General features: G+C 42.0%; 2 long non-coding RNA genes across 2 annotated transcripts; one reads left to right on the top strand and one right to left on the bottom strand.

The window, feature by feature from the left end:
- Positions 1-42141: 42141 nt before the first annotated feature.
- On the bottom strand, positions 42142-94553 carry LOC123365262. Its single transcript, XR_006577506.1, has 4 exons — positions 94252-94553; positions 84011-84103; positions 56311-56398; positions 42142-42192 (listed from the first exon to the last, which is right to left on the bottom strand). It is a non-coding gene; the product is annotated as an uncharacterized LOC123365262 (long non-coding RNA).
- A 4524-nt stretch (positions 94554-99077) lies between these two features.
- On the top strand, positions 99078-132684 carry LOC123362783. The gene is made up of 3 exons (XR_006576571.1): positions 99078-99232; positions 108473-108642; positions 132403-132684. It is a non-coding gene; the product is annotated as an uncharacterized LOC123362783 (long non-coding RNA).
- Positions 132685-144179: the final 11495 nt, after the last annotated feature.

Raw genomic sequence — 144179 nt, 5'->3', positions numbered from 1 at the left:
GGTTGAGAGGTGAACTCTAGTTCTTCTGGATCCCTGACCCCATAAATGCCTGGTTCTAAAGAACAGTACATGCACATTCCCCCTTGTGGGGAAAAGTTGCGGAACAAGAGGTAGCTGCAAGCAAGTCCAAGCAGGAGACAGAAAACAAAATGGTAGGTAACTTTGGTTGCAACAAAATGCAGAATTCTTCAGCAAAATGCTGAATTTTGTGGCATCTTTGAAAAATGCCAAGTTCCACAGCTTCACATTCATAGAATCCATAGGGCCCCAAGTAAGATGATTTGGATAGCTCACATCTCTCAGAGCCATTATTTTAGGTTCTTTGCAGACACAGACAGGCATCAGGTCACACTCAGTTCACATATTTTAGGTTAGAAACTGAGCTTTAAAAATGAAAGGTGAGATTCTGGATCAGAATTCTGTGGCCAGGATGAATTCTGTGGCAAACTCCATCATTATAGAATACATAGGACCCTGATTATACTCCTTAAACAGTAAGAGAGGCTTTCATTTCACCCCCAGAACTCTTCCCCCCTGAAATCAACCACTATATAAATACTAATGTTAATATATGTAAATATAAATTATAGGTGATTCCGTTTATTTAAGACAAATCTTCCCTACTTTTGAGGTGTTCATATTAGTTTTTAAGGTGACACCATATAAGGAACAGCTACTTATGGCACATTTACAGATCAAGTTTTACCTTTTCTTCCTGTTTTTGAGCCAGCCAACAAATTCCCTGCATCCAAATATATAATTCTATTCATACTTTCAGTGAGGCAAAACATTAAGAATCAATGCAGTTATCCTGTAGTTATCCTGTGGGCAAAAAGGAATTTTAAATATCAGATAAGAAAGTATTACTTTTCTGCATATTTTCAAAGCATGAGACAAATACCGTATTTATCGGCGTATAACACGCACAGGCGTATAACACGCACCTTCATTTTAAGGGGGAAATTTCAGGAAAAAAACTTAAATTTCAAATAAAGGACTTTGAAGCAAAATAAGGGTAGCTCAGAACTTGTTTTATTAATATTATTACCACTTATAAGGTAAATAATGTAAAAGGACAGTAAAAAAGGCCGCTCGGGGGCTCGGGCCGGGCCGGGCCGGGCCGGGCCGGGCCGCGCCGCTCGGGATGGGGGCGGGGGCTAGGGCGGTGCTCCGCGGGTTAGGGCCGCTCGGGGGGGGGGGACGGGGACGGGGTCTCGGGCCGCTCGGGAGGGGGGCGGGGGCTAAGGCGGCTCTGGCCGGGCCGCTCGGGAGGGGGGCGGGGGCTAGGGCCAGGGCCGCTCGGGGGAGGGAGGGAGGACGGGGTCTCGGGCCGCTCTGGAGGGGCGCGGGGGCTAAGGCAGCTCGGGCCGGGCCGCTCGGGAGGGGGCTAGGGCCGGGCCGCGCCGCTCGGGAGGTGGGGGCTCGCGCAGGCCGGGGCTCGGGGCTCAGGCCCCGCCGCTGGGGGGGGGGAGAGGGCGGGGGCTCGGGCCGCTGGGGGGGGGGCTAGGGCCGCGCTGCTCGGGAGTGGGGCAGGGGCTAGGGCACCGCTCCGCGCCGCTGGGGGGGGGCGGCGCTTTTCTTTTCTGCCTGGGGCAGAAATCCTAGAGCCGGCCCTGTTAAGGTTATATCGGCATATAACACGCACACATCATTTGCCCCCTATTTTCAGGGGAAAAAAGTGCGTGTTATACGCCGATAAATACGGTATTAGGATACAAATAACAGCCAAAATTAAAAAATAGATCTGTATGGGAGGCTAAAAAGTCGGTGAGGAGTTAGAGCCTTGATACCTGCCCCTCCACCAGCAGAGCTGAGCTTACACATGGGGAGAAGTAAAAAGGTGAGCTGCACCCAGTAAATTACTTCTACATTAGCGACCGTACACACCTACATGGGTTTTGTTGTGCCGTAACCCGCCTAGAAAAGCCAAGGCACAACACGAGATCAAACTAGATAGGGACATAAAAGCAAACAAGAAAATATTCCACAAATACATTAGAGGCAAGGGGAAGACCAAGGACAGAGTAGGCCCATTACTCACTCAATGAGGGGGGAGAGACAATAACAGAAAATGTGGAACTGGCAGAGGTGCATAATGACTTCTTTGTTTCGGTTTTCACCAAGAAGGTTGGTGGTGATGGGACATCTACAATAGTGAATGCCAGTGAAAATGAGGTAGGATCAGAGTCTAAAATAGGGAAAGAACAAGTAAAAAATTACTTAGACAAGTTAGATGTCTTCAAATCACCAGGGCCTGATGAAATGCATCCTAGAATACTCAAGGAACTGACTGAGGAAATATCTGAGCCATTAGCAATTATCTTTGAAAAGTCATGGAAGACAGGAGACATTCCAGAAGACTGGAAAGGGGCATCTATATAGTGCCCATCTATAAAAATGGAAATAAGGACAACCCGGGGAATTACAGACCAGTCAGCTTAACTTCTGTACCTGGAAAGATAATGGAGCAAATAATTAAGCAATCAATTTGCAAACACCCAGAAGATAATAAGGTGATAAATAACAGTCAGCATGGATTTGTCAAGAACAAATCATGTCAAACCAACCTGATAGCTTTCTTTGACAGGGTAACAAGCCTTGCTGATGGGGGGAAGTGGTAGATGTAGTATATCTTTACTTTAGTAATGCTTAAGGCTTTTGATACTGTTTTGCATGACCTTCTCCTAAACAAACTAGGGAAATACAACCTACTATAAGGTGAGTGCAAAACTGGTTGGAAAATCATTCCCAGAGAGTAGTTATCAGTGGTTGGTTCACAGTCATGCTGGAAGGGCATAACGAGTGGGGTCCTGCAGGGATCTGTTCTGGGTACGGTTCTGTTCAATATCTTCATCAATGATTGGCATAAGAGAGTAAACTTATAAAGTTTACAGATGATACCAACCTGGGAGGGGTTGCAAGTGCTTTGGAAGATAGGATTAAAATTCAAAATGATCTGGTCAAACTGGAGAAATGGTTTGAAGTAAATAGGATGAAATTCAATAAGGACATATGCAAAGTACTCCAGTTAGGAAGGAACAATCAGTTGCACACATACAAAATGGGAAATGACTGCCTACGAAGGAGTACTGTGGAAAGAGATCTGGGTGTCATAGTGGATCACAAGCTAAATATGAGTCAACAATGTAACACTGTTGCAAAAAAAGGAAACATCATTGTGGGATGTATTAGCAGGAGTATTGTAAGCAAGACACAAGAAGTAATTCTTCTGCTCTACTCCGTGCTGATTAGGCCTCAACTGGAGTATTGTGTCCAGTTCTGAGCACCACATTTCAGGAAAGATGTAGACAAATTGGAGAAAGTCCAGAGAAGAGCAACAGAAATTATTAAAGAAAACATGACTTTTGAGGGAAGATTGAAAAAAAATGGGTTTGTTTAGTCTGGAGAAGGGAAGACTGAGAGGGCACATGATAACAGTTTTCAAGTACGTAAAAGGTTGTTACAAGGAGGAGGGAGAAAAACTGTTCTTCTTAACCTCTGAGGATGGGACAAGAAGCAATGGGCTTAAATTGCAGCAAGAGCTGTTTAGACTGGACATTAGGAAAAACTTCCTAGCTGTCAGAGTGGTTAAGCACTGGAATAAATTGCCTAGGGAGGTGGTGGAATCTCCATCATTGGGGATTTTTAAGAGTAGGTTGGACAAACACATGTCAGGGATGGTCTAGATAATACTTAGTCCTAACTTGAGTGCAGGGGACTGGACTAGATGACCTCTCAAGGTCCCTTCCAGTTCTATGATTCTATTATTCCATATCCACATCTGAACCCAGGAAGCATGAGTCTGAAGGACAGCGCCTGGCAAGAATCTGGCAGGGACCCAAGAAAATGCCTGAGCCATGGTGAGCTGGCCCAATTTTCCCACTCCTGTTCGCCCCTTGTCAGGGGGAAGAGGAGAGAAAGGTAAAGGCTTGTTAGTCTCCATTTAGGCAATTGTTTCAAAAGTAGAGACTTCTCAATGTCTCTCAGTAAGGTCAATTTTGAAAACCAGATTGATGTTTAACTATGGATTTAGGAACCTAAATCTTGAATAAAGCATTAATGAGACAATGTTAAATTCAACTTCAGATTGTTCAGGTTCATGAAAAAATTGGAAAATAACGTTTCAGTTCTATGTTAAAGATCAGACTGGATACAGTGAACTTCAGAGGCTACTCTAGAGTAACCAGTAATATTAGGAAGGACTTTTATCATGTTTTAGTTTCAAACTGGGAACATGGATCCTTTGTTCCTTCAAGGGAAGAGAGAAGCTGGGAGCTCACCTTTGCCTAACCCCTCCGGAGGCTACATCACCCAGGATTGGTGAAGCTAACCCAATATACAAGTACAAGTACATACACAATATTCAGAAAATTACGTATAGAGAAATAATGCCTCTTAATTCCCCTTAAATAAACAGAATTACCTGCTATATAAAATGTAACCTAAATTAAATTAAGCCACCCTGCCTTTCAACCTTTGGGAAGTAGCACTCTCTGATACCAAAGACCCATAACTGTCAAACTGTAATTGTCCATAATCAGAATATGGTCCCTAAGGAGTGTGTAGTTTATTTATTTTCTTCCAGACCACAATACCATCTTAGGCATAGTCAAATGGCCTTAGATAGGCAGACACTTGATTTGAGTGATCATTTTCTCCATAGCTTTAAATAAGTATTTTTCTTATCTCTATAATAAAGGGTTGGCATGGAAAGACAGGGACCAGCATCTGTGAGTGACAGAGAAGGTTGTCAACACTTCTTGACATGTCATAGAAACATATGTAGGCACCCTTTACTAGAAGGACCTCTGAACTTAATTGGGGGTTTTCCAGCTGGGAAGATCTTGTGTGCTGAAATCCAGCCTTGGAGACTACAATTGCCATGATGCCTTGGGGAAGAGAGAGAGATTTCCACTTCTAGAGAATGCAGGGTGGGCTCTATTTTGGAGAGAAGCTGAGACTGCTTTATGTTCAAACCAGGAGCTGCCACTAAACTGCTACTAGAAAGCCAGAAGCTGCTGCTGGGGGGCTTTGATCAAGCAGGGAGCCTCAGAGGTTGTTGATGGGCTTCACTGGAGCCAGGGCAGAGACTGTTTCTGTGCCCAGAGCTGACTGATGTGGACCTGCACTGAAGGCAGTATGAGTAGCCACCATACTTATGTGGGAAAGTGCTTGCAAGAGAAGGGGGACAGCAAAGAGACTTTAAGGGGTTGTCTAAGTTTGAGAAGAGGTGGAGTGATCTTGTCATCTAACCAGAGGCCAGGGTTGCTGGCATCAACTCCAATCTTCAGAAGGGCTGTGCAGCTTTGAATGATTCCAACTTAGTATTGTTCTGCCCCATATTGCCTTGACTGGACTAATTTACTCACCAACGGAGTGCTGTCTACACCTTCAAGATCTTCAAGCATGTGCACGCAAGCAAGTGTTTAGAACTCTGAAATGCAGAGGAGTGTGCACTCAGGGTAAATGGTGACAGTCTAAATGCAAGTTAGATACGTTTCATTTATTACGGTAAACTGTATTTGTTAACTGATTTATAGAACTGCCCTCTGCTCATTTAAATTAGTAGTGACATTTAACCTCAGTCTGTTATACCATGTTTTCTTAAATTATTAAGTAAAGGTGCGTTAACTGTACTCTAAATGTATATTGAGTGTATATTGTTTATAAATAGTATGTTTTAGTTAGACCCATTGCACAGATTAGCTCAGGTTTATTTCTGGAGGCACCCAAGGCACGCCATTGAGTGTGTACAAGGCCCAGCCAGGTGAAGGCATTGCCAATTTTAATTTCCCTTACAAATAAAAGAACTGCAGTTGAGGGGTCGATAGAGGATTCCCACCTGTCCAACGTCACCACTGGGATACTCAGGATCTCCTTTATTGTCAACAACATCAGGCACCAGGGCACACAAGTGAGGGTTCCCTGTGCCCAAGTAACCCAGAGAGGAAGGGGGTTTGATCCCTGCTGCCAATGTCTCTGTGTGAGTCACGCTGTAGCAAGCACATCAATCTCCAGGTGGCCTAACCACTAGATGGGGACAGTGCGCTACTCTGATCAAGCAGAGACTTACATACTCCCCCTATGCAGGGAAGTGTGTCCCCGAGCTTTGAAGGCTTCCCAGTTAAATTGCCTGAAGTTATTTACATTGAAAGCAAGAAAGGGGGTTACACATAAACACAGAGATGGAAAAAAATAAAACTATTAGGACATTCTGTCAATTCAGACTTGTCCCCATTATACCCTTACGGGGGTTCTCTTCAGCCTAGTTTTAACTGAGCCAAGCTCTGAAGTTTCTACTCATGAGTAGTTCAGAGATCATTCCACAGGCTGATAGATCTCTGTCAGGAATTCTTTTCGGCTATTCAGACTAAATTTCCTGTTTCTTAATTTAACTCAATCATTCCTAGTTACACTCCCTTTTGTTATGTGAAATAATTGTTCTCCTTCATTACTTTTCTTATACCCTTCAAATACATATAGATTGCCATCACATTCCTTGAAATTGTCACTTAGCCATGCTACAGAGGTCACCATTCAAATGCTGTGATACTGTAAATAACAATTATTTGCAAGCAGTTCATATCAGCATTTTGATGGTGACCACTGTATGTATTTTAATTTTTCTTTACTGCTCTCTCCTTCCAGCCATATAACTGTTTTGGTTGCTCATGTCTGGAGTCCCTCCAATGGATTTATCTTTCTAGTAACACCATTCCCAGAATGTAACACAAAATCCTAATAGTCATATTATTCCTGTTATTAATGTGTAGAATGATCAGTGTAGCAGAGAAATGCGATATTATGTAATTTCTAGTTTGCTGAGCGAATGTTCAGAGTTAGAGTTCTGGCATCCTTTGTGAAGGTCAGAAAGTTCAATCTGGAAGATTTTTCTGTGCTTACCGGAAGCAATAACATTTTGCAATCAATTGCGCCTTGATGCAGGTGTGCAAGCTTGACACTTTTTCCTCTGATGCAATCAACCTCTCATCTAAGGACCCCAAATTCTGTCTGGCATTTACCCAGAGACACGGGAGGATTCTTTACTCCATCCCCTTGCACAAGCGATATAAGGGCCAGGAATGTTTACAACAGCTAGGCTTGCTCTTGCATATACACTTGGAGTTATGTGGGACTACTTTGTCCGTGGTCTGCCAAGGGCAAAGAGAGCTCAAAAAGAGATGTAATAGGTGGTACCATGATCCCCTCCCACGCCACCCTGCAAAGCAGGTACAGAACACAAGTGCAAAAAGGATAATAGCAGGCATGCTTCCCCTTCCTATATGCAAGCTCTTTGAGGCAGATTGCCTTCTGATGTTCTCTTATGGTAATCAGCTCTATATTGCCACTACCTTGATTTGTGTCTAAAAGGCCCATTCTGTTCCTCAGAAAACATTCTGCTCTCTCCATTGGGGAGAAGGGGAAAAGTCAGCTCTGCCAGCTTCATTTACATGAATAGTAACATTGCTTACCCATAATTCCACCTACTTAGTTTTATTTTCTTTGGTTAGTATTTTGTATGTTTTGATTGTCTACATGATAATTTGTTATTATTATTATGGTACTCGTGAAAGAGCATAAGAATTGCACAGAATTAGTTCCCTACTTGAAAATTCAATGTCATGCGTGGACTGAGTCCGCAGCACCATAGCAGCAGCAGTCGAGCTGTGTGCAGTGGAGCCTGACTAAGCCAACAGCGGTGACAGGGTAGATCTGTTTATGGTCAGAACAACAGAGGCAGTGGGGTGGAGCTGATCTTACAGTGAAGCCTGACCAGCCAACAGCTGCATGGAGCTGACTTTATACTGCCCCAGCCCACCAGACCAGAAGAAGCAGAACTTAATATTATGAAACTGAACCTCCTGGAGCAGGACCTGGCAAACTGGTTCTCTCTGGACTAGAGTGGAGAGGCAGAGGAAAGCCACCCCTTTACACACTTGATTACACCCAAGCCTAATTGGACCCACAAGTGTACTTTAGGTTAGTGGGGTTGTGATGGGAATAAGAGTTTTAGACCTCAATTAGCTGGACAATTACTATTTGCCACCATGGAGTTGACCAAGTTCCTGATGCATTGATTTGGGCTGCTCAGTTTCTTGTATTTAAATATATGTTTTTAATGTCCTTTGATTGTGTTTCCCTTTTTCCCAAATAAAAAGATACATAAGGTTCCATGTTCCCAAAGACTGTGGGTCAGATTTTCAAAGGCATTTAGGCACTTAATGGAATTTTCGTAAGCATCTAGGTGTCCAAGACCACTGAATTTAAACAGCCTGAAAAGGTGACCAGGAGGTTTCTTTTATTTTCCCAGAGTCAGAGATAGTAGTGTGGCTTTGAGTGGGGCTTGAGCCATAATTTTATTACAGTAAGAAGAGGCCGAGTCCCCTTGACAGACTAAACTTGCTCCTTGTTGTTGTCATTGGCAGCTGGCAGAAGGGTTACACCTTTTATACTGATGGAGACTTTTAGGAAATTGATCTTTTTATGATGGTAAAAAGCCTTGGAGCAGATCAGCATTATACTACTTTCCTTGAGAACTCTGTACACATTTTTGTAATTTGGTTACATTGAAATGCAGAGGAAGGCTCAGATCAATTTCCTTTTAAAAACTCCCCTTTGGAAGATGTGACTCTGAAGTCTTTGAGACAGTCTGTGTGAATGGCTGAACAGTCATGAATTGATTTAGGGGCTGTCTTATCTGAGGGTGGTGGTAACAGCAGGAATAGCAAGCTGTTATGGCAGTTCAGTTGTGCAACTTCATTTGACTTGTGAGCTGTGAAATCACCTAAACAATATGCTGCTAACTAATGGCATGCACAAATTCATTGCCTGTAGAGCCACATCTCATTTTCGTAAAGAATTATATTCAAATTTCAATACTCTTAGCTTTGCTAACATGCCCATTCCTATTGTGTCCCTTTTGTTTATCTTTTTCTAGTGTCATACACTGGAATTACAGTCTAGTTTTCTTCTAAAATTAAAAACAACTTGGCTCTAGCAAACACAGAATGTTAATAAGAATAGGTATGTGCTATGTGCCAGTTTCTCAATGTTGCCTAAAAACATGCACATAGAGGAAATACTACAGGCTGTCTCTAAAGCAGATTTAATATATTTAACTAGTTTCACTGTCTAGCTCTTTTGCAAGTGCAGAAAAAAAAAAGTAACCTTTTCTACAGAGTTCTACTGTCTAATAGTCCAAGTCCCCTTTTCCTCCACAATCAAGCTCAGGCATACATTCATAAAAGACAAGTAAATCCATAGACTTCACTTTCAGAATATAACGCCTACATTTTTTGTCCATAATTCTATAATCATTGCAAATTCCAGCATCTGAAATAAACCTATTGGCCAACTCTGTTTCATGAGATAATAAATAGAACATGCAGTCTGTTGTGAAAATATAATTTAGCATTCAAATAACAAGCATTTAACAAATGCATAGCTAATCCCAAAATTTGGAATTTCCCATCTTATTTTTCTTGGATTCATATTCATGTTCCTTAATGTATCAAATACAGTCTAGCAGACAGCAGCTTATCTGTAATCCCTAGCTTCAGGATTTGACACTCATAAAGAGTGTTCTAAAAAGTGTTCTGTTCAAATTTGATAACCATTAAACGCAAGCTTTTTCACATTTCAGTCCAGTCATGTCTGATTGCATTTCAGTACATACCCAATATGGGGTCAATGGAGTGGTGATAGCAAACAACTATACTACCAGTGCATGTATAAATTCACTGCCAAGGTATTTTATTGTTCTGTTCCTTTTAATTACATAAATGATTTTGGCCAGTAGTAGAAATCAATATGGTTTTAGAGTGGCAGAAACATGGTGGTAAACTTGTTAAAGACACTAACAGTAAGAAAAACCTTATAATGCTCATTAGTATTCATTAGAATACCCGTAAGTTTTATATATGAGAAAAAACCCCACTGGAGATAGACAATGCCCTTGGTTGACTCAAATTAAAAATACAGGTCTTGTTGCTATCTCTCCCCAAGAAAGAAACTGCAGCAGGATACATGTGAGGGGGCACGGAAACAGGATAGTTTAGTCCATCCTTAGCCAGGCCTCCATTTTTGCACCCGCCAAATACTGAACCAATAATTGCAATCAACATTTACAATTGCAGTTGGCCACCTGGACGTCTCCATGTCTCATTTGCAGGCCCAGTCAAGTGCTCAGGTAACTGAGGAGCGATAACTAAGCCAGGCAATAATCAGGGAATCTGTGTGGGAAAGAGGACGGGGAGTGTGTGAAAAATGGTGCAATTTGTAGGCCCAAAGCTGGTGATTAACTTCTGAAAATGTGACCCCAAATGCCCACCAAATCCATCCCATCTCAACTATATCTGGCAGCCTCAGATACATGTAGAGAGAGACAAGACACTTGTCACCTCACTCCAGCTAGCACTGGGGGTGAAGTAAAGATGAAAACATCACTATGGTTTCTAGACCCTGCACCTCAATGCTCATTATTGCCTGCATGAAGCAACAGTCCTTTCCCCATCCTGACTTCCTCACAGATAATCCATTTCTCTGGGCAAGAAGCAACAGGAGCTGAGGAAAGTGTTGTGCATTGCCAGGTTCCAGAGCCGGCTCCAGGCACCAGCTTAGCAAGCAGGTGCTTGAGGCGGCCACTCCGGAGAGGGGCGGCATGTCCAGCTATTCGGCGGCAATTCGGCGGAGGGTCCCTCGCTCCCACTCGGAGTGAAGGACCTCCCACTGAATTGCCGCAGATAGCGATCGTGGCTTTTTTGGGGGAGCTGCTTGGGGAGGCAAAACCCCTGGAGCCGGCCCTGCCAGGTTCTCCCAGTGTCTGTGCTGGGGAAAATACTAGAGCAGGATTGGCAACCTTTGGCACACGACCTGTCAGGGAAATCCGCTGGTGGTCCAGGATGGTTTGTTTACCTGCAGCGTCCGCAGGTTTGGCCGATCGCAGCTCCCACTGGCCACGGTTCGCTGCTCCAGGCCAATGGGGGCTGCGGGAACGGGTGGCCAGCACATCCCTTGGCCTGCGCTGCTTCCCGTCTCTCAGGAATGCCACACGTTCTTCTCTTCTTGACTAACTTAAAAGCTTAATTTACATCTACAAATTTTACCACCAGACTGTTCACTCTCTTCTCAAGACCACGAATAAATATATCAATATATCTTTTTCTCCTTGTGCATACAGTAGTTTATGAAGTTTCATTGTGGCACTTGCTAGTTTTTAATGCTCTGAAGTGCCACCTGTTGAATATGCCTAAGCATATGGAATTATTACTGTTTGCCCAATTAGGCATACAATTGCCATTTTAAAGTGTGCATTTTTATGAAAATGTATTCCATGGTGTCACAAGTTAACCTTAATGTTCTATAAATGAAGGGGTGAAGGCTGTAGTTTGTGTATTTTAATTAATCTTCCAAATATTCAACCTGCTAATATCTGCAACAGCTATCAGATTGAATTTCAGCTATAAGAACTTAATTAACTTCACATTGAATCTCTCCTACTCTAGATGAAAAAGGTTTTTGGCAAGGCTGTTTATGATATCAGCAGGAAAACAGGAAATGACTTGGAAAACATGATTAGAACAGCAGCTTAAGGGTACTTTAGTCAGCTTTCATTGCTTAAGACTAAGTGGCTGCAGCAGGATGAGAGAATGCATGATGAGAAAGCTAGGAAGCAAAGAAAATGGCTTAATTTGGTTTGAAATAGATTCAGTTTGGCACCTTGTGCCACCATCCCTGTTTATAATGTGTAAAAGAGAGACATCCTATAGCTCTCTATCAGATTCATTTTAATGTTCAAATCTTATTCAGTTTTACATTTGGCTTTCTCAAGCTGTGAGATACTATTTCTTTAGGCAGGCCACTGAACAAATGATTTTTTTTATTAATAATAATCATGTAACATTTGAAGTCTCCTACTCTGCAGCTACTTATAGAACAGTCAGCCTAACTTTGATACCTTGAAAGATATTGGAACGAATTATTAAACAATCAGTCTATAAGCACCTAGTGGATAATAGGTTACAAGGAATAACCAGCATGGATTGGTTTAGAACAAATCATGTCAAACTAACCAAATTTCCTTCTTTGACATGATTATTAGACTCGTGGATGGGGGGAAGGCAGTAGATGTGATATATCTTCATTTTAGTAAGGCTTCTGACACAGTCCCACATGACATTCTCATAAGCAAATTAGGGAAAAGTGGTCTAGATGGAATTATTATAAGGTGGGTGCACAAGTGGTTGAATGACCACACTCAAAGGTTAGTTATCGATAGATTGTTGTCAGTCTGGAGCATGGCTCTAGTAAGGTCCCACAGGGGTCAGTCCTGGGTCTGGTAACATTCAATATTTTCATTAATGACTTAGAGAATATGTTTATAAAATGTGTGAATGAGATCAAACTGGGAGGGCTTGCTCTTTGGAGGACAGGATTAGAGTTAAAAAATATCTTGAAAAATTAGAAATTGGTCAAAAATCAACAAGATGAAATTTAATAAATATAAGTCAAAGTATTACATTTAGACAGGAAAAATCAAATGTGCAACTACAACATGTGGAATAACTGGTTAGGTAGGTGTAGGTGGTAGTATTGCTGAATAGCATGCGGGGATTATAGTGGATCACAAATTAAATATGAGTCAGCACTGTGATGCAGTTGCAAAAAAGGCTAATATCATTCTGTGGGGTGTTAACAGCAGAGCTTAAATTCTCATTGAGTATTTCCAGGAGTCCCAGTACTTGGGACTTCAGCCCCATGGGGATCCCGCAGGTTTGAAAATATTTACTGGAGCCCCGCTCTAGACAGCTTCAGCTGAATTTCAGCTCTGGATAACAGAAGTGTCTTATGTGAGACAGGGGAAGTAACTGTCCCTCTCCACTTGGCACTGGTAAGGCCTCAGCTGAAGTAATGTGTCCAATTCTAGGCACCAAACTTCAAGAAAGATGTGGGTAAATTGGAGAGAATCCAGGGAGAGCAACAAAATGATAGAAAGTTTAGAAAAACCTGACCTGTCAAGAAAGGTTTAAAAAACTGTACATGTTTAGTCTTGAGAAAAGAAGACTAAGTTGGGACCTGATAATAGACTTCCAGTATGTTAAGGGCTGTTATAAAGAACACTTTGATCAACACCTAGAAAATCTCCACCAAGCATTCTCAAGACTACAGTACCCACACAAGGAAATAAGGAAACAGATCAACAGAGCCAGACATGTACCCAGAAGCCTCTTACTGCAAGACAAACCCAAGAAAGAAACCAACAGGACTCCACTGGCCATCACATACAGTCCCCAGCTAAAACCCCTCCAACGCATCATCAGGGATCTACAACCCATCCTGGACAATGATACCACACTTTCACAGACCTTGGGTGGCAGGCCAGTCCTTGCCCACAGACAACCTGCCAACCTGAAGCATATTCTCACCAGTAACTGCACACCGCACCATAGTAACTCTAACTCAGGAACCAATCCATGCAACAAACCTCGATGCCAATTCTGCCCACATATCTACACCAGCGACACCATCACAGGACCAAACCAGATCAGCCACACCATCACCGGTTCATTCACCTGAACATCCACCAATGTAATATATGCCATCATATGCCAGCAATGCCCCTCTGCTATGTACATCGGCCAAACTGGACAGTCTCTAAGGAAAAGGATAAATGGACACAAATCAGATATTAGGAATGGCAATATACAAAAACCTGTAGGAGAACACTTCAACCTCCCTGGCCACACAATAACAGATCTTAAGGTGGCCATCCTGCAGCAAAAAAACTTTAGGACCAGACTTCAAAGAGAAACTGCTGAGCTTCAGTTCATCTGCAAATTTGACACCATCAGCTCAGGATTAAACAAAGACTGTGAATGGCTTGCCAACTACAGAACCAGTTTCTCCTCCCTTGGTTTTCACACCTCAACTGCTAGAACAGGGTCTCATCCTCCCTGACTGATTTAACCTCGTTATCTCTAGCTTGCTTCTTGCTTGCTTATATATACCTGCCCCTGGAAATTTCCACTACTTGCATCCGAAGAAGTGGGTATTCACCCACGAAAGCTCATGCTGCAAAACGTCTGTTAGTCTATAAGGTGCCACAGGATTCTTTGCTGCTTTTACAGAACCAGACTAACACGGCTACCCCTCTGATACTTTGATCAATTGTCCTTCATGTCCATGGACGGTAGGACAAGTAGTCAGGGGCTTAATCTGAGCAAGGAAGATTTAGGTAAGATTTAGGAAAAACTTTCTAACCATAAAAATAATTAAATACTGAAATAAGCTTCCAAGGCAGGTTGTAGAATCACCATCATTGGAATTTTTTAAAGAACAGGCTGGACAAAACCTGTCAGGGATGATCTAGGTCAGGGATTCCCAAACTTGGTTCGCGGCTTGTTCAGGGTAAGCCCCTGGCGGGCTGTGAGACGCTTTGTTTATATGGAACATCCACAGGTATGACTGCTTCCAGCTCCCAGTCACCATGGTTCACTGTTCCTGGCCAATGGGAGCTGCAGGAAGTGGCAGCCTGGCCCGCACTGCTTCCCGCAGCTCCCATTGGCCAAGAACAGTGAACCACGGCCACTGGGAACTGTGAGAGGCTGTACCTGCAGACGCTCAGGTAAACAAAGCATCTCGCAGCCCACCAGGGGCTTACCCTGAGCAAGGCATGAACCAAGTTTGGGAACCACTGATCTAGGTATACTTGGTCCTTCCTCAACCCAGAGGACTGGACGTGGTGAGTTCTCATGGACTTTTTCAAGCCTAAATTTCTATGATTCGATAATATTTATAGTTTTAATAGTTCAGATTTTATGGATACAGATAATATTAATTACCACCATACACAGCTTACTGAGGATGGAAAAATATATGAACTGATGAACTAAGAAAAGTGGAGGAAGATAGGAGAACATAGACAAATCCAAATAATATGGTGCTGCTTCATCTCTGACAACTCTATATGCTGATGAAGCATATTTCTAAACCTTCATTGTTGAATGCATTCTGCTCAAATGTATTTGTTTGTGCCCTTCTTCTCTAGTCCTATTTACAAACTGTAAGAGATTTCCTTTTTTCCAGATGGAATTATTCTTCTACCCATTGTTTCTTTTATGCCATTTGGCACCATTTTCAATTTTTTCCTGACAAGAAATTACTCTAAATTATGCCCAGCAGCTATGGCTCAAAGGGACCAGGGATTGTTGAAGTACAGTGTACTTTGGCCACATTCCCATCCCCTTGGAAATATGGGAATGTACCTAAGGGCGGCATGGGAGCTGTCTACACTAGCTCTATACTAGCCAGGAGGTGGGGCTGTAGTACAAGAACAGCACTTAAGACTGGGTTCTGTGGATTTACACCATAAGTGAATCAAAATCAGTCTCCTCTGTTTTCATGATTGTTTGTATAGCACCTGTTACACCTTTAATATAATAGCTATAATAAATATTCCCCTCTGCCTCCCAGACTTTCTCTGTGACTTTGGACAATTCACTTAGCTTTAGATTACCCACCTGTAAAATGGGTCCGATGATACCTACTGTGAATATTGTGAGGCTTACTTAATTAAGGCTAGTGCTTCCCTGCAGAATGGCTGCAGAGTGGACAAGCAATGACACAGATTCTGTGTATCTTGTTTCATTCACCTGTAGCTAAACAGCAGGCAGACAATCCCTTCTTCCAGGAATCTTGGCCCAGAGGGCAACTCTGCCTCAGGAATTGAGTCTAATCTGAGATCATGGCAAAGAGCCAACTTTCCTGCTGTTCACATATTTTTCATCTTCAGAGATCACTACCTCTACTCAGAACTTTGTATCAAAAAAAACTAACCACACCACAGCGTCTTCCCAACTCTGAACATTTCCTCTCATGCTAAGGAAAAGAATGTGTAGGAAGAAAAGTAAATATGGCAGGCGACCAGCTTGGCTTAACAGTGAAATCCTTGCTCGTCTCAAACACAAAAAAACCAGCTTACAAGTGGAAGTGGAAGATTGGACAAATAACCAGGGAGGAGTATAAAAGTATTGCTCAGGCATGCAGGTGTGAAATTAGGAAAGCCAAATCACACTTGGAGTTGCAGCTAGCCGGAGATGTTAGGAGTAACAAGAAGGGTTTCTTTAGGTATGTTAGCAACAGGAAGAAAGTCAAGGAAAGTGTGGGCCCCTTGCTGAATGAGGGAGGGAACCTAGTGACGGAGGATGTGGAGAAAGCTAGTGTACTCAATGCTTTTTTTGCCTCTGTCTTCACAGACAAGGTCAGCTCCCAGACAGCTGCACTCTGCAGCACGGTATGGGGAGGAGGTGACCAGCTCTCTGTGGAGAAAGAAGAAGTTCGGGACTATTTAGGAAAGCTGGACGAGCACAAGTCCATGGGGCCGGATGCGCTGCATCCGAGGGTGCTAAAGGAGTTGGCCGATGAGATTGCAGAGCCATTGGCCAATATCTTTGAAAAATCATGGCGATCGGGGGAGGTCCCGGACGACTGGAAAAAAGCTAATGTAGTGCCCATCTTTAAAAAAGGGAAGAAGGAAGATCCAGGGAACTACAGGCCAGGCAGTCTCACCTCAGTCCCTGGAAAAATCATGGAACAAGTCCTCAAGGAATCAATCCTGAACCACTTAAAGGAGGGGAAAGTGATCAGGAACAGTCAGCATGGATTCACCAAGGGCAAGTCATGCCTGACTAACCTAATTGCCTTCTATGATGAGATAACCGGCTCTGTGGATGAGGGGAAAGCAGTGGATGTGCTATTTCTGGACTTTAGCAAAGCTTTTGATACAGTCTCCCACAGTATTCTTGCCAGCAAGTTAAAGAAGTATGGGCTGGATGAATGGACGGTAAGGTGGATAGAAAACTGGCTAGATGGTCGGGCTCAACGGGTAGTGATCAATGGTTCCATGTCTAGTTGGCAGCCGGTATCAAGTGGAGTGCCCCAAGGGTCGGTGCTGGGGCCGGTTTTATTCAATATCTTCATTAACGATCTGGAGGATGGTGTGGACTGCACCCTTAGCAAGTTTGCAGATGACACTAAACTGGGAGGAGTGGTTGATACGCTGGAGGGTAGGGATAGGATACAGAGGGACCTAGACAAATTAGAGGATTGGGCCAAAACAAACATGATGAGGTTCAACAAGGACAAGTGCAGAGTCCTGCACTTAGGACGGAAGAATCCCATGCACTGTTACAGACTAGGGACCGAATGGCTGGGCAGCAGTTCTGCAGAAAAGGACCTACGGGTTACGGTGGACGAAAAGCTGAATATGAGTCAACAGTGTGCCCTTGTTGCCAAGAAGGCTAATGGCATTTTGGGTTGTATAAGTAGGGGCATTTCCAGCAGATCGAGGGATGTGATCATTCCCCTCTATTCAGCATTGGTGAGGCCTCATTTGGAGTACTGTGTCCAGTTTTGGGCCCCACACTACAAGAAAGACGTGGTTAAATTGGAGAGAGTCCAGCGGAGGGCAACAAAAATGATTAGGGGGCTGGAGCACATGACTTATGAGGAGAGGCTGAGTGAACTGGGATTGTTTAGTCTGCAGAAGAGAAGAATGAGGGGGGGATTTGATAGCTGCTTTCAACTACCTGAAAGGGGGTTCCAAAGAGGATGGATCTAGACTGTTCTCAGTGGTAGAAGATGACAGAACAAGGAGTAATGGTCTCAAGTTGCAGAGGGGGAGATTTAGGTTGGACATTAGGAAAAACCTTTTCACTAGTAGGGTGGTGAAGAACTGGAATGGGTTACCTAGGGAGGTGGTGGAATCTCCTTCCTTAGAGGTTTTTAAGGTCAGGCTTGACAAAGCCCTGGCTGGGATGATTTAGTTGGGTTTGGTCCTGCTTTGAGCAGGGGGTTGGACTAGATGACCTCCTGAGGTCCCTTCCAACCCTGAGATTCTATGATTCTATGACTCTATGATTCTATGAACTTAGAAATCTATATGTAACAATGCCATCTGATGACACCTATACAATGCTAGTAAAGTGCTGTGATAGCCTCAGATGAAAGTGAGTGGAGTTTATTCTGATTACACCAATTACTACTATGAGGGTTGTTACGAAGATTCAGTTTTTGGAGTTTCAAAATACAATATCTTTTTCTGCCCTTCAATGTCTGTCTAAATCTAGTACATTATTTTGTAGATGGCTTGACTTTTGTGTAGCAATTTGAAGAGCTTGGTCATCCCTTTGTACTGGAATACATTTGAAATGTAACCTAATTTCTCAGATATTTTATATCTCTTTCATCACCAGTATCTTTTCTAGCTCAAACTTATTTTCTTTTATAATGTAAGTGACTTTGGCTTACAACAAATAAAACCAGTTTAAAAAGAGAAAACAATGTAATTATCACCCAGTTTCCATCTAAATTACATTTCAATGGTATAATACAAATCAATTTATTTTTATATAGCTTCCTTTACACAATTTTGCACAACACTTTAAGGAGGGAGTCAATCATCAATTAAAGAGAAAAGGAAGGTTTTAAAGTGAGATTTAAAGAGGGGAAATGAACCAGTGACTCAAAGGGAAGTGTGAGTTGCAGATGGGGCAAACACAAGTTCCCAGGTATGGAGGGTGATCAGGACGGGGAAGATAAGGGGAAGAGAACAGGGGGATAAATTGTTATGATGCAACAGAGCAAGTGGGATGGAATGAGTCTATTTCCTTTGTGGCCTGCATCAGCTTGGTGTTTAATACCTCCCAAGATGAAAATAATATGGAGCTTCTTTCCTGGTCTCATTTCCTTCCAGTTTGCAGGGACTAGATGTTGCTTATTTTGTATTGTATTTTTAATGTGTTGTTATTGTGTCAAGGCTAGGGAAGGGTTTTTTTGCATTTTGTGCTGATGGCGCTGAAGATCACAATCATCCTGATCCCATCCAGGAGTGAGTTCCAAGTTCATGGGTCAGTCCCTGACACAGCTCCATTATGCATTCTGTGAGTCTCTGTCTTGAGACTGACAGTTCAACTATTTTGTTGGAACATTGCTGTCATGGAGAGGCGATGATCATTTTGGGTGAGGAGGCCCCTTAATGGTATTTTGGGCCAGTTCTATGGAGGACTTTGAAGATGAGGACTGAAACCTTGAATTTACCCAGACATTGCAAGAAGAGCCATTGGAGAGACCAGAGCTCTGGGGTCATGGGCTCTCAATGGCCTGTATTGCTGACTAGAGGTTGTGCAGGGTATCTGTATTTAGGTTGGTGGTTTCCTGCTTAGGGACAGGGAATCATAGAATCATAGAATTGTAGACTGAAAGGGACCTAGATAGGTCATCTAGTCCAGTCCCATGTACTGAGGCAAGACTAAGTATTATCTAGACCAGGGTTTCCCAAACTTGGTTCGTGGCTTGTTCAGGGTAAGCCCCTGGCAGGCCGTGAGACACTTTGTTTACCAAGAATCCACCACTTCCCATAGCTCCCATTGGCTGGGAAACGGCGAACTGCGGCCACTGGGAGCTGCGAGCGGCTGTACCTGAGGATGCTCAGGTAAACAAAGTGTCTCACAGCCCACCAGGGGCTTACCCTGAATAAGCCAAGAAACAAGTTTGGGAACCCCTGATCTAGATCATCCCTGACAGATGTTTGTCTAACACGTTCTTATAAACCTCCAGCAATGGAGATTCCATAACTTCCCTAGGTAATTTGTTTCAGTGTTTAACTACCCTGACAGATAGGAAGATTTTCCTAATGTCTAAACTAAATCTCCTTTACTGTGATTTAAGCCCATTATGTGTTGTCCTGTCCTCAATAATTAAGGAAAATAATACATCACCCTGCTCTTTATAGCAATATTTTATATACTTGAAGACTGTTATGTCCTCCCTCAGCCATTTCTTCTTCACTCAACAAATCCCAGTTTTTTAACCTTTCTTATTTTCTAGACCTTTAATCATTTTTGTTGCTCTCCTCATGACTTCTCCAATTTTGTCTACATCTTTCTCAAAGTGTGGTGTGGTTGGACACAGTACTGAAGCTGAGGTGTTATCAGTGCTAACTAGAGTGGAAGAATTACTTCTCGTGCCTTATACAGTGTTGTTGTAGCCATGTTGGTCCCAAGATATTAAAGAGACAAGGTAGGTGCAGTAATATCTTTTGTTGGACCAACTTCACTCTCACTCTCTCACTAACAGCAGTTGGTCAAATAAAAGATATCATCTCACCCACATTGTTTCTCATTTCTTGCTTACAACACACCTGCTAATACATCCCAGAATGATAGTCGCTTTATTTGAAATGGTGAGAGCTGGCTCTCAGCATAAGCAGACTAAGCATTTGCTTAGGGCCCCAAGCAGCTCAAGGGGGACCCCTATTAATTATTAATATGTGTTTTGGGGGGGACAAAAATATTCCTGCTTAGGGCCCCCAGAGGGCTAGCACCAGCAACAGCAATGGTTTTACATTGTTGACTCAAATTTAGCATGTGATCCACCATAACCCCTAGATCCTTTTCTTCAGAACCCATTCATAGGCAGTGTTTTCCCATTTTGTATTTGTGCAGTGGATTATTCTTTCCTAAGCGTGTTACTTTCCATTTGTTCTTGTTAAATTTCATTCTGTTTATTTCAGATGATTTTTCCAATTTGCCATGATCATTTTGAATTCCAATCCTGTTCTCCAAAGCACTTGCAATCCCTCCCAATTTAGCATTGTCTGAAAAATCAGACGTGTATGTAGTGAGGCAGAGTGATCTCCCTTCGAGCTTCCACCTTCTGGTGGGTGGAGTCAGGGAAGCCCCCCTCCCCACATGCCAAAAGCAGAGGGGTGGAACAGAAAGTATAAAAGACAGGGCCTCTAGCTTAGTTAGGGAAGAGCTAGGGAAGGAGTCAGATGCCTATGTTTTGCTGCTGGCCCCTGAATCAGCAACTGAGATGTGCCAACCCCAAGGGAGGGGAGCCGCTGAGACTGCCGCCAGACATGTACCCCGAGGAGAGCCCTATGGACAGGTAGGGGTAGGAAGTAGCCCAGGGAAACCAGACATTAGTCTGGTTGTGTGGTCAGAGCGTGAATCAGCATGTTTCAGTGGGATCTCTACTGACCCAGTGGCAGAACCCTCTGCCACTGTTAGGTCTCTGGGCTGGGACCCAGTGGAGTAGGGTGGGCCTGCATCACCCTATTACCGCTGCTGCTGACTCCACCTCTGGCATGGCACCTTAGGCCTCAGGACCTGTGCTTTGTGTGTTTGTGGTCTGCCCAAGTCAAGAGGCAGGGCTAAAGACTGCTCCCTACTCTGCCCCGCCCAGAGGGTCAGAGGCGCAGACTGGATTGTTAGCTGTTTGCCCCAGCCAAGAGGCTGGGCTAGAAACTGCTCCTTTCTCTGACCTCCCTAGAGGGTCAGAGCCCTTAGACTGCCAATTGCTGTCTGCCCAAGCCAGGAGGCTTTGGGCTAAAGACTGCTCATTGCTCTACCCTATCAGAAGGTCAGGGCTATAGACTGTAGATTGTTGCCTGCCTCAGCCAGGAGGCCAGGCCATAACCTATGTGCTGCTCTGCCCTCACTAGAGGGTCAGAGCCCTAGTCTGCTAATTGATCCCACTTACTGTGTGATGTAATAGATTCATAGATTCTAGGACTGGAAGGGACCTCGAGAGGTTATCGAGTCCAGTCCCCTGCCCTCATGGCAGGACCAAATGCTGTCTAGACCATCCCTGATAGACATTTATCTAACCTACTCTTAAATCTCTCCAGAGATGGAGATTCCACAACCTCCCTAGGCAATTTATTCCAGTGTTTAACCACCCTGACAGTTAGGAACTTTTTCCTAATGTCCAACCTAAACCTCCCTTGCTGCAGTTTAAGACCATTGCTTCTTCTATCCTTACAGGCTAAGGTGAACAAGTTTTCTCCCTCCTCCTTATGACACCCTTTTAGATACCTGAAAACTGCTATCATGTCCCCTCTCATAAGAGAGAGTGTGGCCTCTCTCTGAGCCTGATGGGGGAGATGGCCATTGAGCCACTATACTGTACCCTTTATGACATTATCCAAATAATTTATGAACATATTGAATACAACTGGCCCCAGGACAGATCTCTGAGGGACCCCACTCAATATGCCCTTCCAGCTTTACTATGAACCATTGATAACAACTGTCTGAGTACAGTTTTCCAATCACTTGTGCACACCCACCTTATATTAGGTTTGTTCAGGCTATATTACTTTAGACTGTTTATGAGAGGGTCATGTAAGGCAGTATGAAAACCTTAATAAAGTCTAGATATGTCACATCTACGGCTTCCTCCTTTCCACAAGGCTTGTTACCGCTGTCAAAGAATGATACAATTTGTTCTTGACAAATGCAAGTTGACTTTTACATATCACATTATTTTCTAGGTGCTTAGAAATTGATTGATTATTTGCAGTATTCTCATTCCGGGTACCCAAGTTAAGCAGACCGGTCTATAATTCCCTGAGTTGTCCTTTTCCCCCTTTTTGTAGATAGGTACTATATTTGCCCTTTTCCAATTCTCTAGGATCTCTCTCATCCTCCACGAGTTCTCAGAAATCATTAATGGCGCAGATCTCTTCAGCCAGTTCTTTAAGTATTCTAGGATATATTTCATCAGGCCCTGCAAACATGAAGACATCTAACTTGTCTAAGTCATTCTTAACTAAGGCCTACTTTAGCCTCAGATCCTACCCCTTATGTTCATCTCCTTATGTTCACTAGGTTAGTCGTCTGATCCCTGCTAACTTTTTTGTGTGAAAACAAATAAATAGGTAGTTAACACTTCAGCCATTGCTGCATTTTCTGTTATTGTCTTTCCCTCATTAATGAGTAATAATCCTACCCTGTTCTTGGTCTTGGTCTTGTCTTTAATGTATTTGCAAAATATTTTCTTGTTACCCTTTTTGTCCATAGCTAGTTTAATCCAGTAGAGTCACAGAGTCAAGGCAGGACATTACAGATTGAGACTAACTCTGCTTCCAACAGATGGGAGTTCAGTTGTGTTGCCCAACAGATGAAAAATGGCATTTTTTGCAGAGGGGATTATTTTGGTATCCAGAAGCAATGACACATCCAGGTGGATGTTGAGGCTGCAGAGTCTTTTAATAATCCAAGGGTAAATGCCTTCAATAGACAGTGATGTTACCGAGTGGGCAAATTCATCAGTTTTCCCCTCTCCCCATCAGCATCACCTTAGTCTATCAAGGATGCAGCTTCAGAAATGGAGGTTTGACTATCAGGAAAGTTACAAGAGATGGAAGTGAGATGATCTTGCTTCCTAGAGAAAGATATATTTCGGCTGCAGCATGTTGTCCATCCCTGAAAGCAGGAATTGCAGGAAGAGTGTAAAAGAGGGAATAATAATGGCACTTTTATGGCACTTTTCATCAGTATAACTTAAAGGACTTCACAATCTTTAATGTATTTATCACCACCACACCCCATAAGGTAGAGAAGTGCCTTTATCCCTATTTTACAGATAAGGGAATGGAGACACAGACAGTTAAGTGATTTGCCTAAGATCACTGAAAGTCTGTGGTGGATCAGAGAACAGTCAAGATAGTCAAGAGGGGAAGGCATGATAAGGACTCAGAATCTGTGCAATGAGATGGTGAAAGGCAGCGTTAGAAATTATAGAAGCATGGAAGAAAAAGAAATTCATAATGAAGGCTAGATTCTTCCCATGGCAGCAAAGTTAAGGTCTGAGCTAGTGATGCATTTTGTTACATATATTTGTTTTTAAATATGGTAGCTCTGGAGTTGGAGAAGGAGCTCACGAAAAGTGGTGGATCATTAGCTCAGGAAAATAAACTAGCTGATTGATCCGCAGAGTAGTCAATTTAGGTTTTTTTTTAAAGAACTGTAGTTAAACTGTTTATAGTGCAGCTTGCAGAATTAATTGTAATAGAAGTATATTTTCACATATTATGCAGGAAGCAGTGATTTAATATATTAAAAATTAAAATGAATATTCTGCACATTGATATGGCTGCTCACTTCAGGGTTGTATATTGGGATGTTATTTTTTAAGCAGAACTCCCAATTGCAATCAGTCAGTGGGGAGTTCTGCTTAAAAACTGGAATCACTGGAAGTTTTTGGTATTCTGTAGTAGCTTGCTAAAAAACTACACACCTATTTTAATAATATTACTTTTAAAAAAGTTAAGCAGTGTGTTAGCGAACAGGTAATTTTAAAATTACATGTTATATTTTGTCTGCTTGTTAAAGAACAAATCATTTAGGTGTAACTAACATTCATTTTATTAAATGCATATGAAACAAGATGAAAATATTCAGATACATCACATTTTAAACTGGACTTAAAAAGCATAAAGTTTGAAATGCAATCTCTTTTGATAACATATATAAAAATCTTTTAAAATTAGTTATCACTGCATATTGTCCAGTTTATACATTTGTGAGTTCATAGAAAATTAGCAGCTTGCTACAAATCTATGGCTTACAACAAAAATATGTAATCACTTCTTTGAAAGCAACTCATTTTTTAATTAACCTAAAGACTGTTGTATTTAATTTTCACTCATATCTCTTAATGCATCAAATAACCTGGAGTGTTTCTACTTCAACAATACTAGTCTGCAAATGAATTTGTAAAAGCTCAAGCTTTTGATTGTGTTTGCACATCACCTTTTATGTCAGGAAAACAAAGACATAACCATTTATTTCACCATAACACATTTTTGGAAACCTTCTAAATCCTTACATGTGCTTTTATTGTGTAGCTAGGACACAGTCCTGCTCACACCAAAGTCAGTGGCAAATTTTCAAAGGACTTCAATAGCACAGGATTAGTTCCATGCAACCTTTCTTATTATATGGACAAATCTGAAACAACATATATTCAAGCAGTAAAGGAACAGTGTCCCAGTCGTGGCAAGTATCCAAAGTTATAAATGCTTATGAAATTTATAGCAGTGAGAATGTAATAGGCAACATTGCATAGAAATAAAAATGTCTAGTGTAAGGTGCATTCTTCTGATGCAGAGATGAACATCGATATTACATATACAAAATGGATAGCAACATGAAGACAGTAAGATCCACAACTTGGCAGAACCATCAATAGATACTTATAAAACTAAGTTTGGAGAGTTATTATATTTTTATTCTAGCTACTCTATATAAATACCTAATCCTTTCCTACAGCTCTTGGTCTCAATAATATTTTATGGCAGCGAGTCCCACAGGTTTATTATATGTGGTTTAAAATATATTTTCTTCTATCAATTTTAAATTTACTGTCTTTCAATTCTATTGTCTGTCCCTTAGTTTTATATTACGCAAAAGGATAAACAAGATACTGATGTACCTTTTCTATGTTACTCATTTTATATACCTTTATCATATCCCCTGTTAGTCATGTCTTCTCTAAATTTCATAGCCATTCTATGTATGTCTCTAATAATTTTTAAATCCCACCCCATCTTCAAATCCAGTCTATTTCTGCTATATTTTCTAGGAGGCTGAGTTACCATAAAATAAACAGAGATATACCTATCTCCTAGAACTAGAAGGGATTGTGAAAGGTCACTGAGTCCAGCCCCCTGCTTTCACTAGTAAGACCAAGTACTGATTTTTGCCCTAGATTCCAAAGTGGCCCCCTCAAGGATTGAACTCATAATCCTGGGTTTAGCAAGCCAATGCTCAAACCACTGAGCTATCCCTCCCCCGCAAGCATAGCTTTTTACAGCTACTTCTTGTTCCATTAAGTAATATTCTGGTTCCTTCTGTTCCTTATTCACTGTACTCATGCAGTGCTGGCATGCATCAAGTATTGTTCTTAAGCTTTTTATTTACCCTTCTTCCAAGAGGTTACTACCAGAACAGAACACATTATTCGCAGTGAGGGTGTGCCATCAATTTATATAATGGCATTAAAATTATGGTGAAATACAAGAATACTTTCTGACAGGGCTGATGCTGTATGACCTGCCACTTCTATTACCCTGAAGGCTGGTGTGATCACACTCTCTGCTACTCCTACTGTTCACTCTTGGACAATGGGTCAAGGGCAACAGTTAAAATAGTCACAAAATGAGATGAATAAAATCCAATCCTATTTTAACAGAAACTTCTAACAACTGAGGTAGAAGGTCACTGAGCACTAACAGTCACTTTTTCTTTTAAAGTGTGAGTGGAAAATTATTGGCCTATCACTCTGTAATAAAAAATAATTTCAATTCTTCTTGCAAAGGTTAGTACTAACCTCTTGGAAGAAGGGTAAATAAAAGGCTTAAGAACAATACTTGGTGCATGCCAGCACTGCATGAGTACAGTGAATAAGGAACAGAAGGAACTAGAATATTAATTAATGGAACAAGAAGTAGCTGTAAAAAGTCATGTTCATATTTAACATTTTGGAGAATGTGTTCAATAACAGTAAATCTCTTTGGGGTAAATCCTCAGCCCAGCAGCCAACCTACATAGCTGGAGTGGGATCTAGGATTCAGGAGATGCATAAGGGAAAGGAGAAAGGAATCTTTCCCTCCAAGCCTTGTGGTGACTCTTTAGTTGCTCCACAACCACAACTTCAGCCCTGAGGCTGCAGTAGGACCTGCAGCTCTAACAACCCCTGCACCAATATCAGGTTCAGTGGAACTGGAATTAGAGGGCCCATGTTCCCTCAAGGTATTGTTATTGTAAAGGACTAGGGCATAGGCAGTCTTATCGAGTGGTCAGAGCTGGGCTGGGGTCTACACATCAGGGACAGTAGTTGCTGAGCAAGAGTCAGAGGGATCACAAGAGCCAGGTTCAGTAAGCAAGAGTTAAGGTCAGCATAGGGTCAAGGTCGGAGGCTGTAAGTCAGAGGTAGTACCAGGCTGGAATCAGGAGGCAGGAATCAGGGTCAGAAACAAGAGATCGGAGATGGTACCAGTCAGGAGGCAAGAGTCACGGTCAGGCTGGGCTCGGAGACCAGAGATCAGGAGACAAAACAAATTCCATCCCATTGCCCCAGTAGCTTCCTGGGCAAACTGGTAGGGTTAAATAGGGCACTTGGTCAATCAGAGGACTGAAAGGTACTGTTACTCTGGCTCTCTTGGGTGGTACTTCCTGAGGCACCTACTCTCCACAGTGTTCCCTGGGTGTAGTTTTGCCGGAACTCTTAGTGGCACCGTGGGGCCATCAGCTGTCCCAGGCTCTACAGGCACAGATTCTAGTCCCCAGATACTGGCAATTACTGATAGAACTCCAGAGAATTTAAGAGTTAGGGTGGAAGCAACAAAGAGCAGCTTACACGATTTGCTAAAGGTCTACATTTTCAGCTTAATCTGAATTCACTGTCACTCTTTGCAAATGAAACACGGTGGCAGTATCTGAGTGCTGAGTTCTCTGAAGTGCAACAGCTGGCAGCATGAGCCATTGAATCTGGTCTGAAGCTCCCCAGAATCATGGATTTTGCAGACACGAACTAGCTCAGCAATGGACCCGGTGGAAAGAGGAGTTTAATCTGTATGCAGACCTGCCATGCAGAAAAACAACCAACAGCAAGAAAGTAGAATTTTACCTTATTGAGGAGCAAGGAAGTGAGATCTGCACCGCTCTGGAGGTCACCACTGCCTCAAGAAATCCTAGGAGTCCTGGGGACCTGTTACTCCTCAAAGCAGAACAAACTGGTGAAGTGACAAAGGAATTCACAAGAGATAAATCTTAAGTGGAAGGGATAGTCCCCTGCACTAGTGCCTCACACACACTGGCTGCTACATACAATTTTGGGGACTTGACAGACTCTGATTCAGAACAGGATAGTCTGTGGCACCACCTGCGGGATCACCACCTGCAGGAGCGAGTGTTCTGTCACATTAGATAGAGCTTAGTCATAGACTGTGCAGCAGAAGCCTCAAGAGAAAAGATGAAAGCCCTAGGAGACAAAACATCCCCAGAGTACAGGCAGTGAGACAACAGCAAAGCAGAGCAAGAGGCCATGGTTCCATGCCCAGAGTAAGATGGATGTACTGTGGGAGACAGCATGAGCAGGTAGAGGAGAGGTGCCCCATAGCAGGACGTTGTTGCAAGGAATGTGACAAATTGAACCATTTTAGGAAGAGCAGAAGAAGCTCTCAAAAAGATTCCATCAGACTTGTACAAGAGGGAGATGGCACATCAGACAGCAATGATGTCATCATGATTCTCTCCTTGAGTCTGAGAGCATATCAGATTCAGGAAAGCAACAAGGGACAAAATCAGCCTCTGTACATGCAACAATGGTAATAGGGAAATGTCCTGTGCAATGTCATCTGGAGAGTGGGGCCCCCGGCAATAGGATTCCTTGGAGTGAATTGGAGTCAAACACACCCATAACAAAGAGCAGTCACAATCTAATAATATACAATGAGAACATAATGCAGCCCACAGGAAGATATGACCTCATAGTTGCTACCTAAAAAATAACAGCTGCTATCAACTGAAGTTCGTGCTAGTGGATGTTAAGCACTAAAGATCCCTCTGGGGAATGAAGTTATACAAGCCATGGATCTGCTCAGGATGCAGCATCAGAATTTATAGCTGCAGTGCAAGAAGCAAAAGGAGGAGTCCCCTGGACAATGGAGACAATTTAAAAAGTATGTTGGGATTTTTTCAAAGGTGATAGGTGCCTCAAAGGAAAGCTGTGATTTGATGTAGACCTCACGGTAGAACATGTTTGCTTACCACAAAGGAAAATTCCAGTGGCACAACATAATCCAGTACACAAGGAACTCAAAGTCTGCAGAGCAGGGGTATCAAGGCCACTAAGAAAGTAGCATAGTGGCGGTAAAGAAGCCATCTGGCATATTAACGTCTGAATCAGGCACTGAAAATATGCCAGTATCCACTGCTCACAACTGATGACAACTTGCCAGAACTCTCCAAAGCCAGAATCTTTGTCTGTAATGTGAGGAATGGGCTTTGGCACATGAGCCTGGATGAAGAGTCCAGCAACACCATTTGGTGACTACATGTGGCTCGGCATGCCAATGGGCATAAGCCCAATACCAGAGCATTGGAAGGACTGCCTGGCATGAAAATAATTACAGATCATATCCTCATTGTAGGTGAATGGAGCAATGATGCTGAATGAAACCATGAAAAAAAAAACCATACAAACTTTTCTACAGCAATGACTAGATCATAAAACTTAACCCACAAAAAATATGGCTCAAGCAGCATGAAGTGACATCCATTGGACATCTGTTCACAGCAGAAGGATTGAAAGCAGATCCCAGCTAGATCAAGGCAGTCAGAGACATGCCAGTCCCAGTAGATTGAAAGGGGTACAGTAGGTCATAGGAATGATACATTTTCTGTCAAAGTTCTGTCCCCACCTGGCTGCAGTAGCGGAACCCATACATCAGCTCATAAGGCAGGACGTTGAATGGGACTGGCAGATTCCCACCAGCAAGCATTTGGCGTGTTGAAACAAATGATAATGGACGGCCCTGTCCTGAGGTACTGCCAGCCAGGACAGGCACTGACTCTCCATTGTGATGCATCGGAGAAAGGATTGGATGTGGCTCTTTTGCAGGAACAGATGGTCACTTATGCCAGAAGAGCCCTGTCAGAGACTGAACAGGGGTACACCCAAATAGAAGAAAATGCTTCTGGCTGTGGAATTTGGAGTGGAGAGATTTCATCAGTACACTTGTGGCCAGTAATAGTGCAATCAGATCACAACCCCCCTAAAGATAATCATGGCAAAACCCCTTCTTAGAGCACCAAAGAAATTACAGTTCATGCTAATGCCACTCTAACACTACTAGGTAGAGATCAGCTATGGTCCAGGATGACTACTTGTGTTAGCTGACACCCTAATCAGGACATCAGTGAGTTGGGGGAAAGAGATCAGGACATTGAATCCATTAACATGGTGCACTATCTCCCAGTTTCACTAGTGAAGTTGATAGAAATCAAAGATGTTATAGTAAAGGACCTCCAGCTACAGGCAGTCAAGAGAACAATGCTAGCAGGATGGCCAGAAGACAAAAGCCAAGTACCGGTATCAGCAGAAACATATTTTCAAATTAAAAGTGAGATGAGTGTGCAGGATATAATTACATTTTGAGGACAGAGAGCTGTTATCCCCACTTCCTTACATAGAGATATCATGCAAAAAAAATATGCTTCACCTCTGGGCATTGACAGCTGTCTTAGACAGGCTTGACAGACTATTTACTGGCTAGAAAGGAATAACACTGCTGTTCCTTGATAAAGGGTGTGACATCTACCCCTTGTGTGACAACCATCGGCAGAAAGAAATTGTTACCATATGAACTGCCCACCTGACCTTGATAAATGGTGGGAGCAGATTTATTTACCTTCAGTGAAAAGCAATACTTGATTACAGTGGACAATGTTCAAATATTTGGGAGGTTGATGCCCTGCCTGATACAAGAAGCAAGTCAGTGACTGGCACAATGAAGACCCACTTTGAGAGAGATGCAATTCCACATACTATATTCACTGAAAATAGGCCCTGGTTTGCCTCAGAAGAAGTCAAGGAATTTGCATGCAAATGGGAGTTTGATTACCATACCTCGTCCCCAGCACACTCACAAACCAAAAGTCAGTTGGAATCAGCTGCAAAAACAGCCAACAAACAGATACGTAAGTTGATTACTTCTGTTTCAGACGCCTTGTTAGCATTTTTGACACACAGGAATAGCCCAATCATCAGGGTGCCAAAAAAGTCCAGTTCAGGCACTGCTGGGATAAAGGACCAAAACCCTGCTATCAGAGAGGGGAGACTTTTTGCAATCAGAAGGATGGAGATACCACCAAGAGAAGATGGCCAACAACCAAAGAAAACAGGCAAGGACCTAATGGCCTGGAGACAGGTGATCCTGTGAGGTTCCCGCCATTAGGGAGATACCAGAAAGAGTGGACTAAAGCTGTCATGAGGGGTGCAATGGCACCCAGGTCATAGGAGGTGACTATGCAAGAGGGACAAGTGATCTGAAGGAGCAGGACACTTGTGAGCCAACAAATACAACATCCACAGAGTGTCTACAGAGAAACAGAGATCATAATGGAAGAGAGAGACAGACAACCACTGGGAGGACAGCCCCACAGGGAAGAAGGAGACTCCAGAGAGAAAGAGTGCTAGATTCAGAGACAGGTGACTGGGAGACAGAAAGAGCTCACCCTCAGTGTGGTCGCCACTTGAAGAGAGCAAATGATACCTCAATGATTATGTAATCAGCTGAGTCTTTTGTGAAGACAATACTCCATATCGGCTATGTGCTAACAACTTCCGGCCAAAGGGGGACAAGCTGTGGGTGTCAATTATTTGTTTCAATATTTATATTAAAAAGTTTGTAAAATAGGGAAGACGAATCATGAGTGGAACTCATGGGGGCAGAAGAACTGGGGCCAGAGGGCCAGTGTTTCCTGGAGAGACTATTATTGATGGGACTACAGGAAAACAGGGAATGTGAGGAGCTGGGCTGGAGACAACACAGCCATGTGGATAGAGCAGACCACAGGTTTCAATAAAATTCCACTTGTTCAATATTTACTTACACTCATCTTCATTCTTTTTGATTGAAACATTGACCAAGAAACAAAAGAACATAAGAATGGCCTTACTGTGTCAGACCAAAGGTCCATCTAGCCCAGTATCCTGTCTTCCGACAGTGGCCAGTGCCAGGTGCCCCAGAGGGAATGAACAGAACAGGTAATCATCAAGTGATCCAGCCCCTGTCGCTCATTCCCAGCTTCTGGCAAACAGAGGCTAGGGACACCATTCCTGCCCATCCTGGCTAACAGACATGATACAATAGCCAATAAAGCTGCAGGATGTATAGCTTTGGTCACTCCCAACTAAAAAAAAAAAGATATTGTGGAAATAGAAGGAATCCAAAGATGGGTACCAGAAATATTGGAGACATGAAACAAAGATTTCCACATGAGGAAACTGTGAAACAGTTAAAGTGTTGCTTGGTTTGGAAAGGGAAGTATAACAAGGATCATGGTACAGGGCACATAAAATGCTGAATCATGTGGAACAGCTTAATTGGACAGTTTGATTTTACCATTTTCCTTTATACAATAGAAAAGTGATAGTCAATTCATTTGAAAGGCAACAGTTTTAAAGCTGGTAAAAAATATTTTTACAGCACACATATTTAACCTGTGAAACTCATTGCTACAAGATATCTTTGAGGCTAAGAGCTTAGTAAGTTTACATAAAGGGTTGGACTTTTATATGGCTAATGAGATCTTCCATCATTACATGACAGGAAAAACAGTTAAAAGGAATATGAAACTTCATGCTTCAGTGCATAAGCCAGTCATTGCTGCTTGGCATTAGGAAGACAATTTGCCTTGGGCAAGCTTTTACAATTGTCTATTCTAGGATTTCTTGCCCTTTCCTCTGAAACATCAAATGCTGGTCACAGTCCTAAACAAGATACTGGACTAAACGTATCACTAGTCTGATCTAAGTGGGCAATTTCTGTGCTTTTTTTTCATTTGGAGAATTTTTAAAAAATAAACTCTCCACTCGGAATGATGTAATCATCTGTAATTAATAGAAATCGCTGCCACCATCCCCTCCTTATATGTGTGGAGAGACAATGGTAGAATCGTTGCTACCTTCATGTACCCCTCAGATTCCTGTTCTTGGCTCTAGTATTTTCCCCAGCACAGACACTGGGGGGAACCTGGCAATGCACAACACTTTCTACAGCCACTGTTGCTTCTTGCCCGGAGAGATGGATTATCTGTGAGTAAGTCATGGTGGGAAGAGGGTTGTTGTTTCATGCAGACAATAATGAGCATTGAGGTACAGGGTGTAAAAGCCATAGTGATGTTTTCTTCCTTACTTCACTCCTAGTGCTGGCTGGAGGGAGGTGACAAGTGCCTTGCCTCCCTCTACATGCACCTGGGTCTGCCAGAGGTAGTTGAGCAGTCATCAGGAAGAGATGGGATGGATTTGGTGGGCATTTGGGGCCAGATTTTCAGAGGTAAATCTCCAGCTTTGGGCTACAAATTGTACCATTTTGCACACACAACCTGCCTTCCTTCCCACACTGACTCCCTGATTATTGCCTGGCTCAGTTAACACCCCTAGGGTACCTGAGTACTTGACAGGGCCCACAGATCAGAAGTGGAGACGTCCAGGTGGCTAACTGCAGTTGTAAATGTTGATTGCAATTATTGGTGCAGTATTTGGTGGGTGCAAAAATGGAGGGCTAGCTAAGGCTGGACTAAACTATCCAGCTTCCATTCTCTCTCACATGTATCCTACCTCAATTTCTTCCTTGGGGTGAGATGTATTTTTAATTTGAGACTCATACAAACATTTTTTCTATCCTTGGTGGTTTTTATTTTCATACATACAATGTACTTCTATTGTACATTATAGCTAACTCAGGGTTTCTCTTACTATTAGTGTCTGAAACAGGCTTACTACACTGCTACCCCGCTATAACGTGACCCGATATAACACGAGTTCGCATATAGCATGGTAGCAGCAGGGCTCCGGCGGCGCTTTAAAGGGTCCAGGGCTCCGGCTGCTGCAGGGAGCCAGGGCCCTTTAAATCACTGCTGGCACCCTGCCGCTGCTACCCTGGGGCTCCGGCAGCGGTGCTTGGGCATCACTTTAAAGGGTCAGGGTCTCCGGCTGCTGCAGGGAGCCCCAGGCCCTTTAAGTCACCGCTGGAGCCCTGCTGCCGCTACCCCAGGGCTGCGGCAGCGGGGCTGGGCTGGCGATTTAAAGGGCTCGGGCTCCCCGCAGCGGCCGGAGCCCAGAGCTCTTTAAATCACTACTGGAGCCCTGCCGCTGCTACCCCGGGGCTCCAGCAGCGGGGCTCACTGGCAATTTAAAGGGCCCGGGCTCCCCGCAGCAGCTGGAGCCCAGAGCTCTTTAAATCACCGCTGGACTCCTGCCACTGCTATCCCGGGGCTGCAGCAGCAGGGCTCAATGGTGATTTAAAGGGCCTGGGGCTCCCCGTGGCCGGAGCCCCGGGCTCTTTAAATCACCACTGCAGCCCTGCCACCGCCACCCCGATATAACAGCGTTTCACTTATAACACAGTAGGGATGTTTGGCTCCCCACGACCACATTATATCGGGGAAGTGGTGTACCATGTTCCTTATTATCTAAAACCATGTTTGTTTCTACTAGTGGCCAAGATCCCTGATGTACTTAAAAGGAACAGACTAATAAAATACCTTGAAGAATATTATGAAAAACACAGCACTGAATTTTACATTCAGGCTAATGACCACTCCCCATGTGGAGGGAGAGGAATGGTGATTCATGTCTGTAGTGGATGCTCCACTATGTCTCCCATTCCCTTACATCTCACCTGCCTCTTCATTGGAAAGGGGTTTTGGACATTGAAGCCCTTCTGCTCAGCATGGACTTCCCCTCCTTCTCTCAACTCTCCAATAAAGGAAGGAGTAAGCCCCAGAGAAGTGTAGCACTGGATATGTAACCTCCATGTGCCTGGGATTCAGGGAGGCAGAATGCATGTGGATGTGTCTGCTGGCTTCATCTAACTGGCACAATCTATGCCTTAAATGAAATCTTTGGCGTGCACAATGCTTTACAGATAAATGGACACAATGCCTGTCTGAGAAGCTTACAAATCTAGGTTAGAATAAATGTAACATGACACAGGCAGAGACAATAGCAGACAATAGGGAGGATTACATAATAAATTTGAAGTTAGTTGTTCAGAATTGTACACAGCATGGAGGGATATGAGCAGCTTCTCTCATTTTGAGTGGCCTGCACAAATGCCATGAAGAATTGCCACCTGGGAAGTTTGTGGGCTGCTCCATCCTTACTCCTGTGGTTACACATCGCACCTCAGAGCAGGCAGGGAGAGAGAGAAACTTATGACTTCATCCCTCTTACACACTAAACAGCGGAACCAGCCTTTGGGTGGGGCTAGCTAGCTAAAACTCAAAGGATGCAGCCTCCCTGATCTCTGGAGCCTGGTCTACACTAGGCGTTTAAATCGGTTTTAGGAGCGTAAAACCGATTTAACGCCACAACCGTCCACACTAGGAGGCACCTTATATCGATTTTAATGGCTCTTTAAACCGGTTTCTGTACTCCTCCCTAACGAGAGGAGTAACGCTAGTATCGGTATTACCATATCGGATTAGGGTTAGTGTGGCCGCTGATCGACGGTATTGGCCTCCGGGCGGTATCCCACAGTGCACCAGTGACCGCTCTGGACAGCATTCTGAACTCGGATGCACTGGCCAGGTAGACAGGAAAAGCCCCGCGAAGTTTTGAAATTCATTTCCTGCTTCCCCAGCGTGGAGATCTCATCAGCACAGGTGACCACGCACAGCTCATCAGCACAGTTAACAATGCAGTTTCCTGAGAATCGTAAAAGAGCCCCAGCATGGACTGCACGGGAGTGCGCGAGGTGTTTAAAACATTCACGATTGCGGTATTGAGCTGAGCAGGGTCCATGCTTGCTGTGCTATGGCGTCTGCACAGTTCACCAAGCAAAAAAGGCGCGAAACGGTTGTCTGCTGCTCAGGGAGGGAGGAGTGAGGCTGTACCCAGAGCCACCCGCGACAATGATTTTTGCCCCATCAGGCACTGGGATCTCAACCCGGAAATGCCAAGGGGCGGGGGAGGCTGCGGGAACTATGGGATAGCTACGGGATAGCTACCCACAGTGCAACGCTCCAGAAATCGACGCTAGCCTCGGACCATGGACGCACACCACCGATTTAATGTGTTTAGTGTGGCCGCGCGCACTCGATTTTATAAAATCTGTTTTACAAAACCGGTTTATGCAAATTCGGAATAGTCCCGTAGTGTAGACATACCCTGGGACACATAGTGCCTCACTGTCTGAAGCAGCCTCTTCTCAGGTGGTGTGCTCAGGAGGTGATGGAAGCACATTTACAAGCTAACATGGTTGTGATAAACCTTCCACTGCCACTTCCACTGCCACTGCCTGGGGTCTTCTTCTTATGTAGATAAAGTTATGGAGACTGTATGGCTGTCAATCAGGCACCACTCACAAACATGAAATTCAATTCTCTTTTTTTAAAAAAGGCCTTTAACTCTTTTAACAATATATTGCCAAAAGTAGGATACAGCCAAAAAAAAGGGGGGGGGGGCAGAAAAAATGAACTTTTTAATATTAAAATTCTTAAAGCTCTTTTTCTATCTTCCTTTAAAAAATTACATTTAACACTTAATTTTAAATGTGTACTATTTGCTGTGTTTTACAGAAATCTTTGTTGAAAATTGCTTTCTTCAGAGGAAATTCTATATGGCATATGTGCCAATTTCTTGATGACTTGTCTAATATATAAAAAATCTAAAATTCCCGGCAATCATGCAAAAGCACCTTTGCCTTCATCAGAAGTCAAAGTTGGGACCCCTACTTCATATGCAGTTAAATAAAATATTTAAAGTTGCACAAAACTGACTTCAAAAGAACAGTTTTGAAAAGATCGTGGTTACTTTTTTCAAGCCTGAAGCAATTATATAATTTACTATCATTTCCATGAATTCTGCGGTCACATAAATTGGTTTGAGACAGCTTCCTACCCACTACCCCCACTCTTTTTTGAACAAAGAAGCAATACAAAACGTGCACAAAAATGTGTCCTTGGAAATCTTATCCTTATACCTCCTTAGTGTGGGTGTTTTTTTCCTAACTAGAAGAAGTTAACTAAATATAGAAAATATAAAGTAGTTTGTATGAATCCTTCACATAAAGAATGAAATTGTGCCATCATGCATTTGCTGTTATTATAACTTAAGGTCTGGCAAACCTTAGTTTTCTAGGGTCCAGTTCAAATATTTTCACACTTGCAGAGTTGAAATGATTGAGTTTAGGGAAAAAACATTAAGATGGGACATAGAAGCATGTATTATTCTATCTAGAGCACCCCAAAATGATACAATGGGTCTTTTAATGGGTCAGATCCAAAGCCCACTGAAGTCAAAGGAAAGTCTTGCCTTGACTTCGGTCGGCTCTGGATCAGGCGCAGAGATAACTCTCCTCTAAATCTCCCATCAGCCATTGCCTCTACAAACCACCACAGTTCAATGAAATTTCCCCATGCACTTAGAAATTGCATCCTCAAGTAAAATGCTTGGTATGGGGAAGAAGGGGGGTTTGTGAAATGGAGCTCCTACCTTGCTCTGTTAGGCTGTGGGTAGATGTGTAAGACAGCTAGTAGGCTGCTATTTGTACTCCACTGTCCTTCTGCAGCTCTTCTTCCCAGGAGTTTCAGTTGCACTTAGAAGATCTGTACTTCTTCCTTTAGCCCAAGGCTTCCTAGACAAGGACTTCTCATTGTACTTAAGTCATTGCTTGTCTCACCTGTTCATTCTGAACCATCTCTACTGTTAAAAAGAGTTTTAGAAAAACAGATTGTGACAGATATGACAATATTCTGCAATATCTGGATAAACTGTTTGGAATAAGATAAACATTATTGAATAATTAATTAAGTTATTATTACTTATGTAATAATTACTAATTAATTACCTGAAGAAAAGCTCTGTGAAGTCCAAAGCTTATCTCTTTCACTAACCGAAATTGGTCCAATAAAAGATATTACCTCAGTCACCTTGTATGTCTCATTATTTAGTTAAATTTAATACCTTTGGGGTCCATTGTATTAAACATTAAATTGTGCTTGTGTTATTGTGGAGTTGCATGTACCTTCTCTAGGAAACTGACTAATGCAATCTCTGGGAAGGATCAAAAACGTCAAAGAGCTTTTTGGGGCAATATGTGTGAAGTGGATTTTCTGGAAAATACTTGGGATCAGGGAAATGCAAATTCTTCCCTCTGAAGCCAGCCTTTTGGAGCTACAACCTAGGGAGAGAGACGCTTTGTCTACTTATTACCTGCTCCTGGAGACTCCAGATCAACACCCAACCTATGCAAAGGATGGACTAAACTTTCATTAGTGTGTTTGTTCTGAGCTGAGGCTTTTATGAACCCCAGGGTCTGAAGGACTTGCCTTCCAGAACACATGTTGGAGACAGTTGGGATGATCTCTTGTAAGTTTATTAACATGTGTGTAGATTCTTTTATTTTTAATATGTTTTCTCTGTAGTTCTTTTACCTTGAGAATAAAATAGGCTTGCTTACAAAGAGTTGTGTAATAACTTCTAATTGTTGGCAACTACACTGCTTACCATCTCTTAGGAGAGAAGGAAGCCTGTCTATTTAGACAGTCTTTTGCTGGGAAAAATCACAGTGTAGTCAGGTAACTATGCAACCTGGAAATACTGTGGTCAGGAAGGACTGAGATGCATGTCTTCACCCAAGAGGGATAATGGCTAGGGGTTGGCTGCCTTTGCTAATCATCGGCAGAGGCGATCCCTCGATACAAAGATGATGTCTGCCGGGGGGAAAATATCATTGAAGAGACTTAAGATGACTGAGGAGTCCAATCCATGCTCTACAGGTGTTTCCACCTATAACACAGGTGGTTGCTTGGAGAGAGCAAAACTGCTGGCTGGAATGCTGTACCCTTTCCTTCCTCCTCTACCGTTTCTAAGAATCCTGTGGCACCTTATAGACTAACAGACGTTTTGCAGCATGAGCTTTCGTGGGTGAATACCCACTTCTTCGGATGCAAGTGAATACCCACTTCTTGCATCCGAAGAAGTGGGTATTCACCCACGAAAGCTCATGCTGCAAAACGTCTGTTAGTCTATAAGGTGCCACAGGATTCTTTGCTGCTTTTACAGATCCAGACTAACACGGCTACCCCTCTGATACTTGATACCGTTTCTAAGTCTCTTGAGCAAATTCTCTTAAGCAATTCTCTTCAGAATGGGCTGAGGCTTGATGTATGATGCAGTGCCATTGAGTCTATTGCCAGCCAGCTCTTCCCAGTGTGTGGAAGTCAATACCTCCCTTCTTAAGATGTACTTTCAGGCTGTCCTTGTAGCATTTCCTCTGTCTCCCATGAGTCCTCTTACCATTACCATTTCTGGATGGAAACTAAGACCTTGGTCTACAATGCAGTAGTCATCCCCACTCTTCTTTATGGGTACGAGACATAGGTGACATTCCAAAGCCATTTTAAGCATCTGGGGTGGTACCACCAGCATTGCCTTAGGAAGATTTTCCATATCAGATGGGAAGATCGTTGCACCAACCAGTGTTCTCTCTGCAGTTAACATCACCAGTATTGAGGTGAAGATTATGAAACAACAACTTTGCTGGGCTGGCCATTGTGTGCAGATGGCTGATCTTTGCCCCAGACGTACACTTCCACAATTTGCATTGACAAGGTGAATGAGGTAATATCTTGCATTGGACCAATTTCTGTTGGTGAATATAGACAAGCTTTCCAGCTACACAGAGCTTTTCTTCAGGTCTTCAAGAAGAGCCTCAAGAAGGTCTCTTTCATCAATAGAAATTGTTCCAATAAACAATATTGCTTCACCAACCTTGTCTCTTGTGGGACCAACATGGCTGCAACAACGTTGTAAACAACAATTTGCATTGTGATTTTGATTTAAATTTTTGAGTATTCTATATATTAATTTCTAATTTCTAATGGCAAAATACCTCTGAATTACATGGTATAATATGACAGGAAGTCAATGGGGTTTTGTTGGTGTAACTCAGATCAGAATTTGGCCTATAGCACCCATAATCTCACATATAGCACAGCGTTTCTTCATCTCGGGCACTTGTTCCAAAAGCCCTGAGTCCTTAATAATCACCAACCTATTTTACTTCCGAAGTATGGAACTTTTGCAGATAGGGATCATGAACCTCTGTGTATATCAACCTGTTGTGTGTGTTTACTATGAAATAAATAATATATTAATATATGATTTTCATAGTTTTTTCTATATGGAGATTTTATGTGTCTTTATAGATTCTGATAGTTAAATTCAGTCATGTGCATTTTAATCATCATCATGCACTCTTTGTGAGTGAAATCTTTTGGATTTTTGTATAGTCACTAAATTGTTGACTTGGCATTTTTACAAATATTTGAACAAAGATTTTTCCAAAAACATTCAACTAATGGCAACAACAAGCAAATATGTATTGCGGGTTTCATCCAGCAGTATTTCTATCCAGAATATTGCCTTAAATATGAGCTGTAATATTCTGAAAGCAGTTACAGTGCATGCCTGTGAAACACTTCATCATCCAAACTGCAGGATCCAGAGGAGAACCCAAATGTTCTGTTGCAGCCAGGAAAGCTGTGGCTGACAGCTTGTCCAATTGTCATTTGCAAGATACATTAGCTTTCTACTATAAAATATTAGCGCATTTATCAATTTTATGATCAATAAGCCCAGACATTTGTAGTACTTAGATGTTAGAAAACATTTCATGATATGATGTATTGTTGCTCTAAGTGTATTGTGTATAAAAATCTTAAATTCTGCCCCTCTTTGTCCCTTTCATGCTACATTCTTGTGTTATTCCAATAGCTGCAAAACGGTTTGAATCTTGGTAATAAAGGACCTTTTTTTAGTGGCAAAACAGACTGAAGAATTTAAAATATAAAGCCAATGAACCATCACATCAAAACATCAATTTTGAACATTTCAGTGGTGCACGGTCCTTGTACTTGTCTTCTGCAAAGGGTGAGTTTTGCCTAAAAATATCCATGTAGTCAGGGCTAGTATGAGCATAATCTCAGGCTAGCCACCTTACTACAAACCTGCCCAGACTTCCTGGGTACATACTCAGGTGGCTAGCCCAAGTCGCTGCCCATGCTACCCCAACTACACTGCTTTAGCCCTCTAACTTGAGCAGAGTTAGCACATGTCAGTCTGCCTGAACTGGGACACTCCCAGCTACAAGTGTAGATTACCCTTAAAGTAAGGCCAGATCCATACTAGATCTAAACTAGGAGCATTTTGCTAAGTAGACTGGGATGCTGTACCAGCAACGTGCTCCTAGTGTGGATGCAACTTACACTGGCAATACTGTGCTTACTCCGGTGCTGCCCCTTCCCCTCTCAAGCAAAATAAGTTAAACCAGCAAAAGCACAGCTTTGTCCATATAACTGGGACTATATTAGGGGCTTTTGTCCAGGGGCGGCTCCAGGCCCCAGCATGCCTTGGGGCAGCATGCCGCGGGGGGGCGCTCTGCCGGTCGCCGGGAGGGCACCAGGCGGCTCCGGTGGACCTCCCGCAGGCGTGCCTGCGGAGGGTCCGCTAGTCCCGTGGCTTCAATGGAGCATCTGCAGGCACATCTGCGGGAGGTCCACTGGAGCCACGGGACCGGCGACCGGCAGAGCGCCCCCTGCGGTGTGCCGCCGTGCTTGGGGTGGCGAAATGGCTAGAGCCGCCTCTGCTTTTGTCACACAGCTATGTTGGTCAGGGATCAGAGATGTCTGTAGCATAGACAAGGTGTTAGGAACACTGTGCTTTCTCCAAGCAGCAGTTCTCAGCACTGCCAACAATGGATCCAATTCATCTCAGTGTTAACTCCACTGATATCAGCAGTTACACTGGGATGAATTGGACAAGTTATGTTTAAGATTTGTAACACACTAGTGTCTCTTTTGGGTTTACATGTGTCTTACATTCACTGATGGAGAAATTTTCCCTCACATAAGTCGTGCATAGGCCTTATGTAAATAAGTGAATTTCCCTCTGCAACCATATGTTCTACTATTTTGAAATACAATTTAAAACTTCTTTTTTTTTCTTATTAGACCAATGGGGGAAAGCCAAAGTGTCTATCAATTCTTTTAGAAAAATGTGAATACTGCAAAAAAAATGGATGGGGAGAACTTTGAAATCCAGTTCACTTTGTGGGATAAAGTTATCTTTTCTGACAAGGGTAGTATAATAATACTGCCACTTTAACACTAAGAGTTGCCAATGTCTATAACCGAGTGCCAACTACTAGTGCTGTTTGCAATCTTTTTCTGATCAGCTGCTATTCTACAGGATGACAGCTCTCTCAATATTGCTTTTGCTTCCCCAAAACATTTTTGTGTGTCCCTGCTGATTTTCTTTTTAGCAGAGTGAATGTATAGTCTTTCATTCATCTACTGAAAAGGTCTTTGGAAAAAAGTACAGCTACACAAAGATGTCATTGATGTAACATTTTTGTCTGTTTGCCAGACATGCAGTGCAGCTTGATTTCCCCACAGTGGATACTTCTCTGTTTACTATTAATTTTTTTCGCTATCATTAATTTTCTCTCTCTACCCCTGTTCCTTACCTTCACCTTAGGTCTCAGCTTTCCCTTTATTTTATTTTCTCTTTTCTTCCATGTTCTTGTTCCATTTTTAAGTTCTGCTCCAAAGCCTGTTGAAATAAGTTGGGAGTCTTTCCATTGGCTTGCTTTGGAGCTGAATTTCTGTTTCCTTTTTATTCAAAGCTAGTCTTGATTAAGCTTTTCACAGAAGTCAGACCCTGTATCATTTTGTTAAATGAATTTTAGTCATGCTGCATGGCTTTACAGAGCTGAAGCTGCATCACAACAACAACAACAACATCATCATCACATTATTGCAGGTCAGACCTTGGCTTCATGTACAACTCTGAGCAAGGCATGATGCATAAGAGAGGCACTACAGCTGGTCTACACTGGGAACTTACATCATCATAGCTACATCTCTCAGGGGTGTGAAAAATCCACACCTCTGATAGATGTAGCTATGCTGACCTAATCCCTGATGTAGACAGTGCTAGGCCAATGGAAAAATGTTTCTGTCAACCTAACTACTGCCTCAGGGAGAGGTGGATTACCCATGTCAATGGAAGAACCCCTCCCATCGGTGTAGGTAGTGTCTACACTCAAGCACTACAGCTGCAGCTGTGTCTCTATAGCAGTTAAAATATACGCATACTTTTAGGGGCACCCCTCTGATTCACTTGTGCTCCCTTGCTTCCTCTTTGCTCCTCGGGCTCCTCCACCTTACTGCTGGCTTATAACAGCAGTATATTCATCCCCAGCTAGCTCAGCTACTGTGGCAAGGCTCCACCCACTCCCTGCTCACTAATGCGAGGGACAGAATAAATGGGTGAATAGCCTCATTTATGCCTATCCACCCAGACCCTGGGTCTGAACAGCTTTCAAGGGGATAAAGGGGTACTCCTTTACAGAGGTGTTTGGTACAAGTCAGAATCTAATCCTATGTTAAGGGTGACATAAGAAATCTAAGGCCTGTCTACACTACAAGACTATTTCGAATCTACTTAAGTCGAATTTGTGGATTCGACCTTATGAAGTCGAATTTGTGTATCCACAGTAAATACACTAATTCGAATTTCCGAAGCTATCCCACAGTTCCCGCAGTCCCCGCTGCCCATTGGAATGCTGGGTAGAGCTCCCAATGCCTGCTGGGGGAAAAAATGTGTCGAGGGTGGTTTTGGGTAACTGTCGTCATCGAACCGTCAATCACGCCCTCCCTCCATGAAAGCGCCGGTGGGAAATCTGTTCGCGCACTTTTCTGGTCGGTTACAGCGCGGACGCCACAGCACTGCGAGCATGGAGCCCGCTGCGATCATCGCTGCACTTATGGCCGTTGTCAACTCCTCGCACCTTATCGTCCACCTCTTCCACAGTCAGCTGCTGAGAAATCAGGCGAGGAGGCTCCGGCAGCGCGGTGAGGAGAGTGGCGCAGACCTCTCAGAAAGAAGGGTACGCCACGCAGTGGAGATCATGGTGGCAATGGGTCAAGTTCATGGTGTGGAACGGCGATTCTGGGCCCGGGAAACAAGCACGGACTGGTGGGACCGCATAGTGCTACAGGTCTGGGATGAATCACAGTGGCTGCGAAACTTCAGGATGCGTAAGGGCACTTTCCTTGAACTCTGTGACTTGCTGGCCCCTGCCCTGAAGCGCCAGGACACACGGATGCGAGCAGCCCTGAGTGTGCAGAAGCGAGTGGCCATAGCCCTCTGGAAACTTGCAATGCCAGACAGCTACCGGTCAGTAGCGAACCACTTTGGCGTGGGCAAATCTACCGTGGGGGTTGCTGTGATTCAAGTAGCCCACGCAATCGTTGAGCAACTGCTCTCAAAGGTAGTGACCCTGGGAAACGTCCAGGTCGTCATAGATGGCTTCGCCGCGATGGGATTCCCAAACTGCGGTGGGGCTATAGATGGGACTCACATCCCTATCCTGGCACCAGCCCACCAGACCAGCCAGTATATTAACCGAAAGGGCTACTTTTCAATGGTGCTACAAGCACTGGTGGACCATAGGGGACGTTTTACCAACATCTTCGTCGGGTGGGCGGGCAAGGTTCATGACGCGCGTGTGTTCAGGAACTCTGGTCTGTTTAGACGCCTCCAGGCAGGAACTTTCTTCCCGGACCACAAAATAACGGTTGGGGATGTGCAGATGCCTACAGTGATCCTCGGGGACCCAGCCTACCCGCTAATGCCCTGGCTCTATACAGGCGCCTTGGACAGTGAGAAGGAACTCTTCAACTACCGGCTGAGCAAGTGCAGAATGGTGGTGGAGTGTGCTTTCGGACGTCTTAAGGGGAGGTGGCGGAGCTTACTGACTCGCTCGGACATCAGCGAAAAGAATATCCCCGTAGTTATTGCTGCTTGCTGTGTGCTCCACAATGTCTGTGAGAGCAAGGGCGAGACCTTTTTGTCCGGATGGGAGGTTGAGGCAAATCGCCTGGCTGCTGTTTACGCTCAGCCAGACACCCGTGCCGAAAGAATATCCCAGCGGGAAGCGCTGTGTATCCGGGAGGCTTTGAAAGCAAGTTTCCTCGGAGAGCAGGGTAACCTATGACTCTCCACTTGATTTTAAGAGAAGCTGATCCTGGGCCTGTGTCTCTATGTGTTGAGTGAGATCTGCGGTTACATACCCCGTTCTCCAAGTTTCCCCCACTTCCAAAACACGTTTTAAAACAAATTAAACGGAACAGTTATTGTTAATAAATCTTTCTTTTACTTTGCATTTCTGTTCAGGGTTTGAAACATGGACGCATACTGTGCTGGGTACGGTGTGCACTGATGTACAGACCGCTTGTACAATACAGGACGGACAGCCTCCTGCTCCTACATAGGTCTCTGGGGTGGGGGACGGTTTCAAGTGGTTGTGCATGTAGGGGTGGGTTTGCAGGAAGGGGCGAGTGGTGCCGTCTTTGGATAGGGATTTGGATGCAGGCTCTGGGCTGTGGGTTTGGGCGTAGGAAGGGGTGAGGGGTGTGGGGGAAGGGTGAGTATCTGTCCGTGGATGAGGGCTCTTGTTTGGGCTCAGGGCAGCGGAGAGGATCGCGCCTACGGTGGAAGTGCATGGTAAGGGCAGCGTGCCTTAACATTAGGGGGTGGCAGGCGCTAGGACCGTGGACAAGCGTACACATCACAGAATGACCCGGGGCAGCATACACCACACAGAGTGACCCTGGTGACTACTGACTGCAGTCTGTGTGTGCCCTGCAGTTGATCCTGCCCCCGATAGTCTGTACCCTGCTAATGTAGGCTATCCCGTGCAATTATAAATCCCCTCCCCCCCCCCATACACAGTCTTCTGAAACGAAAGACGTGACGGAAAGAGTGAACAACAGCAAACAGCTTTTATTAATCTACTACATAGTGGGGTGATGAAACTTGGATTTGGGACTGGGTGATCCTGTAAGGGAAGCGCTTCTACACAGTTATAGCGTCAGAGGTGTGTGGTACATTAGCGCTCAGCTGTGGTGCAGTGACAGTTCTCACGGCCCCTACCGCCCCTCCGTCTTGTAATTTTCGGTGAGGGGGGGACAGGACTTCTTGGCGTTGGAGGGTGGTTGCAGATACAGTGCAGGGGGGCTCTCTCCTCCTGCCTGCGGTCCTGCAGAACATCAACAAGGCGCCGGAGCGTGTCCGTTTGCTCCCTCATTAGCCCAAGCAGCATTTGAGTCGCCTGCTGGTCTTCCTGCCGCCACCTGTCCTCCCGTTCACTGTGTGAGCGCTGCTGCTGAGAGAGGGTCTCCCTCCACTGGCTCTGCTGGGCCGCCTCGGCTCTGGAGCAGGCCATCAGTTCCGCGAACATCTCGTCCCGAGTCTTTTTCTTTCGCCGCCTAATCTGAGCCAGCCTCTGCGAGGGGGATGCCGGGGCAGTCCAGGAAAGAGCAGAAGCTGTGTGATGGGAAACAGTAAGTGATTTCCTTGAACAGATACATGTTTGCGAACAGTGAACACAGTCTAGTCAGTTTCTCTGAACAAGACCATACAGGGCACCAAGTTCCACGAGATATCAGGACAAGTTCGAGATTTCGGAATACACTCTCATTGGCGGCGCCATTGCACAGGAGAGCGGACAAGCGGGGAGAGACAGCTGAATCCGTCTTGCAGACAGTCCTGGTAAGCCTTAAAGTAGATAATGCTTATCAGTTAGTGGATAGCTGTGCTCTCCTGCTAAAGGCAATCTGGAAAGCAGAAAGGCTGAGCCTTTTCCAGCCCCTCCCACCAGTGCACGGGAAAGATCAATGTATGCTTGTTCTCTGTGGCCTCCAGCACGTGGCTGTTAAGCGAGGGTCGTTGTTATGCAACCTAATTTTAAACCATTAACAATAGTAACAATACACTAATTGCCCTACTTAGATGCAGCCTGTCCAGAACGACATCACCCTGAGGTGGGTCACTCGGAGTCAGAGAGAGCGGATGCTAAGGGAAGCCCTGCACAGACCAGGACCATATGCAGCAATGCTGGTGGAGGCGATGATTCCTCTCTACATTAGGATGTCCTGGCGCGGAAGAGTGTGCTTCTACGGAGCACCCAATAAGGCACCTCTCCCCAGGAACCTCCTGCGGAGGCTTTTCGAGCAGCTCTCTGAGAACTTTGTTGAACTGTCCCAAGAGGATTATTGTTCAATCCCTATATGTGTGGACCTACTATTTATATAGTTTGACATTTAAAATTTTTTTATATAGTATTTCTATTTTTTCTATACCTGTTTTTTAAAAAATAAATGTTTCCATGTTTATAGCACTTACCGCCTGATCCTTCCCCTGATTCTGAGTCCGGGTTAACGGGCGGGGACGGTTGGTAGGGGATCTCTGTGAGGGTGATGAAGAGATCCTGGCTGTCAGGGCAAGCGGTATTGTGTTCACTGTCGCCTGCGCCGTCCTCCACAAACCCTTCCTCATCTTCCCCATCGGCGAACATCGAGGAGGAACTGTCCAGGTACACTATGCCATCCTCAGAGTCCACGGTCACTGGTGGGGCAGTGGTGGCAGACCCACCGAGAATGGCATGCAGTGCCTCGTAGAAGCGGCATGTCTGGGGCTGTGCTCCGGAGCGTCCGTTTGCCGCTCTGACTTTTTGGTAACCTTGTCTCAGGTCCTTGACTTTCACGCGGCACTGCATCGCATCCCGGCTGTATCCTTTGTCTATCATGGCTTTGGAGACCTTCTCGAAGGTCTTTGCATTCCGCTTGTTGGAGCGCAGCTCCGAGAGCACAGACTCCTCGCCCCACACAGCGATCAGATCCATGACTTCCCGGTCAGTCCATGCTGGGGACCTCTTTCTATTCTTGGATTGCCCGGACTCCTCTGCTGGAGAGCTCTGCATCGTTGCAGGTGCTGTGGAACTCGCCCCGATGTCCAACCAGGACGTCAGATTCAAAGTGCCCAGACAGGAAAAGGAATTCAAATTTTCCCGGGTCGTTTCCTGTGTGGCTGGTCAGAGCATCCAAGCTCGGACTGCTGTCCAGAGCGTCAACAGAGTGGTGCAGTGTGGGATAGCTCCCGGAGCTACTAAGTTCGATTAGCATCCACACCTAGCCTAATTTGAGCTAGCCATGTCAAATTTAGCGCTACTCCACCTGTCAGGGTGGAGTACCAAATTCAAACTAAAGAGCCCTCTAGTTCGAATTAAATGGCTTCCTGGTGTGGACGGTTGAGCGGTTAGTTCGAATTAACGCTGCTAAATTCGACTTAAAGTCCTAGTGTAGACCAGGCCTAAGGGCCTAACTGAAAGCCCACTGAAGTTAATGCAAGTCATTCTATTGACTTCAGTGTGCATGGGATCAGACCCTAAATTTGTAGCATTTGCTATTTGTGTTGCAAAGTTTGACACAAGAATAATTTCATGACTGGTTAACTCCTGTTCTTATTACATTCCTTTTTTTAAGTTCTCTATGTACTGTGAATTACATAAAAGTAGTTATTAATTGTACTAATTCTACAACTCCACTCAGCTCATTGTATCTCTGGCGAAGTGTATCAGCTTTTCATTTTCAGAGGTGCTGAACCATAGACTTCAAGGGAAGTGGTGGTTCTCAGCGTTTCTGAAAATCAAGCCCTTCACCTCTCTGTGAATCAATTTCCTATCTGTAAAAATAGAGAAAATAATGTCTACCCGTATTTTAACCACATTGTGAGTAAGGATGGCAGAACCAATATTCCATTATTTACATTGCTGGTCGCTTGTAGTATCCTGTGTTTAGCAACATTAGTGTTCTATGAAGAAGCAGCTCTGCAGAATGAGCTAGAAGCCAGTTCAAATGCAAAACATTTAACAGTTTAGATTTTTTGCTTATAAATGGAGTAAATGTTTTGAATCTTCCACCATCAAGAGCAAACATTGCAATTAGGGTCGGTGTAACCCATTAGGCCACCTAGGCGGTTGCCTGGCCCCAGCATTTGGGGGGCGGCATTTCGGGTCCTTCGGCAGCATCTGTGGCGGCCGGATCTTCAGCTGCCTCGGTTGTCATTGGCATTTAGACGGAGGGAGCTAGGGCAGGGGGATGCGGGGAGGGCCGCCTGCAGCAAGTAAGGGGGGGCGCAGCAGGCAGGGGAACCGGTCCCTGCCCCAGCTCACCTCTGCTCCGCCTCCTTTCCTGAGCAGGCCGCCTCGCTCTGCTTCTCCCCCTCCCAGGCTTGTGGCGCCAATCAGCTGATTGGCGCCGCAAGCCTGGGAGGCGGGAGAAGTGGAGCAGCGACGGCATGCTCGGAAAGGAGGCAGAGCAGAGGTGAGCTGAGGCAGGGAGCTGCTGCACGGCTCCCGGGGCTGGGGAGAGCTGCCATGGGGGGGCATGCCTCAGGGCTGAGGGGGGAGCTGCCGCGGGGGGGGGGCATCTCAGGGCAGAGGGGGGGGGCAGAGAGCTCCACAGGACTGGGGGGGGCACAAGGTGGAAGTTTCGCCTAGAGAATGAAACATCCTTGCACCCGCCCTGATTGCAATTCTCATGTTCTGTGGTAAATTGCAGTATGTGTTTTTTAAAGACAATCCCACACATTCCAGATGTGTGGAGGATGACAGCACCAACACATGGCTCCTTTCATCTCCTCTGAACTTTGTCTAATCATAAAGACTTTGTGAAGCTGATAACCTGATTGAGAAACACCCACTGTAGGATTATTTTGTGTTTGCAGCTTTTACGTCACCCCTTTGAAGCACATTTAGCCAATTTCTTTTCAATCCGTGGTAGATTATTCTCTCGGTGGAATTCAGCTCTGTGCAGAAGGCCAGCACAAGGCATAGGCAACACTTAAATGTCACTTCTAAGGATTCATGTGTTTGTGCTGGTCTTCTGCACATGGTCAAATTTAACCCTATCCCCCTCTGATTCTGATGATGGACACTCTTCTAACTGCTCTTTAGTGGGTTACACAGATCTAAAAATTTGTAATGTATACATTTAGCAGAAAAAACCTCACTCGAAACAAACTTCTACTGCAGCAAGACAATCCAGCAAAAGCTGTGTTTAAGTAAGAGAGATTACCAAAGAAGGCCTTAACTCCGCTTGCTTTTAAATAAACCAGCCAACAGAAAACTAGTTTTTACCAACTTCAGTCACCAGCACTTCTGCGTAATCACTTAGGAATCAGACAGACAACAAGTATGCAATTCTGTTGTTTCAAATTATTCATTATTTACAAGTATAGTGTAATAAAACAAAAAGAACGAGGAGTACTTGTGACACCTTAGAGACTAACAAATTTATTTGAGCATAAGCTTTCGTGAACTAAAACCCACTTCATCGGATGCATACAGTGGAAAATACAGTAGAAATATATATATATATTCTCAATCAGGTTATATATATATATACACCGAGAACATGAAAAAATATACCCACTATAACAAGTTTGACCAGTTAAGGTGAGCTATTATCAGCAGGAGAAAAAAAAACTTTTGTAGTGATAATCAGGATGGCCTGTTTCCAACACTTGACAAGAAGGTGTGAGTAACAGTAGGGGAAAAATAAGCATGGAGAAATAGTTTTACTTTGTGTAATGACCCATCCACTCCCAGTCTTTATTCAAGCCTAATTTAATGGTGTCTAGTTTGCAAATTAAGTCCAATTCAGCAGTTTCTCGTTGGAGTCTGTTTTTGAAGGTTTTTTTGTTGTAATATTATGACTTTTAGGTCTGTAATTGAGTGACCAGGGAGACTGAAGTGTTCTCCAACTGGTTTTTGAATGTTATAATTCTTGATGTCTGATTTGTGTCTATTTATTCTTTTATGTAGAGACTGTGCGGTTTGGCCAATGTACATGGCAGAGGGGCATTGCTGGCACATGATAGCATATATCACATTGGGAGATGTGCAGGTGAATGAGCCTCTGATAGTGTGGCTGATGTGATTAGGTCCTATGATGGTGTCCCCTGAATAGATATGTGGACAGAGTTGGCAACAGGCTTTGTTGCAAGGATAGGTTCCTGGGTTAGTGTTTTTGTTGTGTGTGGTTGCTGGTGAGTATTTACTTCATGTTGGAGGGCTGTCTGTAAGCAAGGACTGGCCTGTCTCCCAAGATCTGTGAGAGTGAGGGATCGTCCTTCAGGATAGGTTGTAGATCCTTGATGATGCACTGGAGAGGTTTTACTTGGGGGCTGAAGGTGATGGCTAGTGGCTTTCTGTTACTTTCTTTGTTGGGCCTGTCTTGTAGTAGGTGACTTCTGGGTACTCTTCTGGCTATGTCAATCTGTTTCTTCACTTCAGCAGGTGGGTACTGTAGTTGTAAGAACTCTTGATAGAGATTTTGTAGGTGTTTGTCTCTATCTGAGGGGTTGGAACAAATATGGTTGTATCTTAGAGCTTGGCTGTAGACAATGGATTGTGTGGTGTGGTCTGTATGAAAGTTGGAGGCATGTAGGTAAGTATAGCAGTCAGTAGGTTTCCGGTATAGCCCACAAAAGCTTATGCTCAAATAAATTTCTTAGTCTCTAAGGTGCCAAAAGTACTCCTCGTTCTTTGTGCTGATACAGACTAACATGGCTACCACTCTGAAATTTGTAATTTATCAGCATGCCTAAATGGCAAACTGGCTACCAAAAGAGAATTTAAACTTTATACACCTACACTTACAGTGTTTTCCAATGGTACAAATACTTGTTAAGTCATACGGGGAATTGTTTCCTTTGTATATGCTGCACCACTGCCTCTTTGATTCCTTAACTGAGTTAACTGAGTTTCTGCTGGCTAGGCATTGGAGTTACTGAGAGTTATAGTCTTTACTTCTGGGGGAATTCTGCACCAATTTTTTTTTTTTTAAATCTGCTTACAATATTTTAAAATTCTGCAAAATTCTGCATATTTTATTTGTCAAAATAACACAATAGAATCACATCCGTTTCAATTATTTTGGTAATTTATTTCAAAATACAGCAAGTACGTCTGTAACAATACAGACAACAAAAAAAGATTCAGGAAATGTTTTTTTGATAAATAGATTCCTTACTAGACATATTAATACAGAACTCTGAGTAATAATTCATTCAAACTACAGTACAGAACCGTATTTCTCACACCCCTCAGAAGCAGTGCAAAGGCTTGGAGGAGTCATGGGTAACGGAGCAGCTGAGGGAGAGGAAAGTAATTGCTGGGAAGGAGTCTGGGTATGAACTTGAAGGGTTGTTGGGTATAGGTGGAAAAAATATGGAACAGGATTTTCTTTTGGGGGGGGGGCGAGAGGGATTGTTAGGGAGCATCCCGCATGCAGACCCTGGCTGACCTCTAGCTTCTCCCATTCAGTCAGGAACATCTACTCCTGTCCCCATGTGTCCCTGCACCTCCTGCCTACGTGTGTCCCTCCATTCCCACTCAGACACCCACTTCTCCTATCCCCATGTGGCCCTGCCCCCTCCCCCTGTCCCCATGTGTCTCTGTGCCCCCACTCAGGCACCCCCTGTCCCTATGTGGCCCTCCACCCCTCCCCCATCCCCATGTGTCCAAGCACCTGCTCAGCCAGCCCCTTCCCCCAGTAGCTGTGCACCCCCTCCACCCAGGTGTCCCTGCACCCCCTCAGCTAGCCTCCTCCCCTATCACTATGTGTCCCTGCACCCCTGTCCCCATGTGTCTCTGTGCCCCTCTCAGCCATACCCCTTCCCCACTGTAGCTCTCCACCCCCACCCCCTCTGCCCGTGTGGCCCTGCACCTATTTCCCCCTGTGGCCCTGCACCTCCATTTCCATTAGCCTCTGACCCAGTGTGTCCTCCCCTACTAGCCCTTATGAGCCCCTGTCTGACCCCACGGCAGCTCCACTCTGTTTATCTCCCCATATCACCTGTCTCCTGACCTGGTCTGACAGGCACTGTGAAGAAGACACTGCTCGCTCTTTCTCTTCCCTATTATAGCTGGGCTGGCCAGGAGCTGCTGCTGTGTTCTAGCACCACGGCACCCTCTGGTGGGCAAAATGCAGAACTGCAGCAACTTTTCAGCAGAAGCTATTTTCTGCAAAAAAAAATGTGTGGCACATGAAATATGCACATGTGTAGTGGTGTAGAATTCCCCCGTGAGTAAGTCTTGCATCTCAGCATTTATGAGACTGTTTAGGTGAGGTAAGGATCTAAGAGAAATGCCCACAACCCAACCCTGATAAGATGGAAGTGATGCTTGTTGGCAGGGGTTTTACTAAATGGGAACTAAGTTGAGTCTCACAAATGCATATCTACTTGGTAATATCTACAGTCAAAGCTCAGCATAGCAAGATGGGTCACTTATCCCCATAATTCGGAAATCGGGAGGACTTGCGTGTGGGAAAGTGGGTAATATGGGAGGCATGGGAAGTGAATGTTCCTGGCTCAGAGGATAGGGGAAATCCAATGTAGTACCTGGTGAAGAGATCCCAGGCACAATAGAAGCAGAGAGATCCCATCAGTAGAGTGAATGTTGACATTGACAAGCAGAAGATAGTGGTCTGACTGGATGAGGGGAGGAGCCTCATCCATATGTGACATATCAGCTGACCTGCATTGTGTTAGGAGGCAATTCTAGGAGATAGGAAGAGAGGCAGGCTGGGAAGAAGGTGAACAGAGAATGTTGTAACAGGACAGGAGCTCTTCCAGCCTTTGATCAAATACATAGCTGCTGACTCCGTGGGTACTCCAAGCCTGGAGCACCCACAGAAAAAAAATAGTGAATGCTCAGCACCCACTGGTGGCCCTGTGGATCAGCGCCTCTCCCTTCTCCCCCCCAGTGCCTTCTGCCCACCAGGATCAGCAGTTCAGCAGCGTTCAGAAGGCACTGGTGGAAGGGGGAGGAGTGGGGGCAGAAAGAGGCTGGCGAGGGAGTGGAGCAGGAAGAGGTGGGGAAGGGGTGGAGTGGCAGTGAGGACTAGGGTGGAGCAGGGGTGGAGCACCCCTCCAGGAACTGAGGAAGTCAGTGACTATGATCAAATATGCCATTTCTGCTACACTCCTTTGCCGTACACAGTGTAGTTGTAGGCGTATCGGTCCCAGGATATTAGAGGACAAGGTGGGTGAGGTAATATCTTTTATTGGACCAAATTCTGTTGGTGAGAGAGACAGTTTCAAGCTACACAGAGCTCTTGCTCAAAAGCTTGTGTCTCTCTACAAGCCTTTGGTGGCACGTCAGAATTAAAGCATGATCTGTGACCTCTGCTGCCATCTCATTCCTTAAATCCCACTGTAGTAATTAAGTGGCAATGCTCTTGGAATTAAGCTCTCCAAGATTAGTGGCAAAGCTTTCTTAGTTGAGGACCTTTGCCTTTGTATCTAGCTTCCTTTTGCTGTCCACCAGAAGCTGGGCATAATATATGCAATGCAGATACTGCTCTTCTAACCATTGTATGGGTGTATATGGTTTTAGAGTTTCTTTGTATTAATGTATAGCTTGCATGTTATCACATACATTGCACAAAGATATATCTATCTATCTATATCTCAAATAGTTATTTGATTGGCCAGTAACTGGGATCCTTGAGTTATAAAGATTTTAGAAGGCCTTTGAATGTGTACATTAAAAGCATTTTTTTACTGCATGTGATAAAGTCTCTATAAATAGATTTGCATTTTTAAACAAAGAAACAAAGGTCTTGCCACCCATTAATAGTCCTGTCACTGTCCTTAGTCAAAAAATTTCACCTGCTGCAATACTAAAGTGAGCCAACAGACTGAACATTTCTGATGGCAAATTTTCACCCACTGTTTGCAAACCAAATAGACCATAGGTCTGCTAAGCTCTCTGAAACATATTTTCCATTAGTAAAACTCCAGTGACAGGATCATCACTTTTAAAATTAAACGTGATAAGCTTTTACTTCTGGATCATACCCACATGTATAACATTTGTATTTTACATAGGCGCTGGACCCAAATCATACTCTTTATAGGAAGGGAAAACTCCCAAACCTTCCAAATTACCAAGAGCAGAAGATCAGTTTGTTGTCTTCTCCACTAACTACCGACTAGCAAGTGAAAACATTAGCCCACCTTTCTTTAAGCCAATGATAATTGAGTCTCAAACTTCATAATCATATATGAGAAAACTCCACCAGCTGACACTGCATTTCACTCTGCTTGCTCAACCATCATGAGCCCCCTTCCACTGAACATGCTTACTCTAGTGCAAGCTAGCAAGCATCTACCAGGTCAGTCCCATTATAGCACAGGGAAGGGATTGGTCACATCTGGGTTTTAGCTTGCCCAAAACCTAGCCTCCTTCTTTTTGCCCTCCATTTGCAGAAACAAATATTATAAGTGCAATTAATGCCACATAGATTTCTAACTATCTGATCGGGAGGTGCAGCTTCAGGACATTAATAGCACCTAGTATCTATAGTTGCCAAAAGAAAGACCAGGTTTTAAACATCTGGGTTGAGATCCTGGTCCCATTGAACTCAATGAGAGTTTTGACTTCTGGAGGGCCAGGATTCAAACTTTAGGTTGATCCTTATTATTCATAAATTACCTTTATTCATTTTTGATTCACAAAAGTATTGCTGTGATACCCTCTCACTAGGTAAAGATGTAATGCACCACTGGATATGAGGAACACTTCTTGTTTTCAGTGTTCTCCCTTTCTCTACATTTTCTCTCATGATTATTTTTTCATTACCAGTAAACAGATTCTGAACATCATCTTATTCAGAATTACATTTTGTTGTTGTTGCTAAACATTACCCTTTCTTTTTGCTCAGTTTAATTTAAGTTTATATGGCTCTAACTGTTGTAAAGCACACCAGAATATTCACATGAAGGGTGCTATTTAAGTGATTAATTGATGTTATGGGAGAAATGCACAAATTATAAAAATTCATCTTCAAAAATAGTGGGCAAGGCATAGACTTTTTTCATCAGCAAAATATGCAGTCATCATTCAAAACTGCAGGTGATTTAGGAAGATGCAGTAGCTACCTAGAGTAATAGATAAAGTCTTAGCTCAATGCCTAGTCCTTAATCAGATTTTTTCTGAAGCTACCAAATAAATCTGTAAAAGACTTATCCGGAGACATTAGTTAGACAAGGGAGTCTTTGAGAAGTTGAAGTGTAGAAACTTAGCTCAGTTTACACTGGGCCCTTAAACAGATTTTTCTCCATTGACTTCCAGTGTCTTGTGGAGCCATTTACATCTCTGCAAAACTGGTGTAAGATGCCACCAAACAGGAATTTTCTGCTCACTATAGGCAGATCTAATGACCACTGAAGTCAAAAGAAAACTTCTCAGTTGGATTTGGGATTTAGATCTGGATCTTACACCACTCACAGCTTCTTAGACCATCTTTGCACAGGTGTGGATTACTACACAAGGTGCAAGGCACCGGTGAATCATTCCCAAAGGGGTGAAATCCTGGCCCCATTTGTAGGGGGAGAATTTCTGTATCTCTGTTCTGGTTGTTAATACCCACACGCCATCTTGAATTCCTGACAACAACAATTAAGAATCCATCTTGGCTGCCCTTCTTCCCGCTCCTTAGGCATAGTTTCCTGCCCTTTCTACCGAAAGGCTGGAAACCGGGCAACCACGTATCATGTGATCTGCCCTGTAACAGCAGGGCATATAAGTGTCAGCATGTCAGAGGGAAGCTGCTACCCATCTGAGTGGCAGAGTGCTATACTGAGATGCGTATGTCAGAGCACTGTGCCTTAGGGTTGTGGAAGGGTTTAACACTCTTGCATGCAAGGGTAAGACACTAGCTGCCACCCTCTCATCTGGATCTTACTTGAACCCATGACACCGCAGGGGAGAAGGAAGAAGAATCACCAGCATCGATCAGAGTTACCACCTACCTGTTGCCTGAGGTCCACTTCTCACCCTGCCATCTGGTCTGTTCTGTTCCAATCTGCGTCATGAGGTCGTGAGATTCTCAGACACAAGCTGCAAGAAATGGTAGACACCATTTGAGTCCTCCATACGACTTACCTGGGACCCGTCTTGGGGAGGGAGTAAACCTTTTTGGTCACAGTCAGTATAATTATAGTGTCACCTTCACCTATTTACCATGCTTACCTGTGTTGGGAAACATATCCCATTTACTTACCTTGTTGAACTGTTGTTAGTCTAATAAACATACCTGCGTTTTACTCCTATTCTTCCTTGTTGTTTTTTTATTTCGGTCAATCTTAAACCCTGATGATAGATGCAGGTAGGGAGACAAATCTCTTGACTGGTCTCTGGCCTTTCTAAAACCAGTCAACGCATTAATATAAATGACAAAATTCTCATTGACTTCAGTGGGGTGAGAATTTCATCCACGGTTTTGAAACTTTTTTTAGAAACTTGGCTGGGCTTTTAATAGTGACTTGTGATTTTAGATGTCTCTGGTTTTGGGGTGCCCAACTTGAGACACCTTAAAGGGGCCTGATAATCAGAAGGTGGGTGCTCTACACTTGCTGAAAACCAACATTTCAAACTGTACACCTAAAAATAGAACTGTGCAAAATTGCTGGTCACTGTTGAAAATCTTGTCCATAATCCTTAAAAAGACTTTGTTTTACAATCGAGATTAATTTGTTGGGAAAATATTTTTCCACTACAGTACTTCAGTATTATCAGTTAAGAATTGTAGGGGGCCAGGGTGAGGTGGGATAGGGACGAGGGAATCAAAAGAGGTCATAGTTCAAATAAATACCAAAAATTACAATATAAAAGCTCCCATTCTCCTGTCACTAAAACCTCTGAATTTAGCATAATTTATGAGAGTGATAGGTAAAGCAGATCAGAAAAGAGAGAAATATTAATACACGGTGAACACTAAATATGTGACCTGATTTTCAAAAGTCCTGAGTACCCAGCATTTCCCTCTGAAATCAATGGATGCACATTACTTTTGAAAAGTCAGGTCATATATTTAAAAGCTGAGATTTGGATTTAGGAGCCTAATTTAGTTTCCTAATTTGGAAAATCTTATCTTAAATTTATGGATGTTTTATATTAGCTGGTATATGCTACCAAGTTCCAAATTACAACAGAATACACAAACATTTGTCAACATTTTGAAATATTAAGATTGTATGCACTTAAATAAATATCTTAATTATTTTCCATGATATATTGGAGCAAAATTGGGGGGAAAATGACTTTTGCACTTCAAGGACTACACTATTACTTTTTACTACACAATCCTTTTATACTTAATCGATATTCTTGTGAGGAAAAAAAGGTTTTATTAAAAGAAATAATTGCCACAAACGTTACCTTGAGGTACTGAAAAGCAGATGATACACTTTCACATTATGAATGGCTCTAACAATTATCTTAAGAGGTAACACTTTAATGAGTCATACATAAATTACTGAATCAACTTTCATACACTAAAGCACTTTCTTACATATTTTGACAAAATCCAAAATTAGAATTTTTATTGTCTCACATCCAGATACTAGAACATTTTGTTCAATCTTGTGAATGTATGGGACAATTTAATATGCATCCAGTAAAAAAAAAAAGTATTATTACAGATTTTTTTTAATTTAGCAACTGTTGCATTTAATGTAAAAAACTATATGAAAGGGCATTTTATTTTATTTGACAATTATTTTTATGAAATATATATAAGGCTGGGTTTTTGTCAAGGCTTTTGTAATTCCATCATTTTCAAGTCTTTAAAGTGTATCCATTACTTTTAATACGCTGGGATTTTTTTCATTGTTAGTGAATGGGTTGGTGTGTGAATAAACAAATGAGTGGTTGGTTGTGTTTGGAAACTAGGTGTAGTGGTGGTGGGGAATTCATAGAAAGTGATCAAGTTAAACTTTGTTGCATAGGAGACAAACAGAGACCCTTACTCAGTGGGGATAATGGGGGCTTCCAGCAAAAGATTAATGACACACTAATGACTCACCCTTTCTGCCCAGACCACAGTGGAATTTTACTGTGCCTCTAACTTATTATTAGATGTAACTTCATGAATCATAAAATTGTAGGACTGGAGGGGACCTCGAGAGGTCTTCTAGTCCAGTTCCCTGCACCCAAGGCAGGAATAAATATTATCTAGACCAGAGTTTCTCAAATTGGGGTCCATGGACAAGGGTACTCCAGGCGGTCTGCAGTCCCTGCTGATCAACTCCTCCCCCTCCCTCAACTCTTCCCCGTCCCTCCCAGCGCCTCCTGTACGCCAGAATACAGCTGTTCAGCGGCATGCAGGAGGTCCGTGAAAATGTTTAAATTAAAATCAGTGTCCTCGGGTTGCTAAAGCTTGAGAACCACTGTAGGACTCTTGATTTTTAGATAATTGAAGATCTGATTAAGCCAGGGTAGTCTCTTGCCATACTTCCTATCTTTCCTACACTGTGGGATAGTTTGTTCTTGTGCTCTTAATATCTTTTTGAAAAACTGCCAACTGTCTTAAATTGTTTTCCCCTTAAACTTGCTTCCTATGGGATCTTTCCTACCAGCCCCCTGGACACAAACCCACCACCACCCCCTACGTACATACTCGAGCAGCTAACATGAGCTGCCACCTGTGCTACCACTAGTTACATGCTATTATTAATGCACTAGCTCAAACAGAGCTAGCATGTCTGCCTGCCCAACCTTGCAAGCATGGTTATTGCTCCTGTGTACATGTGCCTTAATTTTATGTTAATTCTTGGTAAATGTTGACTTTTTAAAATCATTCTCTTTAACTTCATTTTATGGAGTCAGAACAAAAACAGATAATGTGGAAAATGCTCTGTAAGCATTTGTGGCTTGATCAGTGAAGTCAATGGCAAAGTTCCCAGTGACTTTAATGGTGCAGGATCAGAGACTGAGGGATCAGAAAGGTTGGAGAGAATGTTTTTATTAATTGCACAAGAATTCAACTCAGGGTATGTCTACACTAGAAAGGTAAGTCAACCTCACAAGGGAGCACTACCACACACCTAAGAGGGGCAGTGTGGGGAGCCAAGAGAATGGTCTCTCAGCTCTGCTGGCAGCTCCCTGCTGGGAACCCGGCTACCACACAGACTCCCAGGCTTCCAGCAGGCTGCCCCCAAATCTGCTTCCTGCAGGGAGGGATAGCTCAGTGGTTTGAGCATTGGCCTGCTAAACCCAGGGTTGAGAGTTCAGTCCATGAGGGGGCCATTTAGGGATCTGGGGCAAAAATCTGTCTGGGGATTGGTCTTGCTTTGAGGAGGGGGTTGGACTAGATGATCTCCTGAGGTCCCCTTCAACCCTGGTATTCTATGATTCCCCACCAGTGGTTGGGGGGAACACCCAGGTCTTCTCGCTACCCCATTTCCCACCAGTACTGGAGGGGAAACTGCCCTCACTTCTTCTCCCCCTGCCCTGCCCGCTGGAAAGCCTTGTCAATTTCATGGCTCCCAGAGGGAAGCAAGCAGGGTCCAGGTACCCAGGCTTCTCGCCCCAGCTGGGAGCGAGTCCATTCTTGCCCCGGGTCCCAGCTGTGAATGGGGTCCTGCTTCCCAGCTCTTCAGAGGAGCTAGGGCAGGGGGGCAGCTGGGCTCTAGTTGTCCAGCTTTTTTGTCAATTACATAGCTCCTTCCATGAAATTGACAAGACAGCCAACAGCCAATGTAAGTAATGCAGCATCTGCACAGACACTTCCTCACCCTAACTACAGGGGCATAAGCTCTATGCCTCTTGTGGAGGTGGAGTTATGTCAGTTTAGTGGGGCTGTAGTGTGTTCACTGACATAATTAGGTCAATGTAAGTGTGTTACATCTACCTAACTGTGGAGTGTAGATCAGCCCTCAGACTGACTACTTAGACTTCTGTAAGCTTCTGTTATTATAGGCATACCCATATTAAAATGGCATAATTCCATTAGCATAGTTACTCCTATATTTCTCACTACCATATTAATATCAAGGCATCTATTCATATAAGAAACCCATCAAGGAAAGAAAAGTAAACAAGTTCTAGAAGAGAGTGATAGAAAAATAGTGATATATTCACAAATACCATGCAGGTCAAAGAGCAATAGCGCTTCTTTTGTTATATATTGCTCTAATTGTGTATTCAACATCTGTTATGACTTCTGTATCATCTACACAGGAAGCAGAATAAAAAAACCCTAAAGAGTTAGAATCTTGCTCTTACCTAAACGTTAACGGAAAATGTTGTGCTCTGTTCATGCCTTCACAGTAGTGCTTGTAATTGGTGTTAAACGACACATACAGGGAATGTTTTCCTGCTGGTGTTTATACAGGCTGTCATTCTAAAGCAATGACAAGAATAAATTCTGCCCAATTAATATTGAAGCGGCTGTCTTTTTAAGTGGCTATGATTCAGATAAAATTGGATGGGTAAAAGTTTCTATTGCATGACTATGATGATGCAAAACAACCGCTGGATGCGAGCCTCGCTGCAGGAAAAGCTTTTTAATCTGCCATCTCTGATGTTGATGAGTTTTTCAATTCAATTATGCCAGTATTCTAATAGTAGCCAGTAGAGCTTTAATCTTATTTATTCATTTGCTTTAATTGGGTCATTGTTGATTGTTAACTTTATTTGGCTTTTTTCAATTAGCTTAATTCTTGGAAACTATTGAGACACTGGGCTGAATTCTGTAGATGGTTACAGTGCAATAAAACTGGAGCAATTCAAAAGAGATCAATGGTATTTTCTTCATTGTACTGGATCCAGCTCCTGTTGACTTCTATGGGGTTCTGACTAAGGTCCCAAATCAGTTCCTTCGTATTTAGATAGATAGAATGAGAGAGAATTTGGTCCACAGATTATTTTAGGATATTTTAAATATATATTACAATAGATATGCACTTGGCCATCCTCACCCTTAAATTAATTAGATACACTTAAAAAAAAAGATGAAGAAGCCAATTATAAATGAAATACAGTCCAATTGTCCTTGGCTTCTCAGATGAAGATCTTTGTACTTGGCTGGACTGGGAATGATTTTTTCTGGTGGTGTTTTTCTCTAGTCGGAAAATGGGTTAAGCATTTTTCTTGCTGGCAATTTCCTTCTTTTTTAGCAATAACTGGGTAGCTTGCTTAAAGAAACACTCATGTTTATTCTGGCTATCCAAATCTGCTTCTTTGTGGGCAGGAGAATTAAAAAAAGAGAGAGATGTAACAGCACATCTGCAAAAGTGTTATCAGCCTAAGAATGCATTGCAAACAGCAAATAAAGTTAAAAAACTGGTAACAATAATCTGGTAATATTGTAGATCTATTTATTTTTGGAAACATGCATGCAAACTACTAAGGTACAGATAGGCTTTGCTTTCTTAGCCAATTTTAAATTATTTCAATACAGCAACTTTTATAATATTTCACTTTCAGGTTCCTATTGTATCCTCAGAAGGGGAGACATGAGCAACTTTAGTTTTCTGCCCTTGAATTGTGCGATGATGCCCTTGAAAACACAAGAATAAAATTATGTTTTTATCCTGAATTATCCGGATTAAGTAAGAGAGCTACATCTATTCAGCCTTTAGAAAATTCATGTGTTGGGAAGCATTCCTAACCATACATAAAGAACTGTGAATTGTATATGAAGATAAATAACTGTGCTATCACCTCCAATTCTTCCCATGAAGGGGATGGAAGAAGAACATCCAATCCTTTGGGCCAATTCTGTAAGTAAAGTGAGGGAGGAGTGAAGTAACATGTTATCTGCAAACCTTTAAACCAGTATAAGCAACTGTATAAAAGCTGCATGCATACAAAGGTCTGTGAGTTTTGAGAGGGCTTGGCTGGTGTGGAAAGTTATCCATCATTCTAGAAAGCCACAGTCATTTTCCATACATAAGATAATGTTGACTCTATCAGTGTTACTTTATACAGATTTCCACTCTGCACCTGTAAACTCCTCTTGGGCAATCCTCAAGGCAAAGGGGATGGTAGGCCTGGGAGGAACATTGGTGTGAGATCTGGGGCTATGCATGGATGGGGGACGTTTCTATGTACATCTTGAGATCTTGTGATGCTTTTTTGTGGTTCTTAGAATAACTGCATGTTAGAACTGTGACTCCTGAACACTCAGTGGGTGTCCCAAACCTTCCCCCTCACATTGCTGAGCACATGATGCAGTGGAAACTCCTTAGACTTGAGGCTGTGGATTGTTCTGCCTGATTTTTGGCCATCCCATGCCTTTTTCCATGAGAGGAAGTGAACTGAGCCAAAGTGTTTAACTGATTCTGGCAATTCTCCGCCTTTTGCTGGCAGCCACCAATTTGGTGATTAGTCGTAATTTGTGACACTCTACCTAATGCAGACAATTTTATTTTAAAACAGTTTAGCTCAACATATATGAAAAAAAATACCTCTAGTTTTCCAGGGCTAATGATTTCTGTACCTGTAACTATGACACAGGCAACATACAGCTGGGACATGAAATGGAAAAACACTCACCCCCACACAAGGCAAATCAAGACAGTCCACACCCACTAAAAATTAAAAAAACATAAAAATGAGAATAACCAACAAAACTCCAAGTATTCCCTGAGTAATAAGGGTGTGCAAGTGGCACCAGCCCCCAAGCAGACTAAAAGTATCACAATTCCTACCCTTCTACCTCTCTTCTCTGGGGGAAGAATGTTACTCCACCCCTTGTCATGGAACTGCCTACTCCACTCCCTAACCCCTCCACCGCACCCCATCCCCACTGTGTTTTAAAATGACTTCTCTTTTGCCACATTAGTTAAACTCGGGGCACCACAGCAGCGCCAGCTTGCCTGCCAGGTTGGAGGTGGAGTCAGGGCTCCTTGCATTCTGTGCCCTCTATCCTAATTACTTCCTGAGAGTAGCTCCCCCTTTCCAGAGTCACAATCTGAGCCAGGCCTTGAAGCAGGGCCATTCTAGGGAGGTGTGGGGGCCGGGACAAATCATTCCCCGCCATCTTCGGGGCCCTGCTCTGCGGCGGCAGCTGGGCCGGCGGGATGGATCCAGCCTGGTGCTGGGCCACCTGCTATTGCTGGCACCTACCATGGGCAGCCAGGACCACGGGCAGCCAGCAGAGACCCTGGGCGTAGGGTGGCAGCAGAGCTCCAGCCGCATGGGGTGGCAGCCAGGAGCCCGGCCATGTAGGGCATCAGCCGGGACCCTGGGCATGCAGGGCATCAGCCAAGATGCCAGGCACGGGTCTGGCAGCTGGGAGCCTGGGGGTGTTGCATAGTTCTCGCACCTATGTCTTCCAGGACTGACCATGCTGGCCAATCACACTAGCCCACAGGGCCCCACAAAGTGCAGGGCCCAGAGCAGTCGTCCCAATTTGCGCTACCCAAGGGATGGCGCTGCCTAGAAGGGGACTAAGGGTGTAGGAGTCCATACTTCCATTTAATCCTCTGAGTGGCCAATAATAGGCTGTGTGGCAATCTAGCCCTAATTATCTAGTTCTGCCATTAGTTAGAAGAGTGCAACTCCCAAGGGAAGACAAACTACACTCCAGTAAAACTTTAAAAGTAGCTTAATATTCACTCCATGGAGTGTGTGAAACTGTCTTTCCTGGCAGCATTTCCCAACTTGCAGTGGGATGAGCTCTTCCAGACATCTTTTATTCTTTGTTTTAGCACCAAAGCAGATTGACCAGGAGTTTCAAAATCAATCTCAATTAGCTGAACTAATTTTGAAAGCAAAAATTTTGATGTATTCATGAAATTATTCTTGATACCTTGCAATGAAATAGCTCCTCAGCCTTTGAAAGAGATGAAAGAAATTTCATTTTTTCCCATATAGACATGACATTCTCATAAACAAACTAGAGAATTGTGGTCTAGATGAAATTACTGTAAAGTGGATGCACAACCAGTTGCATAACTGCACTCAGAGAGTAGCTATCAATGGTTCACTGTCAAGCCAGAAGATTGTATCCAGTGGGATACTTCATGGGTGTGTCCTGGGTCTGGCACTATTAAATATTTTCATTAATAACTTGGATAATAGAGTGGAAAGTGTGTTTCTAATATTTGTGGATGACACCAAAGTGGGAGGGGTTGCAAGCCCTTTGCAGGACAAGATAGAATTCAAAAGGACCTTGATAAGTTAGAGAATTGGCATGAAATCAACAAAATGAACAAGGGAAGAAAACTAAACACACAGCTACAAAATGAGGAATGACAATTTGGCAGGAGTACTGCTGAAAAGGAACTTGGGGTTATAATGGATCACACATTGAATATGAGTCAACAATATGATGAAGTTGTGAAAAAGACTCATACCATTTTGGGGTGTATTAACAGGGCTGTTGTATAACACACAGAAAGTAATTATTTTGCTTTTTTCAGCACTGGTGAGGACACAGCTGGAGTACTGTGTCCAAGTCTGAGTGCCACATTTTAAGAAAGATGTATGCAAATTGGAGAGAATACAGAGAAGAGCAACAAAAATAATAAAAGTTTAGAAAACCTGACCTATAAGGAAAGATTAAAATAATTGGCCATGTTTAGTCTTGAGAAAAGAAGTCTGAGTCGGGACCTGATAACAGTCTTCAAAAATGTTAAGGGCTGTTATAAAGAAAATGGTGATCAATTGTTCTCCATTTCCACTAAAGGTAGGACAAGAAGTAATCAGCATCATCTTCAGCAAAGGAGATTTAGGTTAGGTATTACGAAAAACTTTCTATCAGGTTAGTTATGCACTGGAAGCGGTTACCAAGGAAGGTTTTGTAAATCCTGTCAGGGTTGATCTAGGTATATCTGTTCCTGCCTCGGTGCAGGGGATAGACTGGATGACTTTGTGAGGTCACTTCCAGCCCTACATTTCTATGATTCTATGAAAATCATAGGGAAAAAACACACTGGCTAAGATATAAGGTAAGTAGATTCAGGAAAGCAAAGGGGAAAAAGAAATAGAAAGGACTCTTGCAACCCTTTGCTCTGCAATGTAATGTACTTTTAAAAGTCATTGGTTTTTTGAATTCTTGGTTTAATGGTAATTTTATTGCAAAATAGTTCCGTCACTGGTTTGTGTTCAAGTCAAAGACTGTGGGCTAAATCTGCCCTTCATGCTACCCCATTGAAGGGTGAAATAATGTTTCATCAATATCAATCTGGAGTAAATCCACTGAGTTCAAAATGGAGTTATTTCAGATTGACACAAGTGTAAGTGAAAGCAGAATTCGACCCAAATTGGGTACAGCAATTACAAAAGGATCAAAACTTGATCAGATGAAGTCTTGTCAATATGTTAGATCTCTGGTAAATATTAGGTCAATAATTCAATATAGCATTCAGATACTACAGTGATGAGGACAATATAGAGAAGAGTAGCTAGAGAATTCTATGCATATTTGCGTCCCCTTTTATATCTCTGAATCATCTTGTGCTATTCTAACAGAGTTTCCGATGTTTCTCTTCCTTCTAGAGCTGGTTTCAGGACACTTTTGGTTATCATTGAACATAAATAAATTACTAGGAAATTTTTATATTTCAAAAGGAGATTAACCAAGGAATACACCATTATTTCACTATTCATCTTTAAATTCTGTTTTAAAATTAGTTTTAAGCAGGTAGCTCTCTATACAGAATCACAGAAATGTAGTGCTGGAAGGGACCTCAAGAGGTCATCTAGCCTTCCCATGCTGAAGCAGGATTAAGAGCATCCTAGACCATATATACTATTTAAAAACACAACAGGACAATTAGATCTGAAAAAAACAGAAGTGGAAGGAAATACTGAGAATAGTAATGCACACATCAATAATACAATGAGACTTATATCTACATATATATGTATATAACCAATACTACATAAGTACCATTGGTTTTATGTATATATAATATTAAATGTTTTTAGGTATCTGATATTTGTATTATTGTCTAATGGATATAACATCAGTTTACACCTACAAAAAGTCTATTCTACCCTCCATTCTCAAAGAAAAGGATGCAGAGCAGCCAGTTGTCGTCTATTTGGTGAAAAGAAGGAGATCATCGCTCAGGGAGTAAATGCTTCATTGCCGATAAGAAAGCATGTAGGATGGTTGAGCTGGAAGTCCTTGAGACAACAAAGACTCTCACAATGAATAAATGTGGGTTCCATGGCAAAGTATCACAAAAGGATAACTCATGTTATGGGTCCCACAGAGAACATCTTATTCTAACCATTGGCTAATACATTAGTTTATCCAGTAACCATAGACGACTCATGCTGGATAATACTGGTGGGGGGACAACATACAGGGTGGGGGCATGTGACCGCCCCACGTGTCACCTCTAGGAGGAACCTTACAGCCTCACTTCCCTGGGCCAGGGCAGCCAATACCACCAGTCTCTGGTAGGCTGGGGCTACAGGAATGGGGAGCATGTGCCTCTGAGATGGTCCTGTCAGCCCCAGCCTGACTCACAGCACCAGTGTGTCCCCAGAGTTCCTGCACCCTCACAGACATCTCATCAGGGGGCGAAGCACTGGCAATACCCCTACCTCCAGCTCTGTTCTTCTCCAACTGTGCCTCCCCATGGCACTTTCAGCTCACTTGGACTCTCTCCCTGGCAGCCAGGCCCAGGTGGGGCAGAGCCACTTCTCATGCAGGTTAACTCTGCTCAGGGTCGCTGCCTTTGTGCAACGTGGCACTTGTTTGTGAGAGAGTCTGGCTGGGGGCCTGACCCCTCTACTCCCTGCCCGGGACAGGATGCCTAGAACAGGGGTTGAGCAAGCCAGAGCTCTCTCTACCCCCATCATGTTTCCGACTCTCTTGGCCCCTGCCCCCAGCAGCCAGGCCCAGGTGGGAAGTGGGGATCCATCTCTCTAGCCAGGCTGTCTTGCAGACAATGACCCTGAGCAGAGTCAGCCGGGGGCATGAGAAGCAGCTCCAACCCACCCCCACAGCTCCCCGGCCAGGCTCAACTGCTGGGCAGAGGGGCGGAGGGAGAGGTGCAGCGAAAGGACAGAGCTGCCCTCCCCCAGTGGCAGGCCGAACAGAGCAAGCCCTGCAAGGGCAGCTTGGCACTTGCGGAAATGTGGGGTTGCACTTGACCGCAAGCATCATCTATGCCAGTGTAAGCAGAGTCAGGATGAGATCTACCCTGACATCTGGTGGTACATTATGAGGAGTGGGCAAAGGAATTTTAGGAATGTGCATTTGCATTGGTAAACCCACTCCACTTAGCATAACACACAGCAGCATGGGATGGTTATTTTCACACTGTGGAATCCCCAATTTCTTTGTTATTGGGGCAGGAAGGAAAAAAAAGGGCTGTTACCTTAATTATGTGAATGAGGAACTATGAGACTGCTTTATGACAGAAATGACTCAACCTACATTAAATAGTACTTGCTAGACAAGGGACATGGGTTCCAAAACCCAGTGAAGGGAGAGAGGCTGGGGACTGGTGTGTGTACCTGATGGTATGGGCCCCTTTTGAGGGCCTAGAACACCAATTGTACAGCCTCCTCTCTCCACTGTTAAAGAGCAGAGCTAATTTTGAATCCTTTAGGAGTCCATCTGGAGGCTGCTGACCTGAATTCACGTTGGGCCAAGGTGGCACTGGGGCTCCTCTACTACAAGTTGAAACCCCTAAGAGCTGAAATCACTAAAAGAGCTAAGCTTACTGAGCTGAGATCACTGAGTGAGGGAGCCTGAAGATCGATCGCTAAGCAGCTGGCAGAGCGGAGCAGTCTGCAGCACGTTGGCGCAGCCCGTGGAACAGTGAGCAGTGTGGAGCGGTTCGCGTGGACGGCTAATGCGGTTCACGGGTTGGCTGGAGGAGCGGCACAGCTGATGGAGTGGAGCCAGTCATGGTGAAGGCTACAGCAGAACTCCACGGAGAAGCGGGGCAGTCGGCCCTGGCCCACGTAAGGTGTCCCTTAACACCCTGCGTGTGCCCCCCCCCCATTTCCACCCAGGCTGGGGGGGTAAAACTCTGCAGATAAACTTTTGAACTCTGGGGTGGCACTGACCAGAGACAGAGACTCTTGGGTTGTTGGACTTTGGGGTGATTGGACTTAAGACCCTAAGGGGGAAAGGACAGTGCCAAATGTACTTGGAGGTGGGTTTTTTGCTTATGGTTTGTGTATAGTCCTGTTTGTGGTGTCTCTCCAACGTGATGCCGCATTGTTTCCCTCCTTTATTAAAAGGATTTTGCTACACTCGGACTCTGTGCTTGCGAGTGGGGAAGTATTGCCTCCTAGAGGCGCCCGGGGGGGTGGTAGGTAATTGTCCCAGGTCACTGGGTGGGGGCTCGAGCCGGTTTTGCATTGTGTTATTGAAACGGAACCCCTGGATACTGAACCCGGCCCTTGTTGCTGCCAACTCAGAGGGGCAGAAGGGTTACACCAGTAACAAATGCATTAGTTTACATAATCCAGACATATGTCATAATCCTCAACATAGAACAATAAAATCATGTCACTCAAATCCCCTGATCCCTTAGAACTGTCTCCAGGTACTCAGTTCAGGACTTGATATTCTGGTTTTCAGTGGAATTGTTCCATTTGATCTGAGATGTAAAAAATTCTTTGAAGTGGTAATCTTAAATCATTACCTCAAAACAGCTTCAAAGTCTTGATGGCCCCACTCTGAATCTCTTTGAAGTACTTATTTCAAAATGAAAACTAATCATCATCAAGAAAGGAGACAACTGCATATTAAGCAATAGACATCCTTTCTTTTCCGAAAAATGTCTTGGTCCACAGGCCTCTTTGAAGTGTTTATTGTTCATTCAAGTATTTCAGATGTAACCAGGAAATTGTTAACACTTTGTAAATAGAAATAGATTGATCTTGTGGCGCTCAGAAAAAGATTAGGATTAGGTGTATGACAGTATTTAGTGTTTGGGATTGTGGTCAATCAGAATTAAGCATTGGGTCAGACTTTCTTCCCAAATGGCAGAAATGTTGGATGATCAGTTAATGTTATGAGATTTTTGCTGCATCACAACAAGAAATAAAGACATCTTCCAGATATTAATTTAATCATAAACCAAAATGTTATGGAATGGATTCAGCTATAGAAATTGAAATCCAAATTCACTTGCCCCCAAGACTCAAAGGGGCTGAGATTTGAGGTTCTGAATTATTAGTCCTTTTAACTTCAGCACCAGATAATTTTTGATCACCAGAATTAAAACCTCTCTACACTGATTAAAATTGTGATCTGAGGAGGGCAGGGTTTGGAAACTGGCACAGGGAAAACAAACAAAATACTGTCTGGTTTTTTTGACAAAATTGGAAAATTAAAAATGTAGTCAAAGTAATGTTTTGGAGGAGTTGGTTTATTGTTTTCCTTTTTTCTTCATATTCTTCCTTTCCCACCCCTAGTTCAGTGACAAAATGAAAAAAGGGGGAGACAAAACCAAAAAATTTCAAATCTAAAACTTATAAAAAAATTAAAAATCAAATAAATAAACATTCCTTTTTAAAACCCATGGGACAAAAATGACTTCAATATTTTCTATTTTGACCACTTCTGACTTCCACACTACTGATGGAAATGAACTACATTTTAAAGAGGCAAAGGCAGGGTGCTAGTGTTGTTGATTTTTCAAAGCTGAGGTTGAGAACTGATCTTTCTGTTCCTCTGTCATAGGGCTTGTCTACACTAGCATGCTAAATTGGCACCGCTGCGATCAATGCAGCTGCGTCGATTTACCAGGTTTGGTGAAGACACAATAAGTCGATGGCAGAGTGTGCTCCTGTAGACTTCAGTACTCCACCTCCCTAAGAGTCAGAAGCTAAGTTGATGGGAGAGCATCTCCCACCAAAATAATGTGGCGTAGACACCGCGTTAGGTCGATGTAAGCTACGTCTCTGAGAGGGGTGATTTTTTTCACACCCATGAATGGTGACATAACTTATATCGATATAAGCATCAGTGTAGACCAGGCCAGAGTATCTATGAAATCCCAACAAGCAGACATGTTCTGAGCATTGAGCTGTCTAATCAATCCAGATTGCCCATAACCATTTTCAGAGTCAACTGCTTCTTGCCGCCAGGATCTTTCAATATAATTTGCCTATAAGACTCATCAGATTTGGGGCAGTCTCCACTCTCCAGGAGTAGTAGCAAAGCTAGAGGAAACAAGCACACCATCTTCTCTGAAAACAAATTTCTAATTGGAGCTAATTCTAAATTCCCTCAAAAGCCCATTCAACTACGTGCAAATTGGATCCATGACTTTCATGGCTGGTGAAAGCCAACAGGAAAATGTAGGCCTTATATCAGGCTCATTAATGACTCCTTAAGACAAGGCATACATCTGGCAACTGTCAGACATACTGTGACCTGGCCTTTACTCGAAACACATTGACAGTATATAAACTATCTTTATGACCCATTCTCTAACATTTCCTTTCTGGGAAAAATCCTTGAGAAGATGACAAGATGTAAGCAATGCAGGTACTCTTTTACATCTCATTCCTCCACTGGGTACAAGATAATTGGTCTGATACTGATCTCACTTGCATTGAGGTAAATCAGGAATAACTTCAATGAAGTCATTGGAGTTATACCAGTATGAAACCTATGTAACTGAGATCAGACTGTGTCTCTGTTTGTCTTGGATTATACTTACTGCTTTTGATAGCACTAACCTGTCCTTATTACATTTATTGAGAATAACAAAGCATTTCTGAAATGGATGCTGATTTAGTGTTATAGAATTTAATTTTTGTGTAGCTGTTAATATTGAAACAAGCCAGCACGCCAGGAATTTAAAACAATATTTTTATAAGTATAAACCTGGAAATGTTTTATCAAGCATATGATGGTGCTCATACTTACAAGTTGTCATAGTTACCCTTTCTGATATTGGCAGAAATGGGTGGTATGTCAGTTCAAGATGAGCAGTGGCTACATCAAAAGAGCAAGAACTCCACAGCCCCATGGAAGCACTTAACATCTTTCACTTTCATGACGGAGAATGAGTAAGACTCCAGACATGGGATAACATTTTGACATGACTACATTTCTTGCTTTCACTTTTTTCCAGACAAAAGTGTAAACAATTATGCAATTTCAAACTTCCCGTAGCATAGAAGTAGCAAGCTCAGTAAAACAGTGAGTACGGCATGGGTTGAGTTATTGCCTCAAAGTGATAAGGTAAAAAAAGGACACTTTCCTCAGCTTCTTCGGGATGGACCTTATTTTTTTTCCTTTCAAATTAACAACTATGAGCCCCAGTGGAAACATATAAATTACTGCCATTGATGTGGCAATATGTTGTGCAGTTGGTGTTTTACATTGTGCAAAGTGAATCATTTAGATACTGTTGTAGCCGTGTCCCAGAATGTTAAATAGAGAGAGACAAAGTGGGTGAGGTAGTATCTTTTATTGGGCAGACTTCTGTTGGTGAGAGAGACAAGCTTTCAAGCTACACAGAGCTCTTCTTCAGGTTTGGAAAAGGTACTCGGAGTGTCACAGCTAAATACAAGATCAAACAGATAGTTTAGCATAAGTAGAAAAGTTCCTTACAGTTAGTGCTTACTATTTATGCTGAACTATCTATTCAATCTTCTACATATCTGTGAACTCTGAGTACCTTTCTCAGACCTGAGAAAGAAGTCTCTGTAGCTTGAAAGCTTCTCTTTCTGACCAACAGAAGTTAGTCCAAGAAAAGATGTTACCTCACCCACCTTGTCTCTCATTTAGGCTTTGTCAACGGCATGGATGTGATTGAGGGAGGTCCTAAGATTTCTAAGGAGCCTCCTGTTAAAATTCTGCCATCCAAGCGAAAGGACATTTGGGATTATTTCCCTGCTTCCTATGGAATCCAAGGCTTTTTTGGATACTTTCTGACAAAGAGAACTTTTCCATGGAGGTCATAAAAATACTTCCAAAGAGGAAACATTTTGATTAATGCAGTTCTATCTGCCATTTTTGAACTGTGTGCAAGTAATATAGTCTTTTTATTAGTACTTCCTGCAACCCTAAATTTTTTTCCTCACTGTAATTAGTCATGCACACTTGGAGAACTTGGCAAATATCATAAAGAAGGACAAGTATGTTGAAAAGGGAGGAATTCTGGAATTTTCCCAGCTCTACCTCTGATTGCCCATACTCAGTCAGAATTATTGCCCTAGCCTCTTCTTTTTCCTCACTTGTTTTCTATCTCAGAGCTGCTTTTCCAGATCAGCTGTTATTTTAGAATGTGTTCAGGTATCTGTCTACTTGTACACAAACATTACTGCAGCACCAATTGCAAATATTTAATAATATCATAGAAATTAGAGATTGAAAAGAACTGTTAGATCATTCTAGCCAGTGTAGGGCTTTTACCTTTAGTATATATTTGAGGGTTTTATTCCAGTCTGATTTTAAATGACCCCTGTAATGGGGATTCCATCACTTCCATTGACAGACTTAGTTTTAATTTGTGACTTATTAGATTGTAGAAGGTTATCCTACTAGCCAGCCTAATTATTTTTTTTCTTAATTCAATCCCATTACAATTCGTTATGCCCTTTTGTACCACACTAATTCTTCTATTTCTTCATATATATACCAGTCAAATAACTGGAGACTTATTAGGCCAGATCCTCAATGAAGCTATGTTGAACCAGGTGCATATGTGGCTCATCATGTCTACTAAAGCAATCTCTTTAAATCTTTCCACATAGATTAGTCCATGGCAATTTTTGTATCTCTTTTCTGACCTCACTTTATATTTTCCTGATTACGAGGTACCAGAAAGGAAAGTACCATTCCAGGAATGGTTATCCATTAGTAATGTTGTGAGTGATCTTCAACACTCCTCAATGACATGATGGTCCCTTCAAATGGATCCTAAAACTTCATTGAACTTTTAGCAGCCATATTGCATTGCAAATTCATAGTCGATTTATAGTCCACTATCACACTTCTAATAGGTCTATTTTGGCACAATTGTTTTCTGTTTCTCTCTACCATTGAATATTTGCATTTTGGATAACTTTTCCTCAAGTGTATTGGCATAGATTTGCTAATATGCTAATAGTATATTACATAATATGCATTATTCTATAATATAGAATGTGTATTAGCATATATTTCTTAATATGCTAATAACATATAATTGCTATTTTCTGCTCTTATTTTTAATTTCTCTGAGTCCCTATATATTACTTCTGCATCCTCAGTGGGGTTTAAAAAATCCCAGTATAACCTATGTATTTCATTAACCAGCACTTTACACTCTCTTTCAGATCATTAATGAAAGTATTAAATAAGTCTTTAATCTAACACTAGTCCCTGTGATACTTCATTAGGCAACTACCACTAAGTCTATACACTGACATTTATCATTAACCTTTTGTTTGTGAACTTTCAGCCAATTTTCAGGCAGCCAGGCAGTGCTCAGTTAATATTGTAAATAAGATATTATGTGTCACTATCTCAAATACTCGACTAAAAGAAAACACAAATAACCTCCAGTACCACACACAGTCCATATTGTGCCTCTGGCATAATATTTTGCCAAACCCGTTTATGATTATTGCATTCCACTTCAAATTTTCTGGTTCTGTTCAGTTGACTCCTTTGGCCTCAAGTTATTTGCCAAACATCTCAGATATGACATAACTCTCTTATGTCATAAAACAATCTTAGCCCCAACAGTACTGACTGGCAAGGTCATGACAATATGTATTAGTGTAATCGGGACTGAAAAGCACTTATGAGTCTGATTCATGTCATGTCATACCTAGAATTTAATACTAGGCTATATCTCCTGCAGGTACATGCTGATGTATGTTAGAGGCAAATCCCTGCAAAAGCATTAACTTCTTAGAAATCACCTAGAAGTATGGAGTGTGCACTATAAAACTCTTTGGAAGTTCTACTACTTAAGCAGGTTCAAGGTGACATCTTCTGCAATCTATTTGCAGGAAAAGCAGCTATTCATTCAGCCAAGATATCATTCATTCAGCCCAGAGAGAAGCAAAGGGCAACAAGAGGGAAAAACTATTCCAATTTATATTGTAACTTAAATTCTAAAATTCTATTCTCTGTTTTTCTCTTCTTCCACATTGCTGTACACTGTCATGTTAGAGCCTTCTAGTATCTTACTTGCACAGAAATATTGGTTACAAATATTTATACAGTATCAATTATTTTCTATACCTTTTATAGACAAGTGTGAGGATAAGGTCTCTGCCCCAAAGGCCATACCATATTAAGAGACAATGTATAAATGATGTATGGGTGACAAGATGCAACAAAAAGTAAGTTATTGGTGATTTCTTGCTGATGTCTTGTTAGATAGGGTTGTGTTTTTTGAGACTAGAGGGTGTCATATATTTGTTAGTCCTTTCAGGGGGAGAATATGATATATATGACTTTTGAAAAGGTGGAGAAGTGTCTTAAAGAAGGAGAGGATAGAGGCTTGGCTGATCAGCTCAGGGGTTATGGTTGTAATCTCAGAATTCTCAGAAGTTATCAGATATCCTGTCTCTGATACTTCCATGACCCATGTTTAGCAGGTTCCACTTCTTGGTTTTCTGTTGCAACCAGACTGACCCAGCACTGCTGACGTCTTAACTATATCCATGGCTTTTGCTCTCATGTTTCTGACATGCTTTCAATATTGCTGGTCTAACTCGTATGATCCCCTATTTAGTAAATCCCATAGTTTTACTCATGTTCCATGACTGGATGGCTGTAATCTTAAATCACAGGAGGAGCTCCTGAAGAAGAATTTGATAAGAAGCTCTTCTTGGAACTTTTGTTGTGGCATTAACTCAGTTGTGCTATTTTTATTATTTTGTGCAGATTTTTAATAGAGAATTTACTGACTGAATGACTGATTATCCATGCAAGACAGATGCGTTCAGAGGCATCCAAAAACTTTCTTGTTGCCAGGATGCCCATTGCCAGATAACCTACACAGATTCTTCTGTACTTTAACACATCCCACCGTTGTTTAACATTATGAAAAAAATTGAGATTTAACATTTTTAAAAAATCACTATTGCTAATACCCAGTCCTAGAATCACAAGTCCTCTCAGTTCCCACTCCGAGTGAGAAAGTACATTGCTTACAGCATTCTGAAGCCACAGAGATCATGTGCAACCTGTTTGTTTGCATTGCAGCATTTAGTGGTGTCAATAAAGGAAAAAAGAAACAGTGGGGAGTCATAGAGTTTAAGTCCAGAAGGAACTGCCAGATCATCTAGTGTGACCTCCTGTATATCACAGGACACCAACACACACACACCCAGCACCTTCACACTAACCCCAACACCCAAAATTAGATCAAAATATTACAGCCCACAGGAGACTAGACTATTAGGTGCCACAGCAAAGAATGGCAGGGACCAAGGTGCACAAGTGCCCGAGGCCCCAGCAATGGCAGATAAATGATTAAGTGAGATATACCCAAAATCCTGGCAAGTGACCCCCATCTACATTCTGCAGAAGAAGCCAAAAATCCACCAAGGTTACTGCCAATCTGACCTGGGGAAAAATGCCTTCCTGACCCTACCTACCTATCATGATCACTTAGACCCTGACCATGTGAGGAAGAACCAACCAGCCAAATGTTTGGTGCTTCCTCAGAGCCCTGGCCCTCCCCATACAATGTTCCATCTCCAGCTGTGGTCATCCTTGATACTTCAGAGGAAGGAGAGAAAGAGAGAAAAAACAAAATACATTGTGGTGGGAGGAATCCCTTCCAGACCCCTGCAAACAGGTGACTGAAACACTAAAGCATGAGCTTTTAGGAACATAAGACATAAACTGAAAGTGATATACAGGGCTGTTGAGCTGTTGAGCCCCACCCCACTACAAAACTGCACTCATATATTTGTCCAGCTCTCTCTGAAAAATAAAGTTCTTGGCCCTCACAACACCTCTGATGGTTAGAAACCTAATATCCAATCTGAATTTGTTCATGGCCAGTTTATATCCATTTGTTCTTGTGCCAGCATTGTGCTTTAACTAAAATAGCTCTTCACCTAATGTATTTATAGAGAACACTCATATCCCCACTCAGCCTTCTTTTTACTCTACTAAAGAAGCCAAGCACTCTGTCAATTTCTTCTCCTAATAAAAGCCCTCCATTCTCCTGATCATCCTAATAGCTCTCCTCCATTGGTTCCATTTAAAATTAATCTTTGTTGAACATGGGCGATCAGAATTGTAAACAGTATTCCATATTTGGTCTTACCAATTTCTTGCAGAATGACATTAACACTTCTCTATCTCTACTGGAAATGCCGTGCATGATACAGCCTAGGATTGCATTTGCTTTTTTTTCACAGCTGCATCGCACTGGTTAATCATAGTCATCCTGTGAGGGACCCACACACCCATGCCTCTTTCCTCGTTTGTTGCTTCCAAATGATGAGCCTCCAGTTTGTAGCAGAAATTCATATTATTAGATACTAAGTCTAGGACCTTCCACTTTTTACTACTGAATTCATCCCATTTCTGTCACTGCAGTCTTCAAGGTCATCCAGATCTTCCCGTGTAATATTTCATTCCTCCTCTCTATTAATGATGCCTCCCAACATTGGATCTTCAACAAATTTCATTACCACACTACAACCTTGTGTGCCAAGGTCATTATTGAAAATATTGAATAAGATTGCTCCAAAGACCAATCCTTGAGGAACTCCACTAGTAACCTCTCTCTACTATGTTAATTCACCTTTCAGCATGACTCATTGCCTTCTCCCCTTTGCCCAGTTCCTTATCTACCTTACAGTTCTTGTATTGATCACCTTATTCCCTAATTTAAACATGTTGTACTGTGTCAAATGTTTAACTGAAGTCCATGTATAAAAAATCAGTTATTTTATCAATGAAGAAAATCAGGTTAGCCTGGCATGATCTATCTTTGGTAAACTCATGCTGCATTACATCCCCTTTACCATTTATCCCCATGAATTTATTCTTTCCTTCACCATTTATTCTAAAGCCTTGCATGCTATTGAGGTTGGAATTATGGGTCTGTAATTGCCCAGATCACCATTTTTCCCCTTCTTAAGTGTAGGTAGAACATTAGGTATTCTTCAGTCATAACGTACTACCCTGATTAGATAGATTTATTAAAAACCCTTGCTACCAGACTCGCACTCTCATGTGCTAGTTCTTTCAGTATTCTGGGATGGAAATTATCCAGTCCCCTCAATTTTAATGCATTAAGCTTTTTAAGTTTTTCTTCCACCTCAGATGTGGTCATTTCTTTTTCTAGACACTGATTTCCATCAGCCGTAATGCCTTCATGCACATGTTCCATATTATCATTCTCACTGAAAACTGAATCAAAGTATTTATTTAGTTTTTGAGCCATACCTAGATTATCTTTAATCTCTTTCCCATCCACACTGCAGCGACCCAACTTCATCCTTCCTTATTCTTTTATTATTTATGTAACTAACCATTATTTATTTTATTTATTATTTATTTTAATTTCCTTGGCAAGAGCTAATCCAGCTTGAATTTTAGCAATTCTCACTTTAGTCCTACATTTTCTAACCTTTACAATGTAGCTTTTTTTCACTGATCAACATCTTTTTTCCATTCCCCTATAGGTTCTCTGCTTACTCCTAATACATTTTTTGAGGTGGTTATTCATTCAGCTGGGTCTGACATCTTTGACATTGAAACTCCTGACTGTGCTATGCCTATGGGAGGGCTTCTCTTGTCAGCATTGGTAATCCACCTTTGTGACACACCAGGGTACAATCCATATCAATGAGTAGCTGTTTCACCCTGCCATATAACCTGGGGTGTCCTTTGCAATACCTTGCTGTTGTAGCCTCCAACCTGGACTGCTCAGAAACAGCCTCAACCATGTAAGTCACTCCCACCTATGTCTGCATGTGCTGCAGCCATCCTTAAATATTACCATAGGGTGACCGCAACACACACCCAGTCCCAGATTCCCCCGCAGAAATGTTGTCCCCATACTACCCAGCCCTCTCCTGGACAGTACAAATATATTAAGTTCATTATTTCTTTAAGGGAATAATATGCATACAATGTGCTACCCTAATGGAGTTACTCAGACACTTCAACTTGAACACAATGGATTAGATAAAATGATCAAACAAGTTTATTAACTACAAAGGGAGATTTTAAGTGAGTACAAGTAACGAGTCATAAAAGCCAGAAATGGTTACAAAGGAAATGAAAGGCACCAGTAGCATTTTATCTATCTTAACAAATTATTCAAAGCGAAGTTTTCTCACCACATGCTTTCTGCAGTCTTACTGACCAAGCTCTTTAGGTCAGGACCCCCCTCCACCCTGAGTCCAAAGGCTGCTTTCTTTAGCTTTTCAGGTGCAGAGAATGTGGTGGGCAGGGAGAGAGAGGACAGGTGTCGTGGGGTGTCTGTCCCTTCTTTTTACAGTCCTGCCCCCCTTTTGAGAAGCATTTCCAGCTGGGAGCAAGGTGAAAAGCAGTCTGAGTGGAAGGAAATTCCATACTGTTTCTTTGCTAAGATGTAGATTTTTGTCTCTGCCCCCTTTTCTGTCAAAGAATGGCCACTTAGCAGGTAATGGTCCATCAGCCTTTTTTACACCTGGCTGAGGCATCAGCTTGCCCTTTGTCTCTGAGGAATTGGTTCCAGACTTATCTGGAAAACATATTTTTAGTCATGATTTCAGTTTACATTTATATCTTCATATAAAATGCTGCTATGAGCATTTTACCATGATATTACTGATCAGCAAATTGTGAGTTTTAAATGATGCCTCACAAGATATGCATTGTCCAAAAATTATTACAGTAGTGTGTAGGGTGTGAAGACAGGAGTATATTCAGTCAAAGCCTCTCCAGGAGGTGGTAGCTAGGTCTATGGGAGAATTCTCCCATCGATCTAGCACTGTCTACATTTGGGTTTAGGTCATCTTAACTACATCATTCAAGGGTCTGGATTTTTCACACCCCTGAGCGATGTAGTCATACTGATCTCATTTCTTTGTGTAGACCAGGCCTCAGTGTTCCACAGGCAGAGAACAGAGAAAACTGAGGTGCACCAATGTCCAAGGCCCCTGCAGTGGCAAGGAACTGATTAAGTGAGATGATCCGTGATGATCTTAACCCGACCCAGGCCACATTCACACCACTTAAGGATTTTTGTTCCATATTGGAAATACTGAGAAGAGTAAACAAAATAAGTAAAGATGAAGGCTCAGTCAAGTGCTATTTGCTCCTTACTATGAGGCAGAAGCACAACTTGGGACATGCAGGGAGACCATTATTAAAATTAGTAAATAATAGTAATAATTAATAATGAAAGTTTAAGGAAAAATCCTTAACCAAAACGTATAGAAACATTTATACCAAAAATTAATATTAATTATATCTTTGTAACTCACTCCAAATCAGTAGAATGAAACAAATAAAAGACAATCATTTTTCATTTCCAGTTTACATATGTACCTCAGGTTAGCCTATTTTTTTTGCAAGTCTGGTTGTATAGTACTCCAGTTGCCTTTTTGTAATTATTAAAAATCAAATGTTTTATCATAAAAACATTTGTAAAGGGAGACAAACCATGTTATGGTAGCCAATTAAAAATTGACAAGCTTATGACTATGCAGGTACCTGGTTTTTCTCACTTTTGTATCATTTTTACTATAGACTTCTCCACAATTTAATATTAAAAAAGGTATTTCTTTGCTAACATGATGGTATAATATGTGTTTACTGTACACCGTATTAGGGTTTTTGCAAGCTCAGTTCCTGAAAATGCAATAGAAAAAAAAACCAAAGAAACAAACCCATTTTAAAATTACTTCATTTCATGCTTGACTTTCTTGACAAAGGGTTAGACTGTAGCTTTTAAACCACAGTCTGTTTTGGGGGTGAAAAGAGGCCACTATGTTGTGTGCACCCCCAGAAGAATTTTGGCTGAGTAACACAGATATCCAAGTAGGGGCTTGAAAATGGGATGGAACATGTTTCAGTGACAACTCTGCCTCCACTGAACAAAGTAGATCATGCATTCTTCTCTGTGACTGTCCATCTCAGCCACAGCCCTGCTTTCTCTTCCTCCTCCTCTTTGGGGATGCTAGCCATGAGCACCATCACTTTCCAGCAGGAATGTGACCAACACGTAAAGCTCCTTGTACTCTGATCTCTTCTTTGACGTTACTCCTTGTATGGCAGTTGGCATCAGTGCAGGGCCTGGTGCAATGTGACCCAATGCATTTTTTTGATTCTGTGTATTGAGTATATACTGTGTGCTCCATAAAATGGAGTGTGTAGCGTCTGGCCACGCCAGAGTCATCTTTCTCAAGGGTAATGTTTAATCATTAACAATTTTGAACGTGTATTTTATTGAATGACAGAGAAACTGTGCCAGTTTGCTTCTGAATCACGAAAAAGGTTTATTATGCAGAAGATGCACATAAGCTGTAGGTGGTTTAAAGCAAACACATGTACTAATTTGTATAAACATCCGGTGGCACAGTGAAAGGCCCTGCTCCATATTTCTACTCACATGCTGAATGTTTATTGTACCTTATTCATAAACATAACACTTACATTTTTCATGAGGGAATTAAACCAGAATGGAAACTGTTATAGCTATTCTCCTATTGAGTTTGCTGCTTCTGTTGGGATGAAGTTTCTGCCTGCATTTCCTCAGATGCTTTTACTGTGTCTGCCTCTGCTACTGCTACTCCTTGGGGCAAACCAGTCTGAGAGATGTTGGAGTCTCATTCTTGGAGGATAAAAACAGTCTGATTTCAGTGCTCAAGAGACTGAAATGCTGTTGGAAAAGGTCACTAAGCACATCCAAATGCTACCAATTAATGTGGCTGGTGGATTCAGCTAAGAAGCACAGAGCACAGAGGAGGATCCTGTACCCTGTCAGTTCAGTACAATACTGCAGGCACAATGGTCACTGAAAGTGGCTTGGGTAATAGTAAATTGCCAAGAGTTTAAATACTGGCAATCTTCGCTTATTTGTCAGGTCAAAATTAATAGGACATTTACCCCCTTTTGTCAGTTTCCTGACGTTCTTCATCTAAGAGAGTCTCATTATGTTACTCTAACTATAAATGCTGGCATTTCTGATATCTATTTGTGTTATGAAACAGGCAGATAATCCTGAACAGGGAAGGACTCTAGAACAGGACAAGTGATTTGCTCCTCAAACCAAAACCAATTTATTTTCTATGTCATATCCAGAAATAACTCCCATATGTGTGGTACTTCCAGAAAAAACAACCCCTTGTTTATGACGAGTAGTTTTTGTCATTCAATGGTCTCTTTGTTACTCTTCTTAGAGTGAAAATGCGGTTTGCACATGATCTTATGGTCAAAATCCAGCCTGCTCTTTCCTTAGCTTGCTTCAGTCTCTTCCTTTATTGTGCTTAAGATGAAGACTTTGCCTGTCCCTGGAAGAAGTATCACACCTCACTAATTATTGCAGTCACATCGGTCAACTTTCTTTGGTGTTTTGACCATAATGCCATTTTCCATTATTCTGCAGACTTTTCCTAGTCCCATACTTTAATGAAGATTTTGATGGGTTTATCATAATGGTCTCATCATCACAAGCTTTCAGCATTTCCCTGGTGACTTGGTCATCACATGAAGTTTCCCCAGGTTCTAACTTTTATACTGAGTTTTTCATGTGAGATGATATGATGTCTAGTTCTGAGTGTTTCATTTTTTGTCAAAGTCAATAGTTTCATGTGGTCTTTTTAGCACCTCTTGAATTTGCTTTGCCCATCACTCTCCTTGCTCTTTTTCTGTTGTTAAGGTCTTTCCTTGATTATCCTTAACAGGCTCTCCAACTAGCTTAAACTTGCCAGTTAGAACTTTCTTAAGTTGATAAAGTGTCTATCACCTCTTTCAGCAGCTTCTTCAGTTTTGTGGTGATGTTATCAATGTATTTCCTCTTGTCTCCTCTCATGCTGCTTTGTGCTGCTTTGTGCTTTGTTTTATATGGATATTTTTGCTGCTTCTTTTTCTGGAGGTGCTTTTGAGGAGCTGGTGTTTGCATTGGCTTGTTTCATTTCTTTCACACAGTTCCACATAACCTTACTAATCCAGGCTTTTGGTTTTTTGCCTGGAAACCAACTGCAGTTATTGTGGCATCTATGAGACCGCCATGCCTAAAGAATCATGACATGTCAATGCTGACTTCTACTGTTCGATCTAAACCTTGTAGCACATGAAATCTGTTCTTCCATTCAATTGTCTGGCTATACCAAAAGAAGGAAAAGAGACATGTGACGTGGGTTTAATCAGCCCCCAACTTTATTATTAGATGTCTGGGACTACCCAGCAGATAAAAGTGTACAGTACAGGTAACCCCATGTTTTTTCTGCAATTACCCCAGGGCTTTTACCAACTCCCCTCTTTTTCCATCCAAGTCCCTCCAGCAAATTTATTGCCAAGACTTTACTATATCTGGTCACTGTATACCTTCCCTATGGAGTACCTGCACTAGACATCTGCCCTAAACTTAAATAATGAGTTGCGACATATGGCCCACCGCCAATCACACCATGCATGAACAGAGCCCTTCCTGAACCTGCTAGGGGGAAGGCAAAAAAAACCCAACTCCACCCAATCCAATATAGTGGTAAGGGAAAAATTCCTTCCTGGCCCCCCTAAAAAGGGGAAGCTAGTGTAATGCCCACAGCAGGTCTTGACCAAACTTGGCATTGTACCACATAAAGGGGACGCAGGGTGGGTCCTGCTTCAGACTGCTCCATGTAAAAGGGAGGCTTCAGGCCCAGGGCTGCCCCTTTTAAGCCCTGCATTCCTAGGGGATGACTCAGCAACCACTTTGACCCTTTTGCAGCAGTTTTCATCTCTCCCCCGCTCCAGCCATAAAGCACTGTTCCCTTCATTCAGCCAGACAGCCAACTCTTCTCTTCCTTCCCCCCGCCCCGCTTAAAAGTGTGGGATGGTCATCTGAATTGCTGCTGGAATTTTTTTCTTAAGTTTGATCCTCAGTCTTGCCACACATAAATTGTGGTCACTTCTGGCATCGCTGATGCCCTAAGAGTTGATCTAAATTTACTTCCAATAAATAGATAGTCAGTCTGGTTGATGATGACTCCATGTGGAACATTCCAAGTTATTTCGTGGTTATCCTTGTATGGGAAGAGTGTGCCATCTTTTATGAGTCCTGATATCAGGCACATTTCAGCCAATCTTTCTCTGTTCCGATTTGGGGGGACCAAAGCTTTGCTTGCCCATTGGTATCTCCACTCTGTTCTTGTCATCTCCAACGTTAGCATAACATTTCCCCATTACTAAGCATTATTTAAATCCCTCATTACTAAGCAGATATTATCATGCTCGGGCATACTGTCAATCAGAGTTTTCAAGCAATTGTAGAACTGATCTTTGATCTCATCATTTAGTTTTTTGTTAGTGTGCAACATTGTACATATTGTCATTTTCCTGTATTATGTTTGAAATATTTGAGAGGAGATGGTATACATTGGCAGCAATTAATATAGTGATAGTTCAGCCAGCTCCTCATTACAGTCTGTGACTGGACTATCACTCAAGATCATACAAAACATATAGATAAATGTAATTTGAACAATCTACAGGTACATGGAGTATGGACGCACGTTGTAAACATCGTACCTAAGAGCCTGTTCCTCCCTTTCCCTAAGAAAGTTGAACTGCTCTTGGCTCTTTCTAGTCTACAGAAACAATTTGTAACAGGAACAAACAAATGAACTAACCAGTTCTTCCAAGGTCCTTCTGCATCTTCCTCTGCTATCTCTGTGGTGCAGCTCCTGCCCTACCACTGGCATGAGTTGCCTGTTGTCCTTGTCCTGCCAAGTCAAAGACGAAGGTAACATTATTTCATTTTTCCTTGAAAGGTACCTAAATCCTCCCACATAATGCAACTGTGCTGTTCAAGGCCACAATAGTGATTCTTTTTAAAATCACAGAAATGCAACTGTTAGACCCTCCTTCCTTCAGACTGCTTTTGCAGCCCACAAGGAAAGAGCTGAGGGTCAAAATGGTGAGATAACTGCATTACTTTCAAATATTGTACTGTTTACAGTGCATCAAGAGATCGGCTGGGTTGAAGTTCAGTTTCTACAGGGGCAACATTACCAGTTATCTTTTTCTTCTTTATGTAAGCAGAGTCAGGATGAGCTCTACCCTGACATCTGGTGGTCAGTTGTACAAAAGAACTTGTTTGCATAGGCACACCCACCCCGCCTAGCATGAGCGTACAGCAGCCCAAATGGTCACTTTGGCTGCTGTGGGATCCCCAGTTTCTCTGTTATTGGGGCAGGAAGAATAAAGTGTTACTGTAATTATGTGAATCAAGGAGAACGAAACTGTTTTATAACAGAGGGACTTGCCATCAACTAAGTAGCACTCGCTAGACAAAGGGACATGGGTTCCAAAACCCAGTGAATTGAGAGAGAGATTGGGAGTAGGCATTTGTGTCTGGGGATATGGATCCCCTTTGAGGGCCTGAAACACCAACTCCTCCTTCTCCTTCTCCTCCTTCTCCTCTCTGCACTGCGGAATATCAGAGCTAATTTTGATTCTATTAGGAGTCTAGGCTTCTGAGCTGAATTCACTTTGGGCCAATGGTGCACCACCACTGAGGCTCTCCTACTACCAGCTGAAATCACTAAAGAGCTAAAATCGCTGAGTGCTGTGTTAAGTAGTGGGGGTCCTGAAGATATATTGCTGAGTGGCTGGTGGAGCAGTTTGTGGAATGTCTGGAGTGGCTCCTGGGATGGCTGGTGGAGCGAAGTGGCTGGCGGAATGGCTTGCGATGAAGGCTGCAGCAGAACCCTATGGAGAGATGGGGCAGTTGGCCTCAGACCATGTAAGGTGCCCCTTAATACCCCCTCCCCCTTTCCACCCAGGCTGGGAGGTAAAACTCTGCAGATAAACTTTTGAACTCTGGGGCTGCACTGACCAGGGACAAAGACTTTTGGGTTGTTGGACTCTTGGGACTTTGGGGGATTTGGGGGTTGCTGGACTTAAGACCCTGAGGGGAAAGGGACACTGCCAAACTTACTTGGGGGTGGGTCTTTTGCTCATGGTTTGTGTTATGAATCCTGTTTTTGGTGTTTCCCCAACGTAATGCCACATTCTTTCCCTCCTTTATTAAAAGGATTTTGCTACACTCCATGCTTGTGAGAGGGGAAGTATTGCCTTTTAGAGGTGCCCTCTTAGAGGTGGTATGCAATTGTCCCAGGTCACTGGGTGGGGGCTTGAGCTGGTTTTGCATTTCGTTATTGAAATGGAACCTCTAGATACTGAACCCAGCCCTTGTTGCTGCCAACTCAGACAGGCAGAAGGGTTACATTTAAATGCTGGCCATCACTTGGAAAACATAACAGTTCTGACATACTAGAATGGAAGAGAGAAGTGCCCTTCTGTGAAGGACTCCTGGTCACATATGCCAGAAAGATGTTTCTGTTGGGTTTTGTGAGCTACAAAGGTGGACAAAACACATTTGCCCTGCTGTAAACCTGGAGAACCAGCTGGAATTTCAGCTACACCAGAAAATTGCTGAATTATGCTTAAAGGACTGGATGGTGGTTTGAGAGGAAATTGTCTGTATTCTAAGTTAGTAGACAGTTTCCATGGAAAAGCAATGGAGAACCACAGAACTCATCCACCCACGTTCTTACACCCATCTACATTGCCAGAAAATCCAGCCCCTGTGTCTAGCAAACAGCATTGGAAGGGACAGGAAAACAGGGAGTGACTCCAGAAGTGTATCTTTTTCCCTGAACTTTTGGATTAACACCTCAAGTCAGCTGCCTCTCCACTGCTAAAGGACATGGCAATGTGTTTGTGCAACCACCAGAGCAGATACTTCACCCACCCTCACTTCTCCCAGCTTCTACAGTGTGGCTCAGAATTGGAAGAGGACAGACACCAGGTACTGGGCATGGTACAAAACATATGAAATGGTCAAAGGCAGAATGAACCACTCTGACTTTCCTTAACCAATCACATGGTTACCTTTCCCTTCCTAGATCTAGGTAGGCCCCTACACAAGCCATCACCCTCCCCGATCCTCCCTCTGCATGTTTCCTGTTCATAAGGGGAAAGCAAGATAGTAGGGGTGGAGTGGGAGAGACATAGTGTTGGGCCGTTGAACAACCATACGTGGGCAAAAGTCAACATGGTTTCTCTAAAGGGAAATCATGTTTTACTAATCCAGTAGAGTTCTTCAAAGGGGTGAACAAACATGTGGACAAGGGGGATCCAGTGGACATAGCGTACTTAGATTTCCAGAAAGCCTTTGACAAGGTCCCTCACCAAAGGCTCTTACGTAAGTTAAGTTATCATGGGATAAGAGGGAAGATCCTTTCATGGATTGAGAACTGGTTAAAAGACAGGGAACAAAGGGTAGGAATAAATAGTAAATTTTCAGAATGGAGAGGGGTAACCAGTGGTGTTCCCCAAGGGTCAGTCCTAGGACCAAGCCTATTCAACTTATTCACAAATGATCTGGAGAAAGGGGTAAACAGTGAAGTGGCAAAGTTTGCAGATGATACTAAACTGCTCAAGATAGTTGAGACCAAAGCAGACTGTGAAGAACTTCAAAAAGAGTTCATGAAACTAAGTGATTGGGCAACAAAATGGCAAATGAAATTGAATGTGGATAAATGTGAAGTAATGCACATTGGAAAAAATAACCCCAACTATACATACAATATGATGGGGGCTAATTTAGCTACAACTAATCAGGAAAGAGATCTTGGAGTCATCGTGGATAGTTCACTGAAGACGTCCATGCAGTGTGCAGTGGCAGTCAAAAAAGCAAACAGGATGTTAGGAATCGTTTAAAAAGGGATAGAGAATAAGACGGAGAATATTTTATTGCCCTTATATAAATCCATGGTATGCCCACATCTTGAATGTGTACAGATGCGGTCACCTCATCTCAAAACATATATACTGGCATTAGAAAAGGACAACTAAAATGATTAGGGATTTGGCATGGGTCCCATATGAGGAGAGATTAAAGAGGCTAGGACTCTTCAGCTTGGAAAAGAGGAGACTAAGGAGGGATTTAATAGAGGTATATAAACTCATGAGTGATGTAGAGAAAGTGAATAAGGAAAAGTTATTGACTTGTTCCCATAATATAAGAACTAGGGGCCACCAAATTAAATTAATGGGCAGCAGGTTTAAAACAAATATAAGGAAGTTCTTCTTCACCCAGCACACAGTCAAACTGTGGAACTCCTTGCTGAGGAGGTTGTGAAGGCTAGGACTATTACAGGGTTTAAAAGAGAAGTAGATAAATTCATGGAGGTTAAGTCCATTAATGTCTATTAGCCAGGATGGGTAAGGAATGATGTCCCTAGCCTCTGTTTGTCAGAGGGTGGAGATGGATGGCAGGAGAGAGATCACTTGATCATTACCTGTTAGGTTCACTCCCTCTGGGGCACCTGGCATTGGCCACTGTCGGCAGACAGGATACTGGGCTGGATGGACCTTTGGTCTGACCCAGTATGGCCATTCTTATGTTTTTATGTTTTTAAGATAGACATGGGTGAGCAGCCATGAATCTAGAACCTCTGATGGCATGCTGGTTGGAACTCAGTGCATGATAAAGGCATTAATATTTCATTCTTATTTCACCCCTTATGCCAGGCTGAAGAGACAGTGCTCTGGTTCTGAATGATCTGCTCTTAGAAAATCAGAAGTTCCTTGAAGAGAGGAACAGAAGATGGTGAAGCTAGTTAGAGGCTATTTAGCTGATAAGACAAACTCAGACCTGGAACCATTTATGTAACCAATAACTCCCTATTGGAGAACAGAAACATCTCTCTGACTCTTCATCAAGGCCATGGAATAAAGAAACTATAAGCTCATTTCAGAGTAGCAGCTGTGTTAGTCTGTATCCGCAAAAAGAACAGGAGGACTTGTGGCACCTTAGAGACTAACACATTTATTTGAGCATAAGCTTTCATGGGCTACAGCCCACTTCTTCGGATGCATAGAATGGAACATATATTAAGGAGATATATATACACATACAGAGAGCATGAAAAGGTGGGAGTTGTCTTACCAACTCTGAGAGGCCAATTAAGTAAGAAAAAAACTTTTGAAGTGACAATCAAGATAGCCCAGTACAGACAATTTGATAAGAAGTGTGAGAATACTTACAAGGGGAGATAGATTCAATGTTTGTAATGGCTCAGCCATTCCCAGTCCCTATTCAAACCTAAGTTGATTGTATCTAGTTTGCATATCAATTCCAGCTCAGCAGTTTCTCACTGGAGTCTGTTTTTAAGCTTCAGCGCGAGCCAAGGGACGTGCTGGCCGCCCTTTCTGCAGCCCCTATTGGCCTGGAGCAGCGAACTGTGGCCAGTGGGAGCCGTGATTCGCCGAACCTGGGGACCCAGCAGGTAAACAAACCGGCCCAGACCACCAGGGGCTTTCTCTGAACAAGCGGCAGTCCTAGTTTGACAACCACTGGTCTAGAATGAGGACATTCTTCCTCCAGAGATCATGGATCTCAAGTGGGGTACATGAAGTCCACTGGAAAGCAGGAGGGTCCTGGACTTCAACATGGAGATGCAGGTGATCAGACTATGACAGAGACATGTTCATTACATCCCTAATGCCTGCCTTCATGCCAAATAACAGATCTAGAGTAGTTATTGTGAATGAGCAAGACCAGATACCATTGAGCGGAAAGTTTTAGTTGTTATGAAAGCAATGTAGTCTTGAGACAGCAGGTTAGGGCTACCCTCTGCCAAGGGATAGTGCCCAAGAATTTTTGAATAGCTTGATTAGGAAGTGAGTGGTGGGGTGGGAGCAATCAGTACACCAGCAGAATACACACATTTGTTTTACTCTGGCCCACATGCACTCATTCCTGGCATTTGGCATCTTTAACACTGGAGGTCAGACGTTAAGATTAAGTTAAAAATAAGTTAAAAGTTAAAAATAAGAAGTATCAACATTGCCATACCCTGCCCCTCTCTGATTAACCACCTGCAGAGAGCTGCACCGAGTACGCAGCTGGAGAGGTCCATACTAACACAAGGCCAGCATATGTCAGTGGTCTATACAAGACTGGATGTCCCTTTCTTGAGCCCAGGCTGGATAGTGCTATTTTGATCATCACCACCACCAAAGCCCATGACCAATAAATTATTCTTCATTCCTTTCCTTACCCATTAAAAATACTATTATGCAGTATTACTATGGTATGCATCCACCAAAGATAGCTGCATTTATGATTCCTGGATATTAAAAGCTGAAAAGCACCATGGGAATTTTCTGTGTGAAATATGCTGCACAGATGTAAGGCATTATTATTTATGTAGCTCTATTTATCTATTATTTTCATAATTTTTCCATTTTTTTAAAGAAATCGTTGAAGTTTTGTTTGCCTTTTTACTGTCATCCATCATTGTGGAGCTCCTACAGTGATCTAGAAAGTAATTGATTCTGCCTGTCAGTATGCCTCATAGGTCCCAAAAGAAAAAAAAAAGGTGAATAGAAGCATTGCTTACTTTTGATTTCATTTGCACACCAGACTTGGGCTACACTCAAGCACATGCTGCATAATTAAGTAATTATCAGACTATGTAATTAAGTCTTTTTTTAAAAAACTGACTATTTTAAATGTAGGCTCCACTTGTCAACAGATACTGTTGCAAAGGCAAAACATGAATTTAATTAGAAATGCCTTTTCTAAGATAATGTAGAGAGCAACTTGAAGAGAGCAGCGCTTATCTTACAGGGTTTGCTGAGGTAATTTAGTTTTGGAAGCCTTCCTCCAGCAGGTGGCAATAGCCAAAGCATATGAACTGCAGGGTCCTTCAATCAGAGTTGTACTGATATTGCTTTTGGGTTAGATCACTTAGTGGTGCTTTTGTGTTATGCCTCCAACTGTTATGAGGTTATGTACACAATGAGTGTCATCCTATCATGAAACCAATTTGGACATTCAGTGTAACCTTCTCATGCAGAGAAACATAAGGTATAATGTAATTTTCCTAAGGCTTTAAGGATTCAGTTGGAATATAATTACAATAACAGCAAACCACTAGGCCCTGAAGTGGATTAGGTGGAAAAAGGAAACACTGGATCATGGGTCCCAACATACCAGACCAGGGATCGGTAACCTTTGGCACGGTGACGCGGCTCACCAGGGTAAGCACCCTGGCAGGCCGGGCAGTTTGTTTACTTGCTGCGTCCTCAGGTTTGGATGATCGCGGCTCCCACTGGCAGCAGTTTGCCGATCCAGGCCAATGGAGGCGACAGGAAGTGGCAGACAGCACATCCCTCGGCCCGCGCCACTTCCCACAGTCCCCGTTGTCCTGGGATGGAGAACTGGGCCAGTGGGAACCGCGATCAGCCGAACGTGTGGATGCAGCAGGTAAACAAACAGGTCCGGCCCACCAGGGCGCTTACCCTGGTGAGCCGCGTGCCAAAGGTTGCCAATCCCTGTACCAGACCAAACCATGGGGACATTTAATCCAGCATTCTGATTTTGCCAGTACCAGATATTTCAAAGGAAAGTGCAGGGGACCATATAGAGAACAATTATGGAATAGCATGCTCAGAAGAGAAGTTTCTTCCTAACCTTATCAGTCAGTGGTTGGTTTATGCCCTAAAGCATGAAGATTTACTTGTTTTATTTTGTTTTCTTTTGTTTTATTTAAATATCCTAGCTAAAGGTCAGAAAATAGTCTTTATTCAAATTGGTGAGCATTTAATGCTCAATCCCGAGTTCATGTAACTCAATGGCATGACTCCCATTGATATCAGGGGTACAAGATGAGGTCTTCTTCACTCATGAGTATAATTTCATAGAAATCAATGTAAATATTATAGTGAGTAAGGGCCAGATAATTAGAGGTATTTGAGTTTTATTACAATAGCAATGTCTCTTCTGGAGTGTTCATTGCACCTCAAAGGCTTTGAGTCAGAGCTTAAAGAAGAAGAAAAGTCCTTCACAGGCCAGAGACAATGAGATTGTTTTCAGTAGAATATGTAGTGTGTTTGTACACTAACGTGAAATGTTGAATTACTTAACCGCATCTGAGCTGTCCATATCAACGAGACAAATCAAGTTCAGAATAGTGAGAGCTAATTGTGATTAAACCCTAGTCCTGTCATGATGGCCATTCTCCCGATTTTGTTAAGTGCCTCTGGAATTCTTCAGAAGCTACTTCAATCTTGGCTAAACTAAAGCATTTGCTGTTAACTGGATAATGAAATCACCCCCAGAGACATTACCGCTTGATTGTGGAGCTTTCATTCCCACTAGTGAGATACATAGAGCCACTAAAGGTATTTAGGCACCTAAAGATACAGATGGCATCTAGTAGGACTTTCAAAAGTATCCTGATTAATTAATTCTCATTGACTTCAATGGGAGTTAGGCACCTAGGACTTTTGAAAATCCCACTAGCCCCTATTTGTGATTTTAGGAACCTTAAATTTCAGGGAGGAAATATTCATAGGAATACTAATTCAGAAAATGTAACCACCTAAACTTCCATTATAATAATCTCAGTACTCCACAGCTGGGCATAGGGGATGAATGCTTATTTAAAATACACAGCCAAGATTTAAAAAAATGGGAACCTGAACTAGGCACTTAAATCCATATTCAGGCACCTACAAATAACTGGTCAGATTTTCAATTGTGCCAGTCATTGAGCAGATCACATTGGCCTTGATTATCTAAAGACCTGTAACTCCTATGATTTTACCAGAGTGTTTGCAGAAGAAGTACACACTCAGTCCAGTGCATTTATTTGAATTTATACCAACTTTACATTTGTAAAATCGTCTACTGTTACTTTATCCCCTGGCCAGGGTCCCGTCATCATCAAGTTTTTTTACCAGATAAATAAAACTTAATACTGGCCTATCTTGGATGAATTTCAAGTATTCCATTAGTTTTAGAAGAGGTCTTCTGCTCTTTCTATAAATTTGTCAATTTCCAGTGTTGACATAATATAATCTAGGTTCTATTTACTTTGATGCTCTTGCTTTTCGGTTCCAAAATTTCTATTCCCTTATATGTGGCACATCTTTCTTCCTCACTTGTTCAATTTCTTCAGTTATTCCCACCCCCAAGCCTCAAACATTGCATTTTAAATCAATATTTGTATGCAACAGTTTGATGTTGGGTTGCTGTTTATTAATGCAAAGAAGACTTGTAAGTAATGTGTGTCTGATCAGTAGTTCAGTATGTGACCATTTGCATGGCTCATTAAACCAGTAGAGTAAAATGTGGATCTGAGTTATTGCTGAATATATTTTCCAGCTTTTCCCCCCCCACCCCCCCACCCCCGCCATTAGTACGGTCTTTTTGACTGTGCCATGTGTTTGGGAACATAGAGTACCAGTGACATATTTTAATTACTAAGATGATGGAAATGCTTTAAATTTGTTTCAGACATACTATAGCTCATTGTCAGTAATAACTGTTGCCAACAGTTCAGTGAATTTTATGTACATTATTATAGCAATGATGGTGTGCTTCACAGAATGGCAACGTACAGAAAGTTGGAAATGCAGACAATAGTTATAAAACAGTCATTTCCTTTACAATAAAATAATTCTCTGCTATGGAGGAACCATGTCTAGTGGATAGAGCCTAGAAGTCAGGAAACTTTAGTTGTTGTTTTTCTTATAAATATTATTTATTATTTTGTATCGCGATAGCACGTAAAGGCACCAGTCAGGATTGGGGCATCATTGTGCTAATCACTGCACAGATGCATACCCTAAAGAGTGTACATTCTAATTCGAAACAAATTGCAAAAAGTTAATATAACAAATCATAGGAGGTGATTGGGAGAGGGGAGGACAGGCGAAAAAAGGAACAGGAATAAGATCACCCAGATTACACAGGTTAGCAATTACACAGCTTGATAGCTCCAAAAATTCGGAGAGGTTTAACGTATGAATAAATTAATGAGCACTATCTTTCAGTGTCTCACAATCTGTGCAAAATTATTTGGCTGATTTCTTGGACATTTCATGGCAGAAGTGGGTCTGTAGGAGGGATTGAAGGAAGGACAGATTAATGGCTTTGCAGAGATCAAGAAAGAGTGAAATCATATACCAAAGAAATGGGCATATGACAGTAAGATGGCTATCACTGATGGAGTGGAGGGCACAAAGTTAAGATCATAAGAAACAGGACCAGACAAGTAGGGATGCTAACTCTTCAACCTGCTATAGGCATAGCTGCAAATATGGCAGTAGAATGAGTGGCAGCGTTCTTCTGTAGTTCCTATACACTGAGAGTCTTCAGATCTCCTAAAGTCACATTGCAGAGATCCTCCTCTTTATTGGAAGTCTCTACATCCTCAATTACTGCATGTACTGCTTCTTTTTGTTCTTCCTGGATAGCTGTGGCATTGAGACATAAAGTGGTCTTCTTTCCCATACCCCTTGTACCATTATCCACAGGTTGGGCATTTTTCTTTCTGCTTTCCACAATACATACACAGGATCATGACACCTGCATCCTCAGTCAGCCTTCCTCTGTCCTATGACCTGCATCCCTTCACTTGAGCTGTATACTTGTTCTTCACTAGTGGCTGTCAATGGGTTCATCCTTTCCCTGGGCAGTTCTGCTGACATTGCCATTTGGAGACATTTCTCTAGGGTTAGCGGTATGTCTATCAACAATATCTCCTGTAAACTGGAATCACATGTCCCAAAAAATGATCTTATCTTTAATGAGGGAATCTTTAATGTCTCCATAGCTACATGGATGCCAGAGTTCTTGGGTCTGAAAATGATTTTTTCTTATTTTGCTTCTTGGCTTCAGGTAAAAAAAAAAAGCCTCTGTCTACAATATCATTCTATCTTGGATCACAGTACTCAAACAATTTGATCAGCTGCTCCAGTGTTTCAGGCTTTATTCTTGGCAACAATGTCTAACTCACTTCTCATCCTTCCCCCCCCCCCCCCCAATGAAATAGTAAAAAAGCTTTACCTTCATTTTCTCATCTTTATTCAGTTCTTGCTTCCACGCTTGTGCAAGGTTATTTTTCTGGAAATCCAGCATACCCAGTGGTCTGAGCTCCTCCTTGCTGCCTCTTTGCTCTGCTGCTAGGAACCATTTTTTTTATCTGTTAATCACTCTCTCTTCCTTGCTGGGGAATCTCACTAGACATACCATTGCTACCATATGCTTTTATGTGCCATGATAACAGGAGAGGATTCCATATTTCTAAAGCTAAACTGGCTCTTTACCAAGAGGTTTACAAAGGTGCTGCAACTGCAACTATCATTCCATCGATGTGCACACAGACTGTGTTGTGTATTTGGTCGTCATGGTTTTGTTGCTATGGCAACTGAGTTAGATTATTATGGGTTAGCTCAACCGGTTTCAACCGGCTGAGAAGCTCTCTGTATATATGTAAATAAAATGGAGGTTTTGGTTAGCTGCCTGCTCTCTGGCCTCAAGTGATTGCTTCCTACACCGGCTGCCCCAAGGATATAACAGACTGACTTCTTGGTGCCCCTTCCAAATGCTTCCTTCCTGCAATCTGCACTCTTCCCTTCATGTTCCAAGCAGGTTGCCACACTTATAACTCCTTCCCCTTTAAGAGGAGGGATCCTTATACAACAAATAAGTACTACCGTCACATTCCCTTTTTGTACTGTGTAACAGCCTTAGCCTTTCAGACTCCAAGGACCTCTGAAGAGGTTGCCTTATGTGGCACAGCATGGCTTCAAAATCATGCAACTGCCTATCCACTGCTGTGTACCTTACGTAATCATTGACACCTTTTCAGAAAGAGTACAAAGGAAATGTACAATGCTACCAAATTAAAATTCTTCATTCACTTACAGAAGTTATTATATTGACATCCACTTTAAAATCACTTTGCACAGGTGTCAGTGACTCCAAGGTGCAAAGTAGTGGGGTATCAGGCTCTATTATAATCTTTAATGGTTTTATGGTAGGCTTTCAGAAACAGAGGCTATTTCTGCACTAGGAGTGCTCTACTGGCATAGCTTATTCCACCCACGGGCCCAAGAAAAACAAGCTACACCAGTACAATTGCAGTTTTACTGGTATAACTGCATCTACATTAGGGACTTTGACATAGCTGTGCCAGCAGGTCAAAGAAAACCCCTCTTCACACCTCTAACTAACATTTCCATGGTGGCAGAAGTCACCAGTGTAGATGTGGCTAGAGGTTAAATCTGAAAGCAAAACCACAAAGGGTGAAATGAAACAGTTGCTGAGTCTGGGAAGGGCAACATTTGTGCTCTGCTGAAAAGTAGTAGAGTGAGTCTGTTCTAGCAACACAGGAAAGCAAAATCTTTTGCTGAGATAGATCTCAATGTACAAGCCTCAGTTTTGCTGCTGCTGCTCTTTAAGGTCTATTTCTGTTAAAAGCTTATCTGCAGGAATTGTATTTTTGTAAATAAAAATAGGTTACGAGATTCATAATCTGGTGTCTGCTGTCCACTCATTTTCTCTAATAAAAGAAATAACCTACTTCTCAGGTCCAAGAGTAGTAACTGCTGAGTGCCGTGACAGTATGAAGAGAGAAAGACATTAGTCACTGATGGGAACCATAGGAGAGGGCAAATACTGGCCAACAGGGCAATTTATTTTTTCTGTGTGTTTTATAAAGAAAAACTCATTAGCTATTGAAAGAGACCCCAGGAGAGGGTAATGGTGAGGAAACATGGTCATTTATTCTTTGTTTGTGTTTAAAAGAGAAAGAGACACATTAGCCATTTAGGGAGTCCCAAAAGGGAGCAAATTACTGGCCAAAAGAGCCATTCTTTCTTTGTGTGTGTGTGTATTTAAAGGAGGGAAAGAGACACAAACAGTGAGAGAGACCTCAGCAGAGACTGGCCATAGTCATTCCTTTGTTTATGTTTGAAAAGGAGGCAGGTACGTTACCAGTGAGAAAACCATTCAAGCATAAAAAAAATCCACCAGGACATGGCATCTAAATGCCCCCTATGAGCAATGTTCTGACTCCACTCCAAAGTTCAGGTAAGTCCAGTGGAGGCAATGCTAAATGCCAGAGCTTGACTTGCAACTGTGAAGTGCTGTGAGGAGGGTGCAAAGGACAGTGAACTTATTTTGGGAAGCAGTTAAGAAGGTGCCCCTGCAAGTTCCTAATAAAAGCAAGAATAATACAACTGAACTGCTGTCGTGTTGTTTTCTGTGGGTCACTGCAAAGGGACTGTCATAGTGTATTCATATCCCAGTCTATTTATGCCCTCCCTAGCCTCCTAGGGTACTATTTTAGTTGAAGATTACACCCTTCTCAGTCTACTTACCTATTACCTGTGGCACTTATTCCCCCATTACTGTAGTACTGAAGCACCTCATCATCAATGTATTTATCCTCACCACAGCCCACTGAGGTAGGGAAATAGTATTTTATAGATAGAGAATTGAAAAATAGAGAGATTAGCAGCAGGATTCTTTGCTGCTTTTAGAGAGCTTAAATGATTTATCCAAAGTCACAAAGGAAGTCTGTGGCAGAGCTGGAATTTGATTTCCCAAATCCCAGACCAGCAGCCTGCTCACTGGACCATCCTTCTCTGTGCTCTGCCCCATCTGATGGACAGAAATGTATTTTCTATAAACAAAGAGCAAACATATACTTTGAACACAAATGACATTTAATGTAATCATTAAGGGTAATAACAAACCAAGAAGAACAAACACAAAGTTCCATGACAGCGCATGATGCACGTCCTCTTTGTAACACATCATCTCAGCATTGCCTCACAAAATGCAGTTGCCCCTGCAGATGCCTTAGGAATATAAAAGGGCAGCATGGACAAAGTCTAGTCATAACAGTTATGTAACTACATACATCATAATACATAGTTATCCTGCCCCGCCCCCTAATGCAGATAAGACAGTTAAAATATATGCCTAGATGAAATATATGGGAGACTGTGCAAGACTGCTACTAAACTTAAAGCCACAGAATACTGCAAGATTTCCTGGTCTATTAGCATGGTAGAGTCTCAGCTAATCTCTCAAACAGCCCTAAGATATGTCACTCTTCCTCTTTCAGACCTGTAATCAGATTGGGCGGGGGAGGAGTATGGCTGAAAATGGTGGTAAACAATGGAAAAACAATTTTGCAACAAAATTCAAAGCTGTTTCCATGAAAACAAAAGCTTTTGAAATTTTTCACAAAATGGAATTGTGTCAAAACATCTATCTTCAAATCAAAAAGGTCAGGTTTTCAATCTCTTTCTCTCTCAAGATCACCGTGGACCTAAGCAACCTTCCCATCTAATCTTCATCGAAATCTATATATTTTCATGAAATGTTTCAGCTTCAGCAAAATGGTAGTTGTCAACAAAGGTTCAGTCAAAAAGTTTCCGACCAGGTCTACTTATAGGCTTTTTACAGGGCATGATAAAAAGCAATCTCTACTCCAACACTGCTAGAACCTGCACATGAGAAAGACATTAGTGGTGCAAAGAACTATATAAAGGCTGTTTGAATTGAATGATTACTTGGTTTTCCCCTTCTTAAAAATATGTCAAGGGCATGCCTACCATCAGATGAAAAAAAAATCAGCAAAAAAACAGGGCAAGATTTTCCCTTCACTCACACCAGTGTAAATCAGGAGTAACTCCATCAAAGTCAGTAAAGAAACATTTGTGAAACCTGAGTGAGTGAGAGGAGAATCAAGCCCTAGATCTGTTCTAAGCCGATTTCTGCCAGTTTGCATTTTTCTGTGTATTTACCCATGCAGATTGACAAAACAAGTAATAAATCTTACTATTCTGCATATCTTTTCAGCTATAGTGATTGGTTCTGAGGTTTGGTGATCTCACCTATCTGATGTGCTCCTTCTTAGTGGTGCCTATATTATCTCTGTGACCCTAGCTTCAATTAGCAGTAGATTTCTGTGGGCTGTTCCTTTCTGTAGAGCATCATTTTCTGGTTGTAGATAACTATGCTAACTAATCCATTCTGGAGCTAGTCAGCTCCATCAAGGCAGGTATTTTTGTTCACCATTTGAAAACACTTTTCTCCACTTCTGACCCTCCATTTCAAAACCAAAATGTTCAGAATTTTGTAAACTACAGAATCAAAACATATTGGCTTCAGGCCAAAGTGAAGATTGAACATTTTATGTCATCTCTAAATAATATCATTTTTGTGTCATCACAAAACCCATGAAAACAGAGATTTGTACTATTCAAAATTACCATGCAACACCTCATATAACTTCCAGCAAGACCTCTGCTGACCCTCTGTTTTGGCAAGTCTTCCCTAACTGGTACTTAACTTATCTGATTTTCAGCCAAACTCATTAGACTCAGCGAGTTGCAAACTGATACCAGCACAAAACATCTGATGAAAGTTATTCATTCAGTTATTTATTCTTCTGCATCAGTGGCATTGACAACCTCCATATATGCAAGTATAAACATAGCAGTGCCTAGCATAGAGCTTATGCACCTTGCCAGCATTTAAAAATGCAATCAAAAAAGCAAAGTGAGGAGATGCTCTATAACCCCAACCAAATAAAATAAAATAAAATAAAATAAAAAATCAAGCTGAATAATATTTTCCCCAACACCCAAGTAATAACCACCATCATGCCCCTCCAATTCCAAAACCCTCCAAACTGCCCTAAAAGTTCACCAAATTTGGGCTATTTCAGCCCAGCATAGGGAGTAGATTCCTTCTCCTTTCTAGATGCTTCTTGTATGATGAGGAGGACTCTACTGATGATCTCTTTGGGAATGAGGTCACAAACAATATAGGCCTTTACAGGTCATAACTAACATCTTCAGTTTCACCAGAAACCAACAGGTAGTTAGTATCCATCCTGAAGCATAGATGTCATGTTGTTCCACCAAGATACACCACTTAATAGGCAAACATGGTGAGGCCACTTCCTGGGCTTGACCTTCTCCTATCAATCCGCGCAAGCATGTTATTCATCACAACTGGCACAAAGGTAAACATGTTCCTGGTTTTCATACCAAAATCCTCACGACAGTTGCAGCACAGGGCTTTGTAATTATTGCATCCTGTTGAGTCACACAGAACGTCTCCTTTCTCAAGGACATCCCTTCCTAGACTGTTTTATCAACTGAAGGAAAAGCGGAATGAGACTCTCAGAAAATAGGGATGAAAAAGACCAATGGGGTTGTCTGGTCCAGCCGCCCCACCAGAAAGTGATTTTTCCTTATTGTACACTTGAGCGTGTTTTTCTCAAGTCTAATTTTAAATGTCACGAGCAATGGGGCTTGTACAACTTACCTTAGGAAACTATTTCATAAACTAGCATTTATCACTGTCCGGAAGCTTTTCCAGCTTCAGCTTAAATTTTCTTTTTCTTAATTTCCGTCCATTACGTCTAATGATACCCCTTTTTAATTATAGTAATTTACATAATCCCTCTCCCGCCTTTATGGTTATACCCTCCAGATATTTAAGACTATTATGTCCCGTCACTTAGCCAAGCATATTCAGTTATTTTATTGTTCCAAAAGCTTTACTGAAATTTACGTAACATACAGAAGGCGACAACTGGAAACATAAGGGATCAAGAATGTACCATAATGTACAATTTCCAAATGGGCAAATGTCAGTATAAGGATCAATGTTGTGCAGTACGCACAGGTTACTTACATTATGTGAGAAATTAAGCACTATCATTCCAAATATTGTCATGCCTGAGAACATAACATCTCTCATATTTATAAATCAATAAAATAGAATGGGTCCAGTAATGTATATGAAATTGCTTAGCAGTCTTCCGAAGATGAGAGATTAATTTAATAGCTCAGGTTAATAGTATATCTAAATGTTTTCTGGTACAAATTACTGCTTACTCAGTTAAAGCTGTTGATTACTAGTTTGTTCACTTGAAACAGGGGAGCATAAGAGTTGCCTCAAATCATGACTGGAAAGAGATTTTTAGCATTGCGTATCTTGATTTTTTTCATGAAACCACCTTAGCACCAGTGAACTGCCCTGACATCAGTAGAGTTGTAACCTAAGATTATAAACAGAAATAAGAAGGGAATCAGGCTTTGTTCAATAGAAAAAAAATAAGGTTTGGAGAAGATTGTTATGTAGGGCCTGATTCTGCTCTCACTTGCACTGGTGTAAACCAAACATTGCTCCATTCACATACACAGAATTATTATATAGATCAAATAACAATAAGATATTTCCTCATGAAATTAAACATATGCATTGTTAATATTGTCTATCAATTTTATGTGTCTCCATTTTTTTATCCCCAATTTGAGATCCCTAAGGTCTGATATTCAGAGGTACTAAGCACTGGTATCGCCCATTAACTATAACTGCAATTGTTGGTGCTCAGCACCTCTGAAAATCATACTCCAAGTGTATCAAATTGAGCATGCAAACATTGGGGCACGCTAAATTAGCAGACACTTGAAATTTTTTATCTTAATGTCCTGCTGTGTCCAAACACGCAAACTAAGTACATTAGGCCTGATTCCAATCTTACTATGAGTGCAAATGAGTAATAATTCCACTTAAATTAATGGAGTTGCATTGTTAAAGCCTATGCAAGTTTGCATGAGAGGGACACTATTTTCTTCCTGCTGCATATGAAAATAACGACTTAAAAGCTTAAGGAGACAACCTCAAAGTTTATGTCAAATGAGAGAGTCACAGACCACCTAATCATCCCTCAGAATAAATTCACAGTCACTTTAGTGTTTGCACTGGACAATGTAGAATGGGTTGGAAAATCTATAGATTTGGGACTGAAATAATCTTTGATGTAAGTGAATTGATTTCAGTAGATTACAGCAGAGATTATTTTGATCCAACATTATTCCTTATTTTAGCTTAATTGCAAATTACATGTAAAGGCAAGTGAAAACATTGAGTTTGTATAGTTTGCTAAAGCATACATTAAGAAGTATCCATGTCATGGAGTAAGCATTTTAAAAGACAGGAGGACTCATCTGTAGTGAATTTACAATAGAATTCAGGTAACTCCAATCCAGCTAACTGTATGATCCATTCCAGAGTTTGATTAACTGCAAGAGGAGGAATAGGAGTGAGGTTTATTAGCAAGCAGGAAAGAAGTGACTTCTCTTTGTTATTAATGACAGCAAGTGTTAAGCTGCTCAACTGCTCTCTGTTTTGAGTGGACCACAACAAAGGGACATTATGACAAAACCATTTATTTTCCATAGGCTTGAGAAAGAAAGAGACACAGTCACTGAGAGTAAGACCAGGAGAGGGCAATTGTTGGTCAGCAGCACCATTCTTTAAACTGAAATAATGCACAGTCAGTGAAAAATGACTGACACCCACTGCAATGGATAGCTTTAAAATGTAAAGTAATATAACAGTCTTAGACTACTACTAGGGACTGCTATGGGAATCTCTGCTAAAGTGCAACACATCACTTCCAAAATTTAGAGAGAAGGGTTTTATGAGCAGTACCTGCAGTGTCAAACCCACAGCAAGTATGTCACTTTTACAAGAGGAGGTTGGTAGGGGAAGGAATGGGTGAGGAAGAAAGAAAATGGAGAGGGAAAGGAATCAGGATGGGCTTAAGAAAAGAGGAATTTCAAGTCCAGTTTCCAAGCCAATATTTTAAATGATTTTAAATTAAACCAACCTCAGATTGTTTCTCATTATTAGCCATTTAAAGACATTTCATAGCTTTGTCCTTGTGGTTTTCACTTTATTTCTAACTTCAAGACTTCAGTGCTTGAAAATGCCATTTTTTTTTTTTTTTTTTGCTGGTAACAATAAATCATATATTCAGTACATCGGAAAGTCTGGAAATAGTTAAGTTCATCTGCTAAAGTTACAGAGACCCTTAATGAAGTGAAAGAATGTTGCAGCTAACACCAAAGCAGGGGGCATTACAATCACACATTGCCATGCAAATAAATGTTTTGAGCATTCTTAATGCTTCTTTAGGGTTCCAGTATTCGTTCACTATGTGTTTTATTCAATAGATTAACAAGAATGTGTGACTGTTCTTTTAAAAACTGGGGGGGGGACCTTTATTAATACGGATCCTCCCTCTGCCAGGAGTAAGGAAGTAGGAAAGTAAAAAGAAAAGAAAAGATAAGCTACTGGGGAGTATGTGCATGGGGAGGAGGTGGAATCAGATCCGATTTATAAGTAGCTCAGTTGATTTCAATGGAAGCAATCCTGACTGAAGATGATACAGTTCCTAGAGGATGATATTGTGACTTATCAAAACTACAGGTATAAAACCAAGAAAGAAATACATTATATTGCTGGCTAAAAGAGTTATATATATAAATAAAAAAGAGAAACAGCATCTTTATCATCTTAATATTTCCCCTCCTCTGCATTAGGCAGGATACTAAGTTATAGTCTCATGCAACAGCAAAAAAGGCTAGTATTCAATCTCCTTTCCCATCCACTTTGCCACAGGCTATGGCTGACTTATTTGCTAAAAATACCAGTCTGTTCTACAGAGAACCCATCTAACACTGGCAGCAGAAGGTAATTCTGTGGCCAACACATGTAAACGGAATTTTAGCACATATATCCTCCAACTAGCATGTTTTCTAAGAGCTTAATGTGCTAGAGCTTCAGGCAGCAGCACTTTTACAGATACAATAACAAGAATACTGGCACAAAATGCCAAACAATTAATACTCCTAAGGTAAATTTTCCCCACTTTAATTATATTGATGGAGCTGTATTGATGGTGGCTAGAACAGTCAGGATGAGATAAGGGAAAAGAAAATAAAGATAGAAAGGAATTAATAGCAGGTCACCAAAAAGGAAAGTTTCTACTGTAATTCATTAGAAGTAAGACTGGGGATCACTTTCCCCCCTAATCATTACAGTCCAGAAATAGGTGGCACACTTGGCATGACTGAATTATATTTGCAGAGCAGATTGCCAAAATAATTCAACATAAGATCAATCAATCTGTAATCAGTCTCCTCTGATCTACAGAAGAGTTTTCTTGTTCAGTCAAGAAGGTGAGAGGTTTGAGACCTAGGTAGCAACAGGATTTGCTTCAGCAACAGGAACTTGTTTATTTGGATGTGCACATTCTGCCAAAATAAGTTCCTTTTTCTTCCCCCAGTATTATCTGTTCTCAGAAATTGTTTTTGGCTCTTTAAACACCATAAATTCATCATGCATTCAGTGCATTTGCATTCTGATTTTATTCTTTCCTAAATGGTTTTGTTGGCTGGCTACTGACCCAGAACTAAAACCTCCTCAGCGCATCATCAAGGATCTACAATCTATCCTGAAGGATGATCCCTCACTCTCACAGACCTTGGGAGACAGGCCAGTCCTCGCTTACAGACAGCCCCCAAACCTGAAGCAAATACTCACCAGCAACCACACACCACACAACAAAAACACTAATCCAGGAACCAAACCCTGCAACAAACCCCAGTGCCAACTCTGTCTGCATATCTATTCAAGGGACACCATAGTAGGACCTAATCATATCAGCCACACTATCAGGGGCTCATTCACCTGCACATCTACCAATGTGATATATGCCATCATGTGCCAGCAATGCCCCTCTGCCATGTACATTGGCCAAACCGGACAGTCTCTACGCAAAAGAATAAATGGACACAAATCAGACATCAAGAATTATAACATTAAAAAACCAATCACTTCAATCTCTCTGGACACTCAATAACAGACTCAAAAGTGGCAATTCTTCAACAAAAAACCTTCAAAAACAGACTCCAATGAGCAACTGCAGATCTGGAATTAATTTGCAAACTGGACACCATCAAATTAGGCCTGAATAAAGACTGAGTGTGGATGGGTCACTACAAAAACTAATTTCCCCATACTAATTTCCCCCTACTGTTACTCACACCTTCTTGTCAACTGTTTGAAATGTAAAAGCAGCAAAGAGTCCTGTGGCACCTTATAGACTAATAGACGTTTTGGAGCATGAGCTTTCGTGGGTGAATACCCACTTCGTCGGATGCATGTCATACATGTCATGCATCCGACGAAGTGGGTATTCACCCACGAAAGCTCATGCTCCAAAACATCTGTTAGTCTATAAGGTGCCACAAGACTGTTTGCTCCTTTTACAGATCTAGACCAACATGGCTACCCCTCTGATGTTTGAAATGTGCCACCCTAATTACATTAGCCTCATTACCACTACAAAAGTGATTTTTCCTCACTTGGTATTCTACTGTTGAGAATAGCTCACTTCCACTTTAACTGAATTTTCTCGTTAGCATTGACCCCCCACTTGGTAAGGCAACTCCCATCTTTTCATGTACTGTGAAAAGCTTAGGAAAGCTTATGCCCAAATAAATGTGTTAGTTTCTAAGTTGCCACTAGTACTCCTCTTTGCTTTGACCTCTCAATGTGTCTTATTCTTTCCTTTACACTATACTTATTTACAGTGTATTGATTTGCCCAGAATCATTTAAAGTATAATAAATGTATATAGCATCTTTTCCCCCATCTAGTCAGGTCCGGATTCTGCCACCTTTATTCACATGCCATGTTACCTTACTCCTCAGGTAGTCCCATTGGAATAATTCTACACAAGGGCTGCACATCAGGTCCCATGTATTTCAGTGAATGCTGTCTATTTACTTCATGAGCCTTGCTAGAGCAAATCATTGCTGTATTGCTGTACCTGTGAAACCAGTAACTTGAGAACATAAGAGGAAAATGACTTGGTACTGGATATATTAGACTGTATGGAATCAATCAAATTTTTTTTGTTGAATTAGCCTGCAATTTTCAAAGGAGCCTTTGAGAGTTAGGAACCCAGTTCTCATTGAATTTCAATAGAATCTGGGGCCAGGTTCTCAAAGGTATTTATGTGCCTAACTCATATGTAACCCACACACCTGCTGGGTGTGGTTTCTGTCCCATCTAATGCCATCGAAACCACTTAGAGAGAGAGAGATTAATGAGTCTGCTCTATAGCCTTCACTAACAGCCATATGGCTTTTAGCTCATGCAGTAGAGGCTCATTCACTAAGCTCCAGAGATCCCAAGTTCAATCCTGCCTGCCAACAACTGGGGTCTGTCGGTGTTACACATAGAAGCTACGTGGCTACATATCTTTGAGCATCTTGGCTTGGATGTCTAAGTCCCTTAAAGCACTGCGGGAGTTCTTTTATCATTTGGAAGGCACTGTATTATAAGCCCCTGTCACATGTCATAGAGTCAAGGCCAAAAGGGACCACCAGGTCGTCTAATCTGACCTCCTGTATATCACAGACCACCAACTACCAAACAACCAAAATTAGACCAAAGCATTACAGCCCTCAGTAGACTAGACTATATGTGCCACAGGTAGAGAATAGGAGAGATCAGTTGCACCAGTGGCTTAGGTCCCCACAATGGCAGGGAAATGATTAAGTGAGATATACCCAGATAATTCTGGCTAGTGACCTGCACCCACATAACCTAGCTCCTCTAACTTGACTCCATGTTCATGTCTATAGGAAGGGTGACCAGATGTCCCAATTTTATAGGACAGTCCCGATTTTGGGGTCTTTTTCTTATATAGGCTCTAATTACCCTCCACCCCCATCCTGATTTTTCACATTTGCTGTCTGGTCACCCTATCTATAGGCCACAGGTAGCAGTAAGCAAAAATGGCAAGTAGATCGTACACAGATCATAAAGAATTAGGAACAAGATGGGGCAAATTAACAGGTTTGCCACTGACTTCTAACCACACACCTGTATCTTGAAGATAAGATCTACTGACATACTATGAACTTGTCTACACAGGGGCAATCAGGAAAATTAACTCAAATTAACTAAATCTATGAATTTAAAAGAATTAGTTAAACTGCATGAAACTCCTATATGGACACTCTCATTCAGAATTAAAGTGACCTTAATTCAGTCTGGCTTTCATGAATGAAGTTAAATCAAATTAAAGCTGCTTTAATTCTGACTGAGCGTGTCCACACAGTGTTTTAATGCAGTTTAACTAATTCACTTTTAATTCATATCCTTAGTTAATGTGGATTAACTTTCCTGTAGGTTTCTATGACTATGCTGCCTTATTACAAACCGTTACTGTTACATGTACAAGTTAGACATTAAACAACTAACTAAAAGATAACAGTTCAAATACCAGCACATTAACGATTTTCCCCATTAAGAATTGATGATAATAATAATGCTGAATTCCCACATCTGTATGGCATTAAGAACTGAAATGTGTGGCTTTATATACAGCCTTTCCTAGCAGAATGATAAAAACAGCAGTTCAACAGGAAAAGGGTCACCGTTAGGCTTTGGGGCAGCCTGTGTTATATTATAAACAGAGAAGGCAGATGGCAGCAATGGAAACAATTGTGATCACACCAGCCTGTGTTTCTAGCATCTGTCATTGCTGAATGATGTTAACAAGACCGCAGCATGAATTATCACCGTGCAGAGATCAGCAAACAGGTATACACTGAGTACTATCATTCTAAATCCTTAAGTGCATTATAAGAAGTAAATAGTGTGATTACCCACTCAAATATAGCTTGCCTATTGATGCACATCACATAGAAATAATAGGTCTGAATCCAAACCGCTCTGAACTTTGAGGGTGACTGAGGGCTGAACCTAGATCTGGTTCAGATTTTCCAAACTGGCACCTCTCTGTATAATGGGCCAAATAAAAAAACGCAGTTACAAACACCTCCAAAATTGGGATGTCTGAAATGACATCAAGGACCAGATCTTCAGACAATATAAATAACCATAACACCTGGATCTGGCCCCTGAATTTTGTGTCTGGATTGCTTCTGTAATAACGCACATAAGAGAAGTCAGGAAAACACCTCTTTTACCGAATGGTGGTAGGCCTCAACCAGAGCCTGTGGAAGTTAATGAGAGTCTTTCCATTGACCTCAATGGGTTTTGGATCATGTGAGTTCAGTCTTGCAACTCTTACTCATATAAATCATCCCATTGAAGCTGATGGGACTACATGTGTGATTTATGTTTGCAGGCCCGAGCCCTAAATTCCAATTAAGAAACACATTGCTAGCAATAAATGAGCAATATATAATCACTCCTCGCCTAAAACACAACTGCTTTCCAAGATAATTCATTTTATTATAAAATTCATTTCAGGATCTTTGGTGTAGTATTGTAGGGCCCTTCTTTACTTGAACAGCATAGAAAGCATGGAATAGCCACTTTTAAAAGATTTGATGTTACACTGAAATGGTTTTGCAGAGCGAATAAAAAATTAGTAGTTTAATTGTTCTCTTTTAATGTCATCTGAAAGGCTTCATTAATCTAAGAAGCTGACACCAAGATCATTATTGCAAAACAATTAGATTTAAAATGTACTCAGAAAGTGTTTTCATTCTCTCTGGGAGGAAGGGGATTGTTTCGTTAGAACACATGTGATCTGTTAGCCAATTAGACGTCAGTAATGAAGCTAGTGATGCCTGGTAAAACTAGAGAATCATGGTTTGTTTCATCTCATCATGAAGGAGTTTATTTAAAACAAACAAACAAATCACTTAGCCGGCAACCCAATGACAAATTTGAGAACAAGCAATAATAATGATAAACAGTTATGTGGTGCTTTCTCATTCACTCAAAGCACTTTAAAGAGGTGGGGATCATTATCTGCATTGTACAATCAGAGACTGTTGAGTACACACAGATTTGTGACTGGCCTTATTCACTGTCTGCTTTCTCCAATTGCATTTCTGGACTCCTCTGTGATGTGAGATATCTCCTCTTCCATTGTATGGAATTCAGTTATAACACAGAGAGGCTGTGTGGTCCGGTGGATAGGGCAGTTGGCTGGGATTCAGGAGCCCTCACTTCTATTTTTTGGTTGATCTGTTGTGTGATTCAGACCAAGACCCTCACTTCTCTTATTCCTGCTATTCTTTGTTTAATTTGTAAGCTCTCTGGGGCAGGGACCATCTCTATGTGCCCATACAGTGCCTACCACAATGAGGTCCCAATCATGAGTGGAACCGCTAGATACTACTGTAATATAAATAATACTATGAAGAGTGGCAGAGCCTAGCTCAGAGACAGCTGAGCTCAAGGTAAGCATTAAGGTAGAAACCACTGCAGAGTGATTAGGCCTGGATAAGGAGATATCTGATAGATTAGCTGATCGTGTTGAAACCAGATGAAACAAATGGTTTCAAATTAATTGGCCAAGACATGAGGGAATCCACTTTAAAACAGACATCTGGTTCCTTTTATTCTGAAGAAACAAACTTCAATTCCTTGGGGATGAATGGATGGACAGACAGACAGACAGCAATCTCGGTGAGGAAACCATGGCTTCCTGTGTCAGAATAGCACTAACCTGAGACCAAGGATGAGGCTTTGAGCAAGGAGAGGACATGGGGGACAAGGCTAATAAACCATTACCATGAGGTATTGTATAAGGTTGTACAAGGTTTGGGCGGGATTTACGGTGCTTGTGAAAGATGTAGGATTGGCAGCAACAGAACCAAAACCTCCTCTCTATTTACAGAGCAAATATAGCAGAAGTAGTAGTTATACAAACTTCCTCACCTTTCCTCATCAACATTCTTTAGTTCTGGTTGGAGAAACTACTTCTAATGACAGGTTAGTTCAGATTTTGTGCCCATTCAATCCTTTGCTTCTGTACTTGGCCTCTAAACTGCCAACAAGGATGTCAATTAGTGCCAGTTGTTCAAAGAGGCAATTTGTTGTCCACCAGCAGCAGCCTGGAAATAAAGTAAAAAAGCCTTGAAAAGGATCAGTTATCCAACACAGCCACTTTCCACTTAATGTTGATTTCTGCTGTCATGCACAAAGTGGGTGGTAGTTTATTCTTGCTGGCAGCAGGCATAAACTATCAACCTCTTGGTTTGAGAAAGCAAAAATCAATTTAGAAAGGAAAGTGGCCATGAGCAGGATGACAGATCATTTTAAAGGCTTCACTTTATCTTTCAGTCCCTGCTGGGGAACAGAGCAATAACAAGGTTTGTTTGTTGGTTTCATAAGGACAGCACCCCACTCTATCCTAATTACTGGTCTAACCCAGTTACCACGTGCCTAATTTACCCCCTTGCAGCTATTTCTGTCTCTCGTTGATTAAAGCATGGTTCTATTTTCAAGCCTATTCTGCTCCACCTTAAATTTGAATTTCCACCATGAAAGGAGGTCTGGCATATTGTATTTAAATTAAATAAAATGAAAAAAGGGCTTTTTTTAAACTCAAGTCATGAAGCCCAATACAGTCAGTGGCCAGACTGCAAGGTACGGATGTCAGCAGCCATTTCTTAAGCTCTGGAAGGATAAAAATATATCTAGAGAATGAGAGAGAAATATAAAAAGGTGGAAATAGATTATTTTAATGTGCTTTACATGGGGCTACATCTTGAGAGCACCTGGAAACCAAGGCTTGTTCAAAAGGTGGCTGCCTATTTGTTGAGCAAAGTTTCATGCTAAAAGCACACAGTACCAGTACTCTGAGATCTGCACTGCTTGCCCGTCAGCTTCCAAGTGGAGAGCAATATCTTGGTTCTAACCTAAGAAGCATTTGGTGGTTTGTAACCTTGCTACTTGAGTGACCATCTCTCTCTTCAGAAGATATTTCCACAATGGAGGTGCTTGAGCTGCAACTTGCTTGTTATAAATGTGAAGGAGTTGCTGGCAGTGTGTTCTCCAACCAGACTCCTTAACTCTGGAATGTAATTAACGCCACGGAGAGACTTTTAGAAGACGCAAGAATGAAAAGATTAGGACTGCTTAGTTTAGAAAGAAGGGGAATGAGATTCATGGGTTATAAGGTCAGAAGGAACCATTGTGATTACCTAGTCTAACCTCCTATAAACCAGGAATCATACCTATGTCTTTTACATGAGATGCAAGAATTGTACTACCGAAGCACCAATGGGAACATGATAGAGAAATGTACATTTAAAAATGATAGAGGAGGTAATTTAGGAGCTCTGATTCACCTTCCTTCATTATACAAGAATGTGGAGACATTCTAGGAAACTGAATGGCAATACATTAAAAACTTAATAAAAGGAGCAACTTGTTTACACACTACATTAATAACCTCTGGGACTCATTGCCACAAGCTATATAAGATTCAAGAAAGGATTACACATTTATATGGATGATGAGAATAGCCACAATTAGAGTAAAAAAGTAGACAGGACATAAACACTCATGTTTCAGAGCATTAGTTAAGAATTGGCTGATAAGTTACTGTTCTGAATCTGTATGACAGTTCCATGTGCCTAACATTATTATTAGCAGCAGGAACCTGCCATCTTTATGTCTGCAGCAGAAGAGAGTAGATATATCACTAGGGATGAATGACAATCAAAATATGCCTTACTCCCACCTATGCTGTGAACTAAATCCTTCTGAAGTCAATGGAAGTTTTCCCAGTGACTTCAACAGGCTTTGAATCTGGTTCCTGAACTCTGTTTCTACTCTGTGAAATAGTATATGCTTACATATCAGATGTACTCCCTTTGTTTGTGTTCAGAGTAATACCTGTTGGCTTTAGAAATAAAAATAAGTTTTTAGCTGCTTCTCGCTCCTGTTAGCTTTTCTGATCTAGCACAGCTGAGGGAAATCTAGCAGGTTTCTTCTCCTCTTTGTGCTTCATCAACAAATTAGCTTCTTAAGTTCTAATCCTTTATACTTGCACAAACCCATTGAGGCAATGGGGTTGCACAGATGTCACCAAAAGCCTTATTTGGCCCATAGAATTTTTTTTTTTTTTTACTGATACATGTGATGATGGATGAGAGAAAAAGAACCCAGATTGATTCCCAGCTCCTAGGTTGAATTGCATGTATAGCAGTTGTAATTTAATAAATTGGATCCTGAATTATTGAGGTGCAATAAACATGAAATCCTATAAAGCTTACCTTTTTCCGCAGTCGCCTTTTAAAGACAAGTGTACTTTAGGGAAGACCAATGGGACTGTGTCAAACCTTCCTCTTGAAATCTGTACAGGTCCTAATCTGCAATGCATCGTACAGAATGTGAAAAATCTGGAATGTTTAGACAGTGGGCTAATAGGGTGATGGTCAGATTTGCTGGTCCCATTGTGCAGCAATATTAAAGTTGGTGGAGGTGTTTTTCTTCTTCTACAATGGTATTAAAACAGGCCCAACATGTTTTGTGGATTACATGCTGCCCCTTATATGATGCACACTGCTCACTGAAGTGTCCAATCTAACAATATTCATATCGTGCATTGATGGATCCTCCATCACATAAGGTCTTTTAATCAAGATTGGCTATGTATCTTTCTAAAGATATACTGTAGCTCTATCAGAAGTTCTGGGCTTAATGCAGGAAGCACTTAATGAAATTCTGTGGCCTATGCTATGCAGGAGGTCAAACTAGATAATTCTAATGCTCCTGACTATTTGCTGGCATTGAAATCTATAGGTGAAATCCTTTTCCCATTGAAGTCAGTAAGAGTTTTGCCATTAACTTCAATGAGATCAGGATTTCTTCCTATCAGTCTATGAAATAAATATGCTATTTGACTTCAGATAAAATGTGTCTCTTTAGCTGTATTTTGCACACAAACATTAGCACTATTTTTTGTTCAGACTTTTCTCAAACTACCTTATATCGGATGCTTTCTTAAACAATTCCATGTGTATTTATTTAAGTGTCTGAGCACTACCGCACTATATTTCCATTACAAACAGAAACAAAGATACTCATTGCAAAAGCCCATGTTTAACCAAGTTAGGATGGAGAATTAAATAGAGGGCCAGATCCTCAGCTGGAGTAGATCAGCAATGAAGCTAATGGAGCTATAGGCATTTATACCAGCCTGAGGTTCTGGCCTGGAAAAATCAGGAAACATAAGGCAATTATATCTCAGTCACATTGCTTGTACGTATTAAGGAATAAATTTAACAGCATATCTAATAATAATAAAAAATGACATATGATTCACATTGGGGCTGAATGAATTGGTTATTCTTTGTCTTTAAAATTCCTAAACTCTGTCCCTGCTGTGTGTCAGAATCACCTCCCTTACAAACAGATATTCTCTGTTTCTAATGGCTCTCCTTGCTTATGAACTAGGAAGAAGTCAATTAAACTGAAAGGAAAAAATTCTCCAAGGAAAAAGAAAGCACTATAAAAGTAAATAGTTTCTTCTTTGTTCACCAAAGCTTTCTTTTTCACTGCCCCCACCATTCTTAAGATAAAACCAAAATTCCCAATGTAAAGAATACTCTGCCATCAAGCTTGAAAATTTGCCTTTCCTTCAGACCATAAAGGGCAAATAACAGTGAGCTTGTGAAACTGCCCAAGAAAGCAGAAAGAGGCTGGCTCCTAATAATGAGAGTATCTTGAAAATAGCTTTAAGTCCATAGAGAACTGTTCAGCTTGTCACATCTCTAATGGTGAAATAGGCTGTCAATTTTTTTTCTTATTCATTTTCAGCCCAATGCTTAACTTTGTGTTGTCTGTGCAGAGGCAATCACATCACAGAGACAGAAGTGATAGCTCCTCTCCATATTACTTCAATGAGAATTTTTTTCCAGAAAAAGGAGTCCAGAATCAGACCCATGTGAAGATATGAATTAATGATAATAAAGACTGGATTCTTATCTGGCATATATGGCAGTGTTTCAGATGTCCAAAACAATAACAAAGGGAAGAGCAATTCATCTGGCCAAGTGACATTTATCTATCAGGCTAAACTATTTGGAAAAGCAAATTTATGTGCCAAGGTTATAAAGATGCTAAAAGACACTATTTAATTATCCCTTAGTTGAGCAGAGAAGTCCAGAAAGAGCACGATATGGGACTAATGGACCAGCAAAAATGCAAAGTACCATTCAGCACTAAAGTAATTGGGCAGAACACAGAAAGAGACCAGGATAAATGATTACTTAATTAATTTTAAAATTAAAGGGCAAGATAAGGCGGTCACTATCATAGTGTTATTAAGGTAAAACTGGCTAATCAGCACAATTTAAATGTAAAGATGTCATCCAATGCCTACCAATTTGAGAAGAGCATAAGATAAAGTAATTCAATGTAGCTTTAACAATCAAACCATACAGATCAGTATTTTTGTCTAAGAGAGTTCTAATTTATTGTAGCCTTGGTTTAAAGCACTGGTTTGTGTGTGATATCAATGAGCCTACCTCAGAAGGTTCAGAGCTTGGGTTCAGTTCAGACAAAAGTTTGGATGCTATAATGCTTTGAAACTTTCTAAGCTTGCCGGTAGATCCCATGGCCCTTCTTTCCCATACAATTCTTCCATAGAAACCATTATCTGCTTTTCCACACACCTCCTGGCCCCTCCTGGCCCCACCCTCTTCACCCGCTCTCTGCAACACGGCCCAACTCCTGGGCTGTCTCCTTGAAGGGCAAATGTAGTTGCTAGGTACTATCTTCAACATGGATGTCTCATTTTCAAAATCAGAATTCCCCTATGCGAGTTTGTGGTGTCTTCTAAGGCCTGGTCCACACTAGGACTTTAATTCGAATTTAGCAGCGTTAATTTGAATTAACCGTGCACCTGTCCACACCAGGAAGCCATTTAATTCGACCTAGAGGGCTCTTTAGTTCGAATTTGGTACTCCACCCCGACGAGGGGAGTAGCGCTAAATTCGACATGGCTATGTCGAATTAGGCTAGGTGTGGATGCAAATCGAACTTACTAGCTCTGGGAGCTATCCCACACTGCACCACTCTATTGACGCTCTGGACAGCAGTCCGAGCTTGGATGCTCTGACCAGCCACACAGGAAAAGTCCCGGGAAAATTTGAATTCCTTTTCCTGTCTGGACAGTTAGAATCTCATTTCGTGGTTGGACATCAGGGCGAGCTCAGCAGCACCGGCAGCGATGCAGATCTCTCCAGCAGAGGAGTTCATGTAATCTCTGAATAGAAAGAGGGACCCAGCATAGACTGACCGGGAACTCTTGGATCTGATCGGTGCGTGGGGCGAGGAGTCTGTGCTTTCGGAGCTGCGCTCCAAAAAATGGAATGCAAAGACCTACAGGAAGGTCTCCAAAGCCATGAGAGACAGAGGATACAGCCGGGATGCAACGCAGCGCCGCGTGAAAATCAAGGACCCCAGACAAGGCTCTCAAAAAATCAAAGCGGCAAACGGACGCTATGGAGACTGCCACCACTGCCCCACCAGTGACCATGGACTCTGACGATGGGACAGTGTCAACGGCCAGTTCCTCGGCGATGTTCGCGGACGGGGAAGATGAGGAAGGGTTTGTGGAGGACGAGGCAGGCGACAGCGCTTACAACGCTGGTTTCCCCGACAGCCAGGATCTCTTCATCACCGTCACGGAGATCCCCTACCAACCGTCCCCGGCCATTAACCCGGATCCTGAATCAGGGGAAGGAGCAGTCGGTAAGTGCTTTAACCATGTAAACTTTTATTCTTAATATAACAGGAATCTGAAGTATGTGAAAAGGAGGTCTCTCTATATATGGGGATAGAACAGAAATCCTCCTGGGAGATCTCCACGAAGCTCTCCTGGAGGTAATCGAAAAGCCTCCGCAGGAGGTTCCTGGGGAGAGCTGCCTTATTGGGTGCTCCGTGGTAGCACACTTTTCCGCGCGAGGCTTTCATGAGGTACTCAGGGAGCATTGCCTCCCCGAGCACGGCTGCATAGGCCCCTGGTTTGTGCTGTCTTTCACGCAGCATGCGCTCTCTATCTCCTTCAGTGACCGTCCTCAGGGTGATCTCGCTCAGAGACTCCTTCGTCTAATTAGGGGAATTACTGTAATGTTACGCCTGGTCCAAAGTATTTTTCAAAAAACTCCGGACAGACGGCATAGCAGAGACTCAGCACGCTGCTGCGTGACGAGCATAATGGAAAGCCAAAGATTCAAATGGACGCTCATGGAGGGAGGGGGGACTGAGGACGCAAGGTATCCCACAGTTCCTGCTGTCTCCGAAAAGCATTTGCATTCTTGGCTGAGCTCCAAATGCTTCTAGGGTCAAAAACAGTGTCCGCGGTGGGTCAGGGCATAGCTAGGCAATTTACGCAGCCCCCCACCCACCCCCAGAAGTGAAAGGGAAAACAATCCTCTCTTGACTCTTTTACATGTCACCCTATCTTTACTGAATGCTGCAGATAGATGCGATGGTGCAGCACTCAACACCAACATCCTTGCTCCCCCCACGCTATGGATGGCTGATGGTACAAAATGACTGGTACCCATCCTCATCATCAGCCTATTGGCACATGGGGCAGTGCAAAAGGACTGGTAACCATGCCGACTAGCATCGGTAAGGTCAATCAAGGGCGCCTGGTCCTAATTTTTCGTGGTAGATGGTACAGTATGGCTGATAACCATCGTCATCATAGCAACAGGGGGCTGAGCTTCATCAGCCCCCACCCTTCATGTGTAAAGAAAAGATTCAATTGCCCCTGGACTAGCAGCAGGATGCTGGGCTCCTCTCCTCCACACTCCTTAATGTCCTATCTGGACTATCATAGCAACTGGAGGCTGCCTTCCACTCATTTCTCACTAACAAGTCACTGTGTCTTATTCCTGCATTCTTTATTACTTCATCACACAAGCGGGGGGACAATGCTATGGTAGCCCAGGAAGGCTGGGGGAAGAATGGAATGAACAGGTGGGGTTGTTGCAGGAGCACCCCCTGTGAATAGCATACAGCTCATAATCTATGCAGGATCTGACACAGAGCAGCTGTGCTCTCTGGTTCTCTGATACAGTGGTTCTCTAGTACACTTGCCCATATTCTAGGGAGGACTGATTCTATTTTTAGATACCAAAAAGGAGGGATTGACTCAGGGAGTCATTCCCAATTTTGGCTTTTGCGCCCCTGGCTAAGAGCAGCCAGGGGCACTTATGACAGCAGCAAATGGTGCAGTGCAAAAGGACTGGTAACCATGCCCATCTTATTACCAATTTATGGTATGGTAGATGGTACAATATGGCTGGTAACCATCTCTGCTATCATGCAAAAGCAAAAGCATGCTGCTGTGTAGCGCTCCTGGACTGCCTCTGTCAGCGGCATCTAGTACACATACGGTGACAGGCCCAAAAGGCAAAACAGGCTCCATGGTTTCCACGCTGTGGCATCTGCCAGGGCAATCCAGGGAAAACGGGCTTGAAATGATTGTCTGCTGTTGCTTTCCCGGAGGAAGGGATGACTGACGACATTTACCCAGAACCACCCGCGAAAATGGTTTTTGCCCCATCAGGCACTGGGATCTCAACCCAGAATTCACAGAGACAAACTAGACTGTGTTCATTGTTCGCAAAAAATTATCTTTGCAAGGAATTCACTCCCTTTTTCCCATCACACAGCTTTGACTGTCTCCAGACCCGCCACAGCACCCCCCTCACAGAGGCTGGCAAAGATTAGGCGGCGAAAGAAAAAGACAGGGGACGAGATGTTCGCTGAACTTATGGGGTGCTCCCGAGACGAGGCGGACCAGCAGAGCCAGTGGAGGGAGACCCTCTCTCTGTACCAGCGCTCACACAGCGAAGGGGAGGAGAGGTGGCGTGAGGAAGACAAGCAGGCGACTCAAACGCTGCTTGGACTAATGAGGGAGCAAACGGACATGCTCCTGCGCCTTGTGCATGTTCTGCAGGACCTCAGGCAGGAGGACAGAGCCCCCCTGCAGTGTATCTGCAACCACCCTCCCCCGCCACAAAGTCCCATACCCCCCTCACCCAAAATAACCAGAAGGAGGGGCGCCAGAGGCCGTGTAAACTGTCACTGCACCCCAGCAGAGTGCTCAAGTACCCAAAAACTCTCATACCCTAAATTTTGAGAAGTCCTTTCCTTCCCGCCTCACCCAAGCCCCCATCCCAGTTTCATCCCCTAACTGTCTAGTTGATAATAAAAAATACTTTTCTGTTAATTACTGTTTCCGTCATGTTCTTTTAGAGGAGACTGTGTTTGAAGGGGGGGAAGGGGGTTGGTAATTTGACAGGACAATCACCTTTACCAGGGTACAGACATGGGGGCAGGATCAGCAGCAGGTCACACACACACACTGCAGTCAGTACGCACCCTGGTCGGTATGGGAGGTGGTTTGCAGGTTCTGTGTGGGTGGGGGGGTACATGACTTTGTAGCGGGGGAGGGGGGTTACAGATCTCATGCAACGGTCCCTGTCCTGGACCACAGAGCCACGCAGCATAGGAATCTGTATCCGTCCTCCCCCGCCAAAAGGCCACATAGCCACCGCACACAGAGTCCCAAAAAGGAGGGATGGCAGACTCCGTTGAAACATCCAGTCCGGCACTGCAGACCGCTCTGGGAGCAGGAGCCTGTCATTCCTCGAGTTTACAGGCGGTCTTTACATCACTGCACACCCTACCCAGCACAGTCCGTGTCCCAGTTTCAACCCTGTAACGCAAAGTCATCAATAAAGAAACCTTTTTAAAGTTACAGTGGAACATGTATTTTATTTTTAAACGTGTGTTGGAAGTTGGGGAAGCGGGGTGGGCGGGGTATGTAACTGCAGATGCTAGTCAACAGTCACTTGGTAAAGAAACAGGGGCAGGTTCAGCTTCTCTGTAAAGAAACTGAACAGTCACAGGTCACGCTGCTCGCTGCTCGCTGGTACTTGAAGAGTTCCTTGTCGCTGTGCATAGGGCTTCACGAGCCAGGGCATTAGCGGGTAGGCTGGGTCCCCGACGATCACTATAGGCAGCTGCACATCCCCAAGACTTATTTTGTGGTCCGGGAAGAAACTACCTTCCTGCAGGCGTCTAAACAGACCATAGTTCCTGAAAACACGCACGTCATGAACTTTGCCTGGCCACCCGACGTTGATGTTGGTAAAACATTCCCCATGGTCCACCAGTGCTCGCAGCACCATTGAAAAGTAGCCCTATTTCTCAGCAGCTGACTGTGGAAGAGGTGGACGATAAGGTGCGAGGAGTTGACAACGGCCATAACTGCAGCGGGATCCGTGCTCAAAGTGCTGTGGCGCCCGCGCTGTCACTGAGCAGAAAAGTGCACGAACAGATTGCCCGCAGGCGCTTTCAGGGAGGGAGGGAGTGAGGGAGGGTGTGATTGACGGTTCAATGATGACAGTTACCCAAAACCACCCTCGACACATTTTTCCCCCCAGCATGCATTGGGGGGAAATCCCAGAATTCCAATGGGCAGCGGGGAGTGCGGGAACTGTGGGATAGCTTCCCACAGTGCACCGCTTCCAAAGTCGACGCTGGCCCCGTTACTGTGGACTCGCACAGTCGAACTAGTGTATTTAGTGTGGATACACAACTTCGACTTCATAAGGTCGATTCCACAAATTCGAATTAAGTTGATTCGAAATAGTCTTGTAGTGTAGACATACCCTAAGAAATGTGTTCCTCCTCCCACTAACTGATTTGTCTGTAAGCTCTCCTCCTTGTTCCATTGATTTATCACTTTCAGCGTTAAAATGGCTTATCTCCACAAGTGCAGCCTGGGATTGAGAAAGTCCTGAGCACAGAAGATCCTGCTCTCTGTTCCTTCATGAACTACTTAGAACTGGGGGGGGGGGATTTCACCCAAAACATTGTGGGGATTGTTGTTTTTTTGCCAAAAATGCAGATTTGGGTCTATCTAAACATTTTGCAAATTCATGTCAAATTCACTGAATTGTTTTGGTTAAAAAAAACAGAAAAAATCAAAATGTTTAGTTTCTACATTTCAAAAAAACATTTTGATTTTTCCGTTTGAAATGTCTTTTCATTTAGAATTTTATTTCATTTTTTTTTAAAAAAGATTGTAAAAAAACCCTCAAACACAAAACATTTATTTTCAGGTCAAACAAAACATTTTATTCAACCCCAAATTAGTTTTTGTTTTCCTATTTTCTTTTTTGGGTCATCCACCAAACCAGAAAAACCAGTTACTCACACAGCTATAGGACAAAGCTTTTGAATATAAGAAATAACACAATTTGGGGTGGGGAGAGGAAGTGGGGGTAGATATTCTTTTCTTCTGTGTTCTTTTGCCCATGAATTGCCCTAGAACATTCTTTTCTATTAAAAAAGCTTGCATAGGCTTGAGTAGCCTGGAGCCTCCCTCACAAATAAAATCTTATTACTGGATCTTGTAGTAAGTAGCTCAAGTGTTATAAAATCCGAGAACAACTACTGTAGCTCTTGCAGTCCACAGGCAACAGCGATTTGCTTATTGCAAATGTATTTAATATGCCTTATGTTCAATCTAACATGCCCGTCTGACAGACTGAAACTTTGTTTACTAATATTACATCCTGGTTGTGACATTGAAATGTGGCATCTCTTGAGACTAAAAGCCTTAAGGCCCGTGCATTATATGCTTAATCTATCAACTGCACTTTGTTTCCTCTTATACTTAACTGTGAGTTGCAGAAGGACAGTAAGTTTATGCTTTCTATTGATGGACATGATGGTATGTAATGACTGCCAGACTTTGCAATTTATTAGCAATAATGCACCTCGATATATTAAACATTTAAATGAAAAAACAATTGCACAATAAAATGATAAATGGAGAACGTTCATATTCCAGGCTATCATCCAAATAAAAGTTTATGAGGAAAGATGGTATAAATAAATAGAGACAGATGGACAGATAGAAGGAATAGGTTAAGACTCAGATTAGATAGATAGATAGATAGATAGATCGATAGTAGTGATTTGCTGGCAAATTTTAAGAGGTTTTCCTTGGAAAATTTCCTGTTCATTGGGTGAAACATGTGACATTCTCTGAGTCAATACTCTATCGCGCATCTCCTCAAATCCACCACTATTTCCATACTGTTCCCTGTACCTCCCCCTCTGAATTGCAATCCTTCCACCTTCACACCTGGTCCAATACCTCTTGATCTAGTCTTGCTGTCTTCCCTATACTTTGTAAAGGTTCCTCTAGGTGACTCTCCTTCCTGCTAGTTGTTCCTCCCACCTACAGCAGCGGTGGTAGAAGATGAGTCATCCTGCAGCCTCTGCCTTTGAAATGATTGGGTGCCTGGGGAGCAGATCTCCTTTGCTGATAGGCTGTGTGATCAGGTGGAGAATGGATAGGATGATTTATATTTTTCTAGAGTCGATGACATCAGCAGGAACAGAGTTAGGCCAATTCTGAGTGCTTATGCAAATTTCACCCAAAGGCTTTAGGAAAAAAACCTATACATAATATGTGATTCATAGCATAAATATATATATTCCTCAGTCATAAAAGACCCTCACATAGTTTGAAATGTAAGCACTGTAATTCTGTAATTTGAACTCAGTCACAAAATGCCCAGTCCATTAGTTAGTTAGGTATGCTTCTCTTTCGTATGTGCTAGGACTATAACAATGTTTAAAAGGGGACTGGATAAATTCATGGTGGCTAAGTCCATAAATGGCTATTAGCTAGGATGGGTAAGAATGGTGTCCCTAGCCTCTGTTCGTCAGAGGATGGAGATAGATGGCAGGAGAGAGATCACTTGATCATTGCCTGTTAGGTTCACTCCCTCTGGGGCACCTGGCATTGGCCACTGTCGGTAGACAGATACTGGGCTAGATGGACCTTTGGTCTGACACGGCCATTCTTATGTTCTTATGTTATGTTCTTATGTAACAACACACTTTTAACAGCGTATTTGTTACTCCAGCATGTGGCCTGTTACAAAATTTTGACAAAACCAAAAATTCTTAAAATTCATTTGATTGACACTGAGCTGGCTAGACAGAGTGCAGTTCTTTTAAAAAAGACAAAATTCTGAATTCTACTCTGATGTCGCCCATGATTTTACTTCCACAATTTTCCATTTTGCTTCAGCCAGCTGTGACACAACCTCCTTCTCAAACATAGACATTTGATAAAAGTCTGAATCTACTATTTTAAATATGAAAAGAGGTGGCAGAAATGCAGATCATCAGACTCCTTCACATCTGGGCTTGACCTGACCATTGTATTTGGAATTAAGCAAATTGGCCATTTATTGGAAAAGTCCCATACCTGGTCTGAAGGACATTTTGATTTTATCTTTCCAATTCTCTCTGGTTAATTAGATTAGGACAGATTGTGCCTACATTTGGAAACCAGGGATCCTACAAGATTTCCCACTGCAGAATTTGCAAACTCCCAAACATCCATCTATTGCTCCCATCTTGGATTACCTCCAACTAAACATGGAATTTTCATGGTGGCTTTTGAAGTACTAGAAACACAAGTTTGGTTTTAAACTATATCGGTAAGCAGTGATAATTCTCAAAGGAGATCTAATAAAAGTAAACCACAACTATTCAGTAATCAGATCTTGTAATCACAGCTTTCTACACTCTGAAGCTTCTTTGGCAAAGGCCCTGCAAGACTCTATATCATTTATTTGTAACAAAATATGTAACACACACTTTTATATATGCTTCTTTCAGCTGGCCTCACTTTGTATTGGTCTACAACATAGAGATCTCCATCAAACTCCTCCTCAGGTAAAGCACATATAGATGGCACCATGAGTGTGCTGATGGGTGCTGTTTGGAGTGTTATAATTAGGGATGCCCTTGATCTGGAAAACCAGATCCTAACACCCTTCAGTTCTGGAGAAGTTTGAATAAAGTTCAGATTTTGGATCTGCATTGTACAACTCAGGCCTATCTCAAACTGAAATAAGGAAGCTGAATGATAAATCCTAAGGAATCTGTAGTAATGCTCCAAAGCACTACAGTTTAAAGTTGTGTGGTCCAGCATTTTTGTCCAGTACTGTGGTATTTAAGTTACTTTTAATCAAGATAATTTAAAGAGAGATATTTACAAAGGCATTTAAAAAGGGAAGCATCCTGTGACCTTAGGCATCTGTCACACTTGCACTCATTTTAATACAGAGCTACTTAAATGTATATGATTTGAAATGAAAGGGCAAGAGATTGAGCTGTGGCTACAGTGCGTTCTATTGGTCTGTCTTGTCAGTTTAGGGTGAAAGATAACATTTTCTGTGCCTGTAAGGTTCTCTTAAAAATTAATCTGTGTTGCTTATTACACTTCTATACATACTTTGTGTGGATGTCAGTCAAGGGAGAATGTAGATGAAGAGTCAAATTGTTTTGAATTACATGAGTTTCTAGAAGTTTTAAAAACCTCAACACCATAATTTTTCAGGAGCATTGTTTATTTGCGTCTATACATGTTGTGCTGAAAACTTAAACTGGCTCTAAAATAGACGTTGCATCTTGAAAATATTTAGGAACAAATCTTTAATCTGTTAGATTAAAAATTGGAGAAGGTGTGACAGACCAGGGTACAATCCAGACTAATGAGCAGCTGTGTCATCCCTGCCTTACAATGCCTTGCTTAAGGGACTCCCACCTGGGCTGCTCACAAACAGCCTTCCAGCATACAAGCCACATCCTGAGTATGTATGTGTAACTACAGCCTGCCAGCTGCACTTGGGTTATGCTCTATCTCTCACCTGTCTTGGTTATATTGCAGGTGACCCCAACACTCCCCCAGTCTTAGATTTTCTCTCAGAAATGTGTGTCCTATACTACCCAGCCCTCTCCTGGGAAATGCAAGTTATATTAACTCCATTATTTCTTTAGTAGAAATAATGCACACAACTTGCCACCCCAAATGGATTTTCCCAAACACTTCAATTTAAACATGCTGGATTAGATAAAACAATAAAATTTATTAACTACAAAGAGATTTGAAATGAGTACAAATAATGAGGCATCAAAGTCAGAAATGGTCACAAGAAAAATAAAGTTAAAATGCAATTTAACAAATTATGTTAAATTCCAAGCAAAGTTTTCTCACCACATGTTTTCAGCAGTCTTAATGGCCAAACTTCTTAGGTCAGGACATCTTCTCCCAAAGTCCTTTGTTGCGTGAGGTGTAGCGAATGCAATGGTTAGGAAGAGCAAGAGTGATCCAGTGGGGTGTTTGTACCTCCTTTTTATAGGCTCAAATCACACTCTTGAAAAAAATTTCCAGTTGGGTACCAGAAGACAAAGAATCTATGTGGAAGGATGTTACCTGCTGCCTTTTTCTCACCTGTTTGAGCTTCCTTTGTTTCCCTTCTTGCTTGATGATTCTGTTTACTGTTTAAATGCATATCAAACAGAGCACACATTCCTTTGTTTAGGACAGACATGTTTGCCAAACTCACTATGGACAGGCAAAAATGTGTGTTTTGAAACATGTGTTAACATCATACAGGGGAATCTTAAAACTTCACATAAAATGTCACCACACGCATTTTATCAGGACAGTAATGACCAGCAAATTGAATTTTCAAATGATACCTTAAAAGGCATACTTTTTACAAAGATTACAATAGCACAAGGATCGGCAACCTTTGGCACACGGCCCATCAGGGAAATCCACTGGCAGGCTGGGATGGTTTGTTTACCTGCAGCATCCGGCTGGGCCTTCATTATCTCTAGGTAATTATACACCCCGCCCTATAACACCATCATTTCTGAGCATCTCACAAGCCTTAATGAATTTATCCTCGCAACATTCCTGTTAGGTAGTAAAACATTATTGTCCCCATTTTACAGACAGAACTAAGGCACAGACAGCCTGGTCCAAGGCCCTTTAAATTCAATGGAAAACTTCCCATTGATTTCAGTGAACTTTGGATCAGGCCCAGAGAGATTCAGTGACTTACCCAAGGCCACACAGGAAGGCTGTGGCAGAGCCAGGAAGTAAATCCAGGAAATGAATCTTGAGTCCCAGTCCATTCCTTTAATAATTAGACTATCTGTCCTTTTTTTTCCCAATTAAAAATTCTAGCAACACTATATATAGATACACACATGGTTAATTATATTTTCTAATTTAAAGGAGACAAATGACACTAATTGTTCACTTAAATCATGCAAAAATCCATAAAACAGGGCATAAATGAGGTCAGGAAAGACCTTTAAATTGCATAGCAACATTTTTGGAAAATGTTCTTAATATTGTATTCTTATGAACTCACACAAATAGTTCTTTTCAATTCGTTAATGAATGTGGTGGCCTATAAAGGAAACCCTGTCAAAAACTTGTATTTCAGCTCCCATGTGGGACATCTTTTAAAAACAAACCTGCACTCTTATGACTCAAACTGGCACTTCAGTCCCAGATAGGCATCTCCAAATAGATGGGAGTGAGTTCAGCTGTCACACTGGATGGAATGATGGAGCCATTGAGGTGAATGGAGCTGTAACTGTGTAGCATCAGTGTAAAGTGACAGCAGAATCAGATACGTAAGTCGCAACAATGTGCATGAATAAAATCCATGTCCTAACAGACAAATCATTTTGTCTTAGCTTCGGAAATGTTAGTTGCCAGAGAGGGCCAAAATAGAGATAGAAAATGGTTTTCTTCCTACAGATTGTGACTAAACTATATGGGAGAAAGGGGAAATTAGAAAATGTTTTTGTCTCATAGAGGATGGCACTATTTGCTGGTACGTGGCATGCATTATATTGCAGTGTTAAGCATGTCAACACAGCTGCTGTTTGGCTACAGAATACCAAAAACTAGTGACAATTTGGTGGATGAGCTGTGGCGGGCAACACATGTTGGTGTTGACTCTGACAGACTTTCTCACATGGAAACAGGAATCAGTTGCAGAAACTCTGACAGAGAATCCCTGTTAGGCTTCATCAGTGTACTGTCTTTACTTTATGAGTTATTCCTTTAAATCGGTGGGAGATTATGAAAATCCGAGCACTTTTGAAAATAAGTCCACTTATTTGAGTGCCTATATAAGGATTTAGATGCATAATTTTAGGCATTCAACTTGGCCACATACTATAATGTGTGTATACTTTATACTTGTTTAATAATAAATGTGATAAATCATGGGACTATTTGATAAATTACATTTATCAAGCAACTGTGACTGCTTCACTTGAACTCTGACCATTAATTTGTGACTGCTGGGACTTACATTGATTTGTAACATTAAGTATCAGGAAATGTTTCCTTTCTTCTACCCATTTATTTAGTATTAGACCAAGTATTAGTATTTATTTAGTATTAGATCAAGAACTGGAGATATTCAGTCCTGGACCAGAGACACTTTTATAGTCTGATATCTCCTTGGTTGTTCGTGAATTAAGAAGGTAATGAGAAACACAGTAAAACATTTTAACATGGCAGATAGCCTAGGTGACAGCTCTGACATGTGACGTTCAAACGATAAAATGTCAGTTTGAAAGAATTACGGAACATTTGATATCATTGGCGGTATATTCCTATCTATTTTAATTTAGAATGCTTCACCCTTGACAGAAGTTCAGATACATGGAGTGAACAATAAATGGTCTTATCTAAATTAGGTGATGATAAAGTAATTTTACAGCTTTCTCCTGTCACTAGTTTAGCATAAAAATAGTGATATCCTCACTAATGCCTTTATCAATAATCATGTGCTGTACTATAATGTTCACTGTACTGAAGATAAACTGAACTACTCAAAGTTATTTCAAGTACAGTGTCAGTCTCCTAATAACACAGTTATTTATATTCTAGGTTGCTGCATTACCTAAATATAGTCACACTTGCTATCTATATACAAGGGGGTGCATGCACAAAGAACTCATCTTCAGAAATCATAGAAACACAGAGAGGAAATATGGACCCCCTTCAATACCTGTATGAGAACTGTGGAATTGTTTTAGCTCCAGAGGTACTAGGGCACCTGCAAGAAGAGTGCTACTTGAGCAACAGTTCTCAGGAAGGGGGACGGGGTCACGGGGAGCCCTCTGACTCACCTGCTGCTGGAAACTCTGGCAGCTGACCAGGAAACTCAGGTGACCGTGAGACCATCTGATGAGCATGATGCCCACCCCTAGTCTGATCCCATGAAGGGGGATGCTGGGGAGTCTCCTTTTAAGTATTTGAACTGCAAAGATGAGTCACATGTATGCAAGGTATAAAATGTCAAGGGGTCTGTGGCTGTGGGAGCAGAGGAACCAACTGTGGCTGCATAAATCTAAAATGGGTATTTAATGGTCTCTGCAAACAGCTGGGTTTGTAGAGACCCTGAAGATCCTGGACAGCATTAGATCAGAGAATACAGATGTATCAGCCACTAGTTGTTTTTGCCCATCCTGGAGAGAAGTTATTGAAGAGGACACAGGGTAAAGTTGAGGATGGATATATGGCTTTAAGGATGTCACTAGGCATAGAACTATCTAAGGCCTGGTCTACACTATGACTTTAGGTCAAATTTAGCAGGGTGGGGGTTCCCTGAGTGAGGGGCTGGGGAAATCAGGGCATAGTGGGGCAGAGCAGACAGATTATTCCCCTTTCCACCACCCCCAATGGCACCAGTACCTACTTTGGAGCCTGATCCAGGAGCCAGCCAGTTCTCTCTGTCAGGTTGTAGGACGGGAAGAGCAGCAGCTCCTACACTGAGCTGCTCCTCCAGGCTCCAGCAGCAGCTGATGCTCTTCCTGCCACATGGTGGCAGAGGCCAATTTCTGCAGGTAACTGGACTTTTAGTGTCCAGTCAGCTGTGCTGATTGGACACTGCCAGTTTCCCTTTTCAACCAGACGGTCTAGTCGAAAACTTAATATTATACCTTGTCGTGGCTAAATAATATTGCCAATTCAATTTGATGAAAGTTTAGATTTGGGCAATCAAGGTAACACTCACAGACAGGGGCTGAGACTTGTTTAATATTAAATTAAATAAAAAATGTTTAAAATGGTTTATTGTTCAAACTATCTGACAATTCAAAAAAAGTCATGGAAGTTTTAAAATAGTTTATTTTCAAAAGTAAACCCCATTCTACCTCAAATTTGAAAAGTTGGAGGGTGCCACAAACCTCCTGCATGTTTATAAAAATAAGAACATGTTGTAAGTAGGGCTCTCAAGTGATTAAAAAAATTAATTGTGATTAACCGCACTGTTAACAATAGAATACCATTTATTTTAAATATTTTGGATGTTTATTACATTTTCAAATTGTGACGTGTTGGATCACAGAAACCCCCTTGGGAGCTGCCAGCTGATGTGCCAAGACTACCTCTGCTCCTGTTTCCCCTGCCAGCTCAGGACTCCAGCACCCTGTCTTGCTGAGCCAGACACTCCCGTCTGCTCCAAAGACCCAGGGTCTGAATTACTTGCCCCAAAGCTGCAGGTTTACCTGAAAACAGCTCACAGAAGTGTTCTTGTCTTTAGCACTCAGATGCCCAACTCCCAATGGGATCTAAGCCCAAATAAATGCGTTTTGCCCCATATAAAGCTTATGCAGGGTAAACTCATAAATTGTTCACCCTCTAAACACTGATAGAGAGATATGCACAGCTGTTTGCTCCCCCAGGTATTAATACATACTCTGAGTTAATTAATAAGTAAAAAGTGATGTTATTAAATACAGAAAGTAGGATTTAAGTGGTTCCAAGTAGTAACAGACAGAACAAAGTAAGTCACCAAGCAAAATAAAATCAAATGCTCAAATCTATGTCTAATCAAACTGAATACAGATAATCTCACCCTCAGAGATGCTTCAGTAAGTTTTTTTTTCTCAGACTGGACACCTTCCAGGCCTGGGCACAGCTCTTGTTCCAGCTCAGGTGGTGGCCAGGGGATTCTTCATGATGGCTCCTCTCCCACTTTGTTCTCTTCCACCCCTTTATATATCTTTTGCATAAGGCGGGAATCCTTTTGTCCCTCTCTGAGTTCCCACCCCCTCCTTCTCAATGGAAAGACACCCGGTTAAAGATGGATTCCAGTTCAGGTGACATGAACACATGTCACTGCAAGACTTCATTACCCACTTGCTAGCACACAGGTATACAGGAAGACTTACAGGTAAAACACACCCATCTGCAGCCAATGGTCCTAGTTAATGAGAGTCATCAAGATTCCAAACCACCATTAATGGCCCACACTTTACATAATTACAATAGGCCTTCAGAGTTACATTTCATATTTCTAGTTTCAGATACAAGAGTGATACATTTCTACAAATAGGATGATTACACTCAGTAGACTATAAACTTTGTAACAATACCTTACAAGAGACTTTTTGCATGAAGCATATCTCAGTTACATTATATTCACTTATTATTAAATTTTTATAAAACCATATAGACTGCACAACATCACACAAATATATCAATTTCATTTACAACACAGAATACGAAGTATACAGTGTTCACTTTATTTTTATTACAAATATTTACACTGTAAAAAACAAAACTGTATTTTTCAATTCATCTCATACAAGTACTGTTGTGCAATATCTTTATCATGAAAGTTGAACTTACAAATGTAGAATTATGTAAAAAAAACCCCTGTATTTAAAAATAAAACAATGTAAAACTTTAGAGCCTACAAATCCACTCTGTCCTGTTTCTTGGTCAGCCAATCACTCAGACAAACAAGGTCGGTTATAATTTGCAGGAGATAATGCTTCCTGCTTCTTCTTTACAATGTCACCTGAAAGTGAGAACAAGTATTCACATGGCACTGTTCAGCTGGTCTTGCAAGATATTTATGTGCCAGATGCGCTAAAGATTCATATGTCCCTTCATGCTTCAACCACCATTCCAGAGGACATGCTTCCATGCTAATGACGGGTTCTACTTGTAAGCAGTGTGGACTGACGCATGTTCAATGTCATCAACTGAGTCAGATGCCACCAGTAGAAGGTTGATTTTCTTTTTTGGTGGTGTGAGTTCTGCAGTTTCCGCACCAGTGTGTTGCTCTTTTAAGACTTCTAAAAACATGCTCCACACCTCATCCCTCTCAGATTTTGAAAGGCAGATTCTTAAACCTGGGGTCGAGTGCTGTAGCTATTTTTAGAAGTCTCACATTGGTAGCTTCTTTGCATTTTGTCAAATCTGCTGTGAAAGTGTTCTTAAAATGAACAACATGTGTTGGGTCATCATCTAAGACTGCTATAACATGAAATATATGCAGAATGTGGGTAAAACAGAGCAGGAGACTTACAATTCTCCCCCAAGGCGTACAGTCACAAATGTAATTGATGCATTATTTTTTTAACGAGCATCATCAGCTTGGAATCTCGTCATCTGGAATGGTGGCCGAAGCATGAAGGGGCATGTGAATGTTTAGCATGTAAATACCTTGCAACACGAGTTACAAAAGTGCAATACAAACACATGTTCTCACTTTCAGGTGACACTGTAAATAACAAGCAGGCAGCAGTATCTTCCATCAATGTAAACAAACTTGTTTGTCTTAGCAATTGGAAGAATAAGAAGTAGGACTGAGTGGACTTGTAGGTCTAAAGTTTTACACTGTTTTGTTTTTGTGTGCAGTTATGTAACCAAAAAAATCTGCATTTGTAAGTTACACTTTCATGATGAAGAGATTGCGCTTCAGCAATTGTATGAGGTGAATTGAAAAATACTATTTCTTTTGTTTATCATTTTTGCAGTGCAAGTATTTGTAATAAAAATAATAATATAAAGTGAGTACTGTGCACTTTGTATTCTGTGTTGTAATTGAAATCAATATTGAAAATGTAGAAAAACATCCAAAAATATTTAATAAATTTCAATTGGTATTCTATTATTACAAGTGCAATTAATTGTGATTAATTTTTTTAATCACGATTAATTTTTTGAGTTAATCACATGAGTTAACTGCAATTAATTGACAGCCCTAGTTGTAAGAACAAATTTCTCCTGACCACAGTTAAAAGCTAAGGGTAATTGAGGTCTGTTTACTGTGGTGGTGCTATGTCCATTTTTATTTAAAAACAAACCAACATTTTAAGCACAAAAGAAACATGTTTAAAATGAAAAAAACCCTAAGACATTCATTGCCAGCTACAAGTCCTCAGCCAGCAGTGGGGGTACAGTAACATTTGGGGTTGTTATGGATGGTGATTTATTGCTTAATACTGTAAAAAGGCTAAGCAGTGTTCTGTTTTTAATTGCAATAGAAAAAATATATTTTAACTAAAAAATTAACCAAAAACAGCCCTGTTGTGTAGACAGTTTTTCACCCACAGACCACAAAAGGGAATGCTGGGAGGGATCCATAAAATTCGTCTGTCTTATTAATTAAGAGCTGTAACAACCAGCTAAATATAGACATTTGATTGAAACAAAAAGGTAGACAGGGATAAAAAACAGTGCTTCCTCTTCTTCTCTTTTTTTTTATTTTAACATAACAGAAAACATTTTGGAGATAATGGCTACTGGACTGTAAGAGATATACTGTTTATTTTATAGCTCTGAAAAAATATACTTTTTTCTCTTTGTATAGCCTTACTAATAATGATACATGTCTTTAGTGTGATCGTTTTAGTGTGGAACCAACAACTGCAAGCTGTTGCTCACCAAGGCTAGGTAAAATTCCTTTACTATGCATGTGTTTCTGACAAATCTTGTTTTAAACAGGCTGTGATGGGGTTTGTGTAAACACAGTAAATTAAGCATTTGGAGAATAATACTAAATAAAATTTTACTTGCTCATTAAGCCTATAGAGGAAAACAGAGGAAACATCCACCATTGGTTCTTTATCTCATTTGAAAGTAAATTTCTGAAATATTGCTAACATGTATGTGTGTGTGTGTTTAAAAAAGGGTTAAAATGTTGGTTTATGGCCTAGTTTGCGTATTTTAGTTGTACATGGTATATATTTATCCTCTGGAAAAATGTGTGTTTTCCCAAAAAGGGTCCAGATATGTGTGTGGGTTGCTTTTGCACGGGCTGGAGCAATGTATTGATATTACACTTGGCTTTAATGTTTTCTCTCTAGTATAAAACACTTGGGCTTTATCTAGTTTTAGCAGTGTGATGGAGTGCTCCATTCACTGCTAAGATGGTGCCTCCTCCTGGTCACTGTAGGGAATAGCTTGCCCCATCTACACTCCTTCCCACAATCGCACTCTGTCACTCCATTTCCGTCTGCCAGTCTGTAGCCCCTCTCTTGCTCCATGAACTGATGCTGCCTCTTTGTGACTCGGCCCTCCGGCCAGGTAACCCATTTCCCCTTCTGGGGTTGGAAAATCTTTCTTCACCAGCAATCCTAGGCAGTCTTCCCATTCGCTGCCTCATAGTGTTTCTCCCTCAGTGGCTGGCAGGGGAACCAGGGCCCACCCTCTACTCCAGGTTCCAGCTTAGGGACCCTATAACCAGTAGTCAAGGTCTGTTCCCTCTTAGAACTTACTGCCATTCCCTGAGCCCTGTCCTACCTTCCTGGCTTTCCCCCCCCTCTGGGTTTTCCAGCCCAAATGCACCTCCCTTCTCCCACAGAAGGACTGCAGACTTTCCCAGCACTCCCCTCTATCAGCTTCCTGCCTTTATAAATCCAACCCTGCTTGTTTCTCCCCAGTTGAGCTCCCTCCCTCAGTCAGGGGATTGCTTAGCCACCTGATTTCTCTCAGTTGTGGTCTGTTTGGTTAATTAGCCCCCTTCTTAGCCTACACTAACCCTTTCCAGGCATGTGTGTGGTGAACAACCCCTTACAAGGGGTAATAATGAAAAGTGTGTAAAGTAAGTGAGCTTTTTCTACTTTTGTGGAGAAAAAATGTATGGGGGAATTGTTGGAATGCTTTTGATCATGGATGCTCCGTGAAATGTACTGCAGTTAAAAACGTCTGTCTCTCTCTCTGTTGGAGAAACACCATTAGTAGAAATAACCCAAAATGTATGTGTGTGTGTTTTACAGCCTGAAATAGATTTTGTAAAGCAATGCCTTTTATGTGATTTTTGAACAGCAAAAAATACCATAGTATTTTATTTTTAAATTTTACAAGACTGTTTCATATGTTTTGTAACAAGGCCATCATTTGTCATCCACAGGGTGGTCAAATGAAGAGAGATTCTTAGACCTTGGAGTTAATAAGCTAAAAAGAAAGTACCATCAGAGGATGAAAATTCTCCAGCATTACCAGCTGACAGATGGCTGAACATTATTAAATATATTTTGATCATTTGTTTGGTTGTTTGCACAGTTTTGTTTTAAGCAAATAAATAGGTGTGTCATTGTGTGTGGGTGATAAAGAGAGAGGAAACCTCGTTATCTCTAGCTTGCTTCTTGCTTGCTTATATATACACACCTGTCCCTGGAAATTTCCACTGCTTGCATCCGAAGAAGTGGGTATTCACCCACGAAAGCTCATGCTGCAAAACTTCTGTTAGTCTATAAGGTGCCACAGGATTCTTTGCTGCTTCTACAGAGAGGAAAGGAGTTAATATATTTGTGAATTGTTTAAAGTGGGTATTTAATACTAAATTGGAATGTCTGTTTCCTAATCAGACTTGAGCAACTCTCCTGGTTATGACACAGACAAAGCTCCAGAGATACCACCATGACAAGAACCGCAAAAAAGCTGGGAATCTGCTCTAATAAGACCACTGCAAAGCAATAGAAGAACTTAACCAGAGAGTCAGGACAGTCCAACACTCAGATGAATCAAACCAAAAGGACAAAACAAAGAATCGGCTAAAAAACACCAAAACAACAATGCAAACACAGGTCCAGTTCCTCAGTGGCTGACACCACAGCCAGCCCTGAGAAAGCTGTGAGTGAAAATACAAAGATTCACAAAAGCATATGCTCTAGGGGATGTGAATAAAAAAACAACCGAGGACTGAAAGTTCAAACACTACAACAACTGTTGGTGAAATATAGTCTCTCTTCAGGGATAGTGACCAATTTGTTGGAGCTCTTTGTGAGGATTCTGATGCTTTGAAGATAGATGGTTTAGGATACGATTCTGGATGAAACTAATTTTTTTTTCAAAAGATAGCCTGTAGCTCTGAACAAAAGTGAATAGGTGTGGGTATCAAGACCGTACAGAGACAAGGGAGTAAAAAGGGGTGTAAGTAGGGCTATGTGTGGTTTGAGAGGCACCCAGATTAGGGGTACGAACAGGAGTGCCCAATGTTGTGGGAAAAACAATTTGGTGGTAAGAATAGAGATTTTAGGGTATTGGGGAGTAAGTGGGAAACAATTTTAAGGGACTGGTTAATACTAATAGTTAAAAAAGCTGATGGCATCATTATCTAGAAACCCAATGACAACCAGGTTGGGTAACTGCCCCAAGAACAGATTCTCCTGGTTATTGATACAGCTGCCTGCAGGGATGCTGAATACTTTCATCCTATCTGGACCATGGGGTATATAGCATTGACAGTTAGCAAAAAGGATACAGCTACAACCTGTGGTTTAAAGCATTTGGTTGAGTCATCGCTCATTATGCAGAAAGTGTCTTTACTGCGTGTTGTTTAATTTTCACATCTATGCCATTCATCAAGTTTTTCTGGAAAAAACAGGTCACTGTGTAGATGCCTCAACAGCTTTCTCTTCCTATTCTGTGACATCATGTTCACCTGCCTCACAAGTCACAAACCCTTGGTTCTCACCAACCAATTCTGTTGTTTTCTGTCCTCCAGGGCCATCTATTCCATTCCCAGCTATAAAAAAAGTTAAGCAGGGCAGTTTCCTTTTCTCTCTTTTAATGGGTTTTGGGGGACCCATAAATTGCAGGTATGGCAAATTTCTTTCTTTTTAAGCCTTCTTCTTTTAACATACATCAGACATAATTGTTTCTGCACAGCTGGACTACCCACCTTACCGATAACAATTTGGGAGAAGAACGCCTACCACATCTTTGGCTATGTCTTAATCATCTGTTTTTACATGGGCTATATATCTTCTATGCTAGCCCCATACATCACTGGCATCCCATGCTACCCAGGGAGGACATATCCAGCTTGGGCTTCGTAATAGTTTCTGAAGACCGTTACTTTTTTTAGGGTGACCATTATGTTTTGTTTTTTAAAATCCCCTCTCTCCCTCGGAGCCCCAGTGCAGCTTGATCATCACCTTGCCAACACAAAGTAAGACATATCTGTTCTGGTCTGTTTTTATTCCATTGCTGACGGTGTTGATGTGGCTACTCACATATAATGCAGTTTGTCATATGTGATGGTGACAAATTCATTGTTCCTTCCATGGATGGAGATGCAGCATAACAGGAGTGCAGAAAAGTATAGATACGAGGAGTTGAAACGCCTTGTAAAGTCTGCTGAGGATATTTTTTGACACTGTGATTGGGGAATAACCCCAAAATATTGGCTAGCTTTCCAGTGATGGCAATTGTGTAAATGCCATCAGAGAAATTAATTCTAAGTTTTCTAACCATTTGATCATACCTCATGATCACCTCAAGTAGTCCTGGATGACTAGCCATAGTGTTGTTCATATGATCCAGTAATTCAGGTCTGGACGAATAATGGCCTTGGCATAGAAAGAAACACCATTTCTTACCTCCAAAGGTGATTTTTAAAGGGGTGTCATCAGTGATGTTGCTCCAGCTGTGTGAGTATTGTTTTTCTACTAACTCCACCTCCCAAGCTCCCAGGAGATCGAAGGGTTTAACTAGCTGTAGTGTAAAGTTTAAACTGGTATTTTGTGGAAAAAAGCCAGAGCTGGTATTGCTGGGCAAAGTGATATAAAAGCCCCTGTTGCTCATTTTTCACCTTGTAGCGGTAATGATTTTCTTTCATGTCTAAATGTCGTAGAGTTGAGAGGCTTCCATCCAGTTGTTAAATTTATCAGGCCACCCCAACCACTTAATCAGAAACCCATTTCTTCTCCACTTTCCTCTCACACTTAGACATTTTTCAACCCAGTAAATCCTGTCCTGCTTGGGGTTAACACTTTGTAATTCTTCAGGGGAAAAGGAACCAATAACTGCCTAACCCTTGTGAGCTTTTAACCTTATACATGCTTCTGTCCCTTGGTTAAGGCTTCATCCACCATGAATATTTCATCAGTAAATGTTTGTTCATAACCTTTTTCAAAACACTCATTTGGTTTTTCATAGTCTCATGTGGTCTCCTTTTCTAAAAGGGGCTACAGTCTGGTTTATTTTTAAACTGTCTGCATAAACCTTTTTCTGTACCTTCAGAGAATTTGAGGGTTTAACATCAACAGGCCTGGCATGGACAGTTCTGTAAAAGGTTTGGTTGTAACTCTTTAGAAACACCAGTAACACAAAGATGTAGTGAAAGGTGTTGCGGGTTGTAAAATACCACCATTTCTTAAATGTTAAAGTTCTGTTAAATTGCTCCACAATCCCCGCCTTGACTTCATTAGTAGTAACAAAATAGTGAATCTTAATGTTGCTTTAACAATTTGCTTAATGTCTTGTTTAAAAATTCTTTTCCTTGATCAGTCTGTAATTTTAGGGGTATGTGCCCTTCAACAAAAAAAGTTTTAAAGGCCTTAGCTACTATGCCTCTTGTCTTTTAGAACTAAGGGCCAAGCATGTTTTGACATCCACCAAATCTACCTGCCATTCTGAACCAACATCTGAAACAATAGTCTTGTTTCCTTTAAAACAGACTTGTGCTGGTTTGTGTAAAGTGTAAGCATCCTGGTCTGAAAGCCATATTGTTATCTACCTTCTATTCAGAGAATTACCATGCTTTTTGGCTGCTTGAAAAAGAGGGTCCACCACTCCAAAGCTCTCAGTACCCCCAGGTTTGTAATAAATGTTCTGTAACAGAGCCTCTTGTGTAGACATTACTGATAGTCTTTTACTAATAGGAGTATGGAAGGTTCACATTCACAACAAAAAAATAAACAAAAAATAAGTTTTATTAATCACTTGGTTAAACACTGTTACAACTGTTTGTAGAAAATGAACATCATGATCCATGCTACTATGGGTTCAGAATTGGTGTAGTCTTCACTTTGTTCTTACGCAATGTGTCATCTTGTGTTCTGTGTCTCAGGCATGAGCAAAAACAGCTGATACAAGGTAGATTCATCCCAACAGGATTACCAATGTGCAGGATCCCAAGGCCTCTAGAAAGGTTTCATTCAGTTGTTGAGAGATTTTCAGAAAAGAAACACTGGTAAGCAGCCATTTTAGATTAATGCAGCCATCGTTGGTTCCTACACCCCAACACCTCCAGCCATCTCAATATTTTGTATCCCAGTCATGGGATAGATACATCCATCATGGGGACCAGGTCTCGTATGGGGCAAAGAAGGGAAAAAGAACTGAATAGCAGTTTGTCAAGTCCTCTGTTTGGGACCCTGATTACAAATGTGATAGTACAGCCTAATGATCAGAATCTGTAAGCGGCCCTTCCTTGCAGGGCAGCATGGCCCAATGGACAGAGTCAATAGGGTGGCCCACCTCTGTGGGATTGTGTGGCCTATTGGCCCATGGGACTCCACTTAGGAGGGTGGGACTTCCAGGGGAGGGGGACTCAGGCCCTCCTTGCTCTTCCAAGTCCCAGCCCAGGGCCCTGGCAGTGGTGCTCACCATCAAGTCAGCAGGGATCCTCCTGAAACATGCTGACCGGTTCCCCCTTTCACTCACCGGAGAAGATTGTAAATCCCCTGGGCTGCTTCCTCCCCTTTCTCCCCCGGCGAAGCTCCACATTTCCCCCAGGTCTCTGGGGTCCTCCAATGGCCTACCTCCCATGGGCACGGTCTCTTACCCGGGCTCCTCAGGCAGTCTGAAGTCTGTCTGGGCCACTGCATGCCTTGCTTCTGGGGTCGGGGCCTGCAGTCTGTGTCCTCTCCCTTCCACAGCCCAACTAAACTGAGCTGGGCTGCTTCCCTTTATACTCCACCTCCAGGCTGAGCATGCCCAGCAGAGTCAAAGGGCCTTCCTCAGCCTGTAAAGCCCAGTTAACTCTTTCAGGGTTAGTGAGGGATAGGTACACCCCGTCACAATCCAATTTACAAATCATGCTTCAGATCATTCAAGTGACACTCCCCAGCCTCATACAAGGACTCAGAATCCATGGGTTCAGACAACTGCCAGGCACCACACTTGTCAAACAGCCTCACAATCACTCAGGGCTCCTGGTCAGATTCTGAAGACTACAGCAGTGGCAAGCCAGAGGGCTCCCCTTGACCTCCCACTTCTCCTCCTCAAAACTGTCACTGATGTAGCTCTTTCTTTGCAGGTGACTGAGCATCGCTGGAACTAAAATCAAGTCTACAGTTCTCACAGGATTGTGCAGGAATCCATGTTTCCTTTCTGTGTTTCCATGATTTTTGAAAATAGTTTCTTTAGACAAGATGGCCTCTTTCATACTTTGAGGGGTTGTGGTGCTACCAAACAGCCAATGGCTAAGCACTAGAGGCCAGATTTCCAGCCTAGATAACCTTTCCCATTGGTCTGGGGTTTGTGGCTCTACCTCCCACAAGGCCCCATGGACTGGCTCATTTTCCTGATTGGGCCTATGTAGAGGCCCAATGCTAAGGGTCATAAATGGAGTTTGATAGGTAGGATGTGAAAAATTTTACCATGGGGTGTGAAAGTTTGACAGCTTGTATAACCCACAATGACTTAGGGATTTACAATTTATGTTTCTAGTAGCTGAATCTAAATAGGGCAGATGAAAATAGTCTCCACTCATCCTAGTACTGGCTAATGAACATGTCATTCACACAAAACACAGGAGGGAGCTAAGAGGGAAGAGCTATTCCCACCACACACACACACACACGCACTTACTTTTCTACTTTTCTGGAGTGACAGCAACACAGCAGCAGAGGATTTTTGGGGCAGACATGAAGTGTCTTGGTCAAGGCTCCAGAGGAATGCTACAGGTACCTTTGAAATCCATGGCCAAACTCCAGTTGACTACAGATTAGATGCCATGTCAGTAGGAGGAAGTCAGAAAAAGTACTTTATGCTAAATTTCACCAGTACTGTCATGTTTCCACCAGCATTTTCCTTCCCAGCAGTGTGTGTGTAGAAGCAAATGTCAGAGTTGGAATGCAATTTGCTTAATCGTCATTTGTTCTTTATCTGAATTATTTTTTGTTGCTTTTTGAAGCTCACTGTGACAACTGGCTAACATCGGCAGGCAGGAGAAAGAGGATACGTGTGTGTGTCAGAAGAAAAATGTCAATGAAATCTGGGAAACAATTAAATCTAAAAATAGGCAAAAGTTACCTCTTTGGGTTTTTTTCTGTCCATTTGACAGCACTTTATGAATTGCAATACAAGCCCTTATTTATTTATTTTCGTTGCTGTGGGAACAACTAAAGGTGGAAGAATGCACAGAGGAGAGATAAAAATGTCAGAGGATTTCTTTTACGATGGGGAAAGTAGTAGAGGAGAAAATGGCTGTACAAGTGGGGAAGAAATAAAAATATATCAGAGACCAAAATTTTTCTACTGCCAGACTGAAAGAATAAACCGTGACAGTAGAAATGGAAATAGCAGGAAAAGTCCTACTGAGGCTTGTAAATAAAGAGATTTGGTTGTAGATGGAAAATTTAAGCAGCAACATTAGACTCTCACTTTAAAGTAGATTAAAAAGATACTTTAACAATGGGTGTCATAGAAACATAGGAATTGACATAGTGGATCAGATCAAAGAGTCTCTATAGTCCAGTAATGTCTCTCCAACAATAGCCAACTGTTTCAGAGGAAGGTGAAAAGAAGCCCCAAAAAAGGAAGCAGTGGGATAATCCAGCCCCCTGGAAAACTTCTTCCTAATCCCAATTAGTGAGAGGTTGGTGATGCATGTGAATTTATATCCCTTGCAAAAATCTTGATGTTGATGTTTATTTCTTTTCACCCTCACAATAATAATTCTAAATGCTTTCATAATTCATATAACTGATCAATCCTTTTCTGAATCCTTCTAAGCTCTTGAGCGTGAAATCTGAACTTCAGTAAGGACAATGGGAGTTTTGCCATTTACTTCAATGGAGCCATGATCTCACCCTTATTCTCAGTGATATCTTGTGGCAAGTAATTTCATGGGATAATTTGATATTATATGGGAGAAGTATTTCCATTATACATAGAGCACCTAGGTAGATTTGGGATTTGTATACATTTATTACTTATTTTTATTTCATTTCATTACACAACAATTGCATTCCTCTGTACTTTAGGGACAAACTGAGATGGCCCAACTCATTTTAATGGTCCCATTGACTCTCTAAAATTAGGTGTTGGTGCAGACCCCACAAGTGAAACCTCACAGTATCCTATGTATGAGACCTCAGGCAGATCTGATATTAGCAGGTCCCAGATGATCGCAGATAAATGGGGCCAAACTTTTACATTCATGTTATATCACTTATTTTAGAGGTTCCTTTTAATATCAGAATCATTTTCCATTGGATGCAACAGTGACACTTGACTCTGTGAAAGAGTCACATTTTTAACTTCTTTCTTCAATTTTAACTCCAAATTTTGTAACCTTTCTTCAGTCAGTGATTGATCTCTTCTTTTCCCCCATGAGAAGATTTTTCTTTCACTACAGCTCTTCTGAACTCAGACGTATATTCCTGGGTCAGGCAAGAGGCTAGTTCTCTTTTTACCTTGTTTCATCTTTCCTCTGTAAACCTCTCTTTTTCCTCCCCAAAACTACCATACTTAGATACTCCCATTTTAAGTGATCCTCTATTTGGTCATATTTCAGAGGGGTAGCTGTGTTAGTCTGTATCAGCAAAAACGAGTAGTCTTTGTGGCACCTTAGAGACTAACAAATGTATTTGGGCATAAGCTTTCATGGGCTAGAACCCACTTCATCAGAAGAAGAAGTTGGGGTTATATGAAGTGGGTTTTAGCCCACAAAAGCTTATGCCCAAATAAATTTGTTAGTCTCCAACATGCCACAAGGACTCCTAGTTGTTTCTATCTGATCATTTTGTGTTGTGCAATCCAAAAGTGCTCTCTCTCACACATACTCATTCCCCCCCTTCTCCAGGTGCTGTGGCTCATGTAAAAGTGTGACTTTTTTACATTTATGTAATTTTCTCTTTTGGATTTTTCCATTTTCTCACTCATAGCCCACTACTCTGCACACCAGGCTCAATGCATTTTCCCTGCTGCCGCTCTCTCTGAACTTTGCTTCCATACTCCATTTCACACAAGTCCACATCATTTTTACAGAGTATCAGCTTCCAAACACAGTGCTGAAAGGTACGCAAAACAAGCAATTTCAAGTACAATGCAAAAATCTAGAGAGAGAAAAACTGCATTTTCACATGGCGCTGATCACACATGGCACAATATAAGTTGATGTTCCCTGTTTTTATGGCCATGCTATAACCATATAATGCATCATAGATTTAAAGAAATACCCCTTTTGTACAAGTGAACAAAAACAATTAATTGACAATGAGAAGCACAGTACCCAGAACAGAAGGTCCCACCTCATTTACCATTAGCATACAGCACTTCTAAACAGATCTGTCACAGATAATGGAGATCATTAATACACAAAGTGGAGAAGAATAAACCATTCAAGGAACTGTGACTAATCTGAGAAAAGTCACTCTAGATTATCAATTTAAAAAACATGGGCTGAATCATCATATATCTTTTTTTGTGTGATTGGAATCTCAACCATAGTATTCCTTTCTTCTTTGCCATTTAATTATAATCGTGTTTCTTGCACAGAATTCTCAGAACAATCCCCAAAATTCAGACTTTTATTAACCACTACTTGTGACTTGGATTGTGACCTGCTCTAGAGAGGAAGTGGGAGTAAGACACACACACCACACACACACACACGCATACCCCTGCTGCTTACCCTAGGCTATCCAAGTCTTGGATCCAAGTGTGTAGCAGTAAACTGGTGTGGTGTAAGTGCTGCCCCTGTCCACCCAGTTTCTAAGAAGGACAGGGAAGGTTAGGAAATATAAAGGCTCCACACACACCACCAGCTGGTGGTGCTGTTAGTGGTGGAATTTTCTGCTGGTATTTAAACATAATTAACTTAAATTTCTAAATGAAAAGCTGTTTCAAACTAGAATAAATATTTTTTTCATTTAGAAAAATCTGAATGAGACTCTACCTCCAAAAACTTGTCATCCTCTGCTTCATTTAAAGACTTCTTTTCCCTAGAAGTTTGTTAGACAAAGGAGCATGACAGTAAATAAAGGCTGCAACATCTAGTATAGAATGGCTTCTAAATCTCCATAAGCCATTATAGCATGGCTGCAGGCCATGAGGAGCTACTATCTTCATCTCAACTTTAAAGTTTTCTACCCATTTTACTAATAACATCTTAGATGACTAAAACAGAACAAATTTTAAAATTCAATCTTCTTGTCCCTATCTATACTATTTGTTTATTTTTTGCATTTCTCAAGGTGTGAAATGCAGTTAGAAGTCATTTTCACTTTTGTTTATAGTCAGTTTCACTCCGCTCTTTCAAGGCTGCAATGTTTGGTTGCAAACACTGCATAGGAATGTTTACTCTTATTTGTGTATTTTAAAACAACTTTTCCTTTAGAATTAATATGAAAACCATGGATACATTACTCTTGGTTTTAGGATCTCTTGTTTTAAGGAACTCTACAACTTGCTATTTGCTTTGTGAATTAGTATATTTGCATTCTCCCATGTAACAAAAATATGGGAGGCAAATTTGAGGCTATGTATTGCTGGCTGGGTTGAAGAAGAGAGATCTCACTGCAGCACATATTCTATAAGAATTTCTAGCAGACAGGCTGAGTCAGAACTCGAAGTAGGGTTCTGAAGGAACATACTGCAGAGCAGGAATCTTTTTCGAGGGAGCAACAGCATCTGACTGCAATGCATAGACTAGCTCTTCTGGACTGAGCAGGTGGAAGCAGAGGCGAGACAATGTCCCTGCTTTCACCCTGTCCCCTATGGAGAGGATCCTAAACATATACTTGTTTTCAAGGTCTTACAAAATTTCTCCTATGGTCATGATGCCTTAGGACCCCGGGCATGAAGATATGCTGGAGACTCAAACTCCATTTCCATAAACTAAATATTATTAAAAGGATCTCAGAGGAGGATTTTATCCTGATGCATAGAGAAACCCTTCATAAAGCAGTTAGCCAGATGAGAATGAAGTGAAAAAATAAATGTAATAGGTTTTGATTTTTATTTATGCAAATTTAAAAATAAATTACTCTTACAATAAGCTCACCGCACAGCAGAAATTTTAACGGCTGTAAAAAGAAAATAAAGTTAGGATTGCCAAAAAACAAAGCAGGTTAAGATACAGTAGATCTGGTTAAGAGATTTTGCTTGCTTTTTTATTATTTACAACATAATTGCAGTATTTGGAAACCAGTCATAACACTTTTTTTCCAAAAGAAAATTGAGGGCCAGGAAGAGCTTCCACTAGTCTCATAGGCTCCGATCCAGCAAAGCACATAGACATGCTTAATTTAAAATACATGCTTAAGTTATATTGACTTTATTGGGACTAAAAGATGTGCTTAAAGTTGAGCATGTGGTTAAGTGCTTTGCTGAACCAGGGCCATAAACAGTGGACACAAATTCACCACGTATAAGTCTAATGACTTCTGTAGAGTTTTATACCCTTGATGAATATAAAATAGACTATAGCAATTGCCTGAATGATGGATTATTAGTAAGGCAATAGTCATAATATAATTTTTAGGCCAATTGTTGCTGCCAATTAATTACAAACACGTTTGAACAATGCCAACACTTCAGGAATTACAAATTAATAGGCAATGGAATGGAGATGTTCTCTCTGCCACATTATATTAAATTAATGATATTGGAAATAACCCAAGGAAGACAATTTCCTCTAAAATTCCTGAAGGTGAAAAGGGCATTTTCACTTAAAATTGCTTCCAATTTGACTTAGTGATTACTTTTTTCAGTTTAGAAAATTATTTAACATTCAAAGTGGCTTGATTCATGTATTGTAGAAATGTACCTAGATTAAAAGCGTGTTGGGGGATAAAAAAAAGGTCTAGTATTGTTATACTAGTAAGAGTTTTCAAATCCTTGAAGTCTATTCTCTAATGTTTTCTGGGACAGGAGACTATTTTCCTAAAAGAATCAAAGGAGGAGAAAATACTTTTAGTTAATAAGATTCGTAAGCTATTTGCTGCTGGTCTGCTACCCAGCTCACCAGTTATTTACACCTGCTAGTTTAAGTATTTGAGTCACTCTCAAAAAAGACTGCACAGGATATTATGGGATGTATTGTGGCTTTTTAAACCACAGTCTTAGGTGGTGGGGAAAAGGTTGCAGGAGTGCTCTGCAACCACAGGACTTCTCTAAGTCAGCTAGATTGCCTCCTGGAGTGCATGCTGGAGAGGTAGCATTTAGAAAGTTGCAGTGTGTGCTCTCACCATGTCAGATCTGCTCTAGTGGCCAGTGGAGAAGTGGTCAATGCCATGGGCCCATCTTTGCTCCATCCTTCCTTTCCAGAACTTATAGATCACTAACCTCTCTTAGGGCTTGTCTCCATGAACATTTAGTTTACAGCAAGATGGGGTATGAACCCACCCTGTACTAGCCTGCAGGGCAGTAACTATCAGTGTAGGCCCTGCTGGCATGCATTAACATGTCATTAATTAACTTTGATCTATTCCTCTTTGGAACAGGACTAGATCAAAGCACATCATCAAGGTCTACATGGACAGAGTGTGGTTAGGATTGCCAACTTTCTAATCACACAACCGAACACCTCTGTCTCACCCCTTCTCTTAGGTTCTGCCCATGTCTCGCCCCTTCTCCAGGCCCCTGCACACTCCATCCCCCCTCCCTCCATCACTCGCTCTTCCCCACCCTCACTCACATTCACCGGGCTGGGGCGCAGGAAGGAGTGAGGGCTCCAGCTGGGGGTGTGGGCTCTGGGGTGTGGCCGGGGATGAAGGGTTTGGTGTGCAGGATGGGGCTCTGGGCAGGGGGTTGCGGTGCGGAAGGAGGTGTAGGGTCCCAGTGGTGCTTAGCTTGGTTCCGAGGAAGCAGCTATGAGGTCCCTGCAGCATCTAGGTGCATAGGAGGCCAGGCGGCTCTGCGTGGTGCATGCTGCCTTTGTGCCCACAGGGACCTCCCCCTGCAGCTCCCATTGGTTGCTGTTCCAGGCCAATGGGAGCTATGGAAATGGCACTCGGGTCGGGGGCAGCGCATGGAGTCTTCCAGGCCCTGGCCACTGAGCACCTAGGGGCTGCAGGGACCTGGCTGCTGCTTCCGGGACCCGTGCAGAACTAAGGTAGGCAGAGAGCCTGCCTTAGCCCCGTGCCCCCGCTGTACCACTGACCAGACTTTTAATGCCCGATCAGCA

Source organism: Mauremys mutica, chromosome 2 (assembly GCF_020497125.1).
Source record: "Mauremys mutica isolate MM-2020 ecotype Southern chromosome 2, ASM2049712v1, whole genome shotgun sequence".
In the NCBI taxonomy this organism is placed as follows: domain Eukaryota; kingdom Metazoa; phylum Chordata; order Testudines; family Geoemydidae; genus Mauremys; species Mauremys mutica.
The sequence above is the reverse complement of the archived record's forward strand: the minus strand, read 5'-3'. Positions and strand labels throughout refer to the sequence as shown.